Source organism: Leptidea sinapis, chromosome 47, assembly GCF_905404315.1.
Source record: "Leptidea sinapis chromosome 47, ilLepSina1.1, whole genome shotgun sequence".
Lineage (NCBI taxonomy): Eukaryota > Metazoa > Arthropoda > Insecta > Lepidoptera > Pieridae > Leptidea > Leptidea sinapis.
Genome location: NC_066311.1, coordinates 7,655,880 through 7,800,058, shown reverse-complemented (window position 1 = coordinate 7,800,058; position 144,179 = coordinate 7,655,880). Strand labels below are relative to the sequence as shown.

General features: G+C 35.0%; 2 protein-coding genes across 3 annotated transcripts in view; one reads left to right on the top strand and one right to left on the bottom strand.

Moving 5' to 3' along the window:
- LOC126978206 (cytochrome b5-like) overlaps positions 1 to 3,018 on the bottom strand; it is a 9,446-nt gene extending 6,428 nt beyond the window's left edge. Inside the window, exons 1-2 of the mRNA XM_050826986.1 lie at positions 2,870 to 3,018; positions 1,778 to 1,898 (exon numbers count right to left, since the gene is read on the bottom strand). Coding sequence (XP_050682943.1) covers positions 1,778 to 1,897 — 120 coding nt within the window. The 5' untranslated portion in view covers position 1,898; positions 2,870 to 3,018. The remainder of the gene's footprint in view (positions 1 to 1,777; positions 1,899 to 2,869) is intronic.
- A 22,640-nt stretch (positions 3,019 to 25,658) lies between these two features.
- LOC126978180 (prothoracicostatic peptides) lies at positions 25,659 to 127,717 on the top strand. Of its 2 annotated transcripts, XM_050826948.1 has the most exons (7): positions 25,659 to 25,726; positions 98,071 to 98,169; positions 111,155 to 111,640; positions 113,118 to 113,219; positions 115,395 to 115,491; positions 117,875 to 117,967; positions 127,157 to 127,717. In XM_050826948.1, exons 2-7 carry the CDS (start codon positions 98,071 to 98,073, stop codon positions 127,180 to 127,182), a joined length of 903 nt encoding a protein of 300 aa, XP_050682905.1. In that variant the 5' UTR covers positions 25,659 to 25,726; the 3' UTR covers positions 127,183 to 127,717. The 2 variants fall into 2 exon arrangements, with proteins under 2 accessions (XP_050682905.1, XP_050682906.1); XM_050826949.1 differs by lacking the exon at positions 117,875 to 117,967.
- Positions 127,718 to 144,179: the final 16,462 nt, after the last annotated feature.

The window sequence follows — 144,179 nt, the reverse complement described above, 5'->3', positions numbered from 1 at the left end:
CTGGCCAAGAGTTGCAGATCCATTAGCTATTTCTGCTCACAGATTATATTTTTCTGCTCACAAAATACCAATATTGTGCTTACCATTTAAATAACACCCAAAACCCAAAGATTATGTTAAGCTAACCCTCAGCAAATTTTTTCCTTAGTAAAGTTTGAGCAAAGTATAAGTATGCTCTACATATCACAGCCTTTTCTCAACTATGGAACTCCGTTCGACTTCATACATCATCAACTTTTTTTTATGACAATAAGGGACGCGACGAGCAGAACATTCAGCTCATGGTTATTGATACGTCCTGCCCATTACAATACAGGATTCTTGAAAAAAACAAAAATTCTGAGCGGCACTACAAATGCGCTCGTTTCCTCGAGACATAAGATGTTAAATCTCATTTGCCCAGTAGTTTCACTAGCTACGGCGCCCTTCAGATCGAAACACAGTAACGCTTACACGTAACTGCTTCACGGCAGAAATAGGCGCCGTGTGGATATACATGCACATCTTACTTACTTGGTTTTGCAACAGAGTATTTGTGGCGAAGGTTATTTGTCCTCCAATATAATAAAAAAAAATGTGCGTCGGTGATCTTCCCGCCCATTGTTTATTTTTACTCAAGTAAAATATGCTTGAATGAACACTCTAATGTGTGAACTTTGTGAAAGTTCTCGTTCCCCGGTGGAGCGACTCTGATTTCCTTGTTGAAGTGTTAAGGAACCGCCGCACAAAGTTTCAGTTGTTTGATCCGGGTCTACTGTGGGAAGTATTCCAGTGTTCAACGTGTCGGGAGTGCCTCTGCCGACGTTTTATAACTTCTTTACGTTTTTATTTTTACGGTAAAGGGCATAATATATTTATTAATTTTAAACTTCACCTAAACCAACGTTTTAAGTTTGCTATTAGTTAGTTATAACACAGAAGAAGAAGAAATAAGGCATTGCTTTTAACTATTTCTAATCGGCTTCATACGATACATAATAGCTTTAAGTGTAAATGTATACACTTTTATAATATAGTCCCAGCCACTGTTTTATTAAAAATGGCTGTGTCGTAAATCCTACTTTCTAATACACAGCAGAATACCTAAGCGATCAGACGCCCTGGGACTTGATTATAGTTATTTTATAGCAGTAACAAGGACTTTACAATATTTTTCATTTTACACAAATAAAATTTGATAACAAAATTTTATGAACGATGCGGGACTCGAACCCGCGACCTCTCGCGTTCCTTGCGAGCGCTCTTACAGATAAGGCCAAAAGGTGAAAAATTGTAAGTCACTCCAAATGTCTTAGAGGTGCTGGAAACTAAGCCGAAATATTTCGTTACACATCACAAACACCATATACATATTTTAAAATACTATGTTACTTAAGAAGAGTTATTAGTTTTTGGCCATTCTTTCGATTGGCATCATAAAAGTAGGGGTGTTTTTTTTTTTACATTTAAATCGGTTCGATTCCCAGACAAGGCAAGTAATTTTTAGAAAATCTTTGAATGCAGAATTACTAACTTTTCTTCTTTCAGTAAAATAGCCTATCTTCGATATTTAAGGTACTTTCCCTTCATGTCCCATAACTTTGGGACATCTGTATACATAAAGATATGAAAACAGTGCATTTTTGCAGGTTTGCCCTTAAGCCACCCCTATACTACTACAATTTAAAATACAATATATAAAATGTTACCCTTTATTTCCATTTTGAAAAGGGCTCAGAATTCATTTACCAGTGGATGCCTTCCGCGTAAATTTTATTAAAATGTGTTCGACACTTACCTCTACCAGATAGTTGGTGACGTCATACACCTTATCCTTGTAGATCAGCCACACGGGTTTTCCTCCCTTCCCGTTATTGACCGCCACCTCGGCGCGCGTGTATCGCTTTACTTCTTCCATACTGAAATCAAGGAAGTAACTTTAAAGTCATCAATATTAAAAATCTTCTCGTCACTCGAACGGCTAGCACAGTTGGAAGAGCACTCGCACGGAACGCGAGAGGTCGTGGGTTCGAGTCCTGCATCATTCATAAAAGTATGTTTTCAAATTTTATTTGTGTGTGATTGACACACTAGAAGTGAGGGTTATCACATTAAAAACATAACAAATTCATTAAAAATCTTACAAATGATTTATGTTTTCTTTAGTGTTAATTCCGCCAATATTTGTTAAAAAAAAAAAAACAAATCTGGCGAAAACAGATTTTGGCGTGACAACACGTCCTGAGGATGCCTCGTGTAGAGGCGAAACACGTGTCGAATTGTTTTTTTTTAAAACAAATATTGGCGGAATTAACACTAAAGAAAACTTAAATCATTTGTATAATTATGGATTTCCGCAAAGTAACGCCTAATTCAATAAATTTTATTAAAAATCATTCTTGAATTTTCGGTTACATGTATAGTTAATGGCATATTTTTATATTGCCGTAGGTACATAAATTCGTACGAATGATTTAAAATACCACTTGTATTTTAAATCATTCATTTCATCAAACTTACGAATGTATTTCATAATAACGTTCTTTTAAGACATGTATCAGATTTTTAATTAAAATACCTACTTCTGCCAGGGTTAGGTTTCATTCACTTGTCAAAAATGTGTGGCTTAGATTGCTATAAGTTTTATATTCAAAAAATTGACGGGACAAGCGTCAATACCCAACTAGAATAAACAATACTAAAAAAACTCCTTCTTAAAATACAACATTTAAAGCGCCAACACACGCGGTATACTAGGAGAGTTTTCAAGCGGATGTTGTTGTTGGATGATGTTGTTAATTTATTATCATTGTTAATAATGATAATAAATTAAAATATGATTCAAATAAAATTGTTGAATTGTAGTGAAAAACAAACAAAATGTACTTACGTGAGTGAGAGTGTGTGGTGGACGGAGTAGACGTTCGGTTGCGATATGGCTCAGCTGTATTATCGGCAGTCACCGATATCAGTTCAGATAATGTGCGCCAGCGCATTTGTCAACCGTAATCTGATAGATCTCTGATGAGCTCAAATCTGATTGTGAACGGGGTGAGTATAGAATACGTTTGTCTCTCTCTAGTCGTTCCCTCATGACTGAGGATCGTGGTCATCAACAAGTGGTCCACACTTGGAGTGAACTGATTGGTTCCATCGGCTTCTGTCCATCGCGACCCTGAAGATGGAGCTGACCTAACCTAAACTCGGGGACCTGGAGTATTTATTTGGTCGGTCCATCTAGTAGGAGATCGGCCTCGGGCCCGCTTGCCATATGTGTTCTCAACTACGATCAATTTCTCCAGGCTTACGTTACTCCTACGCATTATGTGCCCAAAATACGTTTGTTTCTGACCAATTAAAGACCTCCTAGATTGGTTGGGGATGATCAATGGGTTGCCTCTTATTGGATTTAGTTTTTCAGTTCTTGAGCGGCAAGCCAATCTAATACTCAGTTGTATGCCGCGATATCTAGATGGGTCCGATCTATATATATGCATTCCCGTCATCTGCCACTGAGACCCTATTCTCTTATTTCGCGCATTCAATGACACCAATCTTGATAAATACAATATGCCAGATTTACCGGCATTGATGATGTTCACTCCTTTTGATTTCTTGCCATATCATCTCATGAATACTTAAATTTTTCCGAAGTGTTGGTAAATAGTAAAATGTATTATAATGATATTTTCGATTGTTAGCTATCCTATAGCGCTTATGTCACTGGTGTTGCAATTTGTAAGCATTTTATTACTATTAATAAGCCCATTTATAAGAAAATTATGAACACACAATAAATTTTTAAATTAAATTTACAAAATATCTCTAATTTCGACGTGCCTCTTGGAATAGCTCTCCTATAAAGTTTTCCATTCCTATCTCGCGTTACTCTCCTCCAGTTATGACCCGCTGTTAACTTTATCCTTTCGTCTAATAAACTGCCTACCTCGGCTTCGCTTACCATCCTTTGGATACCATTCCGTCACTACAAAGAGTAGTTACTAAAAAGGATCCATTTTATTATTACCAAGTCTTTAAATAAAACCATCAAAAAGCAGGCGAGGACGTTTTTTTAGTAAGTGAGTTTATACCTTTTGCATGAGTCAGATATTTTCTCAAATTTAGGTACTTTTCATAATTATTATATTGTATCTAAGTATATTATCTATATATCTGTGTATTTACTGTATTAACGACTCTTTAATTCTAAGATAGCCATTTAGTTAAGTAAGTTCATAATCAAAAACGAATGGCCATTTTTTTCCCAGTTTTCCTGGACTCCTCCCGCTTAGACCATAATATTGTATTAGTTTATATGTCTGATCCCCCAACTCGTAGGTAGGTTTATAGTAATAAGATTTCTGATACCTACATATAAGGCCTAAATTGTTTACTACTTTTATGATTAGATAGTAAGTTTATGTACATATTTAACAGTAAATAAAGAAATTCTGATTACGGTGGAGTTATATTATTACAAAATTATATAATATTTAAATATCTTTAGGAAGTATTGGAAAAATAATTAGCGATAAGATATACCAACTCCATAATCGATACAAACTTTATCAAGAGATAACATTTTTGTAAATTTTTTGCGAATGACAGATACATTAAGGAAATATTTATCATATTTGATAAGATATTGGCTGATATGAGACGTGGTATAATTTTTATAATTTAGTTAAACTAATGCACATTAGTCATGAAAAAGGCCCTTAATTTTTTTTTTGTTGTCACTCCTAACACTATCACTGCATCGGAAACAAATGGCGCTCTGAGAGAGATGAAGCGGCGCTGATGGATAGACGAAAAAGTTGTCGATTTTGATGAATTTGGCAGTCTTATTTAAAGAGTATTCTTAATGGTAGCCTACTCCGAGCCGTTATCAGCAGAGAAAAAAAAACTTTTATCACGTAGAAAATTGTCCAAATCACGAAAAAAATATTAGTCGTTTAAACCAAAATAGCACGGTGCATTAACAGTACCCTTTCCAAACGCAACATTGTTATAGCGAGCTATTTCTGCCGCTATAGTGTCATGTCGGAACTTGTATTCAAAAATCAATCGTATTTTCGAAGTATCCTCTAAGCTGAATAAAAAAAACAACTGAAAGTCATGCGATGCGAACTGAAAGTCAGTCAAGAAAGTGATGCAAACCTTTTAAAAGAAGAACTACATAGGTACCGTGTGAAAAAGTTTCATCCAAAATTTCTATGTCAATTCGAAATACCTATTACAATAAAACGGCAATTTCATAGTTTATTCCTAAGTACTATTATATTATTACTTTATCCCCTATTATTTAAAAACCTCTATAATCATAACCAAACTCACATGTATAATTTCAGCTCAATCGGTCGTGAATAACAGATGTAACAACGTCGAGCAAGTTTAATGAAGTAAAACCTAAGATTCCATCAATTCGTTTTAATTTGAGTGCATACAAAGAAAAGCGTTTCGAGCCCCAGACGATCAAGTCATCTCCGATCGGCTTGATTCTTTGGCATTGTGAAGAGATGTAGAGTCTTTTAGCATCTTCTACCAAATATACCACGGGTAGTGCTCAGAGCCGTTGCTCAAGATAATAATAGTAGCAGAATTTCACCCCCCAAAACTTACGACAAAATTTGAATTTCACCCTCATTACGTTGATGTCTGGCATGCCACAACCGCACGTTTCTCTAGAAAATTTATGCCACGCACATCTACTTTGTGATATCAACTACCAGATGCTGTTTTCGCGGACTGATACAATTAGGGACTTTTGGGACCTCCATCCAGGCCAGTAAGGACCTCTGAATTTGCGAACATCCATGGGCGGCTAGATTTCTCTTTCCTTGAGGAGAGCCACTAGTCTGTTTGCCCCCTAAAATAAAAAAACATGTGTGCCATTCACACGTGGTGGAAGTGAAACCTTAAAAAATGTTGTCATCAAGATAATGAGACGAATGTCAATTTCGGGAAGAGGATAATTGTAGGTTTTAGTAATGATTTTAGATCTTTTATATATATTACATAGATTCATTCAGACTCAGAACTGACATTTTCGATAAATGATACAAGAGGTTTATGGTAACTAAATAATGAAATAAATACTTTGGTCTTAATATATCCCATATATCTTTGGAATTCTGCGTCAATTACTGTTTTTGATCTTTTTGTTGATACAGTGCGACTGCTGCACATTTTCAAATTAAATTTGGCTTCCAAAAGTTCAACCAACGGAATCGCTGTATCCGATGAAAAATTTTCATTTAACCTCTAAACTGCATATGAAGTCCTTGCACTTGTTGCTAGGATGACACATGATTTCAACCGCTATGAAAGACATTACTATCACCGCTACCATACTTATGTTTTCCTGGTGTCTATGCAGGAATACGTCGTGCGTATGACGTCAGAATATATTAAGGTATACTCGCGTCATACATAAGACAATCTTTTCTTCAACTATGATCGCCTGGTACCAAAACACTTTATAACGTTTCCTATCTCATTTTCTCCCACGAAATCTTATGAATTTATGCGTCTGTCTCACTTTTTCGTTTCATCGACTTTTAAATCACAATGATTCTAAAGAAGTATTAAACACTTCAAAAATCTGCAATCTCAATTACCGCCGGTCAAACCGCTAAACGGTGCTAGTGTGGGACAAAGTATCACTACACGCTTAGAAGTAATAAACACACATACAGACCCCAATATCGCAATCGTTAAGTATGGCTGAGTGTTCAACTAGAAGCGGAGTTGTGTTCCTGCGATACTCTATGGTCCATTACTGCTAATGTTAATATTACATTACTCTTTAGTTCATTAATAGTTACTGCGGTATGCAAGGGCCTCATGTTACCAACTTACTGAGCTCTCCCACTCAGGGTGACCAGCATTGGATATCGGGAGGCTCTATTATAATCTCATTAATTTTAATTAATCGGTTTTCCGACCACGTCACTGATATAATTTTTATGTTTTTTTAGGATTTCACCATTACCATCATATTATATCATCAAATGAATCAATATGCTTATATACAAATTGGAATTACGACAAACAATGGGGTTTGGGTGGAATTGACGTGAGTAGAAACATACAAACATCAAGCCTGTCAAATATGGGTATAACTAAAATTATAATCATTGTATAGCGCGATGATTTATTAGAGTTTCGTTTCCAAAAGGTAACCAACAGAGCGCCCCATATAGCCGAGTGGTTCGTAATTCTACCTACCAAGTTAAAGGTAAACAATTTGTTATGTTTTTAAAGTGATAACCCTCACTTCTGAAATTTATTTATTATATTATTACACAAACTAAATTTGAAAACAAAGTTTATGAACGATGCGGGACTCGAACCCGCTACCTCTCGCATACGGTGCGAGCGCTCTTCCAACTCAGCCAACCGTGCGAGTGACGTATCGTTGATAAATCTTGAATGCTTTGTTCAATCCTCAGGTTGTGAATTCTGACTTTAAAACAATTGCCTATTAAACCTGTTCATTAGTAAAACATATTTCATGTAAAGCAACAGGGCCGTGTTCTTGTTATCTAATCTATACGAGATTGCAAAATTTATGGTCAATATTCGGTTGAGAGTAGTTCCGAGGTTTGACTTTCACTTGACTCCAGTGTCCCGGTTACGGCGGCGGTGGACAATCGGGCTTAGGCAGACTTTACTTGAGGTATTAGACGGTTATGAAATTTAAAATGAGAACTCTATAATAATGCAGGACTTACATTAACTGTTTTATCAAGACACCCTGAGTTAGAGTGATTCTTCGACCGTGGTAGAAAGAGGAAGAATGAAAGAGAAGGACAGAAGAATGAAAATTAATGAAATAGGTATTTCGTGAGATTTACATATGTTTCTGAATGTAGGAGAACCAAAGTTACTGATATAGCCCAGATGGTTGCGAAACTGAAGTAGCAGTGGGCAGGGCACATATCTCGACGGATAGATTGTCATTGGGGCATTTCCCTTCCCATGGACTTATCAACCTTTCGGTTATAAAGATCTACATCCCATTTGTGCCAAGCCACTACGACTCCGCCACCAATGGAGGGGCACTGATAACCAGTGAGCTCCCCTCCCCCATAGCATCCGTGTCGGTAAAGCTACCTCCACCATGTTTGACGGGTAACTGCCGAGGAACCTTTCGGAACCATCTACTTCAGGTCAATTGAAGGCCACCGCGCCCGTTGCTCGGATAACCGAGATGAGGTGGCTACTTGACCAATTGTCATTGGGGCAGTAAAGTCTTCGAATGGCGACCACGTATCTAAAGACATAGTGTTGGTTGGTCTCCCACAAGATGGACCAAGGATCTGGACAAGACCGCCGGAATACGTTGGATGAGAGCAGCGCAGGACCGATCGTCGTGGCGATCTTTGCGGGAGGCCTTTGTCCAGCAGTGAAATTCTTCCGGCTGTAATGATGATGCTTCTGAATTGGTTTAGTTCTGGAGTTCTGGTTAACGACATGATCGAGTGAAGAATTGGCTGGTTCATTCGTCACGTTGAACGGGTACTGCATGTGGTAGCTCGACGTTCCTGCCAACAAAAAGCCAACTTTTTTTTATCAATTTCTAGTAGTTTTATTTTTAATACTTCGCGTTTAAAATATATTCGCATAATACCTGGGAATTAGTGAAGCACGATGTGGGTATGAAGGGCCCGCGATTAATTACTAATTAGTGCTTGCGACATGACGTGCATGGACGAGGCGAGCAGTATGTTCAGCTGATGGCAATTGATACACCTTGTCCATTACAATGCAGTGCCGCACAGGGTTCTTGAAAAAACCAAAAGCTTCTTAGCGGCACTACGATTGCGCCCGTCACCTTGAGACATAAAATGTTAAGTGTCATTTGCCCAGTAATTTCACTAGCTGCGGCGCCCTTCATACTGAAACACAATAATGCTTACACATTACTGCTTCAGGTCAGAAAGAGGTGCCGTTGCGATAGCTATAATCTAGCCGGCATCTTGTGCAAAGGAGCCTCCCACTGATATACCATATAGATAGAAATACACACTCTGTTAATATTTAAGCTGTCCTACTATTTTGGTTTATGAGATACAACCCGCTGACAGACTGACTGATGGACGTAGAGCAGAGTTTTATTAAAAGTTTCCGCTAAATATTTAAAATAATAATTTTTAACAACGGCGCATTATTAATGAAGTAAAGGTTAGCGCCCCTACTGTCAAGTGAGCCTCGCCCGTTAGTCTCATAAAAGGTATTTATTTACAAAAAATTTATTCCTTCTTAATTCTTTTTGATATCATCTCTAATATACTAGATACTACTATCGCTTCAGAAACAAATGGCGCTCTGAGAGAGAAGAAGGGGCGCAAGAAACTCTCCCAGCATTCTTTTTTTGCGCTCTTTTGAATGAAATATACAATACTGTACTATCATTGTTATTTCTATAAAATAATCATAATCTAGTCTCAGGTTGTCGGATCACTTAAATATTGTAGGAGTAGTAGGATTTACGACAGAGACATTTTATAATAAAACTTAAATTTATTTATAGATAATGCCTGAACAGTGGCTGGGACTTTATTATAAAAGTGTATTCATTTACACTTATAGCTATTATGTATCTTATGAAGCCTACTAGAATTAGTTGCAAGCAATCCCTTATTTCTAGTGTTAACAAATGAAAATCACTGTTAAGAGCAAAAAGCTGACGATTTTTGTGAACGTATATTATGTTTTTATAATTGTACTCTCAATGAACGTTCCTAATATTTATTTCTTTATATGAATGAGTGAGTTGAAACAAGTTCCAAAAGTATTAATAGTACATTAATAGTAATGACGTAGCTGTTTGCCCATTTGAAGAAAGTCGTTCAATCAGCTGGACAAACAGACATAACATCGTGTTTGTACACAACACACAGCACTCATCACGAAAAACGACTCAATTCAAATATCATCGCTATCACTTATAAATTAATATTTGTGTTAACATAAATAATTACATTTATTACATTAATATTTGACATAGACATTTTATTAAAATGCTCATTTCTTTTTGGAAGCCGTACTGTCGGTCGTTGATCAACTGGCGACCTTCTAGGTACCTATATCAAGAGCTAGCGGTTAATTATGCTCTCCATGATTTTGGATGGACAAGGGCTGATTTCCATGAGTCAGGGACAACGCCTTTTGAATATGAGGAATAAACGCATTAGCACTTGCGTCAACTCAGGGGCTTACGTTCTAAGCAAGATTGGAAAACAGTGCGCACCGAACAGTTTTCTGTCTGAACTGTACTTAGGGCATAGAGTTCTGTCACCGCGGGCTGGTCGGCGGTGTTTTTTGACAGCTGGTTGAAGTTACCAAGAGCAGCTTTCGACAACGACCCGAACTTGCGTGTTCCAGTCGGGTAACTGGAAAGCTGCTCGCCGATTTTGATTTCGTCCGGGCGATTTGCCATTTGTTATATTTAGAACTTTGCAGTTTGGATCCCTTGAGCCCAGCGCCGCAAGCCAAGTTAGATACGCCTGTTTATTGCAGTCAGGTGCTGCTTTAACCGACGCATCAAATCAGGGCTGTGATCTGCCACCGATCGGTAGTACAGAGCTTGGTATAAAAATATCCATGCCCTGTAGTCGGCTACTGCAACGGCACAGGCACTGGGATCATCCGAAGGGAAACAAACCTTGCCCCAAGGGTAGGATGCAATAAAGGAACCATACTATCCCAATCTGCTGACTTGTAGTGCCAAACGCAGCGGGTCACTGGTGGTCTGCGACGTGGGCGTTGGATAGGCACTACACTTCTAACCAGGCAATGGTCGGACTCTGGAACTAAAGATTGCATTCCATCATTTGTCTGTAATTTACCAGTGGTAGGCTCCTTTGCATGATAATGCTATATTGCTAGATTATAGGTACCACAATGGTGCCTATTTCTGCCGTGAGGAGTAATGTGTAAGCATTATTGTGTTTCGGTCTGATGGGCGCCGTAGCTAGTGAGATTACTCGGCAAATGTATTGACGAGCGCAATTGTATTGCCGCTCAGAATTTTTGGGTTTCTTAAGAATCCTGAGCGGCACTGAATTGAAATGGGCAGGGCGAAACAAAATAGGCGTAGTAAACCTTGGCGACACTGCAGATACAATTAGATCTACTACTGTAACGAAAATAGGTGTAGTTAACCTTGGGGATACTGTATATATAGTTAGATCTACTACTGTAACGGAAATAGGTGTAGTAAACCTTGGGGATACTGCATATACAATTAGATCTACTACTGTAACGGAAATAGGTGTAGTAAACCTTGGGAACACTGCACATACAATTAGATCTACTACTGTAACAAAAATAGGTGTAGTAAACCTTGGGAACACTACACTTACAGTTAGATCTACTACTGTTACGAAAATAGGTGTAGTAAACCTTGGGGATACTGTACATACAATTAGATCTAGAACTGTTACGAAAATAGGTGTAGTTAACCTTGGGGATACTGTATATACAGTTAGATCTACTACTGTTACGGAAATAGGTGTAGTAAACCTTGGGGATACTGCATATACAATTAGATCTACTACTGTTACGAAAATAGGTGTAGTTAACCTTGGGGATACTGTATATACAATTAGATCTACTACTGTAACGGAAATAGGTGTAGTAAACCTTGGGGACACTGCACATACAATTAGATCTACTATTGCTACGAAAATAGGTGTATTAAACCTTGGCGACACTGCAGATACAATTAGATCTACTACGGTTACAAAAATAGGTGTAGTAAACCTTGGGGACACTACACTTACAGTTAGATCTACAACTGTTATAAAAATAGGTATAGTAAGCCTTGGGGGTACTGCATATACAGTTAGATCTACTACTGTAACGGAAATAGGTGTAGTTAACCTTGGGGATACTGTATATACAGTTAGACCTGCTGTTGTTACGGAAATAGGTGTAGTAAACCTTGGGGACACTGCATATACGGTAACATCTGCTGCTGTTACGAAAATAGGTGTAGTAAACTTAAAAACGTAAAAATGGGTGTGGTGGCTTTTCTTTATACAATATGCAGCGGTTGCAGGTTGTGCAGACGGCCACAGGTGTCAGTCAACACTTCAAAGATCTTTTGTATGTGTGAGTACAGAATATATTGTATCTTGTAAGGTTTAGTTTGATTTTCTCTATGTTAATCAGTAATAAATAATATTTTATTTGCATCGCTGACTCACGCCCTACAGTGGGAGCAGTTCATGGAAGCAGTAAAGTTATATTAACAGTTTCTCAATATTTATGTGCACGATTGTGTTAACTACGCGATATTGTTTAATTGTCGCTGCTAATTGACGAACAGTTAACGGTCTACACGTCTACATAATTATTGTCTACATAACAGCGGGTGGCTCCTTTGCACAGGAAGCCGGCTAGATTATGGGTACCACAACGGCGCCTATTTCTGCCGTGAAGCAGTAATGTGTAAACATTACTGTGTTTCGGTCTGAAGAGCGCCGTAGCTAGTGAAATCACTGGACAAATGAGACTTAACATCTTATATTATCTGATATTAATAGTAGTGCCGCTCAGAATTTTTGGGTTTTTCAAGAATTTTGAGTGGCACTGTATTGTAATGGGTAGGGCGTATCAATTACCAGCTGAACGTCCTGCTCGTCTAGTCCTTTGTTTTCATAAAAAGAAAAAAAACAATGTCAGCTGAAAACTTTTCCACATTAATCAATAACCGAAGAAATACAAAGCTACTGTGTACATGTACATGTATTCACGATTGATGACAGTTTAAACTGTGTATACATGTAATAATAATTACTGAATAAACATTTTTCAATGCAGTTTAAATCTTATCACCGCATGGTAAGGTTCAATTGAAAACTACCAGTGGGAGGGTTCATTAACCACTGGACGATATGAGCCGGCAATATTAAATGCACCATTTAGGTTTAAGAATATGCTTTACTAGCTGATGCCCGTGACTTCGTCCGCGTAGATAAAGTATTTTTAAAAATAATAAGCAAGTTTCGAATTGAAGATTATCTCATGTCCTATTCCAGTTCCGATTCTCATTTTCGCTCACGTTCCCATCATTTTATATGAATTTTATTTCGAGGAAGATTGCTAATGCAAACTAAACCTACTTTTGGTATAGTTAGCTCATCAACGTGAATTTCAGTTTTTCACGGATCCCGCGGGAAATATATATATTTTTCCGGGATAAAATATTGCCTTTGTCCTTTCCCAAGCTCTGGTCTATCGCTGTATGAAATTTCAACAAATTCGGTTGTGTAGCTCCGGCGTAAAAGCGTAACAAAATTACAAACACATTTATAATATTAGTAGGGATTTATCTGGAGTATGATAAGATAACGAAATACTTATTGTAAAGTATTGGATCCTCCAGGTGTATTAATTTATCAGTTACTACAAGATATTCATGGCTGGTGGCCTAATGGCTGGACTCGTGTAGTCCTACTTGCTAGCATCCACTTACATTGTGAACAAGTCAAAAGAGGCAGGAACAACGGCGGAAACATAAAGCGGAGCGGCAAATAACGTTTATCACAAAGAAAAACCCCATTTGTCATATCACCGCTCTTCGACAACATATCCCTTAAAGCCTCGTCTAGTATCGGAATACTGGGTCTCGAAATCTCGAGCGATTGCCGATTCCGTGGCCATCTGGAGAGAAAAACCAGATTGGCTTCGAAGAAGCTGGGCGTCATTAATGGAGCACGGAAATACATCAAGCCGGCCCACATTCTAGCGCTCTACAAAGCGCAGGTCCGGCCACACATGGAGTATTGCTGTCATCTCTAGTCTGGCGCTCCCCAGTATCAGCTCGATCCATTTGACCGTGTACAACGCAGAGTAGCTCAAATTGTTGGGAACTCAGTGCTATATGAACGGCTGGATCACTTGGCGTTGCGTAGAGACGTCGCTTCATTGTGTGTCTTCTACCGCATTTATCACGGGGAGTGTTCCGAAGAGCTGCTTAACATGATTCCTGCCGCCGAATTCTACCTTCTTACGACACGCCACAAGTTAGGATATCATCCCCACCATCTGGATGTATGGCGGTCCTCCACAGTACGGTTTTCAAGGAGCTTTCTTCCACGTACTACAAAGCTGAGGAACGAACATCCTTGTGCGGTGCTTCCGGTACGATACGACATGGGTACCTTCAAAAAAAGCGCGTACACCTTCCTTAAAGGCCGGCAACGCTCCTGTGATTCCTCTTCAAGAGAATGTGGGCGGCGGTGATTACTTAACAACAGGTGACCAGTACGCTCGTTTGTCTACCTATTCCATAAAAAAAATATGCATCACTCAGTCACATGACTCAGTGATTGATACACATTTCTTCCTTTAAGTGTGAAGAGTTTATATACGTCTCTCGGTATTAACCTTTTTGAAAGTTTTCCAGGTGCCTTATAAATTTGACAGATGACGGGAAATCTGCCAAGTATGTACCAAGCATGTATTAGGGGTTAGGTTAAAGTATGAATTTGCCGATTTGTACTGAAGAATTTCGTTTTTTTTTTAATTTAACATATTTACTTAATTAAAACAATTACCATTATTATCTATAACTTGCTGCCATCTAATAGGAAGGACATTTATGCCTTTGCGATAGAACAGTGGTGATCTAGCTTCGACAAACTGAATGAAGCATTTTGTACTGCCCCCACGCGGTTCAATCACGAAAGCGTTTAAACGATGCGTTCATTAGCAGTCCCCTCTCCAAACGCAACATTGATATGCGAGGTGTTTCTGCCGCGCTAGTTACGCGTCGAAAATCGTATTAAAAAAATCACATGCAGTATCCATATTTTCTGTCTTAGCTGAATAAAAAAAAACTACTGAAAGTCGAAAGTAGAATGTGTCATATTTTTTAAAAGAAGAACTACATGGGTATCATGTGAATAATGTTTCACTCCAAAATCTCAAAACAATTGCAATTTCATATTATAACCATTATTTGCAAGCATATAATAGTCAAAGTTGGAATATAGAAAGTATAACTACAACTCGATATGATAATACCTTGATAAACATATGTTTCTTGTTTACCGGAGAGAATAGGTGGCACATTCCACATGCACTCAGATATGACTTAGGTAATCAAATTAATTGGTGACGTATCATTGTATGTAGGTAAATCGCGGGTCCAGCCTAGCGAGACTCAATGAAAAAAGCATTGTATGAAACATGCAGTGATTGATAGATTCAGATGACGGCTATAACCTTGTACAAAATGGAGATAGCTGAAATCTTTTAAGTTTACTCACTACCTTTTAAGCAACTGTTCGCTTTCAAACTTAGCCGGATTTTACTTCGTCGACATACTGTGATTACTATTTCAAACTTATGTCGAATCCCAATGCACGTTTCATACTAAACTAAATTTAAATTTTTACTGAGGCAGTCCCGCCTATTATGACGTAGTATTAACATCCTCTCCCCATGGGTCCCATTATACCTAGTCTTACCATAAATACTGAAACAGAGAAAAAAAAATTCTTTTGCCAATAACATTTTTTACTTTTACAGTGTGTTATTTTAATACCTACATGCACTCTTTCCATGGGAAAGTCCCAAATTGCTAACTATTAATTAGGGACTCCAAGTTATCATGGCGTTTAGAGCAAGCCGTACTCTCATGACATGACTCAGTGATTGATACACATTTCTTCCTTTAAGTGTGAAGAGTTTATATACGTCTCTCGGTATTAACCTTTTTGAAAGTTTTCCAGGTGCCTTATAAATTTGACAGATGACGGGAAATCTGCCAAGTATGTACCAAGCATGTATTAGGGGTTAGGTTAAAGTATGAATTTGCCGATTTGTACTGAAGAATTTCGTTTTTTTTTTAATTTAACATATTTACTTAATTAAAACAATTACCATTATTATCTATAACTTGCTGCCATCTAATAGGAAGGACATTTATGCCTTTGCGATAGAACAGTGGTGATCTAGCTTCGACAAACTGAATGAAGCATTTTGTACTGCGCCCACGCGGTTCAATCACGAAAGCGTTTAAACGATGCGTTCATTAGCAGTCCCCTCTCCAAACGCAACATTGATATGCGAGGTGTTTCTGCCGCGCTAGTTACGCGTCGCAAAACGTATTAAAAAAATCACATGAAGTATCCATATTTTCTGTCTTAGCTGAATAAAAAAAAACTACTAAAAGTTGAAAGTCGAATGTGTCATATTTTTTAAAAGAAGAACTACATGGGTATCATGTGAATAATGTTTCACTCCAAAATCTCAAAACAATTGCAATTTATTATAACCATTATTATAACCATTATAACCATTTATATAACCATTTATATATATTATAACCATTTATTATAACCATTATTTGCAAGCATATAAAAGTCAAAGTTGGAATATAGAAAGTATAACTACTCTCGATATGATAATACCTTGATAAACATATGTTTCTTGTTTACCGGAGAGAATAGGTGGCACATTCCACATGCACTCAGATATGACTTAGGTAATCAAATTAATTGGTGACGTATCATTGTATGTAGGTAAATCGCGGGTCCAGCCTAGCGAGACTCAATGAAAAAAGCATTGTATGAAACATGCAGTGATTGATAGATTCAGATGACGGCTATAACCTTGTACAAAATGGAGATAGCTGAAATCTTTTAAGTTTACTCACTACCTTTTAAGCAACTGTTCGCTTTCAAACTTAGCCGGATTTTACTTCGTCGACATACTGTGATTACTATTTCAAACTTATGTCGAATCCCAATGCACGTTTCATACTAAACTAAATTTAAATTTTTACTGAGGCAGTCCCGCCTATTATGACGTAGTATTAACATCCTCTCCCCATCGGTCCCATTATACCTAGTCTTACCATAAATACTGAAACAGAGAAAAAAAAAATTCTTTTGCCAATAACATTTTTTACTTTTACAGTGTGTTATTTTAATACCTACATGCACTCTTTCCATGGGAAAGTCCCAAATTGCTAACTATTAATTAGGGACTCCAAGTTATCATGGCGTTTAGAGCAAGCCGTACTCTCTAAAACTAACCGTAAATCATAATCCAGCGGATTAAGATCGGGAGTAGACGACGGCCATTCTTCAGCTCTGATGAAGTCCGAAACGTTCGTTTCCAACCAAGACTGCGTAGACCGACCTTTATGACCCGGCGCCGAGTATTGCTGGAAATACCATTCTAGGTTATTAGACGGTGTTGTTAAGGGGCTTCACTACCTTCTCAAGAATGGTATCTTGGGAAAATTATACACTTGTGAAAATGTGAAAATACCTTTTTCATAAACGTATGGCTCAGTCACTCCTTCATAGTGAATACTCCACAATTTTAAATTATCAGTTAAGAAATGACCAGCACGTCTCTTATAGCCTGCAAGTCCTAAGTCATGTTTTAAAATACGTGACATTGTTCAACTCCCAAGATAAAATATTTTGCTTTCGGACAGGATCTCTTCGAATTCTTTCCCTCACTGCTTTGACGGCCTTTTGCGTACGAACACTACGTGGACAGCCAGATCTTTTTCTATTCACAAGCAGAGGTCTCATTGTACCTATAAATAGCCCAGTACACAAAAATTTTACAAATACCAAGCGTATGGAGAGTTTTAAAAATTGCATTTGGCTCCATACCTACTTTGTGCAATGCAATCACAGCGATTCGGTTCTCTTTATCATCCCACTTCATTTTTATATCGCAAAATGTTGTACAATGTACTGGCGCCAAAATGAGAAAACACAATGAACATTCATATAAAAATGACAGATTCCAAATTCAAATGTATCATTTTGTTTATTTTTAATTGTAACAGTATTTATGGCCAGACTAAGTATATCGAGTTTTATGTGAGTCCGTAAGCTTTATAATTATAGGTATGTTCCGATATGCACTGCGACCACTGTACAGTGTGACGTCACTATAGTATACTGTGAAGCCGTTCCTTTATAGCCAGTTATATTGGTTACTATTTAAAACGGAACGCAATCCCGTATACTGTCAGCCGCATTTTTTGCCGCAGCATTCAAATGAGTATATTAAATTTTCTAGTTCATTAAAAAAACTGTTGTTGGAGTACTGTCAAACTAAAAATCAAAGTACTGCGAGTACCTTACCTCGAAAACGCCAGTGCTCACAGTAGAATATGGCGGCGATTTATGACGTCACATATTTCCCTAGGGTACTGCGGCAGTATACTGGCAGGCTATAAGGGAACGAATTTTTCTACTGTGCAGTGCTCGCAGTGCATATCGGAACATACCCTGAGTTACCCGCTCGGCTTTGTTTGGTTGTATGTAACAAAAATGTAGTAATAATTGTTAGTAAAAGTAATAATTGTTGTTTCGAGGCGACAGCTCGAGGGACGAGGTAGGTCGTGTTACGTCAGAAATAAGTAAACGATTGAGGTTTACGATGATCACTTGGTGCCAGCTTTACGACACAATACAACTCGTTAATAGTTCTCCGACAATTGCCTTTTATTGGACATCATAACTTTATTTCTTTCTACAGCGGAAAATTCACAGATTACGATGTATTATTGATAAATGGCTATGCATGGAAAAGGCCCTAAGTGCGGCGTTTTTGGAAAAGTTTTGAACAATAGAATAGAACCTTCACGATGAATATAAGCTATCTAAATAACTTTATATAAGAAAAAGCAGCATGCATACATCGAAGTGTATATATTAACTAGCAAAATTATGAAATTGAAACAAATTGAATCATTATAATATATAATCATAATTTTTAGTATTATATATTTATATATATTTTTTCGTAGCCAATACGGTAAAAGAGTAGCATAGAATTTTGCATACGTTAAAAAGTGGAAGTGGTGGACATCGCAGATGACAAAATAGTCCGGATTTGGACAAAAGTCAGGAGGCTTATAGATGCATGGGATGGGACCCTTCTCTATTGTTTTAATTTGTAATTTAAAAATGTATTGCTTAATTTTAAGACGGGCTTTATAATGATCGTTGTTGTTTTGTTCGTCCAAATATGACACAACACGATTCTATGAAGTTTTAGCATTCTTTATAAACTATATGAAATTTACATTAATCTTTCAAAAACAACTTTATGGCTGCTATCATTATGGCTGTATATTGTATGCCTGACATCAGACCGAATACTTAATAATGTTTAAAGCAAACTTGTTGTAGTTTGATATAAAGATGTATTCAGTTTATCATTAGAGGAGGCTGCACGCTCGCTCCTTTGATGCCACTTGAAGCTCCTCTGACTCGGCGAGCTCGTTCAAACTCTCATATGTGTTATTTTAAAGTTAATATCTTGAACGCAGCTTTCATATCAGCGGGGCTGATACACAATAAGCTGGGCCTTTTCAGGAGATTGGTTCTCGTATAGGTCAAGGGTCACGGGTTTTTATAATGTTAGTATGATGTTTTAATCAAGGAGGAAAATAATATATTTACATAGCACTAGTAGAATGCTGTGTAAATACATATATCCAGAACTAGTGGATATTAATCGATTCGACGTTTTCCTCTATGAAATCCAATATATCTGGTCTGACTCATAATCATAGAATCATATCATCATCATCATCATCAGGAAGACGTCTACTGCTGGACAAACAACTCCCTGAAAGATTTCCACGACGATAGGTCCTGCGCTGCCCTCATCCAATGTGTTCCGGCGATCTTGACCAGATCGTCGGTCCATCTTGGGGGCCTACCAATACTGCGTCCTCCGGTATGTACGTACGTCTTCTTCTTCTTACACATACTCTCTATTAAATAATAATAATGAAAACATTAATGTCGCACCTGATCCATATATCCGTTAGTAGTGTTTTACGTAAAAACTAATGTTGGTAAATCAAAATTATTTTAAATTGTTGTGAAACCACATCTACCTTTGTAAAAAGGGGTGGGGGGAGTTTCCACCGATCATCAAAGACGCTTAGGCGTCTGTTGGTATATTTGGCGTCACTCAATATGCTTTTTTTTTTATGGAATAGGAGGACAAACGAGCTTACAGGTCACCTGTTGTTAAATGATCACCGCCGCCCACACTCTCTTGCAACACCAGAGGAATCACAGGAGCGTTGCCGGCCTTTAAGGAAGGTGTACGCGCTTTTTTGAAGGTACCCATGTCGTATCGTCCCGGAAACACCGCACAAGGAAGTTCATTCCACAGCTTTGTAGTACGTGGAAGAAAGCTCCTTGTAAACCACACTGTGGAATCAGGTTAAACAGCTCTTCGGAACACTCCCCGTGATAAATGCGGTAGAAGACACACAATGAAGCGACGTCTCTACGCAACGCCAAGTGATCCAGGCGTTCACAGATTACTGGGTCCCCGACAATTCGAGCTGCTCTGAGTTGCACGCGGTCAAATGGATCGAGCTGATACTGGGGTGCGCCAGACCAGAGATGACAGCAATACTCCATGTGTGGCCGGACCTGCGCTTTGTACAGCGCTAGAATGTGGGCCGGCTTGAAGTATTGCCGTGCTCTATTAATGCTTCTGCCCCAGCATCCGTCAAGGAGAATTTCCATCCATTTCAACTTCCTTAGCTGGTGGTTTTATTTAATGGAAGAGGACGATAAACGAGTGTACGGGTTACCTGATGTTAAGGGATCACCGCCACCCTCATTCTTCTGCAACACTAGAGGAACGGCACAGGAGCTGTGCCGGCCGTTTAGAAAAGTGTGTTAATGATAAACACATGTTTGAAGTTATAAAATAACAAATGAGAGTGGCATATCAGAATATTGAATCCACTTTAACCATTCCTAAAAGTCTCCGTAGGGTTATGTTAAGCCGATTTGAATAAAGATTATTTAATGTTTAAGCTAAGTAAGCCTCTTTACAAATAGCGTTTGTTTGACTATAAAATTTTGAAATTATTCTTTATAATCTTCAATCTGTGGTAGCCGTTAACATAGTATTTTATTTTTACGATACATTATTACGATTCAAATTCAAATTCAAATATTTTTATTCAATATAGGATGTGAAATCACTTATTGAAAGTCAAAAAAACTACCACCCATTCCAAAATGAATGCCTCAGGCCTGGCGCAACAAACTCAGCGGGCTTTTTTTTTTCATCAAAAATATGTTTTACAATTAAAGTAACATTTACAAAGTAACATTGTACAATTAAACTTATTATTTAATAGCCTGTGGGCGGTCGCTCCATTCCCAATCTGTGGTATCATTAAGAAAGTCATTTATGTTATAGTAACCTTTACCACACAAACGTTTTTTAACAATTCTTTTGAATAACGTAATACTTTTGTTTTGAACATTTTCTGGGATCTTGTTGTAAAAGCATATACATCGCCCCACAAAAGACTTACTAACTCGGCTTACCCGAGTAGTAGGCATCATCAGTTTATGTCTGTTCCTGGTGTTAACATTATGGTTATGACAGTTTCTGGCAAATTCACTTATGTGCCTATGAACATACATTACATTATCAAGAATATATTAAGAAGCAACAGTCAAGATGTTAATTTCTTTGAACTTTGCTCTCAATGATTCTCTAGGACCTAGGTTATTAATAGCGCGAATAGCCTTCTTCTGCAGCACAAATATTGTATTAATATCGGCAGCGTTGCCCCTATAGCAACATACCATAGGACATAATACTATGGAAATAACTAAAGTGTACTAGTCGCGCCGTATCTTTGTCAGTTAATTGTCTATACTATATTATACGATTATATTATAGAACTTTATGCAACAGTTGTATAATGAGGGTCAAAAACATGATATTGTCAAAAAACACGAGTTGCCGCTTAAATTGGCGGGAAATGTATTGAATACATACTTATCTCTGGTGAGTGGATTCATTTTATTATTCAAGAAATGGCAAAGGTACACCCACACAGCTTCGCGGTAAAATTCAAAATTACAAAATATGCCTAGCAGCATCTTGGCAAATTATATAATCAAGTTTTATTCTTATGGTGACATTAAAATGTTCAGTCTAATGGTTTAAATATGAAAACAAATTCTCTTAACCTTAGTCCGTGTTAAGTGTCAGTTTTCTGCTGATTCAAAATCCTTTTGGAATTATAATCCCATTTATATATAAAAGCATGAAGGTGGTCATCGAATAAACAAATTATTATGAAAGATGGCAAACATTTCACGAATGAAGAGAGTGCTTTACAATTTGCAGAGTTCTTTGAAAGTGTGTACAGTTGCGAACAGCCACTTTTGGACACGCATGCTACGGGGCAAGCAGCGTGCACGTCGCTTTAGAAAAGCTTACTGTGGCAGAAGTGAGTGAAGTTCTAATGCACCTCAAATCAAAGCGTTCTGCAGGCCCGGATGGCATACCAGCGTTCTTGTTTAAGGATTGTAATAGGGTAAAAGCTGGCTGTCTTCAATACATTTAACAGATGCTTGAAATATAGCAAATTCCCTTCATTGCGGAAAACTACGAGTGTTATTCCAGTCCCGAAGAGTAAAGTGGGGCTAGATGTCAGTGGGTATAGACTGTTCGCGGTGCTATCGACGCCGGCAAAAGCTGTACGCGCAAGTGTAAGCGTAATTTTGCAACTCGCAACACGGGTTACAGCCGGCCTGAAGCACTGCCGCTGATCTACTAAATCTGATGACATATCTGGTCTCTAGCAATGGACCCTGGACTACAGGTAGATGTGGTTTGCCTGAATTTCAAAAAGTATTGCTGTCATCTCTGGTCTGGCGCACCCCAGTATCAGCTCGATCCATTTGGCCGCGTGCAACGCAGAGCAGCTCGAATTGTCGGGGACCCAGTGCTCTGTGAACGCCTGGATCACTTGGCGTTGCGTAGAGACGTCGCTTCATTGTGTGTCTTCTACCGCATTTATCACGGGGAGTGTTCCGAAGAGCTGTTTAACCTGATTCCTGCCGCCGAATTCCACCTTCGCACGACACGCCACAAGTTAGGTTATCATCCTCACCATCTGGATGTGTGGCGGTCCTCCACAGTGCGGTATTCAAGGAGCTTTCTTCCACTTACTACAAAGCTGTGGAATGAACTTCTTTGTGCGGTGTTTCCGGGACGATACGACATGGGTACCTTCAAAAAAAGCGCGTACACCTTCCTTAAAGGCCGGCAGCGCTCCTGTGATTCCTCTGGTGTTGCAATGTATGTAGACTATATCATATGAATCGGAGCCCTACTTTACGAGACCTGGAGTAAGTCAAGGCAGTAACCTTGTCCTCTCCAATTTATCATAAAGATAAACGATCTGCCCGAGGTCCTAAAGCACTGCAAATGTCTCCTTTTTACAGATGGCCTAAACGTCCTAAAGTTACTGCTCCAAATAAGAGAAAAATCGGATTGCGAGCACCTACAAGGTGACATCTCGAAACTCATAGACTGGAGCAGGGAGAACAAAGTGAACTTCAATTATTCGCCCTTCGCCATATAAACGAACTCCACAAAATAGCGGATAGTTTTGAGTGTAAGTGGAGTGAATTCGCAAGGGTATTGTTATATTAAGTAGTAAATAGTTGTATGTTTAAGTTTTTTGTATTTTCTAGTGTGGTGTATTTTTTAGTGTTATTGTAGTTTAAGATTGATTTGCTTGTTGTTTGCATTTATTATACTTGTTTCTTGTTTCTTGTTGTTTATTTGTCATCTTCGCATTAGGTCTCCTGTAATGACATTTGCTATGTGTAGTAAATAAAAATAATAAAAAAACTTTTCCTCAGAGGCTTAAGATGTGTGTAGCTAATCATAATGTAGCAGATCATAATGAAGGACCACACGCTTTCCAATTCCACGGTTCGTTCGATATTTTTTCCATTTTTGTAATTAAATTTTGAAATGAGTCGAAATACTTCATCAATTGATAAGCTCATTTTGACAGAATAAAAATCAAAATATAACTAACGGCTTAATTCAAATAGTAAAGACAAAGAGATTTTATTACAACAGATCTCTAAAATGATAAACCCGATTGACTTGAAATTTAGCATATACTTATTAAATCGCATTCAAGTTGCTGTTTGATTGTTAGGTAAACAAATAAGTGCTAATTTCCAAACAGTATTTGCTTTAACTTTACTAGGAGCAAGCAAGCAACAATACAAGGTTGTTATATGATACATTCACGGGCTACTCAAAAAAGAAGGACTCCTCACCGTGATATTAGCAAGTGAAGCACCTTTATGCTAGTGTGTGTGCGGTTACGGGGTATACCAGTTACACAATTTTTTCTCCCTTACATAATCATATATCCACAAATACTTTTATATTATTATTTTTACACTATTTCACAATGCACGACGGCATTTTTAAAATATTTTATTGCAACGCAAACTGATCTGTCGCAGACGATGGCAAATCTCATTATGGCGGCCGATCGGCTTGTATTAGTGTAAGTGTATGCGTGGGGCTACGTATTTACACGTTTATCGGCTTGTTTTGGTGCTTCACTGTTATGTAAGGTGACACGGAGTCCTTATTTTTTTCCTCGTCCGTGGATACATTATGTATATATTATTATATGATACAGTAGCGGGCGAGTCTTGCAGATACTGATAAATTCGGTCTCCATCATAAATGTCCGCTTTTTTTAATGGAATAGGAGAAACCACGGGCATTTAATGGTAAGTAATAGCACCACACCTAATACTGGAAAATATAGAGTGATTAGTATATTTATCTGTAGTACGCCCGAATGTTATTTTTATTTTATTTTACTTAGATGGGGCAAACGGGAAAGCTTTGCTATGGTGTCATGAAGCTGACATTGATATAGTGTTTGCTCTGCAAAAGAGACCGGTTCGTGCTGTATTATATCAGCTTGGTTATAGACAGTCTCTCAAAGAAAAATGTACAGAAATAAATATTATAACTATTCATTGTTAATATATTTATGAAAATTTAAAATACGTTGGCAAAAATCGTTTATAAATTTTTATTAATATAACGCTAGAAATAAGGGATTGCTTGTTACTTGCTTTAAGGATAAATGTATACACTTTTATATTAAGGTCCCAGCCACTGTTCAAGCATTAGCAATAATTAAATTTAAATGTTTTATTAAAAATGGCTCTGTAGTAAATCCTACTGAGTAGTAGGAGCTGTGGAGTCACAGCTGAATATCTAAGTGATCGGACAGCCTGGGACTATTTACTGGACTGAGACTATTATCATTATTTTATAGCAATAAAAATGACAGTACAATATTGTATATTGCATTAAAAAGAGCGCAAAAAAAGAATGCTGGGAGAGTTTCTTGCACAGCTTCTTCTCTCTCAGAGCGCCATTTGTTTCAGAAGCGGTGGTAATGTTAGAAATGATATCATAACGAATTTTAAAGGAATTAATTTTGAGAAAATAAATGCTATTTATGCCTGTTTATGCTTTTTAGTGGCACACTGCGGGAAAGTGATATCCACCGCCCTTGGACCTCAGCACTGTCAGAAGTCTTACTTACCAGACTTTTGTGGTGAGAGTATGCTTTGGCCTTGTACAGACAAATTCTTCTTAGGCAAACTGACAGGGCTGGTATTAGCGGGCGATATCTCGATGATTAAGATTACGTCATCGATGACGTCACACGACAAACTTTGTGAAAGTAGGCGGAGCGAGGTAGCTCATGCGCGACCTGACTCCGCCTTCAACCCTCGGAGAATCCAAATAGTATATAAGGCTCGGCAGTTTGACGGAGCTGCAGTGACGCTGAGAATCAGGGCAGGAAGTATACTGCCTCCCGCGGGAAACTTTACCACGATCCTACACGGTAAGTAAGCATGCTTTTTTCTTCCTAAGACGGACGTCTTATATCGATCTTACAACCTAAAATTAATAAATACATATCTTCTTTACGAGTCGGTGAGATTATCGATTAGGTATCATAAACTATTTTTTTATATTAGTGTTGCTGCATAGTATAAAACTAATACTCGTGTTGAGACTCGAAACACACTGTTAGTAACAGATATCTTCAATGCAAACGCGTTATTATAGTTCACTGAGACAGTAAAATATATTTTGAGGAGATATCTGGTTTATTTATGGATTACATTACTTTTACACACCTCATATTTATGTATAGGATGTAGTCCGTCGATACTTACCCGTGAGAAATTACAAGCCAGATAGCTCAGAGTAATGGTGAAACAGATAATGTTGAAATAAATATATTAATAGGAATATAAATTAATGGTGGCGTTACGGCATCAGCTGCCGAAGACCGGAAACCACTCAGATGTCTCAGTGAGTCTTATATATTCTTCCTGTTTTGTGACGAAAACATTAGCCCATGGGATGAGATCCCAAAGATCTACCTCAGGAGACATGTATAGATGTAGCTAGTAAAAGCTGGTAATTATTTCAATTTACAAACAGCTTAGATCTCCGAATATATACTACTTAAACTTACGTTAAATAGAAGAGCCTTTAATATTTCACCAGTAAATCAACATATAAACTTGGTGTGTTTAAAACGTCCATTTAGTAACAGAAGTCATCTTTTAACCTTTGTAATATGACTCCTTTATACTTCACTGAAGAAATGACATATCTAGGCTTCGTCTCAAATGTGTCCCTATTGATAGTTTTAGTTCGTCGTCGTATCTGTTAAATTGACATCCTCTCTTTATATTTGCCGTCTCTCGGGTGCCCATTGGTTACATCTTTCCTGCACTAAGGTATACGGAGTTTTTTATATGACAATAAGGGACGAGAGTTTCAGTCTAAAGGGCGCCGTAGCTAGTGAAGTTATTGGGCAAATCAGACTTAACATCTTATGTCACAATGTGACGAGACGTTCAGCTAATGGTAATTGATACGCCCTGCCCATTACAATTCAGTGCCACTCAGGATTTTTGAAAAACCCAAAAATTCTGCGCGGCACTACGATTGCGCCCGTCACCTTGATACATAAGATGTTAAGTCTAATTTGCCCAGTAATTTCACTAGCTTCGGCGCCCTTCAGAACGAAACACAGTAATATTTACACATTACTGTTTCTCGGCAGAAATAGGCGCCGTTGTGGTATCCATAATCTAGCCGGCATCCTGTGCAAAGGAGCCTCCCACTGATTATGTCTTTGTTCAACTCTCAGGTGGTGGCTTCATTTGCAGGATCTACTTTACAGTTGATAACCTGCTCAACCCCAATATTTGCATATTAGGAAATTGACTTGAGACCATCTCTTTCAAATCTAAACAATTTGTTAATTTTTAAAGTGATAACCCTCACTTCTGGGATTAATTACACATATTAAATGAATTATAAAACTACACAAATTAAATTTCATAAATAATGCGTATTTTTTTTCAAATTTATCCTTTAATTAGAACCAAATAACCGTCGTTGTTCGAATAGGTGTCGACTTTTTTGTATCGTGAAACAGTAGTATAGCAGCATTATTTGGAAGTTATTGAATTAGTGAAATTACTGGACAAGTATCTAGAGCGGTATCTGATTGAAATGGGCAGGGCGTATACCACTTACCACTAGGCAAAAGTCTTGCACTCTTGCAGCGTGTCTTTTGTATGAGGTAGTTTTCTTGTTTCTGGGTGATTATCTATATGTATAAAAATGAATTGCTGTTCGTTAGTCTCGCTGGTTAACTCGAGAACGGCTGGACCGATTTGGCTAATTTTACTCTTGAATTATTTGTGGAAAACCAGAGAAGGTTTAAAAGGTGAATAAATATAAAAATGCTTGAAATTAAATAAAAACAACATTTTGTTTTTCCTTTGATGTGTTTCAGAAATCAGAAAGAATAGTTTAAAATGTAAAAAATTAATTATAAGTTTAATATATTTCCAAAATGCAAGTAAAATATAAACTTAGTTTTAGCTCAAATAAAATATGATAACAAAGTTTTATGAACGATAAATCTTAAGTTTTGTCATAAGAAATAAAGATTTTTATAAGTACTACGTGCTTAGTCATGTGTGCACGCGCACGGTTTGACAGTTCTACTGTAAAAAAGTTTCATTACAACGACGTTGCATATTTTACGAAATATTTCTTGATGTTATGTTATATTACTGACAAATTCATAAAAAACATTATCTTATTTATTATATACAGAACAACGTCTGTTGGGTCAACTTGTTTGATTTAAAGTTTTGAGACGATAGGAATATATTGACAGACATGAAAATAAATGCGGTTAAGTAATAAAGGACTATATATATATAAAATATATATATAAAAGTAAAGCTTTTTGTGAATTTAATTCTGCGTTACGATCGCTCTATGAAATGGAAATGGTCTCATTAGGTTACTAGAAAACCGGCTTTAAACAGGGACTAATAGCAGTTTTAGCATAGGAAATGGTTGTGTGCACCGACGTAAGGTAAACATAAAATACCTCACATCCATACCTCGAGCGTTGTAAGAAGAAGCGCTATCTTTAGGCTTGTGTATTTTACATTAAAGGAGCTGGCAATAACTAATTTTTTGTAGCTTTAGCTACAAAATTTGCTAAAATTAGTTATTGCCAGCTCTATAGCGAGAGGAATATATATTTTATTTGAAACATACTTGCTTACGGAATAAATTAATAAAAATGTCTCTAAATATTTAGATATACCGTTATACCAATATATATATACAAAGTAAGATCTAAATTATGAGAGTGGCTTTTACAATTCAGCTATGATGAAACCGAGAAAATTATTAACTCAAAATTAATATAACTTTATTTATTTAATTATGAATATTTATTTGCTTTATCTGTTATTATTTAATTTTATACAGTTCTTATTATAAGATAGGTATGCTTTAAAGTTAGATAAATATTGTTTAAGTGTCAGTCTTAGTTCTATTTCATTAATTAATAACATTAAATAAAATTACACAGCAGACGGTAATCACTGGTTGCCTCTGCACAGGGTTTCCTAGTGAGCCATCCAGAGGAATTTAATTTAAAGGTGCCTCTTTGTTTCTATTTTTGAGACGGAAACTGTAAATTTATATTAGGAATGAAGAACAATGTATTTAATTATAATTAACAATAAATAAATGAAATATATATATATATAGTTTGAAAAAATATGTGTTTTGGCCAGTGTGTCTAAATGGGATTATTATAACAATATTATGGCATACTAAGTAAATCAACCTCAAGTATTTTCATTTTTAAATTTTTAATATTAATTTGTTATTGAACAACGAGTTTGAATTCTTGATTGTAGGTGATCATCGTAGTCACATCATTTAAATTGTGCGATGATGATGGATGTCCTAGATATTTTCCTTCACAAACCTACAAATGTCACCAATTCTTGTCCTTAGCGGATACCTTATGCTGCTTGAAATAATATTTTCATGCAGGCTGGTTTTCAGTCATCCCCATCTCCCTAAGGTATGTTAGGTGAGATACATAGTAGAGAGGGAAAACAAAAAATTATTAAGTGCTGATAAAGAAATCGAAACTTTTTTTTAAATGTATCAACCTCGGTATTTATCAATATATTTGTGGGCATGAGTGATATGAGTGTGTGCTAATGTGTGCTAATGTGTGCTAAATGTAATATAAATCAAGTTGCATATGTTATAGTATAATATAAATATTTATTTAAGGGCTTCCTGTTGTTTTTTTTAATAAAGCCATTTCATATTTAACCTTAAAACGAAATATATTATTATGTATTGATGTGTAACTGCAACGTATAGTAATATAATAAAGTACACAATACCAGTGGGAGGCTCCTTTGCACAGGAAGCCGGCTAGATTATGGGTACCACAACGGTGCCTATTTCTGCCGTGAAGCAGTAATGTGTAAGCATTACTGTGTTTCGGTCTGAAGGGCGCCGTAGCTAGTGAAATTACTGGGCAAATGAGGCTTAACATCTTATGTCTCAATGTGACGAGCGCAATTGTAGTGCCGCTCAGAATTTTTGAGTTTTTTGAGAATCCTGAGTGGCACTGCATTGTAATGGGCATGGCGTATCAATTACCATCAGCTGAACGTCCTGCTCGTCTCGTCCCTTATTATCATAAAAAAAAAACACAAATGGCTGAACCAAAAAATTATATTTTGAATTTGATTCGTAAAATATATTCCCATACTACATTCTGATCAGAAAGAGAACTAACAACCCGCTGCTCAATATGTCTATCTTATATTACGTAATCAACGGGCTTGTCATGTTTAATAGAAAATACGTCACGCATTTTTTCCCATACACAACGGATTGATTGATTGGTGGATAAGGACGGGCGCTTGAGACGAAACAGTCACGGGATGACACATTTGATATATTGCCTGGTGACAACCGCTGGCAGTCGACAAGCTGCGATCGCTTCATCTCTCTTTTAATGACTCTCTGATTGATAAATCTCGTGTCTATTCTTAAATATTAAATATTTCATTGTATCAACTTACATGTGAATGTGAATATATACAGCCACGTATAGTATGATATTCCCAACATCTGGAGGTGTGACGTTCCTTTACAGTGCAGCTTTCAAGGACTTTGAGCAGGGTTTCCAGAATGATAAAATACGTGTACCCTCAAAAAAGCGCGTTAACATGTATAAAAGTCCGGCAGCGCTCCTGTAGCTCCTGCAGGAGTGATGGGCGGCGCTCATCACTAAAATTTAGGTGACCAGATACTCATTTGTCTCCCTCCCAAAAAATAATTATCATAACACAAAATATTATTTGTTCTCCCTGGAACTCCGTAGTGTAATTAATGTAGACCCTCGTAGCTGTTCCCTGTAGCCTCATAGTTGTTGCTTCGTAGCCTTTGCTACGAAGTCATACAACTTGCTACTACGCTGCTAAGAAATCTATTATTTTGTAGTTCATTCGTGTCGATGTAATGATTTCCTTTTATTACTGTATTTGTTATTGAAAAAATCAGTTAATAAATTGACAATGATTAACATTAAATTTATTAATATTACATCTATGGAGTTTGAGTTATGTAGAAATTCACAAATTGAATTCGATGCGAGCAAACCACATTTGAAGTTTCCTGAGGGAAAAGTGTGCATTATTTAACAGTTAGTTTCCCCTATGTGCCCCTGAAGTGGTAATGTGAATGGCCAGGTCACCAAAATCTACATCCCGCGATTACGAGTGACGTTCTCTACCGCCACGCCGGCATCCATAGAGCCATTACTATCGTCAACGTGCCTGTATTCTCAAGCTGAATGGTATTTCAAGTGACGATGGCATGAGGCCTAACAGTGGTGTGAATTCCTTGTGATCAGGAACATGACACGCTCGCGTCCTCTCATTATGATAGGCTCTAGTCAAAGGAGGTATAGGAAAAATAAAACGTGTGTGTGTACTTACGTATTCACGCATGAAGTTATACTTCTTTGGCGTAACAAAGCAAAAATCCTTAAAATAAATTATTCCTCCTGCTATTCTACGTTTGCAGAAAGAACAATATTGTAAAACTATTGCAAAGATGGCATTGACAATTACTTACTAAATAACGAAAACGGTTGTATGGGCTTGAACCTTTTGCCAGTCCTAATAATGGACTAAGAAAGCAAAAAAAAAATAACGAATGTGACAAGCGTCAGATAATTTTAGGAACCAACTTCACCCTGTTACTTTTGTGATACAGTGATGCGCGCGCATCTTAATATTTCACTCTCATAATTTCTTTATGCAACGTACATTATGTTTTATACACAAATACCATCCAGACAATCTGAAAATATTGTAGCATACATCCACAACGTGTCTCCCAACAAACTTTCTTCCAAACCGAAATGATTAAAGAAGTTGTTCTGTTTCTCTAGCTGGATCAGTCAAGGCTTCTTTAAAAATAGCGCGTACATTCATATAAAAGTCAGGCCCTTATGATGTAAATAGTCAATACTTAAAGTTTTCCCCTTTATCACCACTTCGGAAAAGGTTCAGCTTTTATGAGAAGTGACAAGAATCTCATTGCCATTCGTTTAAATTAACATTTACATATTTTCATCTCATACTCTACCGACATCTTCAATAGAGAATGGTGCTGGTTACTTACCAAAAATATATTAATTGATGTATTTATATAGCAAGCAAGTAAGCAAGCAGTACTTTCGCGTAGCTACCAGCTACGTGATCCTATCACCTGTAATCACGCTACAAAAATTTCCATTCCATAAGACTACGTGTTGCAGACTACGCTCGTAGCCCACATTTAACAGACTTAAAAAGAGACTAAAAATAGACATATCTTTATTTGCTTATAACGAATATTAATTATTATATTACCAAAGATCATTTTTACAAATATAAAATATCCGTAATTTCTAATAACAGGTAGGAAGTTAATTTGTTTCTTATGTAAATCTGATGTTATGAAAAGTTATAAGAGACATATTTTTAATTTAGATCACCTTTATTCAGGCTATAATATATTTCATCCCAATTTCTGTCTAGCTTAAATATTGTTCAATAATTAAACAATTTAAAACTTAGGACTTAGAGTGATCGAATCTGTATTATAATTTATACTATTTTTATATTAAAAGTATATTTATAGAGTTATGATAACTCAATAATAAATCGAACTCTATTTTAAAAATAATAATAATAAATGTTTATTTCAGACACACATCCATATTGCATAATTTTAGAAAGTCACAATCACAATTACAATCAGACAAAATTACTTAAGAAGTACAACTATTTATGAATATTAATTTGAATTAAAAAAAAACATTCGATAAGTACAGCTATTTATGGTTGTAACTTTGATGCACATTTAATCAATATTTAAGAATTGTTTAAGTTCTCAGACAAAGTAGAACTAATTTTAGTATTTCGAGCCCATTAAACTGAACACAGTTGTGAAATTAAATCGATTGGAGTCATTATAGAAGTCAGAGAATGCTCTATGAAACTATAGTTTTGACAAAAATTTGCAAAATTAACCCGTATGTTAACCCTCCAAAGTGCTAAAATCGCCTGCTTAATTGTAGGAATAATCAGAAAATCTTTTCTTCTATTGTTTCGTAGCGACAAATGGTTGCACTAAAACATAATGTTCACTCCTCGTTGTATTCAATGACGTCTCTATTTCGATTACAATAGAGCTTATAATTCAAGTTGGCTTTGTACTCGCTTCGAATATTGTGATTGTTTGGAGTTAATTTATAAAGGGTTCAGTAATTTGTCAGTCGACTCGCAATGATCGTTTTGAGATGAAGGGATTTGAATTTAAGATTATTTAAATTTTAATCCAGTATTTAATTATATCTAATTGACTTAGTAACGTTTTCATTATAATATGACTCAGATTCCTTATTGTTACTTAAGTGAAGTACAGTCGACTTAAATGGTCGTAGGTTCGATTTGTCTCAAAATATTGATGATTTAAAAAGGCATTATAATGACCTTATAAAAATTTATTATTTTAGAATTCTTTTAGATACGATTTCAAACATTTCAACCACTTCGGAAACGGTTCTACCGTTTTGTTGAACGGCATGGAAGAAAGCGACACAAGAAACTCTCCCACCATTTTTTTGCGCTCTTTTAAATAAAATATTGTTATTGCTATAAAATAATCATAATCTAGTTTCAGGCTGTCCGATCACTTAGATATTTAGCTGTGGAGTAGTAGGAATTACGACAGAGCCATTTTCTCTCTCTCTGGAGTCTCCTGCCTGATTTTGGCGAGACAACACGTCCTGAGGATGCCTCGTGTAGAGGCGAAACACGTGTCAAATTGTTTAAAAACAAATATTGGCGGAATTAACACTAAAAGTACTTAAATTATTTGTATAATTATGGATTTCCGCAAAGTAACGCGTACTTCAATATTTTTTTTTAAACATAGCATGATTTATGGATCGGACTGTTGGCTTCGTGGTTAAAACGCTATGGCGTTTTGCTTGAGGTTCAAATCCCGCGACGAATAAAAATTTGTGTATATTAATTTAAATCTGTATATTAAACGATAAACATCTACCTTGTTAGTGTATGTATAGCTATGTAGGTAGGTAGGCTGGATTAGTGATTGTAGGACTTCTAACCCGACCATATTAAGTATACAGTTTAATCCAACCTAAACTCATACATTCACCACATGCACACTCTCACTCACACAGTCACACACACACTCACACACCCAAAAGTATGCAGTCATGTGATCTGTGCTCTTCGTAGCATTCTTGTTTCTGCCATTGAGGTAACCTATATCGAGCAAACTATAGGGAGTAACTGTATGATAGCTATTCACATTCACATTCAGTATATTATGTTTATATTATACTAACTGATGCCCGCGACATCATTCGTATAGATAAAGGGTTTCTAAAAATAATAAGCATGTTTAGAATTGAGGACTATCTCATGTCCTATACCAGTCCCGGTTCCCGTTTTTGCTGCCATTCCCAACATATTATATTATGAATCTTATTTCAAGGAAGATTGCTATGGCAAACTAAGCCTAATAATCGTATAGTTATAGTTCATCGACGTGAATCCCAGTTTTTACAAATCCCCGGGAATCATGTATTTTCCGGGATAGACTATGGCCTTTCCCAAGCCTATCACTGTACCAAATTCCATTAATCCGGCCATAAGCTTCGGCGCAAATGCGAACAGATTTAAAATCACATTTATAATATTAGTAGGGATAAGTTGCCATTTGTCACCGCGATTTCATTCTGTTACCAGTTAGTTAAAATGATTAAATCTTATTAAATTAAGCGTCGTATTTTAAATATAGTTTGATGAAGTTAGTAGTGTAAGTTCGCTCCTTGGCAGTAACGTTCTTGTTAATTGAGAGTTATTAAACAGTATCTCAATAGTCTCACTATATCTTAATACAAGATTTATTTGATCTTACAAATAATTATTGTAATTTCCGATGTAAATTGATATATTAGGGGTTAAAGTATGAAATCCCCGATTTTTACTGAAAAATTGTTTTTTTTTTTTAATTTAACATATATAGTTTCATTCAAAAATCACAAGCCATTAAGGATCTATGTCAATTAGAAGCACCTATTACAATAAAACGGCAACTTCATACCCTACTTACTTTACCAGTGGGAGGCTCCTCTGCACAGGAAGCCGACTAGATTATAGGTACCACAACGGCGCCTATTTCTACCGTGAAGCAGTAATGTTTACACATTAAATTACTGGGCAAATTAGACTTAACATCTTATGTCTCAAGGTAACGAGCGCAATTGTAGTGCCGCTCAGAATTTTTGGGTTTTTCAAGAGTCCTGAGCAGCACTGCATTGTAATACGTAGAGCTATTCAATTACCACCAGCTGAACGTCGTGCTCATCTCGTCCCATATTTTCATAAAAAAAAACCTTAACCCCAATTATCATACAAGAATTGAAAGAACTATATAAAATTTGTCGTTATTAGTTTTGAGACGGATTTATTAGTTTCGTAGTTAGAGAGGAGCGTACCAACCGCTAGACTGAGATCGTTATAACCGTTCCCATATTTAAATAAGTTGTAAATTGTATTGTTGTCGTTATTTATGCGACACGTGCCTCCCGAAGGTTCGACACGTCGCAGCTGTGCTTTGTGCTCACTTCATTCATGACTAATTAAACAGTTAAAATATATCTCTGTTGTACTGCCAGAAGTGGCAGACGAAATAACTAATGGAATAATTGAGTTTGAACCTTCTTGTAATAAATATAAATGTACTGTAGAAATCAAGTAACACAATATCCTATAGATAAGTGGTTCCCAACATTTTCTTGGCCAGGGACCACTTCGATATCTTTATTCTTAGCAGGGATCACGATGTACAAGATGTACTGAATCAATCTGAAAATAAACTTTAATCAAAAGAAATAAATATTGATTTTGTGAAATATTAAAATAATTTCATCGAGAGCGGGAGGTGCAGCGGCGGAATCTGCCCAAAACCTAAAGCGGAGGAAATATGCATCACTCGGTGATGGATACATATTTGTTCCCTTTGGTGTGGAGACGATGGGTCCTTGGGGTTCATCGGCACTAAAACTCGTAAAAGAGCTATCCAGGCGTCTAACCGATTTAACAGTTGACCCAAGATCTGGTACGTACCTCTGTCAAAGAATAAGTTTGGCTATACAAAGAGGTAACGTTGCCAGCTTCAAGGGCACCTTACCTGCCGATAGCGATCTTAATGATATTTTCTATTTGTAATTAATTAACTTTGTGAGATTATTTAAGTTTTATTTTATTATTATTTATATAAATAGCGTTATTAATTATTAAGTCATATGTAAAATTTTGAAATAAATTTAAACAATTGCATGCTTGCATCTTCTGCACTAGTTCATTAATACTAGGACTAAAGAGGGTTGCGAATCAGTTTTTGATCAACTTTAGCTTCTGTATTGGAATATGGGAAGTAACGATTGAATTCATCAATCAACTTTTTTTGTTTTCTTGTTATTTTGCCATACTTTTTTGCCATACCAGTACTTTTAATGTCACCAACGCTGAATAATTCTTCTCCCCAATTCTGCCTTACCATAACTGAAGCTTGGAAATAAAGGCGCGAAGCTTTTCATCAAATATAAATACAACATCGAAGCTGACGGTGGATGATACAATGCGTTGTTGTTGCCTTAAGATTATTTTGTTTTATTAACGTCACCAGACCGGATTGTCATCCCAGCAATTGCTGGAGCGCCAGCCGTACAGAAACCAACGAGATTCTCCTAGCTAATGTTATGTTTCTGAAAACAATCCAATATCGTGTTCATGACGTCATTACCATTGAAGTTGTTTCCATTTATCGTGAAATCAATAATTCTTCTTTGATTATGTTGTCATCTAAAAAGCGGTTAATCACAAGTAATTGACAACAATTAGAAATGTCAGTCGATTCACCACACTGCAAAGCGAAACATGGTGAGTTTTTAATTTTTGAAAAAATTTGCTCCTCGATATCATTTGACATTAGTTCAATTGTAGCTTTAACCGTGCGTTCAAACTGTGCTTCAATAAATTCTCATTCCTTTTCTTTTCGTCGTGTTATAGCTTGTATGTGATCTATTGTAGAGAAGATATTTTCCACGCGAGCAAGCGGGTATCCGCAAAAGGTTAAAAATCTAATTGAAATAAAAATCCATTAGAGTAATTTTAATTAAGTATAATAAGTATTAGGGAAGCATTTAAATCGTTATCATTGTTTGAGTGGGCAGTTACCACGATCTGTTCGGGGGAGACTTTGAACATTTGAGGAGATAATTAATATCTGAGAAGCTTAACTGTCTTCTAAACTTTACGGTATTAATGCTAAAACAGCAATTACTAAAAACTTAATCAATCAATTTCAATTAAAGCAATCAAATATTACTTGCCTTGTGTAATGAAAATTAAACGAAATAACAAATTATCTCATTCTACTATGTTTCTGCATATATATATATAGATATAAGAGCAAAATATCAAATTCAAATTGAAATACTTTTAAAATAGGGTATAAAATCACTTATAAAAAGTCAAAAACTACCACCCATTCGAATTCAATGGATTTACTGAGATTTTGTTGTAAACGCACATAATCACCCAACAAAAGACTAAGAACTCTTCAAAGACGAGTAGTAGGCATGATAAGTTTTTGTTTGTTCCTAGTGCTAACGTTATGGTTATTACAGTTTCTAGCAAATTCACTTATGTGAGTAATATGTATGAAGCCACAACCTGACAGTTGAACAAGACATACAAGATTGATCAACGTTACGTCACTCGAACGGTTGGCTTAGTAGAAAGAGCGCTTGCACGGAAAACGAGAGGTCGCGGGTTCGAGTTCGCCCGCATCGTTCATGTTTTTTTTTTCAAATTGATTTTGGGTGACTTTAATGTACTTTAGAACTGATTTCTTCCCAACTTATAAAACGCGAAGATTATCCAAAGATGATAATACAGACATCAGTGGAAATCGTTGCAGGAGACCTTTGCTAGAGCAACTTAGAAATAAGAGACACTTGGTAATGCAGCTATGGAGTGTTAAGAAATGTGTATCAAATCAGTTTGGAATTAATAGTCTTATAAATAAATAAAATTTGAACTTTCGCCTCTTCTTTATTAGAACGATGTAGTTAAACTTGTGTAACAATACTTCAAGTCGACCCACATTCTAGCGCTCTACAAAGCGCAGGTCCGGCCACATATGGAGTATTGCTGTCATCTCTGGTCTGGCCCACCCCAGTATCAGCTCGATCCATTTGACCGCGTGCAACGCAGAGCAGCTCGAATTGTCGGGGACCCAGTGCTCTGTGAACGGCTGGATCACGTAGAGACGTCGCTTCATTGTGTGTCTTCTACCGCATTTATCACGGGGAGTGTTCCGAAGAGCTGTTTAGTCTGATTCCTGCCGCCGAATTCCACCTTCGCACGACACGCCACAAGTTAGGATATCATCCCCACCATCTGGATGTGTGGCGGTCCTCCACAGTGCGGTTTTCAAGGAGCTTTCATCCACGTACTACAAAGCTGTGGAATGAGCTTCCTTGTGCGGTGTTTCCGGGACGATACGACATGGGTACCTTCAAAAAAAGCGCGTACACCTTCCTTAAAGGCCGGCAACGCTCCTGGGATTCCTCTGGTGTTGCAAGAGATTGTGGGCGGCGTTGATCACTCAGGTGACTCGTACGCTCATTATTCCATAAAAAAAAAACAATAACGTAAGAAATATAATAAAGATCAAATCCAAGATGGCTGACAATATCCTTTGTGAGAGACGATTGAATATGAAACAAAACCTCGCCTTGAGCGCCTTACAATATTCTTATATTGAGTACTGACAGACAGACGCGTGGACCGTTCGCTTCTCGTGAGCTTTTTGTGCTTATATGTATAGCTTTGTGACACTGTTTTGTGAAGTGACACAATGTGAAATCAAATGCAATATTCTATCTAGTACTTACACGTATAACAACAGGACAACATAAATGATAGACTAAAAAAACTTTTTAGGATTCCGTAACCAAATGACAAAAAACGGAGTCCTTGTAGATTCGTCATGTCTGTCTGCCTGTCCGTCCGTAGTCACAGCCACTCTTTCCGAAACTATAAGAACTGTTTAAACTTGGTAAGTAGATGTATACTGTAAACCACATTAAGATTTCCACACAAAAATATAAAAAAAATTAAGTATGGGACTTGGAAACGAAACTTAATTTATTTTTTCAACGTTTGGGACGTATTTATTGATTTGATGAAAAATGATTTGATGCCTATCTATGGATAGGTCTTCGATATTGAGGTTTCTATTATAACTATTTGCTGAGCTGAATAGTTTGCGCGAGAGGCACTTACTAAGTGGTAAAATGTGTGTCCCTCCCCCTGTAATTTCTAAAATAAGAGAATGATAAAACTAAAAAAAATATATGATGTACATTCCCATGCAAACTTCCACCGAAATGGTTTTAACGAGATCTAGTAAGTAGTTTTTTTTTAAACATTATAAATCGTGAAACGCAATTTACCTTTATCCATAACTGAATTGAAAAACAAAAATACACTATTATTAAAACGTCGATCAAAGTTACAAAGAACTACAAGAACTTTTATATTCTACTAGCTGACCCAGCAAACGTTGTATTGCCGATATTAAAATCGCGATACAAAAGTAACTGTTGATCGTAGATGGGTGAAAATTTGAAGTTGTATGTATTTTTTAATGCTGACTCATAATCAAACTTAACTTAAAATACAAAATTTAATAAAAATTTCAAAAAAATAAAAAATAAAAATTCGTGTGGACCACCCTTAACATTTAGGGGGATGAAAAATAGATGTTGTCCGATTCTCAGACCTACCCAATATGTACATTTCATGAGAATCGGTCAAGCCGTTTCGGAGCAGTTCAAAGTTTAACACCATGATACGAGAATTTTATATATTAGAGATTGGTTGCTGCTATGGAACCCTTCATGGACGAGACCGACTGGCACTTGGCCGGTTTTTTAACTTTCTGACTTTCAATACTGGTGTGATAAGTTAGTGCCACATCCGTTTATCGCAAAATCAATTAACTGACTAAAGACTGTTTTCAATATTCTACTGAAACCCTGAATTGGAGATTTATAGTAGATATTTTTAAAAAAAATGCACTTTTCGCACTTCAATATCCATATAGAGATCGTTATTGTAATCTATTTGTTAAGTTTGGTAATCTTTTCTTAACTAGGAAAAGATTTAATGGATTGAAGTTATTTTTGTAAATGTGTCAATATTAAAATAAAGAGTACGAGAATCATCCTCAGATATGTCTGTTTTATACAATGAACAACTTAATAAAACTTAAAGTGCTTCCCTGAGCATATAACTTTGAACATTCCATGCTATCTTTGTCTTTGTCTCAAAAAAGGACAGTAAGTACGGACAGACAGTAAACTTTGGAATAAGCAAAATTGTATTGAAATTTAAAAAAAAAAAATTATTGTATGGTTTTATGAAACCACGGTAAAAGTGAAACTTTTTTCACATTATAGACATTTAACTAAAAATTATTGGATTAATATTTCCACTAAGGGTATAAAAATCGCTTTATCAATCTTAATTTTATACTTGGAAAATTGGCATGATAATGGGAAATAATAAAAGTAGACTAAGTCTCCAACTAATATTTTTATTGAATACCGTGTCTTAGCCCTGGTTAAAAATATTGATTGAAAAGGATTAAAAATTATGAAATTTGAATACTTTCAATTCTTTTTCATGTATATATATATATATATATATATATATATATATATACAGTTTACATGGGGTGATTGATTCCCAATACATTTCAATCAATATTTATAATCAGGGAGAGTACGACATACATAATACTTAACAATTATTTAGATTATATACACATATTTAAAAAACTGTAAACAATATTATATAAGGGTTTCATTCAATAGTCTATACACGACACGGTCAGCTGCTGCGAACTATAGGCGCTGACGGCGCCTATAGTTCGCGACATGCAACACATAGACGAAAAAGTTTGAGACGATGTAATTAAAGTTTCACTTTAAAATTCAGATATTATTATATAATGTTAGATTTTTAAATCACTTATTCCAGCTGAGAATATTCCACACATTAAAAAAGATACCCTTCAGACATCAGAAGAATTGGCGCAAGAACCTTATTGGGTAATTTTTGAAGATTAATTTGAATTAAGACAAAATTTATGTAAACGAATAAATAAGCCTGTTAAAGATTGCTGCCGTCCCGAAGTCATCAAGTTAATTTAGTATAAAATAAATATATATATATAAGTATTTACTTCATTTAAGCCACCTTTGGGGTTGCTGTAAGCTGGTGGTTGCTGTGCGATATTTTCCGTTAAGTTCGATTTGGCTCAACGAATCACCTGAACTCAATCTTACTCAGGTGATGAGTAAGAAGAATGATTTAAAAAAAATTGCATTCAGTTTTTATAAAATAAAATGCTTTAAAGGATTATAAATTGTTCATATAATCTATATTATTATAAAATTATAAAAGAGAATGTAAGTTTGTATATTTCCTAATAACTCCTAAACTATTTGACCGATCTCAATGAAATATTTTGTAATAGATTCGTTGAAGCTCAAGGAAGGTTTACATATATAATTTATATGGCAATTTTGTTCAATTCAACGTTTGCCAGGTCAGCTAGTATCTCATAACATAGAGCGTCCGGGTAAATTATATATTTAAAGATTAAATATAATAAAAGTATGTCGAAGACACTGAAACTTTATAAACTTAAATATATTTCTTTCCGAAAGTGACAAGATAAAAACAAGCCTTCCGGGCCTGCTTTCAAAGATTTTTTTTCACTTCATTATGTGGTTGGTTTTTTGATATATCTCGACTTTTTTGTTTGGCATTAAACAACGTTATATAAATTTTGAAAGATTTATACTATATTTTACTAAAACTTTTCTAAAACTCATTTAAATAAATAAAAATTATCACAAATAATGCAAGATTACGTTAGTTGCTTTTGGACAGTTTGGGACTCTTTAGTATTGGGGTGAGAGGAATAACGGGTAAAGTCACATCTATTCCGTTTCAAAATAATGTAGAAAATTCATGTATTTTTATTGCTACTTCAAACAAACGAGCCCACGGCGCAACTGGTGCTAAGTGATCACCGCCACCGACATTCTCTTGCAACAACAGAGGAATCATAGGAGCGTTGCCGGCCTTTAAGGAAGGTGTACGCGTTTTTTTGAAGGTTTCCATAACGTTTCGTCCCGGATACACCGCACAAGGAAGCTCATTCCACAGCTTTGTAGTAGGTACGTGGAAGAAAGCTCCTTAAAAACCGCGCTGTGGAGGACCGCGACACATCCAGATGGTAGGGATGATATCCTAATTTGTGGCGTGTCGTGCGAAGGTGGAATTCAGCGGCAGGAATCAGGTGAAACAGCTGTTCGGAATACGCCCCGTGATAAATGTGGTAGAACACAACGCCAAGTGATCCAGCCGTTCACAGAGCACTTGTTTCCCGACAATTCTACGTTGCACGCGGTTCAATTAATCGAGCTGATACTGGGGTGCGCTAGACCAGAGATGACAGCAATACTTCATGTGTGGCCGGACCTGCGCTTTGTAGAGTGCTAGAATGTGGAGCGGCTGGGTATTGCCGTGCTCCATTTATTTACCTTACTATACATATATACCAAAGAACTTTACAAAATATATCAAGCGTGGTTTTTTGCTTATGGATGCGTATTAAGGTTGAGAATTCGCCTTAAGGTCCACCTGCCGCACCATCCACACTACGCGGAGTACTTTGAGAGGTAGATAGAGGTGATCAGAAAGACCGTCATTGGAGTCAGAGAAAATAACTTTTGTAAATTCTAGAGTATGCTATCTAAATGAGGAACTCTTTAACAAATACAACAAAACCAAGGCAATAAGCATAAAAACAACAGAAGCTCTCAACCGTTAATTATTGCGACCGTATTTATAAAATACCAAACGAGCCATTTCAGGAAATAATAAAAAACAGCTGAGCTTGAAAGCCGCGGGGGGTGCTGGAGACGGGGGAGGGGGCAGGGAAGTAGAAAAACAATTAAAGCAAACATCAGAGAACTGCTCCCGTAATGAATTTACAATAAAAATTAAAATCGTCACCATTTATATGCAAATTGATCCGGGACTCGGCAAGCTAACATGAATGCTTTTTGGATTTTAAATTAATACAGTTTCACATGCTGTTTGTGTACGAAATGAAAATGATAGGGTTCACATAGTAAATTTAAATTTAAGTTGTAAAATCTACTTAAATAATTTCGATAAATATCTATACCGTAGTTTTGAAGTGAAAACTCGTTTAGCGGCGTTGAGCACTTTTCTTAGGATGGGTATAAAATATTAAACTCGCGTCAGGACACGTGACCTGATCGAGAATTCGTAAGACAGTCATTGAAATTAAGGATGAAAGAAGATTTTTCTGAGAGATAAACTCTTAAATGTAAAATAATTGTAATAGTTCTGAAGTGTAAAATTTTTTATAAATAAATTTTCATTTTTGTGTACGATAGCGAATAAATGAATATTGTAGTAAACCACATAAATGCTGGTGCTTTTATACTGATAAATAAAAAATTGTGCGACATTATTCCCTTACCCAATCGGAAGTTCTGAGGTAACAAACATAAAAAAAAATATACCAACGAATTGAAAACCTCCTCCGTTTTTGATATCGGTTAAACATTTAATTACTTCTCAATACAATTCCCTACAATGTCCAAATAAAACATACAGTCCCTTAGACGGCCGTTTTCAATAACCAATCTTTCTATAGTTATACTTACTAGAGGTAGACAAATCTATCAATTTACGCTTACTTATTTTTGAATAATCTATCGACAGATAGCATTTTCTACCGGTGTTGCGAGGTTACGAGGATGGATACTCTACTAGAGATTGGAACTGACATACCGATTGTTCTTACTTGCATTAAAATAAAGGTTTCAAGTTATTCTCCGATAAACGTAGCTAACTCTGGTAACTCTATTTGTTTTTCTGTCAACATCGGCCGGTTACGCGGTGCGCGGCCAAATAGCTTTTCGAAAATACGTGGCTTTCTAATAAATATCTAATACCTAGGTAATGGGATATTTTATGTAGTGATGATAGTGATATGGAATTATTTCAAACTAGCTGACCCGGCAAACGTTGTTTTACCATATAAATTATATTTAGTGTTCGACCGTTTTTTCTCAGACTTACTTTTTAAAGCCAACTTCCACGACCACGAAAAAGCCTTTTCATTTTTCGGGTTAATATAATATAGCAACAATATTTTTATAAATTATAACCTATGTGTTATTCTGGTGTGTAAACTATATTCTTGTAATGTTTCATCAAAATCTATTCAATAGTTTTTGCGTTAAAGAAGTACAAACATACGTCCAGACATACAAACTTTCACATTTATAATATTAGTAGGATCATTATAAATTGTCATGAAAGCAGTGTCAGTGATACCGATTACAAACCGTTAGAGATGGAATATAAGCCTTAAAAGTAAACTTAATAACTACGAATTTGCATACAGATTTAGACTGAGTAAACGTGCTGTGAATCAGTTAATTGATTTATTACAACCATATTTAACTGTAACATCCACAAAGTAAGGTTAATTTTGTATTTAGGTACAGACTCAAACCTATTAATGTAATATCAGCATTTAATAAGGTTTTTACATTTCCATGTTAAGAATAATTATTATGTCCTCATGAAAACGCGCTTTGGAAATTTAACGAAACGTCGAGTTAACTAAAATAATAATAATAAAAAATAATTATTGAAGTAGACGTTACTTTGCAGAAATCTATAATTTTTGATTCCATCTTTTGATTTCAATTGAATTGTGTAAGGACAAATATTGGAGAATATAACACTAATGTAAACTCAAAACATTTGGATAAAATAATAATAAAAATGCAACATTTACTCAAAATCTAATGTAAAAACACAGTTAGAATTACACGCGTTTTAATCCTTTTAAAAGTGTTTATTTAAATGTTAATACAAAAAAAAATACTATTGTAGTAATAATTAAATGAAAGTAAATACTAAGTAAATTGTTAAAAACATTGTAATAATCATTATTACTTGAGTAGACTTATACAAATGATTTAAGTTTTCTTTAGTGTTAATTCCGCCAATATTTGTTTTTGACAGACCTGTCTCGTGCCAGATTTTGGCGAGACAACACGTCCTGAGGATGCCTCGTGTAGAGGCGAAACACGTGTCGAATTATTTTAAAAACAAATATTGGCGCAATTAACACTAAAGAAAACTTAAATAATTTGTATAATTATGGATTTCCGCAAAGTAACGCCTAATTCAATAAATTTTCTTGAGTAGACTTGATAAATACCTCTTTGATTTATTTATACGTTTTAACCTCATATCCAATATTCAAATTGTAAATTACTAACATAAACGAAGTCGTTTAGTAGAAACAGCAGCATGCATTGGTCTTCTAGCAAGATAGGCACAGCTGTATGAGGGTACTCAAAAACGCACAGCAGGCAAGCTTATTATCGCTGTTAAATTGCGAAGACATGGTTTTGGAACATTACATTCTTATCTAGCCTACCTTTTTCTGTGGTAGTATAACTTTGACGAATATTTTTTCTAAATAAATTGATTGAAACGCACGCGGTTGCAATAGGCTGTCTTATACACTGTCTATCGGAGGTTTTTACTAGGTATTTAGCGTGAGCTAAAACTTACAGGGTGGGTTTCAATAAAAAAAAATTTTAGAATAACGGAACTAAATTAACTTTAACACAAGTGGTATATGTTTATTTATGTCTTATTAAGGTAGCCACTACCTAATATACCAGTGGGAGGCTACATTGCACAGGACGCCGGCTAGATTATGTGTACCAAAACGGCGCCTATTTCTGCCGCGAAACAGTAATGTGTAAACATTACAGTGTTTCGGTCTGAGCGGCGCCGTAGCTAGTGAAGTTACTGGGCAAATGAGACTCAACACTCAGAATTTTCGGGTTTTCAATAATCCTGAGCGGTACTGCATTGTAATGGGCAGGGCGAATCAATCACCATCAGCTGAACGTCCTGTTTGTCTCGTCCCTTATTGTCATTAAAAAAAATTGCTTATATGGAATGCACGCCCCTGAGTAGAAGTAATAATGAACTTATAACATTGTATTACATATTACCGCCGACAATGTTACTAAGTATCGTATCACGACCGCACCTTCATAAATTCCGAGATGCCTGCTAGGATCCCGAGGAGATCCCTCGGGACTGATGTGATTCCATTTTCAGTACTATACACGCACTGCAGACTGCCTTCTTATCTCTCCCCTTTCTCACAATATATCACAAAATATTTATCTTATTGACCTTAGACACACATTGTATTTGGAAACGTCGGTAGTTCATGAACGTTAGTAGTAAAATAGTCATTTTTCTATATACAAGTCACAAATATTTTCCATGTGATTCTTACAAAGTTCACAGAAGACATGGTCAATTATTTAATTTTTTTTTTCTAAATCGACTTTCACGTAAAAGTTACTTCTTCCATTCAATGATTTGAAGTCGGTATTTTTATTACCTAAAATTTTATGTAGGGATGTAAATTTTGATAAGGTGTTATAAAATAATGATTCCCCGAGATAAAATAGTATAATTACAAAAGGCACACCATATAGTATCGTCAATTATGTGGAAAAAACTTATAAACTACTAAAAGTTTAAAAACTTTCTAAAAAATTATTAATTTCGAATTATTATTGATGTCAGTGGCAATACCACATATTAGAAAATAGATGGTTAAACAGACTTAAAGACGCAAATAAGAAATTTTATTTAATCTATACTAATATTATAAAGCTGCAGTGTTTGCTTGTTTGTTTGAACGCGCTAATCTCTGGTACTACTGGTCCGATTTGAATGATTCTTTCGGTGTTGGGTAGTCCATTTATCGAGGAAGGATATAGGCTATGTTTTTTTTCAAAACTAGGGATCCGTAATAAAATTGCTATTTTGTAACACAAGGTGTAAAATCGAAAACCTATTTTTGCGTGTGCTGCAAAAACTATTGACAATAGAACAAAATGATGTACAGGCTATAATATAGGCAATATTTTATTACTTATAAAACTATCGCGTGAATTATACTTTATATGGCAAAACAACGTTTGCCGGGTCAGCTAGTTTTGTAATAAAAACCTAAAAGATATGTATGTGTAAGATTGCTTTATCTGTTAAAAATTCAATGACTCTAACTCAAATATTTATTACTGGTCACATCAGAATATATTTCACAATATTATTTGAAAAAAACATCAAAAGACGTTTAGGCTCATTAGATCTCGCTCTAACCACTAATGACAAAACGTTTAGTTGATATAAATCGTCTATAAAGTGGTCTTCCAACTGCAAACATTTTACAGTATAAAATATAGGTACATTTCATATTATATTCCAGTTTCAAAACACAAATGTAATTTCATTGCCCTTGTTGTGACAAGTTGCTTTTTTATGACAATAAGGGATGAGACGAGCACGACAGTCAGCTGATGGTAATTGATACGCCCTGCCCATTACAATGCAGTGCCGCTCGGGATTCTTGAAAATCCCAAAAATTCTGTGTGGCACTAACAATTGCGCTCGTCACCTTGAGACATAAGATGAAACGTCTTATTTCCTAAGTAATTTCACTAGCTATGGTGCTCTTCAGACCAAAACACAATAATGCTTACATATTATATCTCACGACAGAAATAGGCGTTTGTTAGTTAGTCTCGCTAAAACTAAAACATTTCTTGACATTTTTGAATATAGTTCGCTATTATGAAGTAGTGAAATAGAAAAAATAGGAATGAGTGAAGGTTCATGTCGAATAAAGTTCTTCATCAAACATTCATATCCATTCATTCCCTTTGATAACAAAAGTCGAGCAGTTTATAAAATGCGTTCAAGGGATTCATTGAGACAAAAGTTTAGTGAAATAAATATTATGACAGTACACTGTCAGTACATATACTAGAACCTCCTATACGCTCATAAACATATTAGCCAATTTAAAAGTGTCAATACTCGAAACAAACATAAACTCGCAATTCCATCTACTAGGCTCCGTAAAATTGCTAAATCTTTTAAAGTGGATTGTGTTATATTTTATAATAAACTCCCAAATCAAATTAAAATATTACCTATTAAAAATTTTAATGTATCGTAAAAAATTAATTAACATCTAAGGCCTATTATAATGTGAAAGATTATTTGAATGATAAAGATAGTTGGAATTTATTTTCTAAATTTTGTTATACTCATTTGAATGCTATTGTAACTTTTGTACTTCATCCTGACTTGCACTAAATAACTTATAAAGTTTTACAGTGAATAAAGTTTTTTTTGACTTTGACTTTGAAAAATAATAACTATGGGAAGACTACAGTAACTGCCTACTCCAAATGTCACCAAGGGCTGCTGAAAACCAGTGTTGTGTTGGTGTCTTCTGCACTGACCAACAATATACTGAATCAGCTAACTCCTTTCTAAGACTTTTAGCAGGGAATCACGCGCCACACATCCTTTTTTTTATATTTTAATTTTTTTTGTAACTTACCTCTTTTTATTTTGTATTTTAAGATTGTTATTAATATTGTAAATCGTAGGTGTTGATTTTTATTGCTTATAAAGTGTTTTCTATTTTATCATATTCTAAAAGTTATTCGGAAATTGTTCCGTGAAAAAACCCGGTAGGAGACATGTTGAAGTGACGTCTCTACGTGACGCGATTCCATCGAGTTAGATCAGTATTTTGGCTTTGGAATTTAAGACCGAGATTTTGAGGTGAACTGAGAAATTTTGGAAGGTTTTTGTAGTGGTTAACGCTCAAACTGGACAGATAAAACAAGTATTGTTGCCTAAGAAAGAAAAGAAAGAAAGAAAAAATGTTTATTGATGTCATTATACATTCTGATAAAAGTTCTTAAAGTTATACTAATCTAATTATGATCTAATGACGCCAATGGGCCCCCAACTCAGCATAGTTGTGGTTTCGAAAGAATCCACATCGCTGGTCTTCAGTGGAAACCCAGAGAGCGCTACTAACGCACAGTCCTGTCACACGAAGGTGTACTAACTATTAATTCTCTATGAGCACAAAGCACAAAAATAGTGAAACTCGGATCTTAAATTAAAACTAACAACATATAAAAACAATTAAACTTGATTTAACTTTCCATTGCCACACAAAACAAACTACATATTTTTTTTAAATATTTTAAATTGATTTTTGGACATTAATAAGATATTCCTAACTCATAAATATTCCTTCAACGTATTATTATGTATTAGACGTATGTCACATATCGTAACTTTATCACTAACTCACTAGAGAATGTCAATGGAATGACTTGTGATAGACTTTAGATTATCTTCCAAGTTTTAGTTTCACATGATGGTAAATAATTTTGAAATTTTAAAATACTTTTTGAAATCACCGCTTTTGAAATTTATTTGATCAAAATAAATGAAATCATAAGGGCTTTGCTCAACACTACTTATTCCGGTTTTGAAAAATTCATTCAATTATTGTGAATATATTTTTATTTACATAGAACTCTATCAGATCTACTAGTTTTATATGAAAACTAGCTGACCCAGCAAATATTGTATTGCCGATATTAAAATCACGATGCAAAAGTAATTGTTGATCGTAGATGGGTGAAAATTTGAATTTGTTTGTATTTTTTAATGCTGACTCATCAAACAAATTTAAAAAGAAATGTCAAAAAAATAAAAATAAAAATTCCTGTAGATCCCCTTAACATTTAGGGGGATAAAAAAAAGATGTGTCCAATTCACAGACCTACCCAATATGCACTCAAAATTTCATGAGAATCGGTCAAGTCTATTCGGAGGAGTTCAAAGTTTAACAGCATGACACGAGAATTTTATATATTAGATAGAATATAAACCATAATAAAAATTCAAAGAGTTCCAGTTGATGTACTAAAGTTATACATAAACTTTAAAAAAATTGATCGAACATTCAAAATGCGCTGACTCAGAACATAATATGTAAGAGGCTTGGCAGGAGTTGATAAGGTTGACGGGATAGGGGAAAACATAAAACATACTCAATGGCAGGTAGAACCACAATCTACGTACAATGATATCTCTTAATGCATACGCAGGCTATATTATATCAATTATTTGGGTGGAATGGGCATAATTTTATCTATCAATGAAAATACTAAGTCTGAGTCCATATTAACGTTAAATACTTTTCCATTTATGCTTTTACTCGTTCAACAATCGGAGCTTAGATAAAGAATTTGTCTCCGCTGCGCTCTAACTAGATACCGCCGGCGTAGTCCCAGAGTGCGGCAACTAATACAACGGCCAAGTGGGTGTACTCTAGCCAGTCTCGAGCAATGTGTGACGTTGAAATGCCGGGTTGCGTAGTAAAACTTTGTTCAAATAATACTACAATAAATAAAGAGACTGGAATATATCAGATATCATCAGTATGTATTTTGTATTTTATTAATTTCAATGTAAAATGACACGAAGCGTACGTTTGAAAGATGCCATTGAGTGTCAAGATGCCACGCACGCAAGCATCTAATAGTTGCCGTAATAAATAAGCTATTGTTCTTAGGAAGTGCGGTATCTAGTTGGAGCGTTGGAGGTAGGAGACCAATCCTTAATCTAAGAATCGGAGCAAAATTTTTTGAAGTAAAACTTCTTTACGCACGCTTGACTTTCGGAGTAAGCGTGTAAGTAAGTAAGGTGAATGCGTGACGTGAGAGTTACGAACAAAAACAAAAACGAAATTAATAACTAGCGTTACGCAAACGGTGATTTCTTAATTATTTCGTAATTTTATTTCGTTCTTGAACAATTTTAAGTGTGGTCTAAAGCACACTCATTTTTAAATGTAATGGGGATATACAGTAGTAGTATAATAGATCAGTAAGATTTTGGTAGGATTGAGAACATTAATGGCTCTGCTACATCATGCCAGAAAATGTACAAATTATATTTGTTTAGAAATTTAATAGATTGTAAATAAAAGTTTGTTTGACTAGAGTTATTATAACATCAATAAATGGTACTACACCTTGGAAATATTGAAATCACCAGAAAACTTCTATATGAAAAAAAATCACGTTTCTAGCAGTTATTAAAATAAGTGTTTTTTTTCCATACTATCTGCAATCAGGTTCAGCAACTTTTATTTATTTATTTATTTGGAAACAAATACAGATACATCCTTAAACATAAAGAAGATAAAGTAAAAATAGAAATATGTACACAAGGATGTCTCCGTAAACAATTTCACTAAGTACACTTAATATTTAAATAAACCAATAAACCAGTTAATAAATAAATCTAACATAAAGCAGTTGCAGACATTAATATAATTTTGATGAAATTACGTGATTTCTAACTTACTCTGTTTTTGCCAGGATTTGTTTTATTCTGAGTTTGTAAGTTTTAGAGGAACACGAAAACATATCTTTAATCAGGTTTGTTGATAATTCAATTTAGTTTTGGGAGTGAACATCCAGTGATGTGTCAACTCTTAATTATTAGACACTTCGAAATGTGTTTAGATTGAGGCTTGCCGCGATCTTTTCAGCCGTAATGCGGAATCTTTTGTATTCATAAGATTTTTAGCCAGATGATTTTTATGTCCTTCAAGTCTTTTTTTATACTTAAGTTGACCCCGTTATTTTTAGCCCTAAAGTATGGTATAGCATTCCATTTTTTATTCTCCTTTCCATCTCCAATTCGTTCAAATTTTCACGCATCTGTGAATCACAGTGTGTCCTCTAGTTAGCGCATCAACTCAATTTATTCTTAAAAGGTAAATATCCTAACATTCAAAGGAAAACGTGTCAGCTGTTGGCACGTAGAGGCATGGTTCACTGTTACTCGCTGTTGAAAATACATTACATTAAAATTATATTTCGACAAGACTGCATCTACTTCAACTACTAATTTTCAAACATTTTGTTTTGATAATTCACTGTAATATCTGCTTTTTCTATATCTTTATCTACACCCATCCTTTAAATCCTCTATTGAAGATTCTAAAACAGTCAGCTTATTGTCAACATTAAAACATCCAATGTCCTAATAACCACTATAATAATAATAACAATATCCTATTTACCTACATCATTCAAACGAGTGTTGTTATGAAATTCTGTACAACATTATATCATCCGTTTTCATAATAGCACTCCTTTGGATGATATTATGGTTACTAGGACTGGCTGTTTTAGTATTAGCAGTAACTATTTCAGAATCTTTTATAGAGGATTCATATTATGGGTGTAGATAAAGTCATGTACGCAACTGTTGATAATTAGATATTAAAACACGAATGTGGGTTGTTCACATGAGGCAAAGCCGAGTATAGAATCACACGAGAATAGGATCACGTGAGTGTTGCATCAATAACTATTATTTTATAGTGCGGTAAAGTTTAATATTATAACAGAAATGACTTTCTTAATGATTTGATGATATTGGGATTGGATTTAATTGTACGGTTAATATGATGACGAAATTTTATTAAAAAACACCTTCCTTAAAGGTTGGCAACTCTCCTGTGATTCCTCTGGTGCTGCAAGAGAATGTGGGTGGCGTTGATCACTTTATCCTCATTTTCCATAGAGAAAAAAGAAGCCCGCTGAGTTTCCTCCGCCCGTTATTAAGCCTGGGGCATAATTTTTTCAAATTCTTTGACGTTTAATAAGTGACCTTTAATACTATCTTGAAGAAAAATATTGGAATTTAACATATATTTGAATCATAAAACCGAATTTTAATACTTCAGAGTTATATTGAGAGCTAGAAGTGAGTTCCAGTACATTCCAAAGGCAATAACGATTTATGAAAATGTCTCAGACGTCCGCTTCGCCTTTTGATATCAATTGCTTCCGTTCAATGGCCGCGAAGTATTGACTCAACCTATTGCAATGAAAGCTCCTTCTGTTAAAAACTAATATTAAATTCAAAGAGGTTGTAAATACTACGTACAAGACCTGCCTCAGTAAAAATTGAAATTTAGTTTAGTATGAAGTTTGAAATAGTACTCGTACTAATACTGTATGCCGATTGAAGACGAATATAATCCGGCTAAGTTTGAAAGCGAACAGTTGCTTGAAACGTTTGAAACGTTGAGGATTTCGGCTATCTCCGTTTTTTATAAGATTACTAGCTGACCCAGCAATCGTTGTGTTGCCGATATTGAAATCGCAATACAAAAGTAACTGTTGATGGTAGATGGGTGAAAATTTGAAGTTGTATGTATATTTTAATGTTGACTCATAAGCAAACAAATTTAAAAAAAATTCAAAAAAATTAAAAAAAAAATTCGTGTGGACCACCCTTAACATTTAGGGGGATGAAAAATAGATGTTTTCCGATTCTCAGACCTACCCAATATGCGCTCAAAATTTCATGAGAATCGGTCATGCCGTTTCGGAGGAGTTCAAAGTTTAACACCATGACACGAGATTTTTATATATTAGATAGCCGCCATCTGTCAATCTGTCAATGACTGCACGCTTCGTACAATCGAGTAAATCGCTTTTTCTTAGAGAGTTTCGCTAGGCTGAAATCCACTTGCTCAAATTGTCTTTTATTACCTATAAAAATTTCACGTCCAGATTTTGACTAATCTGGCAGTGTTTGTAAGAATTTATATTCAATGAAAATTGCAACATTTTCTTATCAACTACCTTTATCTTGCAGACTCTATGCTCCTACTAGCTACCTTAATAAGTTTTTTCTACCTAAGTATAAAAACGTTTATGGTAAAAAACCTATAACTATGAATTACCTATCATATTAAATACACTACCTACATATATAAATATATATATCTAGAAGAAAAAATTCAAAGAAAAGCTAAGAATATACTTTTTTTTATGAAAATACGGGACAAGACGAGCAGGACGTTCAGCTGATGGTAATTGATACGCCCTGCCCGTTACAATGCAGTGCTGCTCCAGATTCTTGAAAAGCCCAAAAATTCTAAATGGCACTACAATTGCGCTCGTCACCTTGAGACATAAGATGTTAAGTCTCATTGGCCCAGTAATTTCACTAGCTACGGTTCCCTTCAGACCGAAACACAGTAATGCTTACACATTACTGCTTCACGGCAGAAATAGGCGCCGTTGTGGTACCCATAATCTAGCCGGCATCCTGTGCAAAGGAACCTCCCACTGGTTTATTCTATATATACCATATAGAAGCTAATGATCAAGAATACCTATGAAGTATACAATAGAAAAATGAACTTAAATGGACATCACACTTAAATAAGGTCTGTGGTAGAGTAAATAAATTTGTTTATGCTTAACTACCTTACCTAACTTAAAATTTTGCCGGATTATACTTCATCGCCAATCGCTATACTGTAATTACTACTATTTCAAACTTATGTCAAATCACTGTGCGTTCATACTAAACTCAATCTCAATTATTACTTAGGCAGTCCTACCTCTTATTACGTAGTATTTACATCCTCTTTTGTGCATTTGATCTTTTAATTATAGTAACTAGAAATTGTTTTAATAATTTTTGTTTTTGCTTAAAAAATCTACTCATGCAAGCATTTAAAATAAAGCTGAAATGAAGATTTTAATACCAATTGTGCTTTGAGACGCATTTTAGCACGATGTTATGTTTAGACATGGCAAATCATTTCTAAGGCAAACATAATATTGGTTGGTATACTTCGGCTATGAAGTTTGAGTACACACATTTCCCTTCAAATTGTGTTTGCAAACACATTTGTTTTGTCACTCCGAAATCGTTACGTGATATGTTGTGTCACTTAAGTGACGAGTATCAATCGTCGCCATGTAAACAGTATCGAGTACTGATGGCGTGACAGCTGACATGATCATTTCTGACATTAATATTACATAAGCGATTCCACCCCATGCAGTAATAACCACCTGTTGAAATATGCTGTTTCTTCAAATTTAATTTATGGCTCTTTTATAGTAAATGCTGTGTATACAAAATAACATTACAGTAACTTATACCGTTACGGAATGCAAACGAGAGACTTACAATAATATTGATTTTTTTAATTAGAATAAAATGATTTATTGAAATATTAAATAATCAAATGTATACAACCAAATTCTACCAAATATAATTATCATCAGCCGGAAGTCGTCCACTGCTGGACAAAGGCCTCCCTCAAATTTGTCCATGAAGACCACTCCAGCCCTACCCTTGTCCAATGTATTCCGGCGATCTTGACCAGATCTTAATATAGATTAAATATAGATTCCGTGAAGTTAAATATAGAAGCAGCTCGAATTGTGGGGGACCCAGTGCTCTGTGAACGGCTGAATCACTTGGCGATGCGTAGAGAAGTCACTTCATTGTGTGTCTTCTACCGCATTTATCACGGGGAGTGTTCCGAAGAGCTGTTTAACCTGGTTCCTGCCGCCGATTTCCACCTTCGCACGACACGCCACAAGTTAGGATATCATCCTCACCATCTGGATGTGTGGCGGTCCTCCACAGTGCGGTTTTCAAGGAGCTTTCTTCCAAGTACTACAAAGCTGTGGAATGAACTTCCTTGTGCGGTGTTCCCGGGACGATACGACATGGATACCTTCAAAAAAAGCACGTACACCTTCCTTGAAGGCCGGCAACGCTCCTGATTCCTCTGGTGTTGCGGGAGATTGTGGGCGGTGATCACTTAACAACAGGTACTACGCTCGTTTGTCCTCCTATTCCATAAAAAAAAAGTTTGCCTAAAGTCTTTTGTAAATAAACGCTATTGGGTACATATTGAATATTTAAAACAAACACTAGTCGTGTGACGTGGTCAGGTGGCAAACACGACATAGGTGGCAGGTGGCTGTGTGGGTGGCACGTGATCAGAGCCACCGCCGAGGGCTCACGGATAGCGGACACCTTGACCACAAGCCGAGCATAAATATTGAACACTTTTACAACTCATTGTTAGATCGACGGGTTGCGGAGTACGAGCACGTGCGCTGTGGTCATTGTTATTGAGAAAACATTGCCGACGACATCACAGTCACAGAGACTATTGCTTTTTTTATGACAATAGGGGACGAGACGAGCATAACGTTTAGCTGGTGGTAACTGATAACTGCTTAATACAATGCAGTGCCAAATGCAGGATCCTTGTAAATAACAAAAATTCTTATCGGTACCACAATTGTGCTCGTCTCCTTGAGACATAAGATGTTAAGTCTCGTTTGGCCAGTAATTTCACTAGCTACGGCACCCTTCAGACCGAAACACAATAATGCTTGCACATTATTACTTCACAGCAGAAATAGGCGCCGTTGTGCTTCCCGATAGGCTGTAGGAACTCAATAACTAAGACTCTGTTTGTAACTGTTTGTCTGTCAGTAATAGTTAGATGGCAAATTAGTCTGCCAAATTTTCACTTATACTTTTTGTTTCTATTGGGATAAACAAACAGTGAAACATTAAATCTTATTAACTAAAGTACATTATAAGGTTATACTAAATGTGCCACCAGCACTTGTTGCAGTTTATGAGTTCGCTGTTTTTCTTTTAATTTTAAACTGTATGACTATAGATCTAACCGGCATCCTGTGCAAAGGAGCTTCCTACTGGGAAAATATTGAACTTTTGTCTCTTTGAAAAGTTACCCAAAAGATATTGATAATATCTCGAACATGTTTTTAACTTCTTAGTGCGGTTTAAGATCTAAATTGTGATAATTCTCAATTGCAATGTGTTTTTAAAGCAATAAGGTTCAAAATGCAACGCAGTTGTAAACAAAAGTTAGCCGCGAACATTATCGGAGTTTATCGCGATCCCTGTCATAAACAACATCACTTTATGTATTTATTTAATGATCTGGAAACATCTCTAATAGCCACTGTGTTCTTTTGTGAGTTTTGCCATGTTCTTGTGTCACTAGCTACTGCTTTCCAAGCTGGTTTGCACTTAAAGAAAATCTTCATTTTTAACCGACTTCCAAAAAGAAGGATGTTCTCAATTCGTCGGTACGTTTTTTTTTGTTATATTTGTTACCATTGCAATAATCGTAACTAAAATTATATTAATTAACAAGATTGTATAAAATACACAATTATTTTTATACTTTTTAGGGCATATTATATCTATTGTTTTGGAATGGAATTTTTGAAGTCGGTTACTTTTTTGTTAAAGTTTTTATATTAATTTATGTCAAATAACGCTTAAGGCTTTCAAAGTTATATATTTACTACCACTTCGGAAAAGCTGAGCCTTAATAAGAATTGACACGAAATCCATTGCCTCTTATAAATCAACTAGCTGACCCGTCAGACGTTGTTCTACATCTATATATATAAAAATGAATTGCAGTTCGTTAGTCTCGCTAAAACTCGAGAACGGCTGGACCGATTTGGCTAACTTTGGTCTTGAAATATTTGTGGAAGTACAGAGAAGGTTTAAAAGGTGAATAATTATGAAAATGTTCGGAATTAAAAAAAGGTACATACATTTATTTTCCCTTTGATGTGTCCCCCGTGTTTCACAAATCAAATTGAAAGAATAGTTTAAAATGAACAACTAATTAGAATCTTTGTATCTGTCTAAATTTCTCAGGAGGTAAAAATCAAACTTAATTTTAGCTACCTATAGTTGGTAGATTAACTTTAGTCGTTAACTATGATGGCAATACAACGTTTGCTGGGTCAGCTAGTAATAAATAAAATACTGTTTTTTTATGAATTTGTCAAAAATATTCCATAACATCAAGAACTATTTCGTAAAATATGCTCCCTGTTGTTATAATGAAATTGTTTCACAGCAGAACTGTCAAACCATGCGTCAATAAATTGTCATAGATAATATGTCCATATCAAACAAATATTGGAAATAAAAATAATTATGGTACCCAAATCCAAATCGAAATAAAAACTATCCTATCTCTCAAGTTGGACTAAACTGCACTCCACGAAGTAATCCCCATTAAAATCCATTCATTATTTTATTAAAAAGTTGTAGTAGTAATTAAGCCGTACATTTTGCAAAATTTTTCAAGTTTTTACGTTATTTTCTCCTAGCGCAGTTCAAGTGCACGATAATTGTTTTAGAATGATTATTTGCATAACAATGGCTTAAAACGCTATCACTTAAAAGTTTCGGAGCGACGACAAAGAAATGTTAGCTTGGTATTATGATTTTCGTTGTGTTTGTAGACAAAGAGGATATAAATACTACGTAATAAGGGGCGGGACTGCCGAGGTAGAAACTGAAATTTAGTTTAGTATGAAACGTGCAGTCATTTGACATAAGTTTGAAATAGTAGTAATTACAGTATGGCGATTGGCGACGAAGTATAATACGGGTAAGTTTGTAAAGCTAACAGTTGCTTAAAACGTGGTGTATTCCGGCTATCTCTGTTTTTTACAAGATTATAGCCGTCATCTGTCGATCTATCAATGACTGCACGTTTTATACAATCGAGTGAAACGCTTTTTTCTTTGAGAGTTTCGTTACGCTGTTTGTAGATATTGTCGTCTGTTTTTGATACAAATGATTTAAGTTTTCTTTAGTGTTAATTCCGCCAATATTTGTTTTTAAAGCAATTCTACACGTGTTTAGCCTCTACACGAGGATCCTCAGGGCGTGTTATATTATATGTGAAATATGGCACGAGACTTAGAGTCTCGAACCAGGTTTTGGCGAGACAACACGTCCTGAGGATCCTCGTGTATAGGCTAAACACGTGTCGAATTGCTTTAAAAACAAATATTGGCGGAATTAACACTAAAGAAAACTTAAATCATTTGTATAATAATAAATAGTTAAATATAAATAATAGTATAATAGTATTTGTATAATTATGGATTTCCGCAAAATAACGCCTAATTCAATAAATTGTCTGTTTATGAGTTCAAATTCAAAATTCAGCCATTTGAAATTGTGAAAGTTTTGTATGATAATTAGATCATTTATACGTCTAGATAGACTATGACAGCTGTGAAAACGTCGAAAAAAAATTGAGATTAGAACGAACCTCTATTTTGAGCAATGTACGCACGCGATGGATAGGGCTATGCTCGGAGTCTCTCTGCGAGATCGAATCATAAATGAGGAAATTGATGCGAAACTGAAGTGGCAGTGGGCAGGGCATATAGCTCGACGGACAAATGGCTGGTGCGGCAGTAAAGTCCTCGAATGGTGACCACGTACCGGAAGACGTAGTGTTTTGGTAGGCCCCCCCAGAAGTTGAATAGAATCAGAGAATTTTGGCTATACAAGAATCCTGAGCGGCACTGCATTGTAATGGGCAGGGCGTATTAATTACCATCAGCTGAACGTTCTGCTCGTCTCGTCCGTTATGTCATAAAAAAATTCAATAAGTTTGAGACGAGGCACTTTTGAATCGTTATAACATTTTTAATTGAAAACGGCGGTTACTTTCTGTAATCATTGAGTATTTTAACAATTTTCGTTCTTACAGATACAGTTATAAGACCCGAATTGCTGAATCAAAAAATCGTTCTCAAACTTCGTCTTTGCCACGTCTATTGTACCACCTAGATGAGCCGCCCAAATCACTTCAATTGATTTCCAATTCTATAGAAGGATTTTCGACGGTAGTCATTTTATTCCTGTCACTTGAAGTTACAGATGAATCTAAAGGATTCTGTCTAAAAACTAATAAACAACTATTCCGCTAGGATTTTTTTTTATGAAAGGTAACCAGAATACTTATGACCGTTTTTTAAAACTATATTTATTGTTATGTTTTTAAAGTGATAACCCTCACTTCTAGGATTAATACACAAATAAAATTTGAAAAACAAAATTTTATGAACGATGCGGGATTCGAACCCACGACTTCCGGCGTTCCGCGCCGGTGCTCTAACCAACTTAGCTAACCGTTCGAGTACCGCCTCGTTATAAAATTCTGTTTCCTTTGTTCAACTCTCAGGTTGTGGCTTCATCTACAGGATCTACTTTACAGTTGATAAACTTGATAAATCACAATATTTGCATATTAGGAAATTGACTTGAGATGATTTGTAATTATAATAATAATAATTCTTTAAAATAACAATACGAATCAAAACATTAGCCAAAACGGCCATGCAAATTAAATCAGCTCCACGTTAATATATAATAATAAAATTTTAATATTACAAGTACATATTTCATTGTTAAATACATCGTGTTAACATCTATACAAAATATACAATAGTTAAATAATAGGTAGTCAAAGTTAAAGATAATAAAAAAATCACAAATACACACAGATAAATCACATCACAGATAACAAAAAATTAAAAAGTCAGAAACCGCATAGAAATTAGTTATTACTTCTTTTACTCACGGAGAGCAAATGGTTTCCTTAAAACATAGCCTTAAATGAGTAAATATTAGCGATACGTAAAATGCATTATATATGGGAGTATTTAAAATAACATCAGGTACGTAAAGAGCATCTACGAAGCTCTAAAATACCGGTAAAAAGTATGTACTTCCGGCAAGGTCCCAGTGAAATGTAGCGTATATACCTACATACTTGAATTACATGAACAAAATGAAGAAAATTGCCTAACCAGATTTTCATATCAGCTCCGATAAGTAATGCTAAATATGTACAACAGTAAAAAAAGACGTTTAAAAATAAATTTGACATTTGAGTTAGGTACCTTTTCAAAAATTATTTATCAGCCTTGCGTCTTTAAGAAAAAAGCGATTCACTGGATTGTATAAAACGTGCAGTCATTGACAGATTGACAATTGATGGCGATAATCTTGTAATAAAACAGAGATAGCCGGAATCTGGTTTTAAGCAACTGTTCGCTTTCAAACTCGCCGGATTATACTGCGTCGCCGATCGCCATACTGTAATTACTACCATTTCAAACTCTTGTCAAATCACTGCACGTTTCATACTAAACTAAATTTCAATTTTTACTTAGGCAGTTTGGCCTCTTATAATGTAGTATTTATATCCTTTTTTATTATTTATAATCAATTATTAGGCAGATTGAAACAGAATTACACACACAAATAAAATTTCAAAAACTACATTTTATGAACGATGCGGGACTCGAACGCACGACGTCCGGCGTTCCGTGCCGGTGCACTAACCAACTGAGCTAACCGTTGGAGTGACGTATCGTCATAAAATCTTGTATATTTGTTCAACTCTCAGGTTGTGGCTTCATCTACAGGATCTACTTTACAGTTGATAACCTGCTCAACCCCAATATTTGCATATTAGGAAATTTACTTGAGATATCGCTCTTGCAAATCTAAACAATTTGTTACGTTTTTAAAGTGATAACCCTCACTTCTAGGATTAATACACAAATAAAGTTTTAAAAACATCATTTTAACGAAATCACGACGTCCGGCGTTCCGTGCCGGTGCTCTAACCAACTGAGCTAACCGTTGGAGTGACGTATCGTCATAAAATCTTGTATATTTGTTCAACTCTCAGGTTGTGGCTTCATCTACAGGATATACTTTACAGTTGATAACCTGCTCAACCCCAATATTTGCATATTTGCATGTATATGTTAAAAATACAGAAATATATTAATAGATAACAGAGATACAATTCTGCAGAAGCCTTACAAACGTAGACAGAGCTAGGGGTAGAATCATTAATGAGTTCGTTAACCTTTTGTTACATGGCTTGCAACACGGTTGAGCTGCATATATAATACACATGTAGACGACGCCGTCTGTTACATTTTAAAGTTAAGCCTCTTTTCTCTTGTTATAGCGGCTAATCTCTTGGTAGGGTAGATTACACAGTTTCGGTCCACTTCAAAGCATACTGTTTTTTTGTTATTTTCATTGGATTTCCTTGTCGTATTTTAAAATATCAACAATGAAAAGTATTACGCTGTTGTGCCACGCATGATTGAAAAGCCCGAAAATTCTGAGCGGCACTACAACTGCGCTCGTTATCTTGAGACATAAGATGTCAAGTCTTATTTGCCCAGTAATTTCACTAGCTACGGCGCCCTTCAGACAAAAACACAATAATGCTTACACATTACTACTTTGTAACAGAAATAGGCACCGTTGTGGTACCCATAATCTAGCCGGCATGACGGCAAAGAGTTAAAGACACATCAAAATTTGCGACCCATGCGTATTCGAATGGTTGGCTCAGTTGGAAAGAGCGCTCGGATGGAACCCGAGAGGTAGCGTATTCGAGTCCCTCACATCGTTCATAAATTTAGGTACCAAATTTAATTTGTGCAAAGCAATAGCTACATTTCAATGTAAAAGCCATAATATAGAAGCCGGATATAAGCTCGGCCTGTAACAGTGGGAGCAACATAAAAAAACCAGAACTAACCAGTGATATGTAGTCCGCAGTTAGTTAATATAATGCGTTTGTTGCCAGTCCGGTGCAGGCTGCTACCAGTTGGGTCCGGACTACGCAAACCACGTCCGATAATTTGTGCCTTGGTTTCAATTTGAACAAACTGCTGATTTATTGAGTCTGTGCACAGTTTACTGCGGTTATATTCCTCTGTGGAGTTTATAATTGAATTCAACATTGAAAAATATCGTTCAAAGTAAATATTCTCTTTTCAAGTATTTTTTATGTGATTAAGTAACGTATCTTTTCTGTCTGGCGTCCCCCAAGGCTCGCATTTAGGCCCGTTACTATTCACACTTTTTATCAAAGATATCTCCAAAAATATCATAGATTCTAGTTATGAATTATATGCTGATGATTTTAAAATTTATCGAACAGTCAATTGCCCTCTTGATGAAACTAAGCTGCAAAATGATATCAATCAAAATCTCAAGACACTAAAAAGTGTAAGACAAACCTTATGCAGCTTAAAAAAAATAAATGCGGTCCTCCACAGTGCGGTTTTCAAGGAGCTTTCTCCCTCGTACTACAAAGCTATGGAATGAGCTTCCTTGTGCGGTGTTTCCGGGACAATACGACATGGGTACCTTCAAAAAACGCGTACACCTTCCTTAAAGGCCGGCAACGCTCTTGTGATTCCTCTGGTGTTGCAAGAGAATGTGGGCGGCGGTGATCACTTAACACCAGGTGAGCCGTACGCTCGTTTGTCCTCCTATTCCATAAAAAAAAAATGCAATGTCATTTAAGAATATCAACAAACATGTAAAGTTTAAAACCACATTTAATACAGATGGCGTATTGATAAAAAATACTGATGAAATTAAATATCTGAGTGTAATAATAGACAATGAACTTAGTTTTAACAGCCACGTTGATAATATTGTATGAAAAAGTCCAAAAATGCTTGGTTTTATTTTTCGAAACACTCGAGACTACATCCAAAGACTCGCGTAAAATACTGTTTTATTCTTTAGTGAGACCTATCACTGAGTATAATTATTCTGTAATTTCAAAACTTGAAATGAAAATTTTCATAATTTTCATCTGTAGTCCCCATGAAAACCAAATTTGGAAAGGTCTCACGTCGGGTTAACTAAAAATAAGTTAAAAAATTTATTTCTTTTCAAGATACACTGTTTTAATGTTACTGACAATAAGGTAGAATCAGTATTCGATTTATATTCTCATAGCAAACTGCCTAATTGCATAAGAAGTACTTCATTTAACTTAAGCATGCTAATTGTATTTATGAAACTTCATATATTTTAGAATTAGACATTTCGTTGCATTTATAGAAAATATGACATTGGAGATTACTAAAGAAAGACTGATCATAATAAAATATTTTCTTCGATTTGAGTAATTTGTATCTCGATGAGTAAGCTAGTAAATAAAAGCTTTGTTTGTTTAAAACAACAAAACATTCAAAAATTAGAAATAAATTCCAAATCCATCCCATCTGAATTTATTGAGTTAAGCAACTTAATTACTTATATTCAGAACTCCTACAATATCACCCATCATTTAGTGATATTCTTTTCTCTGTATTCCACAAAAGAAGTACATAGCAACTCATTTCAAAAATTTACTTTAAGTATAAAACAAACATAGTAATATTATACATATACAAAATTACACACACGGTCTAAGCGACGTTGAAAACTTCAGTTAATATAAGCCTCTTTAGCGAGTGTAAACTTAAAAATCTCGAACAAATTTAATTTGAGAGTCATTAGATGGTTGTTAGCAAGCGAGCGAAACATTTTTTCATCACCACAGAGTATTAAAGCGGACTTTAAGCAACTTCGCTGTCTACTTTAAATGTTTCGCCGTGTACCGTGGTTTCATTACGTGGATACTTAAGTGTATTCTGTGAAATGTGTATAATCTGAGTTGTTTTAACGGACATTGAAAACGAGGAGGAGACACCGATTACGCTGAGATTTATGATACGATTTATTTTAAGTTTTAGGTTTCGATTTAGTTTGATGATGAATGCTTGCCATTTGGTTCCATAACAATTTGACATAGTTTTGCCCAATATTTTCCTTTACGTGGATAATGTTATTATAGTTTTTGTACTGCTTTTTTAGGAGTCTTTATTTAGATCGACTATTCACCCGTTTGTCGATAAGTTGGTCTTAGGCTATCTGTCATTCATAGCTAACAATCGTTCTACACGATACTTCAGTGTCTCACAAGAACGTGAAATGGGGGTTCTACTTTGTTGGCACGCGGAATATTCGTAGGCCTACCCTATAGCTACTTAAAAAAATTACTATTTAATATATGACAGTAAAAAGCAACAAAATCTTATAGTTCACCTGATAAGTGAATTTAAAAAGTAAAAAATAAATACGTCTAATAAACCGACTTCAAGAGAATTCAGAAAAGTGTAAAATTAATTAATAAAGATTTAATTTAATACACCTCTTATGCAAATCTTATTTTACCTTTAATGTTTATAAAATACTATTATTTGTATGTGCTACCTATTGATAGGTTTGGAATCGGTGCCAAAACTAATGTAACAGCAGGTACCTACACTCGCCACGCGTGACTTTGAGAGGGATAGATTCTTCTAGAACCAAACAACCCAAGCGGGCAGGCACGGACTTAAACCCTATCAATAGGTATCACATACAAATAATAGTATTTTATTCATCATAAAGGTATAAATATATTAAATTAAATCTTTATTAAGTTATTTTATGAAGTCGGTTTTTTTAAGCGAAGTTTTTTTTTATCTATTTTTAAAAATATGCAGTATATCAATACATGTATGGGTTTAGTTTACAAATTTATACACTTACTGTACTTGACGTGACTTTTATTTTGACCACGAATGGTTTTTGATTTGACTATATCCAAAAACTTGAAACTCGCAACAAGTAGCATTAACAAAACACATGTTTGCGATCGTGCGATGAGTACGCTTTTCTGAGAGAGGAGAGCGATTGTCAAGTTTTCTCATTACCGTTGTAAGACGTCGCAAATCGCGTGTGTATTGTCTGACCGTATTAAGGTGAGCGTTCACTTGACAATAACGACAAGTGCAGAATTATATTGATCTGAGATCATTTATACGTCTAGATAAGTCTAGACAAGAGGGTCCTCTTGCTGTAAGGCAAGGCATGAAAACAGGTCCGATTTATTATTATTCAGGACAAGGTACTTCTTACTCTCGCGATTCGTATGTCACTTTGTTTTAGTGTGGGTGCGTTGCTGAAAATAGAGGTCAACTGTTCGCCGCTATTGTTTTCGACGTGTTCACAGCTGTCAGTCTATCAAGTAGTATTAATATAAGACAGGTTATATAATATTATATAAGTTTTATTTGCAATTTTTTATACCAAACTCAGTATTATTACATGTTTTATTTACAAAAAGAGTTTTTAAATTTACATAGTTTTAAGCTAGTATTTGAAAGAAGTTTACTTTAAGGTAAAAATGATTACACTTGGTGTACTTTGTGCACAACATACTGGTGTCCACTTTAAAGTTACAAACGTGGGGTTCATGATAGCTCCAGTAATCCAGTATCCTTACACACGGGTGGATGGATAGATATTTCTTAAGGAGTTGGATCTCTTCGCTGATGTTTTAGATAATAGATAATGCCACAAAGGAGGGATGGATATGTAAATAGGTTTCAAATAATACTAATAGAATGAATGTGCGATCCCGACAATTCCCATAAAAAGCGCCATCAAAGAAAATACATGTCATAATGTTACACATTTCTATTGTCGCTAGAACTTTCTCAGATAATGATTCAAGTTGTATCGTTGTAACACAAGATGGCGGTATGATTGATGACGTCACCCGCCTCGCAGCGCGCCCCGCTCTCACATTAGCAACTTTAAATTAGAAAAACGTCCACTCTTGTCGGCCCTGTCTACTGTCTACTGTCAGTCGTTCCACATTCTCTACTATCATTAAGTTGTCTTTCGAGACACAACTCTTTATTTTGTATGCGTTGCAATATATCACTGGTATTTTCAATATTAATGAATGCATATTAAAAGCTTATGAATATTAAGATGAAATTTCTTTATCAATTTTTACATTTATGAGAGACAGCTTTGTGTATTTTATGCATAAAATTCCTGGAAATATTTATTATAAACTAGCTGACATTATTTTATAAAGTAAAAAGAAAAAATGAAGACTTAAAAATTTTGGGGTATAAAAAATAGATGACGACCGATTCTCTGACCTAACAAATATTAATATAATAATTATTAATTAATTATATCTAACATCTATAGGTAGCTAAAATTAAGTTTGTTTTACTTGCTGAGAAAGATATAAAGATTTTTTTTTTATTCCGAGAATTTTCATATTTATTCACCTTTTAAACCTTCCCTGGACTTCCAAAAATAATTCAAGACCAAAATTAGCCAAATCAGTCCAGTCGTTCTCGAGTTTTAGCGAGACTAACGAACAGCAATTCATTTATATATATATATATATATATATATATATATATATATATATATATATATATATATATATATATATTTATTATATTCTATATAGATAGATTATAAAGTAGCTTATACCACAGATTGGGAATAGAGCGACCGCCCCCATGCTATCAAATAATAGGTTTAGTTGTACAATATTACTAAACATATTTTTTAATGAAAAAAAAAGCCCGCTGAGTTTGTTACGCCCATTCTTCTCAGGTCTGAGGCATCCGTTTACGAACGGGTGGTAGTTTTTGACTTTCAATATGTGATGTCACATCCTATTTTGAATAAAAATATTTGAATTTGAATTGATCATCAAACATTTATTCGCTTAATTTTTTAGAGGTTATGTGGGGTCTTTTGAATCGATATCTGAAATGAAGTAGTAGATCGTTAACCGAAGGTCGAAAGAATCAATTCCCGAGGTATTTAGGCTATAGTCCGAGTAGGAATTGATTTTTTTACCCGTGATAAACACTTTTCTTTTCATTTCGAATATGAGGAAAATAAAACTATTTGTTTATCTAAACTATTCATAGATAATATGTAATAATATTAGTAGTACCTATTTAAAATTAATTGTCAAATTAGGACAATTTATGTCCACTTTTTGAATTTTAAATATGGAACTCACCGCGTAATTGTTGCGGCTTTATATTCCGCTCAAAGAAGTTTGTGCTAAGTTCACACTGGCTGTTTAGAAAGTCACATGGCCGCAGCATTTTTTTTATTAGTTTTTCTTTTACATAAAACTCTTCACAGCTGACAGCAGTTATATTTTAAAGTTCATTCCGGCCCTTGGGTGGGAAGTAATTTGTATGAGTTTTTCCCTCTCTGTGGAGGGAAGCAGCATTTTCTACCCAATAATCAGATCAAAACAACAATACTTTCCGAGTATGAGAAATGAAAAAGCTTTTTCGGTTGAAGGGCTTCTCTAAAAAATGGGTCCCATTCTTACAAACAAGCCGTCAAACGTTACACGGCCGAGTGTCAATGTGCTCAATCTCATTCAATCGGTACCCTCGAAGTAATTTCCTCTGCGTGCCTAAGGGGAAGTATTCAACTCAAAAATGAGATCTGATGATGGGAAGGTATGATGTTGTTCGAATGGGTGGTAGTTTTTGACGTTGAATAAGTGATTTTAAATCCTATCTATACTATAATATAATATTATAAAGCTGCAGTGTTTGTTTGTTTGTTTGTTTGAACGCACTAATCTCTGGTACTACTGGTCCGATTTGAATGATTCTTTCAGTGTTGGGTAGTCCATTTATCGAGGAAGGCTATAGGCTATGTATATTTCAAAATTAGGGATCCGTAATAAAATTGCTATTTTGTAACACAATTTGTAAAATCGAAAACCTATTTTTGCGTGCGCTGCAAAAACTATTGACAATAGAACAAAATGATGTACAGGATATAATATAGGCAATATTTTATTACTTATAAAAGTATCGCGTGAATTATACTTTATATGGCAAAACAACGTTTGCCGGGTCAGCTAGTTTTGAATAAAAGTATTTGAATTTGAATATGATGGAACGAATTCCTTTTATAAGCATACATTTGCTTATGATTTTTCAACAGATACGATTGTTAAATCAATAATTTAGAAATAAATATTTTAATAACATTATTTGTATACTTTAAGCATCATTTGGTAGAATAAAAACTTATCTTACAATGTTACGACACCACAAGTAACCACCTGAAGTTTTATGTATTTCACATGTCTTTTTGGGATTATTAGAATAATTTTTATGAGACGTTCACTTTTAATGCCTCTATATAATGTCTTAAGAATTTAGATTAAAATATAGTCCAAGAGCTGGCACCAATTTTTGGGTAGGTATTTGAGGCAAGCTGAAAACTTGTTCCATACCTCTCCTATTATACCCCAACAGCTGCAGTACTTCTGAAGAGCGGGGCTAAATACCCCTAAAGTTTTAAAAATATTATCATTATTTTCCAAAAATATTTTAGGGGTAATATGCAATTTTTATAAATTTTAGTTTTATAATAAAGAATAATTAAAAAAATAAGCCCGAGGATTTATTCGGGGTTTTAACATTTCCAAAATTTTGCCAATTTTGGAAGCATTTGTTTGCGAAATTTATAAATACTATATGAAATATAAATTCAGCATGATTTAAAAAATTGTGTGTGACTAACAAAGCCGACACTGAAGATGAACATTTAAAAAAAAAACCTTGAATAAGCGACAAGTTTTCAGCATGCCTCAAATACCTACCTAAAAATTGGTGGCAGCTCTCCTACTAATAGTAGCGTCGCGTTACTTGAAATACTGTAGCAGATGTTTATATATTACTAGCTGACCCGACAGACGTTGTTCTGTATATAATAAATAAAATAATGTTTTTATATGAATTTGTCAATAATATATCATAACATCAAAAATTATTTCGTAAAATATGCACCCTGCTGTCGTAATGAAATTGTTTCACAGCAGAACTGTCAAACCGTGCGTCAATAAATTCTCTCATAGAAATTATGTATGGACACATCAAAGGAAAAACAAATTTGTTGCTTTTATTTAATTTTGCAGCATTTTCCTATTTAATCACCTTTTAAACCTTCTCTGTAATTCCACAAATAATTCAAGTCCAAAATTAGCCAAATTCTTCAAGCCGTTCTCGAGTTTTAGCGAGACTAACGAACAGCAATTCATTTTTATATATATAGAAGATAGAAGATTATATCACAGATTATTTGGACTTGAATATTCCAAATCATTTGCCGTATTAATTATATACACATATTACACTAAATTACACATATTTAAAGCCGACAAATGCAAACATAGACATCAAAATAAGTTAAGTTGTAAAGTAATAAATCTCTTTTATATCAATTCGTTCAAATTTCAGCTTGATTCCTTGGCTTTGCGTAGGGATGTTGGTTATCTCTTCATCTTCTACTGCATTTATCACGAGGAGTGCTCAGAGGAGCTGTACGGGTTGATTCCAGCGGAAGAATTCCACAACCGCGCGTTTTACAAAAAATTCTTGCCTCGCACAGCCACTTTGTGGAATTTATTACCGGCTGTGGTTTTCCAGAACTGATACGACTTAGGGACCTTCAAGAAAATAGCGTACTCCTTTACAGGCCGGCAACGCATCTCTTGACACCTGTTGTTGCGGATGTCCATGGGCGGTTGCCTCAGCTTTCCCCATACCGTGAGCCTCTTGCCCGTTGGCCCCCCTAAGAAATCATAGCAACTCTTTAAAAAAGGGCATTATATTGAGTCCCTAATTGTATAAAATTACATAATATTAATAAAAAGTAAGGACCTGTTTATCCCAGTTGTTAGCAACACGAGTAATGTTGTGGTCGTAGATTAGTGACAGTTGATTGCTTGTAGCAAAACCTCTCGAGTGCGGTATACGTGCCCAGTGCCAACCTTCATGGACATTTACGATAACCGCTGATACACACATAAATAGACAGAGCATAGCAACTATTAGCAAAATTTATTAATATGTGCTTTATTAGTGTAGAGAGAGGGTTTTATATCAAACACTTTAATATTATAAGAAATACGTGTGGAATGGACGAAACATTTTGTCAAATCATAAGCAAAACAGTACAATCTGCACTAAAAGTCACCAATGACTAGGGATTTATCCCACAGGGATCGAGAAAAGCTCCTTGGAGTCTCACAAAGGGAGTTTAGAAAACTTAAGGAAGTGAAAACTTATATAGACGCGCTCAGCACTCCATTTGTTGGTCTTGAATGAAGGAAGATAAATTATTTAACTATGTAGATCATTAAATAAGTACTTTAAATTCATAAATAAAATTTGAAAACAAATTTTATGAACGATGCGGGGCCCGAATCCATGCGCTCTGGCGTTCCGTGCCAGTGCCCTCCCAACTGAGCTAACCGTCCGACCAACGTATCGTCATAAAATCTTGTATGCTTTGTTCAACTCTCAGATTGTGGCTTCATCAACAGGATCTACTTTATTACAGTTAATAACCTGCTCAACCTCAATATTTACATATTAGGAAATTGACGTTTAAATTTTATGACGATACGTCACTCGAACGGTTAGCTCAGTTGGGAGAGCACTGGCACGGAACGCCAAAGGCACGACCTTTGGTTCGAGCCCCGCATCGTTCATAAAATTTTGTTTTCAAATTTTATTTGTGTATTAATCCTAGAAGTGAGGGTTATCACTTTAAAACATAACAAATTGTTTACTTCAAATTCATAAAATAACGTTAAAGATTTTTATTGTTCACCAATTTCAAAACGTTGTCAAGCAAAATTTTGAAACCTTCAATACATACATTACATGTTCTACACTTAAGTTCTATATAACTTAAGTCATTTAGTCAACGAATTAAACGCTCCGTCTATATACTGATAGGTCAATACAATCAAATTAAGCCGGTAACCGCTTATCTTATCTTATGTCAAACTGTATTAGAACCTCTCCCACGTCGAAGCACAAACGAGACAAACTATTAACTTGTCAACCTATCCAAATACAAGTTTATCTGAAACTTGCCTAATTGATTTAATATCCCACTTGCTCAGTAGTTGGAGCAATCTGTGAAGAAACTATAAATTTATTAAATAAATAAAAACCCTTTTATTTCCAAGATGAAGATAAATTAAGCTAAACTAAGAATATATCGGTATAATAAACAGGCTACGAGACGAGCAGATTGTTCAGCTAATGGTAATTGATACGCTCTACCATTACAATGCAGTGTCGCTCAGGATTCTTGAAAAGCCCAAAAATTCTGAGCGGCACTACCATTGCCCTCGTCACCTTGAGACAAAAGATGTTAAGTCTCATTTGCCTTATTTATACCTTAGTTATATCCCTCGCAACCCTAGTCCATTATGGTCCCAAATTCAGGCGTATATCGTCCTCCTATCTCATCTTCGATCGTGCCTGCCTGCAGGTGATAGAACTCCAAATCATAACCGTACCCTAGAGCTGCCTTCCAATATTGACGATCTGATGACAGAGAAATAGAGCCGTCATGTTTTACGATAGGTATTTACATTTCCTGCCGCCGAATTCCACCTTCGCACGACACGCCATAAGTTAGGTTAGGTTAGGTTATCATCCCCACCATCTGGATGTATGATTGTGCACTTTTTAAGGGGCTTTCTTCCACATACAACAAAGCTGTGGAATGAGCTTGCTTGTGCGGTGTTTCCGGGACGATACGACATGGGTGTCTTCAATAAAAGCGCGTACACCTTCTATTAATGGCCGGCAACGCTCATGTGATTCCTCTGGTGTTGCAAGAGAATGTGGGTGGCGGTGATCACTTAACACCAGGTGACCCGTACGCTCATTTGTCCTCCTTTTTCCATAAAAAAAGTAGGTACACGACGAAGAATAGGCATCACCTCCACTAATTCATAACTTTGAATTTGCATTTAGTAAATTTGCAATTTACATTTTGCATGTGTCGGAAAGAGTCGAAAAATATTTAAACAGATTTTTTTGGGTCAGGTACTGTTGCGGCCGCCGCCCCCAAAGCACTCTATCAAAGTTTCACTACCCATAAGATTAACGGTTTTAACCATAAATTGTTTTTTTTTTTTACAATAAGAGATGTATATAACCAAGCAATTCTTGTACTTATTATTGTATTGTACATGTATATTGCATTCCTCGGAATGCGTTCCAAAATCTGGATAAAATCTACTACAACAAGCTTTTGGGGGTCAAGTTTTTTATTTTCCATTCTAGGAAAACACGTTTTTCCATATTTTCACACCGCGCAAAAATACAACAAAATACCTCAGTATTTATTGAATTGTTTAATTAACTATTAACGCTGCTTTTAATCTTTCCGCAGATCGCTAAATCCATTAATCCCGCTAACACGTGTATTAATCGTGATAATATTCACGGATCGTCAATCCATCCACCCGTTTCGATATCACGTATTTAAATCAAACGGATGAAGGTTCAAATGGAAATAAAGAACTGTGAAACACAAACAAAACATTGACGTGGAGGCGAAGTATTCTTTGTGAAATATGAAAAAAAAACATTGATTATATTATATAGTATCTTATATTTGATTCGGACAGATTCTTACCTTCAAATTTTCAGTTAGATAAAACTTGTGAAGCTGATTTCATAGTAGAGTTTTTAAAAAGTCATACCCAAAAAGTGAATAAAGTCCAAGTGATTCTACTAGTGGTGAACAGCACGACAGAAAGAATAGCAGACCCATTCATTTTCTAAAGCCCTTAATGAAGATTGTCTTGCAGTCTTAAATGAGTCATGCAGTCTCCGGACTACAAGTTGAGTAACATGGACTTGGTGGTATCGCGGTTCGCTACGTCAAAAGTCTATTTGTAACGCGACACGACTTTCATACTTAGATCATTTAGACATAGACAGCTGAACGGTTGGCTCAGTTGGAACAGCGCTCGCACGGAACACGAGAGGTCGCGGGATCGAGTCCCACATCGTTCATAAATTTTGTTTTCAAATTTAATTTGTGTAATTAATCCCAGAAGTGAGGGTCATCACTTTAAAAAAAATAACAATTTTTTAAGAACATACGCTTAACTCAAACATATCCGATAATGCACTTCTATAACTCATAAAAAGATCACCCTTTTTTCATTTAACATAACATTAGCCGCAATACGACGCGGGAATCAAATCCGCGTCCCGTTGCTGGCTTCACACATCTAGAAAACGTTTATTTCTTATAATTGCCACAAAATTAACGGCCAGTAAAAGGATTATTGTGAAAATTTCGTCGGTTTAGTGAAGGTCACCCTCGTCTGTTCCAAGCGTAAAATAATTACTTAACTCGTTCAATACTATTTATTACAGATTACAGTGGGATAATGAATCTTTTACTGCTTTTATACTTCCAGCTTAGTTTGTTATTAGCACTCGTGTACTCAGCTGAAGGAGATTTAAAAGATTTTTCAACTCTTCTCTTCCGAAGCGATGTATTGTTTTTGAAGATGTTTTTCATTTTTTGAAGTTCTACTTCTTTAGACGCGTTATGATAAAATGATGAGAGTGAAATTTTAAGATGCGCGCGCATCACTATAACACAAAAGTAACAGGTTGAAGTTGGTTCATAAAATTTTTTGACGTTTGCGACATTCGTTATTTTTTTTTTTGGATAGGCAAAGGGTTCAAGCTCATACAGCCGTATTCATTACTTAATAATTAATTGTCAAAGCCATCTTTGCAAGATTTTTACAAAATTGTTCTTTCTGAAATTGTAGAATAGCACGAGAAATAAATCATTTTAATGATTTTTGCTTCGTTAGGCAAAAGAAGTATAACTTCTTGCTTGCATACATAAGTACACACATACTTTTTATAGTTATTTGACAGATGAAATTATACTGGGCTTAAGCTAAGACACACAAATACAAAAGTCAAGTTTGCGTATCTAAATCAACAAAGTTTTACGTAAGTAAAGTCTGAGCAAAATCTAAGTATTCTCAATAGATGTCAGCCTAATAGCCAGACGCTGTCATTGATCTTGACCGGACGGCTTAACACTAAAATGGTAACTCTTAATACTTTTGATATATTTCAAATCAAATCAAATCAAAATCACTTTTTTCACATACAGCTAAGAAATTACACTTATGCATAATATAACTAATATTATATAGAAGTTGTAAGAAAACAAATTGGCAATCTTTTAAATCAACATTTACAGCTTTATTGATATGCACATTATTTAAATTGCAATCGATGTAATGTAATGCTACAAAAGTACTCATAAGATACAAAAACATTTACAGTAGTAAGAAAAAACCATAAGATTTATTGAGTACCTATAGTAGAAGCACTGTTTATGACAATAAGGGACGAGACGAGCAGGTTTTTCACCTGATGGTAATTGATACCCATTACAATGTAGTGCCGCTCAGGATTCTTGAAGAACCCAAAAATTTCTGAGTGGCTCTACATCTGCGCTCGTTACATTGAGACATAAGATGTTAAGTCTCATTTGCCCAGTAATTTCACTAGCTACGGCACCCTTCAGACCGAACACAATAATGCTTACATATTACTGCTTCACGGCAGAAATAGGCGCCATTGTACTAAACTATAAATTGTCCTTTTGTCGCGCACAAATATAATATAAATTTAAGTTTTTACTATATAAAACAGAGTTCCCGATGACAGAAGCGTTTGAGTTTGCCTAAAATGTTGTGTTTTACATCCGTTCACGTCTCCAGAGATTTTGATTGTTTCAAATTTGTAATCATTTTTCATTTATTTGTTTTCCATTCTTGTTCTTATCCCAGAGCACAACTTTCACTCAGAGTACTCATTTAACTTCGATAATTTATACGTCTAGATGGATTCTCTTGCTGGAAGAATATTAGTGTAGTTTAGTGTGCGATACATGCAACGCCTTACACTCGCGATTTGTATGACACTTTGTGTTAGTGATTTTACAGCTGTCATAGTACGTAGTGTTTAAATTCTCTTTGTCATAGTCTATCTAGACGTATAAATGATCTTAGTGTTGTAACATGTACCTACTTGTGCAATATCACCGATTCAGAAGCCTCTGAAAAAGATAAAGCATGCAAATACAGGGACCTAGGCTCCGAATATAATTGTGTCCCTTTCGGTGTGGAGATCCTTGGTCAATAGATTAGTCGACATCACAGGAGACTGAAGACCTGGCAACTACCTCGGACAAAGAATTATTTTAGCTATTCAAAGGGGGAACATATTTATATATTTTAGTTATTATATTATATTTTTTAAGGTTTTTAGTTTTAGGTTCATTGTTCTAGTATATATTTCTTTATTTCTGTATAAATAACTGTTAATTTAATTTGAAATATATTATATACGTCGTATAGCACGAATTCAAAACAAAAATAAATAAATATTCAACTCTATAATAGACTTCAATAATATTCTAATATCAACCAACTAGTAAATAATAAATAGTACCTTTGGCTCTAATGTTACAAAAGGACAGTTACTTTATAGTTATTGTTACAATAATGATTAGCTCTCTCATCGTTTTTAAGACATTGTTCGCGAATGTTAATGAAATTATGTAGAATTAGTAACAGTGGATCGATAGTTGTAAATAAATGAACATCATCGATTGCAGCACAGCCTTCGAAACAGCCTTAATTGTAGGCACTCATATCTGCGATCAATATGTAGACACTACGCTTAAAACTGTTTAAAGTAGAAGTTCAAAAAGATTCTATTGTTTTGGCAATATACTTTTTTAATGAAACAAAGAAAATAAATATAAGTGAGATGGTTATAATTGCAAAGTCTGTTCTTAATTGTAACTAAATCACATCCTCAAGGCCTAAGAGACGCGGTATCAAGTGGGAGGCTCCTTTGCACCGGATGCCGGCTAGATTGTGGGTACCACAACGGCGCCTATTTCTGCCGTGAAGCAATAATGTGTAAGCATTAGTACTGTGTTTCGGTCTGAAGGGCGCCGTAGCTAGTGAAATTACTGGGCAAATGAGACTTGACCTCTTATGACTCAAGGTGACGAGCGCAGTCTTGTTGCCACTTAGAATTTTTGGGCTGGAAATGCACAGCATTGACTAATAATAATTTAAAGTAAGTGTTTTGTAACTACGTACAAATAAATGTAAATGTGAAAATTAATTTAAGTTACTAAGTTATTTTATAGAATGACTTAAAAGTATGTTAGTATTTTATTCATAAGTGAGCCATGAGAGTCATTGAATATACCTACATTTACATCAGCTCTGATAATTGGCGAATTCAGTCCTAAATTTGATTTTATAAATCGATACGCGGATACCTCGAAGGTACGGTGAAATATATTTTATCGAGTAGCTCCGTATTATTGACATGATTGTTAACTATTCGAAATAAACAAGATATCAAGCATTTTATGGCGCGTGTTTAGGGATTTCATCTTTAAGAAAGATAGGCACTGTGTGTAAGGACATCTGTGGCTTATTCCACTTGCTAAAAAGCCAAGTGTCTGGTGAATGATCTTTTATTGTTTTCAATGCGTTGAGAATGTCTATTATATAAAACTAGGTGACCCAGCAAACGTTGTATTGCCGATATTAAAATTTCGATACAAAAGTAACTGTTGATCGTAGATGGGTGAAAATTTGAAGTTGTATGCATTTTTTAATGTTGACTCATAATCAACAAATTAAAAAAAATTAATAAAATAAAAAAAAAATGGCGTGGACCATCCTTAACATTTAGGGTAATGAAAAATTGATATTGTCCGATTCTCAGACCTACCCAATATGCAGTCAAAATTTCATGAGAAGTCATATCAAGCCGTTTCGAAGGAGTTTAACTACAAACACCGTGACATGATAATTTTATATATTAGATATATAATCAAATTCCTTTGATATCTTTGTGCCCCGGTACCCACACCACTAACCTACTACCTTGTTACATTTGGATGAGTGGTCTAATTTCACTACAGACACCAGATTTGAGGGTATTTTGTAGAAAGTGATGCCATCAGTGCCGCTTGACTGTCTGACATTATTGCGATATTTTATATATATATATATATATATATATATATATATATACTTTCTGTCAAGGTGCAATTGAAAATGCACCTTAAAAGATTTAAATCCGTAATCAAGAATATTTTTATAAACAGGCTTATTACACTGTTAATGATTGCCTAAATGACAAAAGCGCGTGCTTGCTTGGCTAAGCACAGGGAGAGATGCGTTCTGTCGCAATGACATATTAAGTAATTTAAGGTCACTGACCTGTATAAATACCAATGGAGAGACTGTTCCATATGTTTGTCAGCAAATTTGAAATACCACTCGCGAGCGCCCAGAGAACAAATTTTGACTTATAATACAAATGGCTGCGAAGGAACGTACAATACTCTGAAGTTTTTTTTGCATTCTGAATTAATTTCGTTCGTTTTCCATGTTATTATACTTCAAGAATCAACGTAATAAAGTACACAATTATGTTTTATAAATAGTTTCCCACCCTCTATCGATGTTGTTAAGGTTGTCATAACTAGTTTTAGTACTGCAGACTCTCGCTACATGGCCAACAGCGCTCAAAATGGCGAATATCAAATAGGCACAAAAGTACTTTCACAGCCGCCAGTCCAGTGATATATAGTAGTTTTGTTTATAATTTTTGACCAGTACAAGTGTAGGTAAATACCCAAGTGCTGAATAAATATTATTGTTTCATTGAAAACAAATGCAAATTTTTGCATAGAAGTTAAGTAGCGGTATCAATAGAACTTTGTCGGTATTAATTAAAACACCATTATATCATACGATGCATGATAAACGTGCCTTTTGTGCAAAATTGTTCTCGCATTATGAGTCTGCGAGTCGATAGATTAGTTTTTGGAATAAAAATGACTTTCACGAGTTGGTTGATAAATATTAAATATAATTCTAGCTTTAGAAAAGCGGCAAAAGGGTGCAATTAAATAAACTTTTGAAAAATTTTCTTGTAATCATAGGTATTGTAAATATAATAATAAGATTTGTTTTGTTTGAATAAATATATTAAATTTAAATGTATTTTTAAAAATGGTTCTGTCGTTAATCCTAATAAAATAATAGTAAAAAAAAAACTAAAAAGCACGCTTTATATAAAATTCAAATGCTTTTTAAGATATTATTAAAATAATAATTCTTCTACACCCGACGCTTTTTTTACAATACAATATATATTTTTTACACTATTTTCAATTTAAATTTATTTTCTATTTTTTTAGTTGAATTTTATATAAAGCGCGCATTTTAGTTTTTTTTTAATATTATTTATTTTTCATTTTTTAGATAAATTTTCTATAAAAGCGTATTTTTAAAACTATTAAGTACTTTAACATCAATTCCTGCCTTATCGACTATAGATGAAAATTATATAAATTAACAAAAATCATATTTTGCAAATTGAAAAATTGAATAACGTTATCAAATTAGTGTAATGTCATCGGTCCTCGATAAATCTACATAGTTTGAACGAAATCTAGCCGTTTAAAGTGGGTCAAAATCACGCCCAAAGAAGTCGGTTACAAACATACAGGTGAAGCTAATATAAAGCGTATAAAAATACTACTCCACAGCTAAATATCTGAGTGACCCGACAGCCTGGGACTAGATAATGATTTTTTTATAGGAATAGCAATGACAGTACAATATTGTATATTTCATTAAAAAGAGCGCAAATGAATACTGGGAGAGTTTACGTGCCACTTCTTTTCTATATATATATCTAGTATATTAGAAATTACATCAAAAATAATTCTAAAGGAATGAATGTTGAGAAAATAAATGCCTTTGATGGCTTATGTAACGTCTGCCTAAAAACTTGAATTTAAAATGTCAATTTTTCAGTAATGACCGAGATAAAGCTATGCGTAAATAGTCTGGAACCCACTAGACATTCTCTTATGTTTCATAATCGGTTTAGAATCAAATGGATCGTCCCCAAGCGGAATCGAAACAATGCCTCACTGTTATCAATTAGGAGAGACCCGGGATAGTTCCGGAGATATTCCTTCCACAACAGTCTTATAGGATTTGTAATGCGAAGCTGAAAACGTAAGCGAATACAAATAATGAACTTCTGAGACACAACATGTTTGAGGATTACCTTTCGAATATACATAATACTTTTTTCTTTGTACATTTGGAAATATTTTGTTGAATTAACAAACACTGTATACATAATGTAATTAGAATATTGTAGTTCCTCGCCAACTCTTCTCAGGTATGACATTCAAGACTGGTTGAATATAATTAATTGCGGTTAAATATGAAATTGTCGCTTTATTGTTGTGATTTGGTCTAAACGGCGTCGTAGCTAGTGAAATTACTGGGCAAATAAGACTTAACATGTTGTGTCTCAAGGTGACGAGCGCAATTGTATTGCCGCTCAGAATTTTTGGACTTTTAATTATTGCACTAGTAGATTACATTCTCTCTTGCAACACCAAAGGAATCACAGTTGTTTAATGGTAATACGCGCTTTTTAAGGTGGTATCTCATCCACCCATGTGGTATCCTCCTGATAACACCACACAATGATGTTGATTCAAAAGTTTGGTTGTGCGTGTAAGAAAGTTCCCTAAAAACACTCTGTGAAGGAATGAGATATATCCAAGTAGTAAGGAAGATATCTGGGTTTATGGTGGGAAGGTTGAAAAGGTATTAGGAATCAGGTCAAACAGCTCGTAGATATATCCCTGTGAAATACGGCAGAAGGCTCACAATGAAGCAACAGTTCTAGGCAACGCTAATTCCATCAATTGGCAGCCAGCAGTTAACGATGCTCGCAGTCAAAGTTGATGCTGGGGGGTACCTGGTCAAAGATGAGAATAATATTTATGTATATATGACTTGGAACTGCTTGCGTCATTCAATCATTGGCCTCCAAATTATTCTTAAATATGGCTCTACCTTTCAGATGACCGTGAAATTGGATATCGATTAGATCACTTAGCGTTGCGTGGAGACGTCGCTTCATTGTGTGCTATCTACCGCATTTACCACGGGGAGTGATCCGAAGAGCTGTTTCACCTGATTCCTGAAGCCGAATTCCATATTCTCACGACACTCCACAAATTAGTATATTATCCCCCCCATCTGAATACAAAATTATGGAACGTACTACAAAGCTGTGGAATGAGCTTCCTTGTGCGGTGTTTCCGGGACGATACGATATGGGTTCCTTCGATAAAAGTGCTTACACCTTCCTTTAAGGCCAGCAACGCTGTGATTCTTCTGGTGGTGCGGGAGAGTGTGCGTGGCGGTGATCACTTAACACCAGGTGACCCGTACGCTAGTTTGTCCTCCTTTTTCATAAAAAAAACAGGGCAAAACACATGGCAAGGTGTTAAGAATAGTGTTATTGTAAAGCGGTGATACGACAAATGAGATTTTTTTTTCTTCGCAAAGTTGAGTCTTCTGGGGATTAAACTGAGCAAGGTTCATTGTACCTCTTCCATGACCTGCACAAGAGTGGTCTTCATAGAATTTATAGGTTTTTCCGACACTTGTCAACGATTTTCCAAGAGAAGCCTGCGTGGCCAGTGCCCATTACAATTCAGTAATTGTTATGGGCAGAGCATATCAATTACTATCAGCTGAACTTCCTGCTCGTCTCGTCCCTAATTTTTATTAAAAAAAATAATTACATCAATCACCAATATAACTTCGTCGTTACAAACTTGTCACGAGTGTTATCGTCTCACCGAGCGTGGCTCGCGCGTGCTCCTCAATATTCATGAGCAGTCGTGTCTCTATCTAATATTTAGCGTAATGAGTTTATCCGTCGAGAGCCGATCCCTGCTTCATGTGTGTGTACCACAGAGTAGCGACACTCCATGATGTGTTTTACATCTTGTCAAGGAAGCTATCGCATGTACTTAACTGCTACATAAGCTGGATTTTGTGACAGAACAGCGAAAAGAACAAACTGTCGTACTAGATTTATTTTATACTAGCTGACCCAGCAAACGTTTTTTTTTAATAACATTGTATTGCCATATAAAGTAATAAATCGAAATTCAATAATTTAAATATTTGGGGTCTAAGAAATATGACGACTGATCCTCAACCATACCAAATATATCGTACATAAAATTTACCAAACTACAATAACCATTAAATTTGATTGCCATCTTGCAACTCTATTTCGTATCTGTGGATGGAAAAGAATAATATTTAAATCGCGATACAAAAATAGGTGTTGATGCTAGAGGGGTGAAAATTTGTAATTGTACGTATTTTTTAATGCTTGAATCATAATAAAATTAAAATAAAAAAAAATATATTTAGGAGTGGGTGACCCATATCATTTAGGGGTATGAAAAATAGATGTTGGCCGAATCTCAGATCTACCCGTTATACATACAAATGTTCAAACAAATTGGTTAAGCTGTTTCGAAGGAGTTTGGTACCAAACACCTGGACACGAGAATTTTATATAAAAGATGTCTATTATTATATACAGCACCATTGTTTTTTATTTCTTAAATATTGAATAGGTTGGGCGTTGTAAATTGTAAATTGGCACCAATCACTTATTAGTAAAGTTGTGTATTGATCGAAATTTGTCAATTATTTTCTATTTTCGAAGAAATATAATCTAACATAATTCCTTGACATTTTTTATAATTTATTTCTTAAAAAAACATGTAAACCACATGATAAACCATCATTTTTCGTTTATTTTAAATTAAAAGTTTATCGTGGTATTTGCCTCTCCATAAGATGTGTTGAAACGCATTACGAATCAAAATATGACGATTCATATAGCCCAGTGGTTAGTGACCCTGCCTACTGTGCTAGAGGCCCCGGGTTGGAGTCCCGGTGGGTGCAAACATTTATATGATGAATATGGGTGTTTGTTTCCGAGTCATGGATGTTTAAAAGTATTTATGTATGTTTACTTAAACATACATATAATTACTTAATTATATTGTATTAAATATATCGTCGTCTTGTACTAATATATTATATACTTTCACTGTTATGGGCAAATAATAATGCAACTTAACTGATGTTAGCAACCGTATGGTTGCTTCCTGCTGTAATGCGATAAAGAATAAATTCAAATCAACATGTCTTGCAACAAAATATAAATGTATAAAATATATTTTAAAATGAACTGCATTTATGAAAATAAATTCCAAATCCGTTCACCTCTTTAATCTATAAATATGCGATAAGTTATTCCCGTGAGAGCTCGATTACTGCACAGACTGCGTCACAGATTACGTAGAAGTGACCTAACTCGACCAGACGCGCTGGCCCCGAGCCACAGTATACGCACATGCAGTTGCACACAAAACAAAACAAATTTGGGCATAATTAAAAACTGCAGTCGATTGATGCGTCTGACATTTTCAATATAATAAAAACAACTACATCTATTTTGTATAAAATATAAAGCAACAGCACTAAATCACTAAGCTACGAGATATTTGATGGAAATTGCGAGAACAGATAAAAATTGGTAGTTAATAGTTGTCGTAAATTAACGACTGCTATTAAATATTGTAACACCACGAACTAAAGCAATTACATAGAATGGATCGCCATGTTATTGGAGTAAAATTAAACGTGTTTATTCTATTCCACCAACAAGATACATCAAACGCTACATGTCTCTCTAAACAACATGAGTTACACACATATCAAATTTGTAATTTCGTGACAATCCTTAGTAGAATAAATACTACAGAAAATAATTAACACTAAAGGTTGTAGTTCTAGGTATGTCTGTATATATAATGTGTTTATATTAAAAGATTACACGCCTTGGCAATACTTTTTTCTTATGTACAGTGATATTTTACACAAATAAAATTTGAAAAACAAAATTTTATAAACGATGCGGGGTTCGAATTTCGAATCGTTCCGTGCCGGTGCTCTAACCAACTGAGCTGAGTTGGTTAGAGCACCGGCACGGAACGCCGGAGGTCGTGGGTTCGAATCCCGCATCGATCATAAAATTTTGTTTTTCAAATTTTATTTGTGTATTAATCCTAGAAGTGAGGGTTATCACTTTAAAAACATAACAAATTGTTTAGTGATATTATAATATATTAATAATAATATTGACACACTTTTTACACAAATTATCTTGCTCCAAATTAGGCATATAAAGCCAGTGTTATGGGTTGCAAGACAACCATATATTTAATACAATATACTTACTTAAACATACATAAATTCATATAAACATACATAAATACATATAAACATCCATGACTCGAATACAAACATCCATATTCATCATATAAATGCTTGCAGCTACCGGGATTCGAACCCGGGACCTCTAGCTTAGTAGGTAGGATCACTAAAAACTCGGCTATTCAGGTCGTCATATTATAAAACCATACAATCTCTTAAGCTCGTCTGAACTATGCTAATTAGTTTTTTTTATGACCATAAGCGACGAGACGAACAGGATGTTCAGCTGATTGTAATTGATACGCCCTGCCCATTAAATTGCAGTGCCGCTCAGGATTTTTGAAAAACCCAAACATTCTGAGCGGCACTACAATTATTGCGCTCGTCTTTTTGAGACATAAGATGTTAAGTCTCATTTGCCCAGTAACTTAGCTAACTAGGGACGGCGCCTTTCAGACCGAAACACAGTAATGTTTACACATTACTCTTTCACGGCACATACAGGCGACATTGTGGTATCCGTAATCTAGCCGGCATCCTGTGCAAAGGAGCCTCCCACTGGTAAATTGCAAATTTTTACCAATAAATGATAAAGTGGAAGACTAAAATACATATTATGGATAATTATGTTTACAAAAACATTACAGATATTGGGAGATCCTATATATAAATTATATAGGACTTCACTTTTAAGTAGCCAAATTTAAAAAAAAATTGATTAAATGTAAACTTACCTCTTTGACTGTTATTGCTCACCGAACTGTATGACTATCAATAATATCATTAAATGAACACAAATACTAAGTATTTGAAAATATGTTCAAGCATTTAGATTTGCAAAATGTCATTAATTAATAAGTATTAATCTTAGATTAAGGATTGGTCTCCACTGCGCTACAACTAGATACCGCACGCGTAGTCGCAAAGTGCGGCAACTAATACAACGCTCAAGTGGGCGTGCTTTCCTCCTCCCTGCGTCGTAATCCTCAGTACTGAGGGTCGTGACGACCCCTCTGTATCACTTTCTCACGTATGATCGCTCTCCATCTATTCCTGTCTCTGGCGGTGTGAAAGGCATTGTGAACCGTAGAGTCGAGGGCGGAGCGGATCTGATCGTACCATCGTGTTCGACTGCGTCCACGAGGCCTCTTCCCATCTATTTTGCCGACCACAATGAGCCTCTCAAGGTTTCCATCGTCCTTCCTTGCGATGTGACCGAAGTATTCTAAAACTCTGCGCAGACATTCGGAAGACAATCGCGAGGAGATCCTGAGTTCACGCAGTATGGAGAGATTAGATCGAAATGCTGTCCAGGGGATACGGAGCATCTTTCTCCAGCACCACATCTCAAAGGCGTCAATGCGTTTGCGGTCTGCAGCTTTCAGTGTCCAAGTCTCAGCGCCGTACGAAAATATTGAGAAGACTAGGGTCCGTACCATTAGGCGTCCTTTAGCCAGTCTCAAACAGTGTTTGACGCTGACGTCTCACATGTTCTGTGAAACTTTACTAATAATTGAAACTGAAATGCCGGGTTGCATAGTAAACATTTGTAAAAATAATACTACAAGAAATAAGAAAGACACTGGGATCACATCTCACCAGTAAGTATTTTTGTATTTTATTAATTTCAATGTAAATCAACACGAATTTGAGATATTTTATTTTGTGGATATTGAAGGAATTTGTGAGAGTGCTACGATGCTGCGCTTGTTTAGGTAGGTGGGCCCAAGTTCATTAAGGGAGCTGTATTTTGTAATATTAACTTTCCTTGATGCAGTTTTTACTTCTGATAGTGATCTTAAGCATACACCTAAAATCTATATTTTAAAATTCGTTTTCGATAACAACAGCAATAATTAAGCATATATTTTTTTAAATCTATATTTAAGAACTTATTTTAACGAAAATCATAAAGTTTTTTAAAATGGTGACTAAATACGATGAAAAACTGCGGAAATTATGGCGATCTGACCAAAACATCTATAAGTTTTCTAACTGGGCGTTTCTGAACTGTGTCGCTATAGTGACATCGGCTATCTCCGCTTAAATCTCAAGCGGGACACTAAGCCAAGCCAGGGCTCTCGTTAGTTGGTTCAACGGGTCATCGGCTCATTATGTCACTATATTATCACTATATAAGTGCATTATCGATCCAGATTTACGTCTCAGTGTGTTAGCCATACGCCACTAGGCAAATAATTGCGTCATTCTAGGGTTATAATAATAAATAGAAAATTTATTGAAGTAGGCGTTACTTTTCGGAAATCCATAATTATAATAATTTGAGATTTTTTTTGTGTTAAGTCCGCCAATATTTGTCTTTAAACAATTCGACACGTGTTTTGCCTCTACAATTAATATTCAATACAATTCCGAAAAATCCGGCGTTTATAAACTAAGTTGTAACACTTGTAACGGGGTATATATAAGTCAAACAGGTCGAAATTTCAAAATCAGATTAAAGGAACATATTGCCGCATTTAGGAATAATCATCCCGAAAAATCACACTTCGCGAAACATTTAATTGATACCGGTCACTAACTCGGAAACAATAATAATTTTAATATTTTACATACATGTGAAAAAGGATTTCACTTGAATGTGTTAGAGCAATTAGAAATAATAAAACACAAAAATAACATGTGTACATTGTTGAATGAACAAACAAATTTAGTCCCTTCACCATTGTTACGTATCTCTTCCAAGGGTTATACGTCACAACAGCCGACCAATCACAGCGCGTCATTTCATGGGACGAGGGTAAAAAAGAGCGGTTTCCGGCTCATTTGATTCAGTCTAGTGCCAGATTTTGGCGAGACAACACGTCCTGAGGATGCTTCGTGTGGAGGCGAAACCCGTGTCGAATTGTTTACAGACAAATATTGGCGGAATTAACACTAAAGAAAACTCAAATCATTTGTATAATAATAAATAATTAAATATAAATAATAGCAATTATTGGCAGATAGGATTATACTCATGAATATCCATATTAGCAACAATGTATATGTATAATTTTTTTTTAAAAGAGCGCAAAAGTAAGAGTTGCTTATGCCGTTTCTTCTCCCTCATTGCAACAATTGTTACCGAAATGTTGGTAGTGATTTAACTGATATTAAAAAAAATTGTAAAGGAATCCATTTTGAAAATTAACATTTACGAAACACCAAGCTACTTTTTTGGTTCTCTAAAGCAGTAAAGCGTTAAAGAATAAAATATGCTGGTTTCTTTGGACATTGTAAATTTGATATTCAAATGTAATATGAAATATTTTTATCGAAAATCGAATATGATTGTGTCTCTATCGTCTCGCTTTTTCGTTTCATCGAGTTACAAATCACAACAATTCATAGAAGTTTCACTCCAAATAATAATTCATCTTGCTTTTGAATATGAATTGCGTTAGATAGTAAGCTAGCTATTTTAGCTTTGACAAATCTCAGTTATGTTTCTTTGTTTTGTCTGTGTCGTGTGAGGACATTGTTGAGTGAAATCCTTTGATAATGCAGAACACTCGAATAGCATTAGACGCAATCAATATAGTGAACTAGCATATTATAATGTATATCTTATCGTTCCTAGCAAATATTAGTTTATCCTCTAATAACTATAAAATTTCATTAAATCGTTATTAGGTGTCATCGGTGGGAGCCTCCTTTGCACAGGATACCGACTGGATTATGGATACCACAACGGTGCCTTTTTCAGCCATGCAGCAGTACTGTATAAGCATTATTGTGTTTCGGTCTGAAGAGCGCCGTAGCTAGCTTTGACGACCTATATAGCCGAGTGGTTAGCGATCCTACCTACAAAGCTAGAGGTCCCGGGTTCGAATCCCGGTAGGTGCAAGCATTTATATGATGAATATGGATGTTTGTTTCCGACTCATGAATGTTTAAATGTATTTATGTATGTTTGTATGTATTTATGTATGTTTAAGTAAATATATTGTATTAAATATATCGTTGTCTTACAACCCTTAATACAGGATATATATGTTTAATTTGGGGCAAGATAATTTGTGTAAAAACTGTGTCACTATTATTATTATACCAACCGATGAATTGAGAACCTCTTCCTTTTTTGAAGTCAGTTAAAAATAGTTTTGAATGTAGGCCCTTAATGAGAACTATACTTCACTGTTCTCTCGACGAAGCCATCGCTGCGGTTACTCAAGTCTATAACCTTCCGATTTACTAGGAATTGACGCCACGTCTTGATTTGATTTTCAATTGTGTTCGTACCAGAGAGTTATTGAAGCTGTTTCAATATTGTGATCTAACTTCAGTCTTAATTTATTCAATTTGCTTACTTTTATGTAATTATTCGAACTATTAAGTAACGAGGAATTTAATTACAATGATAACTTAAGTAATAAGGAGTGTTCTGAAGAGCTTTTTCACATGATTCCTGCCGCTGAATTCCACCTTTGCACGGCACGCCATAAATTAGGGTATCATCCCCACCATCATGCGTGGCGGTCCTCAACAGTGCAGGGTTCAGGGAGCTTTCTTCCACGTACTACAAAGTTGTGGAATGAGAAAGCTCTTGTGATTCCTCTGATGTTGCAAGAGAATGTGGGCGGTGGTGATCACTTAACATCAGGTGACCCGTACGCTCTTTTGTCCTCTTTTTCCATAAAAAAAGTAACAATATGTGTCTGCTTCACATAGCTGTGCACTATAATTATAGCTGTGACCTATAGTTTCATAATTTAACAAACTATTCGACCAAGACTTAAAAGCTGATGTTTGTTTTGAACATACTTTGTTTTGCTTATCCAAAAAAGTATAACTTCTTACGTACGAGCATAGTTACGCACACTTTTTTAGATATTTTTGAAGTGAAAATATCTTTAGCGGCGTTGAGCACTTTTCTTGGGAAGGGTATAAAATGTTGAACTCGAGTCAGGTCACGTGTCCTGATCGAAAATCCGTAAGACAGTCGTTGAAATTATATATGAAAGTTGATTTTTCTGAGAGATAAACTTTTTAATGTAAAATAATTGTAATAGTTCTGAAGTGTTAAATTTTTAACCGACTTCAAAAAAGAAAGAGGTTCTCAATTCGTCGGTATTTTTTTTTATGTTTGTTACCTCAAAACTTTCGATTGGGCGAACCGATTTTGATAATTCTTTTTTTATTTGAAAGCTGGTGCTTCCCGAGTGGTTTCATTGTAATTTGGTCCAGATATGACAGTGGAATCCATGATAAAACCATAAAAGTCTTAAATTTTGCTATACATACGTATAGAAAAGTGGATTATAAATTTACGAATAACTCAATATCGCGCCAACCCATTTCGATGACCCTTTTTTTTCGGAAAGCATATACTTCGAAGATAGTTTGATGAGAGTTTGCTTAGGTTCTGATTACGGAAACCATGACAAAGTAAGGAAACACTGTCTATAATCAAATTGCAAAGTATATTAAAAAATTTAGTATATTTACACATATTTAGACAAATTGTTAGTTACTGTACTTCAATTTCACTAAAAATCAAAAAAATTTAAAAAAAAAATAAAAAAAAAACAACCGCCTTCAAAAACACTATATATAGATTGTATAAAAATACGCAATTATTTTTATACTTTTCAGTGCACATTATATATATTGTTTTGGAATAGTGTTTTTGAAGGCGGTTGTGTTTTTGTTATAATTTTTTTTTATGCAATATAAATTGTCATTTTCGTTTACGAAATAAACGATATTAAATCCAGATCATATTATGTAACTAGAAAGTAAACCACAACTTGTACTTTTCTCATTTAATTTCATTCTTCCTGAATTTATTATAACAATAAAAATGTCTGCAAGTGCTGTAGCAATATAGTTTATACCGCGGGAATGTATTACAATCCTTCGGGAAATATGTTAAACATTGAACACGGATAAAATGCTTCAAGTATAAATATTATTTACAAATAAATTTTGTTTTTCTTTTGTTCCTGCTTTTGATGAAACCGCTTAGATTCAGGGTTATGTTTAATAAAAAGAAGTGTTTCGATACTGCTTAAAACAGATCTTAAATTCAAATTTAAATTTTAATATTTTTATTCAAAATAGGATTCCAAATCACTTATTGAACGTCAAAAACTACCACCCATTCAACAGAGACTGCCTCAGACCTGAGAAGAATGGGCGCAAGAGCGGTTTTTTTTAAATTAAAATATGGATTACAATGTGATATCGCACAATAAACATTTATAATTAAAGAGCCTGAGGGTGTTCACTTTATTCCCAGTCCGTGGTGTCATTAAGAAAATCGTTTATGCTTTAGTAACCTTTCCCACACAAAACGTATTTTAACAATTCTTTTAACTTTCGTAACACATTTGTTTTGCATATTTTCTGGGATCCTATTGTAGAAGCATATACATCGCCCAACAAAAGACTTACTAACTCGACCCAACCGAGTAGTAGGCATAACAAGTTTATGTTTGTTCCTCGTGTTAACATTATGAATGTCACAGTTTCTAGAAAATTCCTCAATGTGCTTATGAACATACATTTACCTAACTGAACTAAATTTCATTTCGTAACAGTTTTATCAATCACTTATTGTCCGCTTTTGCGTGTCTTGAGATCAGAATGAGGCCAACGGCACTACTAACTCTGACGCAATTAGAGTTTGGTTGAAATCAAACGAAATTGAAGTAATATAAGATGATAGACACTCTTAAAATGTAGTTACAAACAGACAAACACACAGAAAAAGAATAAATTTCAAAAAAATCGGGACTTGTTCTATTTCTCTTGTTACATCCCCCTGACTCAGACTGTGTGTCACCTTACATAACAGTGAGGCACTAAAACAAGCCGATAAACGTGTAAATACACTTACACTAATACAAGCCGATCGGCCGCCATTATGAGATTTGTCATCGTCTGTGACAGATCAGTTTGCGTCGCAATTAAATATTTTAAAAAATGCCGTCGTACGTTGTGAAAAAGTGTAAAAACATTACTTTAAAAGTATTTGTGGATGTATGATTATTTAAGTGAGAAAAAAATGTGTAACTGGTATTCCTCGTAACCGCACACACACTAGCATAAAGGTGCTTCACTTGCTAATATCACGGCGCGGAGTCCTTATTTTTTTACTAGTCCGTGTTATAAGTATAGATTATCTCTGACTTTATTTCTTATAGCATATATCAGTCGTAACTCAAAAATGACTTATCAGGAATCAGTTTTGGTTATTGTATTTATCTAACGTAGTACTACCGGGAAATTAATTGTATTAGATAGCTTAGAGATTATCACTCGAGAGACAATGCATCAACATGTTGGACGACTAATTACCGTGCATTGAGTGCAAATAATCCTGTGATTAAATAATTGCATTCTGTCTAAAGCCTAACAGCGTTTCTCCTTGAGTTGAATCCCAATTGTAGAGGATTTCGACTCAACAGGGTATTAGATTCTATGTAAATGGTATATGGCAGTAGTAACCATTTTTGAAAAAAATGTTGAGTAATGCAAATTTGGTCAAAGTCAAAGTCAAAAAATCTTTAGTCACTGTAAAACTTTATAAGTTATTTAGTGCAAGTCAGGATGAAGTACAAAAGATACAATAGCATTCAAATGAGTATAACAATATTCATTAACAAAATTTAGAACATTAATACCAACTATCTTTATCATTCAAATAATATTTCACATTATAATAGGCCTTAGATGTTAAAATGCGTTCAAGGGATTCATTGAGAGAAAAGTTTAGTGAAATTAATATTATGACAGTACACTGCCAGTACATATACGAGAATCTTCTATACGCTCATAAACATATTAGCCAATTTAAAAAGAAAAGTGATGTACATAATGTCAATACTCGAAACAAATATAATCTCGCAATTACATCTACTAGGCTCCGTAAACTTGCTAAATCTTTTAAAGTGTATTGTGATATATTTTATAATAATCTAAAAAAAAAATTGTAAAGATTATTTGAATGATAAAGATAATTGGAATTAATGTTCTAAATTTTGTTAGTGAATATTGTTATACTCATTTGAATGCTATTGTAACTTTTGTACTTCATCCTGACTTGCACTAAATAACTTATAAAGTTTTACAGTGAATAAAGATTTTTTGAATTTGAAATAAATTTGAATTTGAATATTAGATTCCGCACCGATTAATATTGTTGTCATTGTATTAATGCTCGTTTGTGGATACTGCGGAGTATAAAGCTTCCACTGGCTCAGAAACTGCTTCCGTTTCCATAAATAAATACAATTTGAATACTAATCACATCGGTCGGTATCGCCGCGTTCGCTCTCCGCTTACCGCTTGCTAATAATCCTCTAAATATATTTTGATGTAATGGCTCAGTAAACAATCCTACGCGTTTTGAATTATTCTAGCGTTCCGTACGTCCGATCAAATATCAATTTCAATTTATTTATTAAGAGATTATTTAATTACGAAATAAGAATAATAATACAAGTTTTATTTAAAAGCTAGTTAACACTGTGCCTGAACTAGGTAAACCTGTGTTTCAGGCGTAAAGAGCTTATATTAAAACTAAATAATCACAAAAAAACTTAATAATGTAAAAAGGTTATGCCTACTACCGGGTTAAATCGAGTTAGTAAGTCTTTTATATTTGGGCGATGTATGTGCTTTTACAATATGAGCCCAGCAAATTTACAAAACAAATGTGTTACGAAATTTAAAAAAATTGTTAAAAAACATTTATATGGGAAAGGTTATTATAACATAAACGATTTTTTAAATGATACCACAGTCTGGGAATGAAGCGGACACCCTCAGGCTCTTTAATAATTAATGTTTAATGTACTATATTAGATTGTAATCCGTATTAATATTATAAAAAATCCCGGTAATTTTTTGCGCCCGTTCTTCTCAGGTCTGAGGCAGTCTATTTTGAATGGGTGGTAGTTTATGACGCTCTATAAGTGATTTTGAATCCTATTTTTAATAAATATATTTGAATTTGAATTCGAGAGAATAAACACAGAGCCCTTATTGGATAACTCGAGTGTCTGTTCGTCTTTCACCGCCCGGTACGTTTATGAACTTTTCAATCCAAATAAGTACGTGATACATACATAAATGAATTTGATTATTGGGTCACATTTCATCACATTTGATTATTGGGTCATATTTAGTTTAGTATGAAACGTGCAGTTGCATTTGACATAAGTTTGAACTAGTAGTATTTACAGTATCGTGATTGGCCACGAAGTATAATCCGGCTAAGTTTGAAAGCCTACAGTTACGTACAACTTAGAGGATGTCGTCTATTTCCTTTTTTATAAGATTATAGCCGTCATCAGTCAATCTATCAATGACTGCACGTTTCATACAATCGAGTGAATCGCTTTTTCTTAGAGAGTTTCGCTAGGCTGATGTGAATTAATAATTAGTGTCGGGATCCTAGAGACCGTACACTCCGACCTGCTGGTGGTTCTATCAGCAGCCAAAGTCTTAGTCTTAATCTGCAGCAGCACTAAAAGGCATGAAATGTATTTATTGTCTCAAAATTGATTCCTTTAGAATTATTTTTGATGTCATTTCTAATATACTGGATACTACCCTTTCGGAAACAAATGGCGCTCTGAGGGAGAAGAAATTAGAATTTTTTAAAAGGTCTACCCTGCCTTTTTCCTTTTTCCGGTGACCCTCCAATTAAGCCTTCGCGCGAAAAAAATAAAATTATTTTTATGTCATTTCTAATGTACTAGATACTATTACCGCTTCGGAAACAAATGGCGCTCTGAGAGAGAAGAAACGGCGCAAGAAAAAAATAATGCCTTTAATGCCTTTTTAACTAAGTGATGTAGCTTAGCCGGAACTACAACGAATCACCATTAAATTATTAAAACTCACTGTATATCTTACTTATACATTAAGCTACCTCCATACTATGTTATCAACGTCACCGCACTTGTACCAAGCTCGCAGCGCGAGACATGATCACATTTTAATTCGATTTGTGAAACATCCGTGGAATACCGTTTATATTTTAACAAGCGGGGATTCTTTGTGATTGAACATTAAAATGTCACTAATATCTCACCAAGTATTATTAGATAAATTGCTAAAAAACAACTCAGGATTTTCTTTGATTAACTCGTGTTAAAAAAGTGTTTTTAAAGGATTAAAACGCGCATAGTCAGGGGAGGCCCCCTGAAAACGACGTCTCGAAAGGTCTTGAAACGTCGGTTTAGCTAAAATAATAATGTGTAATAATGAATGAATAAAAATATGTTATTGCACTAAATAATATATAAAAAAACTAGTGGACCCAACAGACGTTGTCCTGTACACATGTTTTAAATTTGAAAAATCAGTCCAGCCGTTAGGAGCAGTTCACTAACATACACATGAGCAGGAGAATTATATTATATGGGCGGAATTGAGAATCTAAACCAATCTCAAATTCACTGAAACAAACAAAAAAGTCATCAAAATCAGTCCAGCCGTTTAGGAGGTAGTTTAATTGTGAATCTAAACCATTTTCGAATCCACCTGAAGACACACACCAATCTCAAATTCACTGGAACACACAAAAATATCATCAAAATCGGTCCAGCCGTTTAGGAGGTAGTTCAATTGTGAATCTAAACCATTCTCGAATCCACCTGAATACACACAGAAAGTTTCATTAGAATCGGTCCAGCCGTCTAGGAGGAGTTCAGTGACATACACACGCACACAAGAATTATATATATAAAGATGTGTGTGTCAGCTCCGACGCACGACTGGAGTTTACTTCGCAAGAACGATTGTCTTTGAACAGGTACAAAACAAAATCAAGTTCAATGGAGTCGGTTACAAACAGACATACAGCAGAAGCTAATAAAAGCGTATTAATTAAACAAGCTATCACGCAGTTTACCGTGTATGCTGGCTACACAAAAGTATACACACACACACACACACACATAACCGAAAAGTGAAAGGAGCGCGAGAAATGATGCGCACCAAAACGTAACTATCCCATTTCACGAGTAGGTTTTACTCTCCAAATTTTTCTCATACCGGGCGCCATATATAAAAATCGATTCTTAGGGAGTAAACTCCAATAAAGTTACAATTTGTACATAACAGGTGTTACGGTAGTACAATTAGGTGATTAACAAATTATTTGTCGAATTATAATGGTGTTTTCCAAACCATTTAGGCATAACAGGAAACAATATTTATTACTATTTTATTTGTCTTTTAGCATATTATTGCAGTATGATACAAAACAGCACTTCTGTTTGATGTAGCCTCGTTTAAACTTTACTTTGAACTACTGTTGAATTTGCTGAGGGTTAAATAACAATAATGACATGATATGCTGAGATTTAAATAACTAATAGGGTCCAGTTAATAATTATAATATTGACACACTCTAACACAAATTATCTTGCCTCAAACAAGGCATAGCCTGCACTATGTGTGTAAGACAACGATATATTTAATACAATATACTTACTTAAATATACATAAATACAAATAAACATCCATGACTCGGAAACAAACATTCATATTTATCACATAAATGATAGCACCTACCGGGATTCTTACCCGGGACCTCTAGCTCAGTAGGCTGGATCACTAACCACTGGGCTATAGGGGCCGTCGACATAATAGTTCGCAACAAATCCTAAAAAGAATCACAAAAGTATTTCATAATTATCGTCTAACATAGTACTTTAAAATTCATTGACCGCCTGAAACCCACTTTGAACAAAAGCAATAACGAATTTCCTAAATAATAAAATTGTATAAACCTCAAAGTTAGTTACGAAAGTGAAACCTTACTGAGGCCCTCCGTCTGAGTTCTGTGCGGAAGTATTTTAATTTTTATCGTTTGAGGTATTTGTTTCAGTAGAGAATGTTGCAAGCGCGTTGATTTACTTATGACTCAGTTCTAATGAAAACATTGTGTATTTTTTGCAACGGTAAGACAAGCGAGCATAAGAAAAATGTTTTCTAAATTGTATCGTATTCTGAATTTCTTGTTTGGCTCTTGGATATTATGACAAGAAACAATACTGGCACATTACAATTTCACTATTCCATCCTGAACTGACGTTCTATTCAACGGTGGACATTCAAACTAAAAAGAGAAATAGACATCATTTATTAGAAAACTAGCTGATCCGTCAGACTTTGTACTGCCTCAATCGATAAATAAAATACCTAAACTTTTGTTTAAAATAAACTTAAAACAAACAAAAGGAATCCTTTTAAGCCATTTAATTAGATAAAGATTAATGCTGTATTGGTTAAAATCGCTTCGAAAGTTAGCCATTATTTGTCCATAAGAGATAGACATATACCATAGCGAAGTTTTCTGTAGACCTTTTCAATGTGTACAATATTTAGTACATTATTTTGATAAATCTCGTAGAGTTCAGCCTGCGTTTGCAATGTAAGCGGAAACAATGTATTTATTTACGACATCACATTAGAAACCTCATAAATAACAGTATTTCTCCACTATTTAATGGATGTTATTATACATATAAACCTTCATCTTCAATCACTCTATCTATTAAAAAAAACCGCATCAAAATCCGTTGCGTAGTTTTAAAGATTTAAGCATACATAGGGATATAGGGACAGAGAGAGCGACTTTGTTTTATACTATGTAGTGATGATGTGATATTTAACATTTCAAAAATAGCACAACTATTTGACAAATTTCTGAACATTAAACTATGCCTTCCTTCAAACTAAATTATGTTTTATTATAGTACAAGCGGACCTGACATACGCTGTCAATAGAAAAAAATGATTATGGTTATTCGGGAATAATTTAGACTACATTATAGCCATTGGAAATGTGAAATCAAAGTTAATGACTTAAAAATGAAACAAAAACGTATCTCTGAATGATTTTATAATATGCAGTAATAAAATGATAAGGATTAATTGTGTACACAGCTTTTACATTACCGCTTTATAATTGTCAATTGTTTTAAGTATTAAAATTGATATAGTATTTTATCCTTAAGAGATACACACAGACCATTTTAGACTTTTCTGTAGAACTATATAAGATACACAAGGGTTTAGATAGCGTTTTCGTTTAAAGCTCCCAGGTGGCTTATTGTTTCCGACACCTCCAACAAATATCGTTATTGTATAGAAAACTAAAAAAAACCTTCCTCGAGAACCATGCTATCCATTGGTGTAATCAGCATGAAAATCTGTGCAGTAGTTTATGAGATTATCGCGAACAGACAGACAGACGCGGCGGAGGACTTTGTTTTAATATGTAGTGACACTGTGCATTTCTACTTTTTCCGATGACCCCGTAGTAAGCCTTAACTACCCACAGATTGAAAAACATAGGTGTAGATGATACTAGGTTACAAAATATACCCAGCGATACATGAGACCTAGCACTAATGGAGGCCCATGGTGTTATTCACCCTTTCGATAATTATTACACGAATAGAAATCCTATAAAATTTGTTATGTTTTTTTCTCGCGTTCCGTGCGAGCGCTCTTCCACCGAGCCAACCATCCGAATGACGCCACGTTCATAAATCTTGAAATGTCTTGTCCAACTCTCTGGTTGTGGCTTCATCAACAGGATCTACTTCACAGTTGACAACTTTCTCAACCCCAAAATTCGCATATTAGTAAATTGATTTGAGATGTCGCTCTTTCTTATCTAAACAATTTGTAATTTTAAAGTGAAACTTTTATTTCATCGTCTCAAACTTTTTCGTCTGTGTGTTGCATGTCGCATGACGGTCGGGCGGCGCCTATAGTTTGCAGCAGCTGACCGTGTAGTGTATAGACTATTACTCATTTGTGCCAGTGCTCCACGCTATTTTGTTTGTTTTTTAGTTAAATGTCTATAATGTGAAAAAAGTTTCACTTTTACCGTGGCTTCATAAAACCCCACAATCCTTTTTTTTTTAAAGTGATAACCCTCAATTTTGAGATTGATTACACAAATTAAATTTGAAAACAATATATTAATCCTATAAAATATTTTAATTATCAAGATTAGTCTGTCGCTGTAAACATTACTTTTAATCGTTATGATAGATATTACAACTTTAATAATTAAGACAACTCTTGTTCTAAATTATCTCATTTATTATACGAGTTTTAATATCTTTGCTTTTTAGCTGGCGTAAAGTCTGTTAAAATATATATGTTTCTTCACATTATGTTATCTAAATGTTCAACGATAAGTTAAGTTAAACAAACAAATAAATCATTTATTCACTTTATACAAAATATACTTTTTAGAAACATTTTCTTTAAGTATTTACGGGATACGGGAACCACGGGATCCGTTTACTTCGGAAAAATTGCACATTAATGAGAAGAAGTCACAAGTGAGTCATTGCCACTCTGTAAGTCAATGTCTGCAGCTGTGAGTGATGTATCGAAATCTTACTTGCGTAAGCTACCACCTTTGTAGGATTTAAAATAAGAGTCAATTCATAGACAAAAATTGTTAACTTATATTAAAACCATTTAATAAATTATTTAAACCATTAACTATTAACGTATTTAATCGTTTATTCTAAGTCTATGTTGTAAATAATATAACATTTTAATGTGTAATCTGTGAATTTCGTAATTGGTAAAAATAACTGTTTAGCAAATATTCCACATAAATAGAATAGAAAGATGTTTGTATTATTACAGATGCGTTGCTGCGTTGCCGTGGTGTGGGTGTCAGCCCTGGCCAGCCTGGCCGTTGCTGCACCAAACGCGGGCCCCGACTCCCCGCCCCAGCCCCCGCAGGTCAGTCCAACACTGGATAGACCCGACCACTTTTTGGCATGCTCATTTCCATCATTCATATTAAACATTAATTCAAAATGAAAAATTAAAATAGAACCGTTTATTTTGACATGACGTATTTCGGTTTCGGCTCGAAGGACCAAATTTACGATGTACGAGCTGTTGCTACCATATGATAGTCAAATGAAAGATGTTGTTCAGAAATAACGTATGTATTATAAATTGTTCTTTTTGTTAATGTTAATAAGCACTGTGGAAACCGTGCTAAGGTGCTGGGTGAGGAATGTTTACGGTTGCACCATACAGTACCGATGTCTTGCGATTAGAAGAAGAATTGAAAAATTTAATTATAATGTTATTTTCTTAAAGTTTTCTTACATTAACCTTGATCTTATGTTATATCGGTAATACATATGTGGTATATCGTGGGGCTGGTCATTACCTTCCCAAAAATATGGTCGAGGAGGGCGCTGGCTGGCCCATGCGTCAGGCTCGTGAACGGGCGCTACTTGAGGTGGGAGGATGATCGTTGATGATGATTGCATATTAGAGAAATAATTAAAAATGCTTTAAATAAAATAAAAATGACTTGGAAAGTTATTAACTGGGAATCTGGAAGAGCGAAAGACTGCAAGTTTGAATATAATCTAATAATAAACAATACAAAAATTCACTCTGAGCAGGAAGTCGCTTCTGCTTTTGAGAATTTTTTTTCTGACATTCCAGTTTCCATCTCAAGCACCCTTGTCTCCTCCACCAGTGTTGCCGAGTCACTTCTTTTGGAAAATGTTAAGGAATGTAAACAAAATTTCAAATTCAGTGTTGTTAGCCCAGCAGAAATAATTAAAACTTTCAGATCCTTAGAAATGAAAAAAACTGCTGATATATGGGGCATATCTGTAAAAATAATAAGTTCTGTTATTGACGTCATAGCACCATATCTAGCACTAGTTTTTAATAGCTGTATTGAACATGGCGTGTTTCCTGACCTTCTGAAGTATAGTAAAATTACACCAATATTCAAATCGGGACTCACTTCTGACTCGAATAACTATCGCCCTGTTTCGGTGTTGCCGACCCTTAGTAAAATTTTTGAAAAAAATATTTTAAGCCAAATGCTTACTCACTTTAACACTTATAAGTTACTTCATATAAAACAATTTGGCTTTACTAGGGGACGCTCGACTACGGATGCAGGTATTGAACTCATCAGGAATATTTTTGAGGCCTGGGAGGAATCACAATGCACTTGGTATCTTCTGTGATTTATCTAAGGCTTTTGATTGTGTTCAACATTCAACGCTGGTCAGGAAGCTATGCCACTATGGTATAAGAGGATCTGCACTCGATCTTCTGATCTCATATTTAAATAATAGGATTCAGAGGGTCGAGGTGAATGGCAGGAGATCTCCTGGGACTTCTCTCGGTATGGGGGTACCACAAGGGTCTATTCTTGGACCCTCCCTCTTCCTAATTTAAATAAATGATCTACCTAACCTTGTAGAAAAAAAACACAAGGTGGTATTGTTTGCGGATGACACTTCACTTATATTCAAAGTGAAACGAAGCCAAGTTTTATATGACGAAGTAAACAATGCTCTATCTGACATCGTGTACTGGTTTAGCGCCAATAACTTATTGTTAAATAATCATAAAACCAAATATATTAAATTCACCGCGCCAAATGTCATAAATGTAGATGCGAATATTTTATTAAATGGAGAGGTGGTAAAACCAGTGGAATCTGCTATATTTCTTGGCATTACTCTTGATTCCAAATTGCAGTGGGGCCCCCATATTGAAGGATTGGCGAATAGGCTTAGTTCTGCAGCATATGCGGTTAAGAAAATCAGACGGTTAGCTGACATAGATACGGCGAGATTAGTATACTTTAGTTATTTTCATAGTATTATGTCCTATGGTATATTGTTATGGGGCAGTGCGGCCGACATTAATACTATCTTTGTGCTGCAGAAGAGGGCTATTCGCGCGATTTATAACCTAGGTCCTAAAGAATCATTAAGAGAAAAATTTAAAGAAATAAACATTTTGACTGTTGCTTCTCAATACATTTTTGATAATGTTTTGTATGTTCATAAGCACATTGAGGAATTTTCTAGAAACTGTGACATTCATAATGTTAACACGAGGAACAAACATAAACTTGTTATACCTACTACTCGGTTGGGTCGAGTTAGTAAGTCTTTTGTTGGGCGATGTATATGCTTCTACAATATGATCCCAGAAAATGTACAAAACAAATGTGTTACGAAATTTAAAAGAATTGTTAAAAAACGTTTGTGTGGGAAAGGTTATTATAGCATAAACGATTTTCTTAATGACACCACGGACTGGGATTAAAGCGAACACCCTCAGGCTCTTTAATTATTAATGTTTATTGTACGATATTACATTGTAATCCATATTTTATATAAAAAAAAAGCCCGTTGAGTTTCTTGCGCCCATTCTTCTCAGGTCTGAGGCAGTCTCTTTTGAATGGGTGGTAGATTTTGACGTTCAATAGATGATTATAAATCCTATTTTGAATAAAAATATTTGAATTTGAATTTGATCCTGTTACCAGAAACTCATGCTTTATGTCGTTAAAGTAAAAGTTATTTTATATTTTTAGTAATATATTTTTCGTATATATATATATTATAATATATTTCGTTAATAAAGTCATAATTACATATAATAATACCTTTATTTATTGAATTTACTCAATAACTCTTATGGTTTTTTTCATTACATTTAATTTTTTTGACTTACTCTAGTTGACATTCAAGTATTTTGGTTACTTTACATGGATTGTAATAAGTGTTAGTGCGACTGCTAGCGGCTACTAGATTACTTACGGGATGTTCTAAAATGATATTTTGGAAATTTGTTTTATTTGGGTGTATAATGAAATTTTAGAAACCCGATCGAATCTTTTAGTTTAAAATATCACAAGAAATTGACACAGCATTGCAACAAACCCCGGTCAGGGCATATTAAGTTATTCTCTTGCATATATTATTGCTTTTTATGGAATACTTCGTGAGTTAAGTCATAGTATTTGTTTGATTTTTCTGTCTTGCTTTGGTATCTTTATTTTCCAGGACTCGAACCCACGACCTCTCGGGTTCCGTTGGTAAGAGTTCTCGGACAGAGTCCCGCATTGCTCCTAAACTTTGGTTATAAATTTAGTTATTTTAATGAATACCCTTATTAAGGAGATCATAATGAGACTGACGTAGACAGTCTAAAGTAACAAAAAGGTAAGTTTTAGAACAATATCCGTCCCAAACAGCCTTACCCGACCACAGGCCGCGGCCTCTATTACTGTCACTCGGCCTGTCACCGGCACACGACACCAATCATTCCGCGGGTATTCAATAGATGGTAGCTATTTGGACGTCGTCTTCACAGTACTTGTAAATAAGCTGTAAATTGTCTTTTTGTTTGAAGACTGTTTTCTGTTGTGTGTCCGTCATAATAATCAGTATCTGGGCTTAATATTTGCCTATTTACATCCTTCGATCCTTTTGCTCATTATGGTTTTTTTATGAAGAGGAGGACAAACGAATGTACGGATGACCTGATATAATGTGATCGCCGCCGCCCACATTCTGTTGCAATACCAGAGGAATCACAGGAGCGTTGCCAGACTTTAGGGAAGGTGTACGCGCTTTTCTTTTAATGTACTCATGCCGTATCGTCCCGGAGACACCGCACGAGAAAGGTCATTCCAATGATTTGTGGTACGTGGAAGAAAAAACTCCTTGAAAACTGCAATGTAGAAAAAATCCACGAGAAATTTAATTAAATCTTCGTAATTATGATAAAAATCCGATTCAATGGCGGGATCTCCTCATAGACGAAAGTCAGGCGTGACCGCTTGTATCAGAAAATATATTTTAGCAAACTTATAATCCATTCTGTTAGAAGCGAGTGTTTCATTGTGTTTGTATGTGATTGGATTTTGTGTCTCTTTGTGCAGAGCTCTGCGCGTCTCAGCGGAGTAGTTGCTCTGTGTCGAGTCAGCTCTTTACGAGATAACTTTCTAGTCAACTAAAGTAAAGCATAATACACTGCCCGCCCGTTGAAACACAATATACAGGGTGTCCCAAACTTATGGGACATGAAGGGAAAGTACCTTAAATATCGAAGATAGGCTATTTTACTGAAAGAAGACTTTATTTTATTTTTAAAAGTTAGTAATTCTGCATTCAAAGATTTTCTAAAAAGATATTTTAGGTACTTTCCCTTCATGTCCCATAACTTTGGGACATCCTGTATATTGATACTAATTATATTATTATAAAGAGATAATATTTGCTTTGATGTTGTAGGGGGTAATCTCTGGATCTTCTGAAACGATTTTGAATATTCTGTTACCAATTTGTGTGTCATATATATTACCCCGAAAAATGAAAAGACTTTTTGAAGTGAAAACTTCTTTAGCATCGTTGTGATTTGAAAGTCAATGAAACGAAAAAGCGTGACATTAATAACAGCCACATAATTATTACAACACTAGAAATAAGGGATTGCTTGTTACTAATTCTAGTAGGCTTAATAAGATACATAATAGCTTTAAGGGTAAATGTATACACTTCTATAATAAAGTCCCAGCCACTGTTCAGGCATTATCTATAAATAAATTTAAATGTTTTATAAAAAAAATGGCTCAGTCGTAAATCCTATTACTCCATTGCTGAATATCTAAATGATCGGACAGCCTGGGAATAGATTGCGATTATTTTATAGCGATAGAAATGACTGTACAAAATTGTATATTTTTAATTGAAAAGAGCGCAAAAAAAGAATGCTGGGAGAGTTTCTTGCGCCGCTTCTTCTCTCTCAGAGCGCCATTTGTGTCCAAAGCGGTAGTAGTATCTAGTAGTTATTAGAAATGACATCAAAAAGAATTCTAAAGGAATCAATTTTGAGAAAGTAAATGTCTTTTTATACCTTTTATTTTTAAGTTTATAAAGATTTCGTGGGAGAAAATTAGATGTGAAACATTATATAGTGTTTTGGTACCAGGCGATCATAGTTGGATAAGAGATTGTCTTATGTATGACGCGAGTATAGTTTAATATATTCTGACGTCATGCGGACGACGTATTATTACATAGACACCAGGAGTACATAAGTATTGTAGCGGTGATAGTAACGTCTTTCATAGCGATTGAAATCATGTGTCATCTTAGCAACATGTACCAGGACTTCATATGCCAGCGGGAGGCTCCTTTGCACTGGATGCCTGCTAGATTATGGGTACCACAACGGCGCCTATTTCTGCCGTGAAACAGTAATGTGTGAATATTATTATGTTTCGGTCGCGTGGGCGGTTGCTCTATTCCCAATCAGTGGCATCATTAAGAAAGTCGTTTATGCTATAGTAACCTTTGCCACACAAACGTTTTTAACAATTCTTTTGAGTTTCATAATACATTTGTTTTGAACATTATCTGGGATCTTGCTGTAAAAACGCCCCACAAAAGACGTAACTAAATCGACCTAGCCGACTAGTAGGCATTATAAGTTTATGTTTTTTTCTGGTGTTAACATTATGGTTATGACAGTTTCTAGCAATTTCACTTACATGCCTATGTACATACATAACATTAACAAGGCAATAGTCAAGATATTTACTTCTTTAAATTTTGGTTCTTTTAACAGCTAGTTAATATACAAGAATGTAAAAAATAAGAACAATTGCAAAATGTTGAACTCGAAATTGTTTCGCAACTGAGTTTTCTTTATGTATATTTTATCCTTAGATAATTTAAATACGTCCTCTATTTTGACCAATGTACGCACACTAACACAAAGTGACATACAAATCGCGAGTGTAACAGTGTATCTATCTAGAAAGAGCCTCTTCCTGCTAGACAACCGATGAACACAGGCCAGATTTATTACTTTAGTGTGCGTGACTACGTGTCTTACACTCGCGGATATATGTTACTTTGTGTTAATGTGCGTACATTGCTAGAAATTACGGTTAACAGTCAACCCCAATTTTTTTCGAAGTTTTCACAGCTGTCGCAGTCTATATAGACGTATAAATAGTCTAAGATAAATAAACAGCTGTTTTCTAAGTTACTTTATATAATTTAATGTAAGTAACATTTTATTTTCGCTTAAAATTATTAAATACTAACTTGTAAGTATAACTTATAAAGACGTATAAATCACCGGGACGTTAAACAATTTAGTCCTCATCTCGGCGCGACTCCTTCCGCGAGATCATCTCTTATCAGATTAGGAGGTGTCTCCCCCCACCCTCCCCGGGAACCTCCGCGTACTTTCCCTCCACTCTAATAATACTTCATGGTCTGTTAATTTTGTGATGTACACAAATAACACTGAAATATAACGCATTAACGTTTCATACGACGGAAGAAATCTTAAAAGCTGCAAAATTTAACACAATAATTTGTTACTTTCTCGTTATTATGTTATATTACCTTGTTTTTACTTTCAAGTCTGCACACGTATTAAGGAGAATAAAATAATAAACCAGATAGTTAAAAAAATTGTCTCAAATAAGATAAAAAGCCATTGTGTGGTTTTATGAAACCACGATGCAAGTGAAACTTTTTTTCACAAAATAACATAGGTATTAATATCAGAATAGAAAAAAAACATAAAATAAAAAAAACCTTTATCAAGTGTGTGGGGTTCGAACCTACTCTTCCACCCGAACGCAATTGTATCCAATATGACAACTATGGGCGCCGCCCGACCGACACGCGACATGCAACACACAGACGAAAAAATTTGAGACTATGTAATAAAAGTTTCACTTTAATAAATAAATCAAGTCAGTTAAATAAAGAAATCATTTTGTCGTATAAAAATACTTCTTAACTTTCAATAATGCTCAAAGTTACACAAATTCCCCAATTATTTCAAACAATAATTGTTACCAGCACATCTAAACAGTAATGGATGCATCCATCGCTGAGCGCATATGCACCATCCCAATATGGCGTCCATCATTTCAATTCAATGAATATAATATTATCATAACAGCGTACGTGCGCATAAATACAATAACTACAGCAGATTACAGAAGGGACGCTGACTCAGCAATAAAATGCTTCGTACCCTCGTCTCTATGTCAATATTAAGTTTAATTTACGGAGAAATATCTACGAGATATACCGCGACTTTAATAACTTGTGTGTACACTGTATGAGAATTGTATGTGTCTCCGCTCATACACCTATTTGTTAGCTTATATCCGAATAATTCTTGTGGAAATTTATGATTGGATATGGCTTGCTAGGTAGAAATTTCGTAATACTTCTCTAGAGGAGAAAATATGGATTCATTGTGCTCGAATAAGCTTAATATTAAATAGCTTAATATAAATTGAAGTAAAACGGCCATTAATAACGTTTCTACCATACTTATTAACAGTTAACGCAGTAAGTTGTATTTCACTGTTAGAAATATTCTTAGGAGGGTGAAAAAAGTTCTCAAAATAAGTATTCATTTGTATAGAAATCGTTAAAATATGTTGCTTAGGCAGCGATTATTAGAATATTAATAAAACTGTTGATATTTATTTAAAGCATTCACTCTGTACTCCAATATCGTAAAAATTGCATCTCTTATATCATTTATTTTATTCATTGGTTTTAAACTTACAAGTATACAAATGAATCCCTACTTAATATTATAAAATTGAATGAAAGATTGTTTGTTACGCTTTCACGCCTAACCCACGGATCCGATTCTGATTAAATTTGGTACAGAGATAGACTAGAGCTCGGAAAAGGACATAAGCTACCATATTTCTTAAAAAACGGGTCGAAATAAGGGATGGAAGTCTGCATGGGAATACTGCATTATCGGAGATAAAACCATGAAATGTTGTATTAAGGCACTTTATAAGAAGTAATCTATAAAAATTTCTTCGATTTCCGAAACTTTGACCTACATAGGGATAAAATAGGAGATTACAACTCGCAGATAAATAATACTATTAAAGATACTGTCCACAGTGACACAGAAGAGCGCCGCCAGCAGCGAACAAAGAACAGATTGTATGTGTATTATATGAAAAATATCCTTAAAAAATTAATAAAATGCTGCCCAAATTATGTATTCCACGCGGACGAAGTCGGGAGTAAAAGCTAGTAATAAATAAAGTGTGATTTAATCCTCCTTTTAGCAGGGAATCACGCTCACTTAAGATTTTAATTAATATTGTAAATTGTTGTGTTTTTGTGTGAGTGTTTTTTGTATGCTAATAAAGTGTTTCTATTTCTATTCTATTTCTAATCAGATCAGTGTCCAACAAAGCGCCGATCACTTAAACAAAGTGCGTGAAAATAATTAACATTCTGTTAGCAAAACAATTTGGTGAAACTTGTTCGGTGTGAGTTGCTCAAGCGAGTCACGAACCTAAAGCCAGCCCCAAACCGCGGCATTTTTCACAAAACTATTTAGCGAAAGCTTCCGAGAATCCCTCGTTACAAAAGCGATCATTTTTGTTTAATCAGAGAAGAATTTATTCGAATTCCTGTCACGCATCGATACGAACTAATTAATAAACATTGCTTTGCTCAAAGTTAATTAAATATTTTCCGCTACATCTCATGTGTACCTTCGTTCTTATATGTATCTTCTGGGATTAATTACATTAATTTTTATAATTAATTCCAGAAGTGAGGGTTATCACTTTAAAAAGATATCAAATTGTTTACTTAGTTAAGCAGGTTATAGATGTAGATCCTGTAGATGCTTCATCCATTTCTTTTTATTTCCAATATTTGTTTTGTATTGACACATTTTCTATGACAGAATTTATTGACGCAAGGTTTAACAGTTCTGCTGTAAAACAATTTAATTATAACAACATATTTTATCTACACCCATGCTTTAAATCCTCTATTAAAGATTCTGAAACAGCTTATTACCAACATTAAAACACCTAATGTCATAATAACCATTGCATCATCCAAACGAGTGTTGTAATGTTGTACTGAATTTCATAACAACACTCCTTGTTTTTTTTTTCGATCCCTTCATGCGCAAAGAGTATCAACAAACAGCCACATTCTTATTGCTCGATGCGTGGTATCTGTATGAATTTCAAAAAAATAACATTTTCGTTTACGCGCGTTCCACACTACCAGAACGTGGCGCGCCGTAAAAAAAAGTAGGTAATTCGAAACCCCGCCATTTTTCTTGAAAAAATGAGCGATTCAAGTATTGACAGCACACCACCGGATATTTTAAACGCTGCAAAAGAACATAATATTCAAGTGATTTTTAATAATTGCACTATACAAAATGTAAATTACTACTAAAATAAATAATTCTTTCATTAACACTTAGTTTATTTGTATAAAATCAGTAATGGATGATATGTGGATACTACTAGGACTGGCTGTTTTAATGTTAGCAGTAAGCTAACTGTTTCAGAATCTTTTAGAGGATTCAAATTCTGGGTGTAGATAAAGTCTTGTATGCAACTGTTGATAATTAGGTATCAAAACACTCATGTGATACTATTATCATACCACATTCGTGTTTTAATACCCCTTATTACACAACAGTTGCATAAATAACTATTACGAAATAATTCTAGATGTTATCACGGACGAGTAAAAAAAGAAGGACTCCGCGCCGTGATATTAGCAAGTGAAGCACCGTTATGCTAGTTTGTGTACGGTTACGGGGGATACTAGTTACACAAATTTTTCCCTTAAATAATCATATATGGCTACAGCTGTCACAGACGATGACAATTCTCATAATGGCCGCCTATTGGCCTGTAGTAGTGTAAGTGTGTGCGTGGGGCTATGTATTTACACGTTAATCGGATTGTTTTGGTGCTACACTGTTATGTAAGGTGACGCGGAGTCCTTATTTTTTTACTAGTCCGTGGATGTTATAAAATATTTTTGACAAATTCATAAAAAAACGGTATTTTATTTATTATGTTCAGAAGAACGTTTGACGTGTCAGCTAGTATTATATAATTTACTAGCTTACCCGACAGACGTTGTTCTGTACATAATAAAATAGAAATTTGTCAATAATATTACAAAACATCAAGAATTATTTCGGAAAAATGCTCCCTGTTGTTAGAATGAAATAGTTTCACATTGCAACTGTCAAACCGTGCGTAACTAAATTCTCTAATAGAAAATATGTTCATACAAAAGAAATATTGAAAATAAAAATAATTATGGGTCCAAAATCGAAATAATAACTATCCTATCTCTCAAATTGGATAAATCTTCACTCCATGAAGTAATCCCCATTTAAATCCGTTCATTAGTTAGGAGTCAATCGCGGACAAACAACGTGTCACGTAATTTATATATATTAAGATTATAAAGCTGCCACTAATCCTTTAGCCTGTTTTATTGATTGGCAGGCAATACACGTAAACGATAAGTGAATGGCGATATTAATCTGTTCCCGCTGGTTCGGTTTGTTCCGGAAACACGTCATTTATCATCCCAATGTATCGCATCAGCGTGTCGGCTCCAAACCTCTCGACCGGAATAATCCGGATTTGTAATGTCTATTCATATTATTCGAGCGTAATTTTTGTTTCCTATGCAGTAAAAGTTAAATCAAATGTAAAGCAAGGTAACCGTTTCATACCGAATTTCTATAGAATAATGGACTGCTGAAGAGTTGTTTGGCTAATTGCTTTCTCTGAATCTGTATTATCTAATATATAAACTTCTCATGTCGTGGTGTTTGTAGTTAAAATCCTTCGAAACGGCTTGAGCGATTCTCATGAAATGTTGAGTGCATATTGGGTAGGTCTGAAAATCGGACAACATCTATTTTTCATCCCCCTAATTGTTAAAGGTGGTCCACGATAATTTTTTTTTATTTTTTTTTAAATTTGTTTGATTATGAGTCAGCATTAAAAATACATACAACTTCAAATTTTCGCCCATCTACGATCAACAGTTACTTTTGTATCGCGATTTTAATATCGGCAATACAACGTTTGCTGGGTCAGCTAGTCTTATCTTATATATAAAACTCTCGTGTCACAATGTTAGTTACCTTACTCCTCCGAAACGGCTTTAGTGATTTTTACCAAATTTTTTTCATACCCCTAAGTGTTCACTCTTAACATTTATATTTTATTTTCTTGACAATTTTTTTTTATTTTAATCTTATTATGATTCAGCAATAAAAAATACATAAAATTTAAAATTTTCACTCGTCAACGATCAACACCTATTTTTGTATCGCGATTTTTATATTATTCTGATCAGTCCACAGATAACCAATAGGGTTGCAAGATGGCAACCGAATATAATAATTATTGTAGTACGATAAATTTTATGTACGATATAATATTTGGTAGGTCTGAGAATCAGTCGTCATCTATTTTTTATTTACCTTTTTTGGCAATACAACGTCTGCTGAGTCAGCTAGTTTTGTATATATTCCATGAAACAGAAAAGTATGTAACGAACTATTTACAGACCTGTTTCAAAGGTGTGTTGAAATAAATGAATAAAATTGAATGAGATATCCATATTTCATATTTTATATTTTGTGGCATGTATTTCTCGTATTAAAATTAATTAAATCTTGATATAAAAGAGTGGCAATGAGTTTCTTGTTACTTCTTCTCACTAGCTCAACTCTTTACGCAGTAAAAATATTTTTTGACATTCATAAGTGTCATTTCCGTGACCTACATAATATTGACACACTTTTTACACAAATAATCTTGCCCCAAGTTAAGCATAATATATAGCCTGTGTTATGGGTTACAAGACAACGATATATTTAATACAATATACTTACTTAAACATACATAAATTCATTTAAACATACATAAATACATTTAAACATCCATGACTCGGAAACAAACATCCATATTCATGATATAAATGCTTGCACCTACCGGGATTCGAACCCGGGACCTCTAGCTTAGTAGGTAGGATCGCTAACCACTCGGCTATACATGAATAAAGTGATTTTGATTTGATTTGATTTATTATTAATGTGCAACTTTTATTACAACAACCTAAATATTTTGGGAGGGGGGAGTCGAACCCGCGACTTCTCGCGTTCCGTGCGAGTGCTTTTCCACTGCGCCAACCGTTCGAGTGACGTCACGATCATAAATCTTGGTAACATGTCTTGTTCAACTCTCAGGTTGTGGCCTCATCTACAGGATCTAATTTACAGTTGATAACCTGCTCAACCCCAATATTTGCATATTAGGAAATTGATTTGAGATGTCGCTCTTTCAAATCTAAACATTTTGTTATGTTTTTAAAGTGATAAATCTCACTTCTGGGATTAATTACATAAATTAAATTTGAAAACAAAATTTATAAATGATGCGGGACTCGAACCTGCGACCTTTCGCCTTCCGTGCGAGTGTTATTCCACTGAGCCAGCTGTTCGATTGACGTATGGTTGATAAATCTTGTTCAACACTCAGGTTGTGGCTTCATCTACAGGATCTAATTTAGATTTGATAACCTGCTCATATCAATTGTAACTGTGGGTACTTTAACGTAATTTTTACGTAAATTTCTATTATCCTCTCCTATGAGGTTTGATTTACCTACGCATTAATCTTATAAAGATATCTTAGTATCTTAGTTTTTTTACAGAAGTTAATAATTATGTATTTTTATGATTTCAACTTGATCACTCCAGGACGATCAGGTGGTGGTAAAGGATACGCCCGTGCCAATTACAATGGAGTGCCGCTTAGGATTCTTGAAAAACCCAAAAATTCTGAGCGGCACTACAATTGCGCTCGTCTCCTTGAGAGATAAGATGGTAAGTTTCATTTGCCCAGTAACTTAACTAGCTACGGCGCCATTCAGACTGAAACATAATAATGCTTACACATTACTGCTTCACGGCAGAAATAGGCGCCCTTGTGGTACCCATAATCTAGCCGGCATCCTGTGCAAAGCAGCCCCCCACTTTACGTGCTTTATATTTACAAATGCATATTCCTTTACAGATTGACAGCGATGTTGAATTAACAGAAGAAGATAAGAGCGCCTTGACAGGTCTACATGGAGGTGGAGATTGGGGTAAGAGAGGTTGGCAAGATCTCAACTCTGCGTGGGGCAAGCGGGCCTGGCAGGACCTACATACAGCCTGGGGAAAACGTGCTTGGCAAGACTTGAACACAGCGTGGGGCAAACGTGCGTGGCAAGACTTGAATACAGCCTGGGGCAAACGCGGCTGGCAAGATCTTAACTCTGCCTGGGGCAAAAGGGGATGGCAAGATTTAAACGGTGCTTGGGGTAAACGCGCCGATAGAGATATGAATCAGTACCCTTTGGGAAAGAGAGCTTGGCAGGATCTTAATACGGCATGGGGTAAGAGAGGATGGCAAGACATGAGCTCGGCGTGGGGAAAGAGAGGATGGCAAGACATGAGCTCGGCGTGGGGTAAGCGAGGCTGGCAAGACATGAGCTCAGCATGGGGCAAAAGGACACCTGTAAGTTATTTATGAATTTTTCATATTTTTTTTTCTTCAATATTTCACCAGTAGCAGTACAACTAACTGTATGTGCACTGTTTGTTAGGAGCAGTACTACCCCACATTACATGGGTTGTACATATTTTTTTTTTATGGAATAGGAGGACAAACAAGCGTACGGGGTTACCTGGTGTTAAGTGATCACCGCCGCCCACATTCTCTTGCAACACCAGAGGAATCACAAGAGCGTTGCCGGCCTTTACGGAAGGTGTACGCGCTTGTTTTGAATGTAGTATCGTCCCGGAAACACCGCACAAGGAACCTCATTCCACAGCTTTGTAGTACGTGGAAGAAAGCTCCTTGAAAACCGCACTGTGGAGGACCGCCACACATCCACATGGTGGGGATGATATCCTAACTTGTGGCGTGTCGTGTGGAATGGAAGATGGAATTCGGCGGCAGGAATCAGGTTAAACAGCTCTTCGGAACACTCCCCGTGATAAATGCGGTAGAAGACCCACAATGAAGCGACGTCTCTACGCAACGCCAAGTGATCCAGCCGTTCACAGAGCACTGGGTCCCCGACAATTCGCATATGCATTTCTGTCATAAAAGAGCGGAGTTCTTGAGTTTTAGGGGATGTATCGTGCAGCGTGCTGTATCAGGTGTCATGTTTTGCAAAGCGTTATAACGCAAGATATATATAGCTATTATGTTAAGATAATATGAGGGTTAAGGCATACTTATATATTTATTATAGTTTAAGCTTGACTGTATGGTATCGTTTTCCCCAATATCATGCAAATTAATGGGACGTGGGAAAATCAAAACAAGGAATTATTATTAACTTAGAAATAATTCAAATAATTCTGTCAATGACATTTCATTACATATGACAATTCATACAATGAGCGGGCGTGGGGTGCTTTCATTTATATGGCAAAAAACCAGTTGCAGGGTTAGTACTTGGGCTTAATAAAAACCAACTAGACAGTTACAGTTGAAACGGTAACATTTATTTAAATAGCATTTTTTGAATATCATAATCATCAGCTGGGAGACACTGCTGGATAAAGGCCTCCCCCCAAGATTTCCATGACGATCGGTCCTGCGCTGCCCTCATCCAACATATTCCGGCGATATATAAGTCACCTGTGAGATGACATACGTAGCGTGGCTGTGTTTAGTACCTTTTTATTAGATTTATTTGGACAAGAATTCTCTTAATCATTCCCATAGCTAAAAACATACAGACAAGTCAAGTTTGACTTCTCTGTGAGATATATTATAGAAGTAATCTTTCTTTTTGCTCCACATAGCCGATCTATTTTAGACATTTATGTAGGTATACTTCGTCCCCAGCTCGCTCAGTGATCTTTATGACATTAAGCTGGCCTGTTAGAGACGGCTGGATGTTTTTGCGTGATAAAATACTTATAAGTGTATACAACTTATAAGTTGATAAAGATAATTATGAGGTGTTTGTATCTGACAGGAAAACTGGATGAATTTACACGGGTCATGGGGCAAACGAAGTTCAGAGCCAGAATACGAAGACTATGATATATTTGCAGAGCGACTTGCCCCTCAGCAACAGGTATATTTGGTTATTTTACCCCAATATTTATGAGATAACTCTTTAATATTATGAAATCTTTATGTAATTTCGGATTAAATATAGTTTGAAATTATCGTACCAGAATCTTTTTCTGTCTTCAAGCATTAGTATGGTAGTATTATTGTGTTTTGTTTTGAAGAGTGAAATAACTGTGCTAAAGAGACTTAACGACGAGTAATGTTCAGACAGCATAAAATTCTAAGCATTTATTTTCTAAAAATTTATTCCTTTAGTATTCTATTTGATGTCTTCGCTGATATACTAGAGACTACTACCGCTTCGGAAACAAATAGCGCTTTAAGAGAGAAAAAACGGCGCAAAGCAACTCTCCCAGCATTCCTTTTTTTTTTGCGCTCTTTTTAACCGACTTCAAAAAAGGAGGAGGTTCTCAATTCGTCGGTGTTTTTTTATGTTTGTTACCTCAAAACTTTCGACTGGGTGAACCGATTTTGATAATTCTTTTTTTATTTGAAAGCTGGTGCCCGTGTGGTCCCATTGTAATTGGTCCAGATCTTACAATGGCATCTACGAGAAAACCATAAAAGTCTTAAATTTAGCAAAGTAATAAGATAAATTTACGAATAACTCAATATCGCGCCAACCGATTTCAATGATTCTTTTTTTATTGGAAAGGATATATTTCAAAGATAGTTTGGTGAGAGTTTCTGTGTGTGGATAGGTTCTGATTACGGAATCCATGGCAAAGTAACGGAACTCTTCAATTAAGCGCTTACGTTCATTGCTGCATTCTGAATGTGAAAATCTCATCAATATAGGTCCAACTCTTTCGTAAATATCAACGCCATGCCATCTAAGCAGTTCTACGTAGAAGCCAAAAGCTCATTTACTCTAACAGCTTCTTTATTAGAGATCAATTAGGATCGCTTGAAGAAAATATTTCAAAGCAAATGAAAATTTACATCCATTCAAAGAGTTCTATAAATAAATAGTATAGCACCAGATAAATCTTAAACAAGAGATGAAACGAAGCAATCAGTGTCACTATGGACTGAAATCAATTATATTCTCGACTACAAGCAATAAAATAGTATGATAAACATTAATTTTGACGAGCGATACAGGATTTACGATTCTGTATCTATTATAATAGCTGGAAACAAATATCTTTTCTGTTTGATGTAGAAATACGGTGTACATCAATAATAGGGATTTATTATTAAAAGATGTTCGATAATTTGTTACTTGAATCTGTTGGTCGAGGACTTAACGTATCTACATTCTGGTATTGATTTCATTCTGAATCATTTCCTACTGAATCTCTTAAACGACGTTAGTTGTAAGGTTTCAGTAGTTATTGAGTACGTAAATATTATTAAATTCGTAAATATTATTGAATACGTATAAAATACATTATGTTTATAACAACAAAACCAACAGTAAAATACTCTGGGATAATGACGGGAGGGAGGTGGTGAATGCTCATGCTTATCAACACTGCGTAACACTGCATTTGTTGTGTGGAACTCACGTAAAACCTTTACCATTGTGAGGCTCAAAGGAGGCAAAGGCACAGGATGCCGGCTGGATTATGGGTACGACAACGGCGCCTATTTCCGCCGTGAAGCAGTAGTGTGTAAGCATTACTGTGTTTTGGTCTGAAGGGCGCCATAGCTAGTGATATTACTGGGCAAATGAGACTTAACATCTTATGTCTCTAGGTGACAAGCTCAATTGTAGTGCCGCTCAGAATTATTGGGTTTTTCAAGAAATCTGAGCGGCACTGAATTATAACGGGCAGGGTGTATCAATTACCATCAGCTGAACGTCCTGCTCGTCTCGTGCCTTATTTTCACAAAAAAAAAAACCTGCCTACCCACTAAACACCACCTGAGGTTAGCTTTGGGCAAGTGCCCTCTAAGCCTTCATCGAAGGCAACCATTTCTTGGAGAGTGAGAAGCGCTTTTTTTATACTCAACTCATATATTTTTTGTTAGTCTAAACTAGTTGGTGCCCACACCGATAAGCCTTGTTAAAAGTTAGAATGTCTCATCCAATTTTTAATAATTCAACACAAACATTAATTCTATTTCTTTAAATACATTTACTCCTCCGCAATTATTGCTGCAAGCAGTCTTACTTACAGGGATTCTACGTTTCAATTGTTGAGGTAACTCTGTGTTCTGTTGTGGTTAGTTGGAGAGTCCGATGGAAAGCCCAGAGAAGAAGGCGTGGTCGTCCCTGCATGGAGCCTGGGGCAAACGGCCAGCCAAGCAGCCGCGCTTCAACAGTGGTGAGAGCATGATATATTGTTACCGACACACGCACAGTTTAAAGATAGATCGTATATGTGGTATAGCTTTGACAAGACATGCGAAATATCAGGGTCAAAATAAAATATGATACGCGTATGGATAATGCAATTTTCTTTCAATAATTATTGTTAAACTAAATTAATGATAGTTATTAAAAATAATCTATATAAATAAATAAAACGTAATTAAATAAGAAATTGATTTGGAACAATTTGAAAAAACTACACTAACAACAAAGCGCTAGAAGAAGTCTGAATAAATGAGGTAGGGGGCAACGAGCTCAGGCCCATTGATCATTGGCACCGAAGTAGTGAAATGCGCCCACAAATTTTCTTCTTCTGCGTGTCAGTGCCTGGAGGGACTGAAGAGGATATAACTTGACGGATTGCCAAAGCACGAGCAACCTTTGCACGACTTACGTATCCGTATAGAAATCATGAAAACTGAAATGGACAGTTAAGCTCAAGAAGATGTTCGCACAAATACTTCTTGCACGCTGTTGAAAAAAATCCGCACTCTGATCCTCATAGCCAGCATCTTGTGCAAAGACCTTGGCAAACAGGAAAGAGAGAATGAATGGTGAAGAAGCTTCTTTATCCATTATTAAACATATCATTTGAGGAAATTTTGAGGACTGTCTGGTCACTCCAACCAGCCCTACTCCTTGCAGGAGTTTATCGTCTACCTGAGATATTTGCAGAGGTCTCAGTTGTCAGTTGATTAGCCTCTCCGGTAAATTCCAGTAATCTGCACTCATCCATTATGCCACTTGTTTCAGTTAAAGTTTTTTTTTTATTACTTTTAATAAAATAATCGATATTATTTAAACACGATTTATATATTTGGATGGCAGCTAAAATACTCTATTTGATTGAATAGAATTGCCGTTGATTTTTTTTAATGTTCTTCTAACGAGCGCTATGGTAGATATTCAGTAATTTAAAAGAAATACTTATAGTGACGATTCCAAAGCGCTTAGCGATTCTAAGCCTAATTGAATGCAGTTAATTTGACTTTGACTTAAGACGATAGCGCAGGTATCACTTCTTTCGACTGTCTGTAGTTTTCCGCATCGAGCCTGGAAACTAAGGTTGTTGGTAACGTATTTGGCTGAAGGGTAGTAGCCAGCCAGCTGAGTACGTCCTTGACACAACCCGCAGTATAAAACTGGTAATAAATCATAATGCAACAGACCGCCGTAGCTACCAGGCTAACAGACGCCGCGGCCGTTCGCTGTAATGAATGCCGTGAAATGAAACTCCAATTTAGCCGCAAAGCGAGACGCTATCTCCAGATTAATTACACAATTACTCACCGAGACGATTTTTCAATTGGTCCCGCGCGGAATTGTGAAAACAAAACATTATAATCAAGATTACGGATTTAATTAATGAAACTCATTCACGACCGTAATGATAGCTTCGACTATTTGGAATTAAATTTGTTTCATTAGTTTCTGCTGTTATTTACATATCTATGCTTATATTATAAAGCTGAAGAGTGTTTTTGTTTGTTGAAGCGCTGGTAGCTATTTCGTCATAGGATCAGCCTAGCTATCCAACGCGCAACAAACAGCTCGACCATAATATGCAATTATTGGGGTGATCAATTGTAAAGTAGATCCTGTAGATGGAGCCACAACCTGAGAGTTCAACAAGACATACCAAGTTTTGTGAGCAGGGTCGATAAGGAGTGATTAGCCGGGTCTCCACCGAGCGCACACGCTCGCGCGGCAACCTCGACCTGAGGCTCATGAGCTTGGCCTCGCGAGGCAGCCTCGGTAGTTTGCCTAGAAACACCGAGGTGAACCTCGCGATGGCCGAGACATAATTCCTCGAGCATAAAAAATGGACAGTTGTGCAATTTCTGCTGCGACTTTCATAGTAGCTTATTGTTTACGAAAAAGGAATATATAATTGAATCAGATGAATTGATTGCTCTTGAGTGTTCATGATGATAAAACTTTTTGTAACAAACACCAACAAGTCTGTAGAATAGCCTCGCGAGCCGTAACGACCGTCCACATCGAACGCACAGCGCCCACTGAGGCATCTTTGAGCGCGTCCCGTTTACCGACAACAATCGGCTCAACCCCGAGGCACGCTCGGCCGAGAAAACCTGCGCTCAAACGACGCCGAGGCACGTCTACACAGACCGAGCATTTAGGTCGCGAGGATGCCGCGCGAGCGCGTGCTACCGGTTGAGACCCGGCTATTGGCTTTAGGACCCGCTGCGTTAAGAGCGTTGGAGCCGTATTCTTCAGAAGCGTGGGTTTGAACCCTGCATCAAATTACGTCTAAGTAAACATTTGCAGTAAATGAACCCTTTGAAGCATTTTAAAGTTTATGTAATGTATAACAGAAGCGTATTATTGGAAGCGAGAGCCAGGCTGGACCAATTTAAGAGGGATGTGGGGCAAGCGGTCAGCGGAGCAGCCTGTGGACGACCTACATGGTAACCATTTGTCGTCGTCGTAGCAAACCTTCGTAGCCAGCACCTCTGTCAACCTTACTTGATCACTAACTGTCTTTATGCACTTCTCTAGCATTTGCATCAACTTAGTGCACAGTTTATCATTCTAGCAACGAATCGCGTAACTTACTTCTAAATCTTGTATTCCCTCCATATATTAATACTGTAGTTTCGCACATTCGAAATATGCTTTACAAAATAATTGTACCTGTTCTAGCATTTCTTCCTCCTTCCTATTTGGTTTAGATGATTCCTATTTATTTGTAATTTATTCTTAATGTTTTTTTATTCCTTCATTTACAAATTTATTTATTTTTCTAGCATTTGTTGTAAATTTATCATTTCTAGTAGCAAATTATAGTGTTTTAGCACGAACACTTCTTTTGGTATTTCTTCGATCAAATCTATATTTTTTTATTTTTTCCTTATATTTATGTCTTCCTGCATTTATGTAGCATTTGCGTCAACTCAGTAGAGATTTTATATTCATAGCTCATCTTCGTTTTTAAACCTACATTCCCTTCTAAATCATTTGAAGTGATAAATGCTTTACGTCGGAAATTCTGCGTACCTTTTCAGCACATATCCATCTAATTCTGTATCTACTTGTATTTTTCTTTTCATTTCTAGTAAAATGCACATTTACAACATTTAAAATAAGTAAAATGGTTAGTTATTACATTTGCACACTAGTGCATAATTCGTCTAGAACATCTTAGATTTAGAGAAAGTTAGAAATTCTTCTGCATCTCTGCTAATCTTTAATTATTTATTTTCTAATATATATCCTATTCAGGGCATCTTTGTAGCACATAGTTTCATACACAAATTGAGTTATATTCTAGCAAACTACGTATTTCTACCTATTTTGTATTAAACTACCTATTTGTAGCAATTATGTATCACGTACTTCATTATTATGTTTACTATTGTATTTTGCGCTAATTTATTCATAGAAAAACTTTTTGAATTCTTTATTACATTAATTATACAAGGAATTATCGCTTACTATTTCTTTCAAATTCTAATTGTATTCTATGTAGAATGTGACCTATATTTAGTAATATCTGTATGTACAATTTTCCTTTTCATTTCTAGTAAATTGCACATTGCCATTTCCCTTCCGTTCCGTCCGAGCTGTTGTAGTGTGTAGACGTGTTTTCTGTCGTGTCAAGTTGTGTGTAGTGTTCAATTTCTATACTTGCAATATGGATTGCTGTAACAAGGTATTGAAGGATAACGTTCTGACCTGCAGCGACTGTAAAAAGGGATATCACTGCAGATGTGTGAACGTGAATACTGTGTCATATAATAAATTTAAAAAGTCCCAAACATGGAAATGTGCAAAATGTTCCACACCGCGGGGACGACGTGGAGACGACACACCAGTAGCGGCAGCTGTCCATGACACGGATGAGGTCCCATCAAGCGACGAAGAACTTAAGCTTGAGAAACTATGCTCACAGGAAGTGAATTTTACGTCGGTATCACTTAAGGAAATGTTTAACAGCTTCTTAAAAAAGGTAAACTCTAACATAAGTACAATAAAAAATGAGGTTTTGGAAAAAATTGCAATCTCAAAAAAGGATTTAAGCAAGGATCTTAATGTCATTAAAAATAAATTCAGCGTTATAGAGAAAAAGCAGGAAAAAATTGAAGCCTCGCTAGATAACTTGTCAAGCTTTTATGATGACCTACAACAGCAAAACAAAAAACTCTTTAATGAGAACTTACAACTCAAAGTCCAAATTGCCACACTGACAAAGAGCTCTAATGATATGCAGCAGCAAATTGATGACGTGCAAAGTTATATTACATCTAAATTCATTGAAATTCGAAATGTACCACCGCGAACTGAAGAGAACTTACTGGATTACGTTAAAAATCTGTGTTCCGCTCTAAGCGTTGATTTCAAGCCCCATTACATCTCTCATATATTCCGTAAACATACATATAAACAGGGTTCTAAACATATCTTGATAGAACTAAACAATGAGAGCTATAAACGTGACCTATTGTCCGCAGTCAAGCAACGTATCAAACAGCACAATAAACTAAGCACTCAACACATTGGTATGAACGGCGAATCAAAATATATTTATATATCTGAACTGCTAAGCGCAAAGCAGAAATACTTATACTTCAAGGCGCGACAGCATGCTAAAACACATCATTACGAATATTGTTGGATTAAAAGCGGCAAGATCTATCTGAGAAAACACAAGACAGAACCAGCGTTGCTTATCCGTAGCGAACATCAACTGACGGAGCTCACTGCACTGCCGGCGACCGGTCTGCTGGACGTGCCCGCGTCCCCCACCCACCTCACCCCAACCGGTGACGCTGACAACTGACGGTGTCTCCTTAGCAAACTCAGAACATGTTCAAATATAAATTATACACAACTTATACACATCACAGATTTACTTAACAATATTTACATTCATTCATATAAATTATTTCGTGCACTCCCATTGAGATACTTAATAACGAAATCATTGCAACGTAAGTATTACAATATTAAAATAAAAACTTTATACGCTACTAAATTAATCATATTACTGATAGGTTTATATAAAACTTCCTATTTTATAATACCCAAATTGGCCTCTAGAAAACTAGCTTTACGTTCGATCCCTTTCAAAATAATTTAGCATCCGATATAAATCGACATACCACGGTGTCTTGTACACAAGTGGCTAATATTGATGGCTTTCATAGCACTTACATAGCGAGCATTGATAATACCTCAACATATCTTAATATACTAACTATGAATATCAGAAGTATTAACAAGAATTTAGACGATTTTCTTATTTTTATAACCCGTCTTAAACTTAAACCAGACATTATTATTTTGACTGAATGCTGGATAAAACATGTAATTAATCCCCCACTTATCGCGGATTACTCAAGTGCTCATACACAAAATAACTATAATCAAAATGATGGAGTTATTGTTTACATAGCCACCTACTTGAACGTTGCATCTTTTGAGACTTCAATTTCCGAGGCTAACTGTCTTGTTATTTCATACAACGATATTCATATTATAGCAATATATAGACCCGCGGCCTTCAAAAATCCACGGACGTTCTTAGATTCTTTTAGTATGTTCTTAGAAAGTGCTAAATATAAACGAATTATTTTAACGGGTGACCTAAATCTAGACCTTCTTCCGGATAGTCTTTGCACTTATAGCCAGGAATACCAAAATATTCTTGCTCTCAACGCCCTCGTACCAGCAATCGATTGCCCTACGAGAGAAATGCGTTGTCTGGATCATTTTGCTATAAAGAACATAACACATTCCCATACATTTGTCTTTGAACCCCATATTACAGATCATGCTCCTATTCTATTAAACCTTAAATTAAACAACAAAATAATTAATACCTCGCTAAAATACAAAACTAAATACACATATGACTACGATGCCATGCAGGAAGGCTTAAGAAAACTAGACCTGGAAAGCTTTTATAAATCAAACGATACTAATTATACTGCAAACTATCTCGTAAAAAATGTTCAAGAATTAATTTCGAATAATACGCTAATCTCAATTGTCTCTAAGAAATTTAAACCTATCAAACCATGGATTACGTATAGTATTCTCAAGTGTATGAGGAAAAGAGATCGCCTGTACAAAGTTTCTAAAAAATCGCCATCCGATCTAAATAGGATAACTTATACTAGGTATAGAAATATCTGTAACTCACTGTTGAAATCACTTAAGCGGCAATACTTACGAGGAAAATTAGAACAAAACACGGGTAACTCTAAAGGTACTTGGGATACTATTAAAGAAATATGTAATTTACCTACTACTAATGATCTCCCAACTGAATTATTGAATACTAAGTCTACCCTAAGAGAATCATTAGCAGAAGTAAATAAATACTTTACTAATATTGGTAACAACCTTGCCTCATCAATATTTAGTAAACTAGGTGAACACAAAATTGATTGCTCTGATATGGCCTCAAATAATCCTCTCGGATCTCTTATGCTATACCCTACTGATATTGTCGAAGTGAAATGTATTATTCTCAAACTTAAATCAGCAAGTGCTCCAGGCTATGATAAAATTAACTCTTATTTTGTTAAGAGATTTATGAATTTACTCTTAGAACCGCTTGTTCATTTAATTAACTTAAGTCTTTCTAGTGGCATTTTCCCAGAGGTTTTTAAACAGGCAGTTGTAATTCCGGTTCATAAGAGTGGTGACAAAAAAGTTGCTTCAAACTATAGACCCATATCATTGCTGAGTGTTTTTAGTAAGATCTTGGAAAAAATAGTTAATATCAGATTAACCAAGTTTCTTGAAAAATACAAGCTACTTGCGCAAAACCAATTTGGTTTTCGGTCAAATCGATCTACTCTAGATGCAGTACTTGAGGTTACTAAATATATCACTAGTACCCTAGATAGTGGCAATAAATGCATAGGCGTTTTCCTAGATCTGCAAAAAGCATTCGATACAGTCTCAATTCCTATCTTACTCAACAGACTTTCCAATTTGGGAATTAGAGGAATAGCTTTGGACTGGTTCAAAAATTATCTTAATGGAAGACAGCAGTGTATTAAGATAGGCGATCTTACTAGTGATCTTATCACCATTGACTATGGAGTTCCCCAGGGAAGTGTTTTGGGCCCTACACTATTCCTAGCTTACATCAACCCTCTTTGTAAGATTTCTCCCACATCAGGACGTATCGTTTGCTTTGCCGATGATACTGTGGTTTTATTTCATGGAAATCAGTGGGATGACGTGAAATCGTTAGCTGAAGAATGATTGAGCCAAATCACGTCTTGGCTGGAAAATAGTTTACTAACTGTCAATACTGCTAAGACTAAATATATGTGCTTCAATATCTCCAACAGAAATAATCCTGACGGACAATTTACTCTCCCAATACACACGTATCCTTGTAACCGGAAAAACAATCGATCTTATTGTAAATGTAACATCCTAGTCAAAGAGGAAACCATAAAATACCTTGGTGTTACGCTAGACGAACACCTCAATTGGACGGCCCACATTTATAATACAAAAAATAAAATAAAACGTCTCATTCCATTATTTAGAAACCTAAGAGACGTGGCACCAGTCGAGACAACTATGATGGTGTATCAATCTCTCTGTGTTCCAATCATGACCTATTGCATTTGTGCGTGGGGTGGAGCTGGCAAAACGTTTATGCTTCAGTTAGAACGAGCGCACAGAACTCTACTAAAAACAATTTTCAATAAGCCGTTTAGGTACCCAACCAACCAATTACATGAAGAGAGTAAACTTCTTAGTGTCCGTCAGCAATATATTTATGGAATAATTTCAAGATTTCATGTAAAAAGTAATATAAATTCTAATGATAATAACAGAATAAACACATTTCGTACCCCAATCACTAAAACAGGCTTTGCTCAGTCACAGTATGAATTTAATTCGGCATACGCTTACAACTACTTCAGTAAATATAATAAAAATATAAGTAAAGTAAATAAATTCTCGTTAACAAAATCTTTAAAATCATGGCTAATAGTATTAAAATACGAAGATACAGAAAATGTTCTTAAAATTAAAACTTAATATTCAATTACTAACATTTATTTAATCTTGTGCACAGTTTGACATACTAACAAATACTTAAAAAAAAAAAAAACACACACACACACAGCAACACACACACACACGCACACACACACACACACACACACACACACTTACACACACACGCACACCCACATACCTCTTTTTAGTGAGTTTGCTAATTATGTTTAATAATGGATAGCCTTTCGGAAGGACCTAGCCTCTGCAACTCAGGGTATCCTATCGCAGAGGGTAGGGCACAAAAACATTTTGTACCACATATTATTAGTTGAATAAAGGATTATTATTATTATTATTATTATTATTATTTGAAATAAGTAAATTGGATAGTTAATACATTTGCACACTATTGCATAATTTAATCATTCATCAAGTTGATATTATTTAATGGCTAAATCATATACAAATGTGACTCTCATTGGCAGAAATTAATATTTCACTTAAGATATTAAATAGAAAACTGTATTTGACTTTGGATCTCTAAAAACAAATAGGTTTTCGATATCACATTTGGTTTCCCCTAAAATGGGACTCCTAAGTATTTCGCTAAACATATTATTAACCAAGTCTAAGAGTTTTGTGTGTGCAGCTTAGGGACTGGCGAGCTCGATACCGAAGTTTAATATCGTAAAACTTTCCCTAAAGCTAGTCAACCACTAGCAAAGTATGAGTTTTATAGCACAGCATTAACTTACAATATTTAACTGCTAAGTAACAAATAAATGATTTGAAACGAAATCGATACTCGAATAAATAATCGATAATTAGTTGAATCTCATTGCAACATTTTTTGTGACTGATTTCGTTACATATTGTATTGAAATTGGTTTAGGTAATTAGAAGTAAGTAAACAGATAATCTTCACTACAAATATCCTGTTTTTCAGGAGCTATTTTATTTATAAGAAGGCTCTCAGTTAGTTAGTTTTTTATTTCAACTTTTTTCAGACATGAAGTTCCAAAGTTTATCTGCAAAGTAGCTAATCTTCTGTTTAACCTTTAAATGTATATTCGTTTATTTGCTATTAAATAGAATGGTACAAATTTAGTCTTACAATATCTTAAAGTATCTCCTATCTAGCCATTACCATGCAAATTCTTAACATACTATAAATTAATTAATTTTACATTTACGCAAAATAATAATTTGCGATTTTATAAAAAATGATTAAAGTAAACATAAGAATAATCTACTTACAATGCAATGTCGAAATCTTTTACTCTTTGTGGTCAAAAATATCATCTATAAAATAAAATGAGTTTTGAAGAAGCCAACTGTGTGGGGCCATTTTCAATCTTGTAAACGGTAACAACTGAATCAGGAATCTTATAGAAAAATTTCATGCCCATCCAGAAGCAATTTTTCTAAAATAATGTACTATGTATATACTAATATTAACTTTATCGCTTAAGTAATATCTATCTATTATCATTATTAATACGTCAGTGCTATTATATACAGTAGAACTAGAATATATTTTGCACTGGACTGTGGTCCTAAAAGGAACGTATCTCAATATGTTACTTTCAGATTAGCGACATATTGACCGACAGACCGGAACGTGAATGTTTACGTTTTGCGTCGCTTTACCAAATGTGCTCCGCTGCCCGGCGCGGCTGAACACATTTACGTATTTTATCAAAAAGGGTTTATTTATTTAACAAAACGACCGTTTAATGTAAAGTAAATCGTCAAGCCTTCAGAGTTGACGTCTGTAAAGGACAGCGTGAATCATTTTTGTTATTTGTTCTTTGATGAATGTTAAACTAGAATCGAGTGACTGACGGTCATAATATTTTGAACAACAACGAACACCATTTATTGTTTTCTCATGATACAAATGAATTCAATGTTTTTTGAAATAAATGAACTATATATATAATTATTTGTTGAAATAAATAAACTATTAACGTTGTTACCATAGGACACTGACATACCATCTGACAGTTAGATAACAAAATTTAGGTACTCGTGATTAAAACATCTGGAATGGAGAACTCCGGGTTGAGCTTTGGATTTTAGTCTCTCTATTTTTTTTTAAAATAAAGTATTTATAAGCCCACACGTGATATTTGCAATTTACATAAAACATGGTGGCAGAAGTGAAAATTTGAACATTAACGTTGAGCATTTTTGAATATTTTGGAATGGTTAGGGAATAATTTCGCGCGAATTGCTTTGACAAAATGACATTTTATGTTACATAAAAAATTTAACACTTCAGAACTAATATAATTATATAATATTAATAATATACTATAATTATTTTCCATTCAATAGATTTTTCTCTCTGAAAAATCTACTTTCATCCATATTTTCAACGATTGTCTTACGAATTTTCGATCAGGTCACATGTTCTTACGTGAGTTTTATACCCATCCTAAGAAAAGTGCTCAAAGAAGTTTTTACTTCAAAAATAACAAATGGTGTATGAAATATAACATATGAGAAAACTACATAAGAAAGATCGTCAAGCATTATATCAAGGAAACAATACTTATTGGGGTAATTTGTCCAACAGCCTTTGTTTTAGTTTTCTTAAAAGGGTTGTTTATTGCGACGCAGAGTTCTTTGAGAAAGGTGTTTAAATATGTGAAATATCAAGTTTAATATTGTCCAATCGAGGTGGTCGTGAGATAGTATTGAAAACGATCATTAAATGCTTTAGGCTTTCTTCTTATATTTTATTTGTAAAAATCTAAAATCGATTAAAATCCGATTTTGTTGAGGCAATTTTCTGCGCTTTAAAAGATTACTGACAACTGTAAGCAAATATATTGAAGCTTACAAGCTTCATGCATTCACCAGGTCGATCTACCTAACAAATTAACTCCAAAAGTTTAGGTCTTTTATCTATCGATTGAGGCAGTACGAAGTCTGCCGGGTCAGCTAGTAAAATATAAATACAGAACTGCTTCATATTACGCGATGCCCTATATAACATGATTACCATTGTTGTATATAACCCACATACATTTTTCTGTACTGTGAAATTTATCATGATTTGTACGGTTCTTAATTAGCTTCGCACCATATCAATTGTGTTATTACACAATTCAATATGTTTATTGAAAAGGCTTAGTAAAATAGTAAAACTAGGAAATAATTGGAAATACTTGTTACGAATTGTGATTAAATATTATTATTATTACGAATTACGAGGTAGAGAAAACGATTTTAGGCCTTTTCCTGTAACGCGGAACCGCTATACCACGTAATAGGGCGAATCAGCAGTATTATAATATCACTAACTTTTTGGTGCTATAAAAAAAAGTTGTTCCTACCACTTGTAGTATTTGACTACTTTTTTATTTACTTTATTTTAATTGGAAAACTTACAGTTAAATACGATTATAGGAAACTATGAACATGAAAGGCTACGTACAAATTTATACAGATAGTTATTACCTAATTACAAAATAAAGATATTATAAACAACAGGGGATTATAAAAATAGTAGTTATATTTAGACAACATAATTAAACAGAAGTTATAGTTAAACCAAGTCTATATTTAATATTGTCTGTGAAACTAGTATAACATAAAATGTTTGGTTTCAGAGAACGCAGCGGGTGAGGAAGCCTAATCAATGGATGTACAATAATATACGATACCTCTTATAATGAAACAAATCGATAGATTTAAGTTTGTAAGTCCTTCTACATTGGCGATTGTGCGCTACGTTTCCACTGACGCCAGAAGATTGAGAGAACACCTCGATACATGTAGAGCTACGGGAATGAATCATGCTACGCCAGTGCTACGCAGTTTATGGATGGATTCGTGTTTGATTTTTAGTCTCATGATATGCATCTGTAGGTAAAACAATTGTAAAGGATAAGTTCTAGTTCTAAAAATTTAAGGCGTAACAGAATTTTCATTGATATTCTATGATTAAACAGCAAAAGCGCAGTGGAGTCGTAGCGATTATGTTTACGTACAAATATAGTTCTTTATGGTTTAGTCACCTTCTAGAGATAATGTAATATAAGAATATTTGTATAACGTTTGTAGCTAGCTTTGATGTAACTATACATAGTGATACTCAAATCATTTATTATATATTGTTGTATCTAAGATGGCCGCGACATGTTGTCAATAAATATTTATTCGAAGCCGAAGTTTGTTTTATTTATGTACATTTTGGGACAACAACTCTTGTTGATTACAAACGCAACCAGTGCTAAAAAGTTGTATTAAAGATTAGTATTCGCTGCGTTCCAACTGGATACAACAGGCGTAGTCGGGCCAGTCTCGAACGATGTGTGACGTTGACGTGCCACATATGACGTTTGACGACACGTGTTAAACTTTGCTAATAATTGAAACTTAAATGCCGGGAGCGCAGCGGAGACCAATCCTTAATCTAAGGCAAAAAAGTAATTTCAATAAATAATTAATAATAAAAAAATAGTTTATTTAAAAAATATATAATAAAGTATCGTTACACATGACACTATTTCAGTGGTGCCTTCAAATCGTACATCACTTTGTAAAGTCATATCTTGTTTATCAACTTCTTAAATCCAACGAACTCTTCAATAATACTTACTTTCTATTCCCAACTCTCCTTCGCCCTAATGATATAAACAAATAATCTAGGCGTTATATTTACTTTGCATTACATATGTATCTATGGACAAACAAAACAACACTAACTACAACTATTTCTACATTAATTATCTGAAAAAAAAATTATATGGTTTGGTCTTGTATAAAATATAGGTGAATAATAATTGACGCATATTTCATTCAATAATCTAGCCCCTAAACTAGGATAGCTTCTACTATGGGTGCCGGAAAAGAATATCATCATCTTTTTTTATGGAAAAGGATGACAAAACAAGCGGTATTAAGTGAACACTGCCGCCCACATTCTCCTGCAACACTAGAGGAATTATAGGAGCGTTGCCGGCCTTTAAGGATGGTATACGCGCTTTTTTTAAAACGAACCCATGTCGTATCGTCCCGGAAACACCGCACAAGGAAGCTCATTCCACAGCTTTGTAGTGCGTGGAAGAAAGCTCCTTGAAAACCACACTGTGGCGTGTCGTACGAAGGTGGAATTTTACGGCTTGAATCAGGTTAACAGCTCTTCAGAACACTCCCTGTATTAAATGCGGTAGAAGACACACAATGAAGCGTCATATACGCAACGCCAATTGATCCAGCCGTTCACAGAGCACTAAGTCCGTGACACTCCGAGCATAGAAGATCGGCTTTCTCTTTTGAAGTATGGGCTAGGGTGTCATTTCTCATGGCTGGTTGAAATTACCAAGAGCACCTTTGACAACGACAAGAACTTATATGTTCCAATCGGGTAACTGGAAACTGCTCGCAGATTTGACGACGTGCTTCGATTTAGCACGGTCGATTTGCCGCTTAAAAAAACTGGAGGCATGCCTATATTATCTCTTTAGAATTTTGCAGTTTGGATCCTTCGTGCCCAGCGCCGCAACCCAGGTTCGATATGCATATTTTTGCAGTCAGATGCTGTTTTAACGTTTGAACGTCAAAAACTACCACCCATTCAAAATAGACTATCTCAGATCTGAGAAAAACGGGTGCAAGACACTCAGCGGACTTTTTTTTATAAAAATATGGATAACAATGTGATATCGTACTATAAACATTTATAATTAAAGAGCCTGAGGGTGTCCGCTTCATTCCCAGTCTATGCTATCACTGAGAAAATCATTTATGTTATAATAACCCTTTAAATTTCGTAACACATTTGTTTTGTACATTTTCTGTGATCATATTGTAGAAGCATATACATCGCTTAATAAAAGACTAACTTACTCGAATTAAACTTACTAACTCGATCATCCGAAAGGAAACAAACCATGTCCCAAGGGTAGGATGCAAAAAATAAACGCATTCTCCCAATCTGCTCACTTGTAGTGTTATACGCATCGGGTCGCTGGTCGTCTGCGACGTGGGCGTTGGATAGGCACTACACTCCTGACCATACAATGGTTGGACGTTCGGAGCGGGGCGTCGACAGATACCTGGTAACTATGGCAATGTGGAGTCAGCAGAAGCTCTAATAAGGATGGCATGTGGCTATCCACATGCCGACATTATTGTCCGCATGCGGGAGGCGCATTGATGACTCAACTATTTGGTACAAACCATACGCCAATGCAAAATTCACAGATCACACACGCACATATGCAGTACAGTTCGCCCTGCGTGGTGTGTGGTGCGTGACCCAAGCCATTCGCCATTGTACCACTTAGTAGTCACTGTCCAGCTAGCCGCTGTTTTGGCGATTTGAGAACAGGCGATTATTATTAGTAATTATAACAGATTTATTATTATTTAGCAAAAAAACCTTTTAAAATAAGAAACCTAAAACGTTTCTAATAACACATACTAAAATGTATGAAAATAAAATAAAAATGAAAAATATTTATTTCAGTAACAAAAATGGTACAAACATTATAGTGGACGTGACCTTCTATTAAGTGAGAAACACCTGTGCCAGAAGGCCACGCTCTTCCATATCAAATAAATTAACTGTACCAAAAACTAGGGATCACAAATTAAGTCTAAAAATATAATGTAACAAAAGAAAAATATTATACAAACATGATGTCTGTGTGTGTGTGTGTTTGTGTGTGTGAGTATGTGTGAGTATGTGTGTGTGTGTTTAGGTGTGCGTGTGTGTGGTGTGTGTAATTGTTACTTTTCGTAAAACACTACTTATTGTACTATCAAGAAGGTATACCTAAAATTTACTCCGTCTAGTTAAATAGCTCTTCCATTTCCACATAATTCATGGATTTCAACCAAGTGGTTAAACTTTGTCTACATTCCACTTTGTTACGCGTATAGATCTTGAGTTTTTCATTAATAAGATTGTAAACATGTTCTGATTGTTTCATAAACTGTCGCTTTGCAAAAGTGGTCTTTACTCTAGTTGGCTGAATAATAACATGTTTTCTCCTTTCAAAAGGTAAGAAGGATCAGGGATTAAAGTTTTGTGTCTTTTAAGAGTAACATGAAGGACATAAAGTTTTCTAACTATGTATGTGAGTGTTAAATATCAAAATTTTGGATACTTCTCGTTTTATTTGTAAAAAGTTATTGATGTTATTTTACCGAGTAGCGTACTTTCGATATCAGCTTAAAGTTTTTTGATATCTGTAATAGTTACTGAATAATCACCTGGACACATATTACGACTACATCCTGTATACTTTAATTTTATTGCTATTTACAGTATGTGAGTATATCCTTATCTTATATCTTTAAACGAGCAATTCTTGTATATATATATATATATATAATCTGAATCTAGGAAACGGCTCCAACGATTTTCATAAAATTTAGTATGCAGGGGATTTCGGGGGTGATAAATCGATCTAGCTAGGTTTCAATTAAAAAAAATGGTTTTATCCATGTTTGAATGAGAAACAGCTACAATAACATTAGAATACAAAGGTAAATTTCACCACTATATACAAGACTATTATAGCTCAGATGCGACATTGGGTGATCCGGAAAGCAGAAGACCCCGGTTCGAATCCAGAAGTCCTATTAGTTTTTTTTTTGTTCAAGTTTTGTACATTCTTAAAAATCTGAGCAAGGCTCGGTCGTCCAGATATTAATTAATTAATAAATTGAAAAGAAACCTCTTGTGCAAAGTAATGTACAAGTAATGTGTGGTATTACTTATCCATATTATTATTCTACCAGAAAGACAGCAAAGTGATAACTATACAAAAAATAATAATTGTAATCTTAAAACTTTTTGGGAGCAGTTGTTAGTAAAATTGTAAAAATGGGACCCTTACTGTAGATACCTTTCGGTTTTGTTTTGGTGTCTATATGTTTTTTTTATTATTTTATATATAAATAATTAATATCATCAATGTGACTATATATTATAATCAATATTAAATTATTTTTTATAAAATCAATGACACATTATCTATCTAATTTCAATGCAGTTTTACTACTTTATAGCTTTTACTACATGAACTCATGAATGAATCGTAATTTAGGCATAAATCACGGTGTACGGTAAAAAACCATATCTGATGAATTAACTGTATTTTCTCTATACAAATACGAAGCAATTAGCAAATTAGAGTTATCTCTTTTTCGCTTGCGATAATTGCATTTACTATCCTTCTTTGACGTGTAATCGTAATGTAGTGTGCTATTGCAATGTTAAATTAGTCATGTGTGCGTTAGTGTATCATTTTCAAACACCGAATGTTGTCTACATAACCTATCTATACTTTTAAATATCATTGTTCAAAGTACAATGTGTTTCATGTAATATTTGTACTACATACTTGAAGACACTTCCTCACTTCACTGTCACTTGTAAAAGGAGTGAACTAATTGACGTCATATAGTCGTCGCTTTAGCTACTCGTGTAAACGTTTTATTTGACGTTGAAATATTTCATTTTCCTAGGAAATTCCAAAGAGATCTTTTATTTATATTACTGTTACAAATGCATCATGTGGCTTTCAAGCCATTTACATTGAAGAGTGGTAACAGTTTGGTAATAGCGACATGTTTTTAACGATGAAAGTCTTGTGTCATCCAAGCGACGTGTACTAGGAGTTCATGTTTAATTCAGAGGCTTATACCAAGCTTATTTAAAAAATTTAGATAGACATACCATTAAAAATAGGCTTAACTTATGGTTATTTATAATTGTAAGTTTCTTGTACCTAAAAATTTAATATTTGAAGAAGAAAAAGAAGAAAGACAGAAAAATCATTTATTCTGCAACTTAAACCTAGTATAATAGTAGACTTTATTATTATGAATTTATATTTAAATGCAGAATTGGAGTTCACCTCAGTGTAAAACTAATCATTCCCATAGGTGAGATATACTCAACGCTGGTTTTCCGGAGAATCTCAGGTGGTCTAGGGGATTGTCATACTACTTACAGGTTATACAAATTTAAAGGGTTACCATACTTAAATAATATATAATAATAAAGCAGCAAATAAAAAAACAAAAATTACATAAAATTTCGTGATCTGACATAAATCAACAAGTTAGTAATACGAGTACCATTTACAACAAACAAATAGTAAATATATTTGGGATAGCAAAAATGAAGAAACATAGATTGAATATATTTTTTTTTGTTTGGGGACAGCTGAAAAACTGATATGATTCAATTTTATATTTGTATAAATAATAAACAACTACCACTTTACAGCTACTACGGAAAAGTGGCATGAAACGCAACCCCTCTTATACTTCTGTTTCTCTATATTTCGATGCAAACCATTTATATTAATCACGGGTAAATAAGTAACCTTATTGACTCAGCGACTGTTTCACCAACGCAGAGCCTAAGCTTAGGACTTATAAATTTGAAATTTTATGCAAAGATTTCTTGAATGTAAAATGAACATTAAGAACGGTTTTTCGGAAGTGTTGTATGTCATAAATTTCAAAGCAATAAGCAGCATATTTTATATACTTGGTAATCGTTGGGATTAAATTTACACATTTATCACGCGTTTTTCAAAATTTTGTCACTTAACTGTGTAAGTTATGTATTGAAAATTTGTAAAGGCAGCAGATAGCCAGAGGGAATCGCGGCCTGCTTACAATCGTAACTAATTAATGAGTATATTCCATGTTGTAGCATAGCTACGACGTAGCGTATCGTAGCTCCATGACGTAGACAACCGTAGTTCCGATAAATTGTGGAGCCGTAATGAGGCAGGATTTTTTTCTTTCAAGTAGTGCTAAATACTGTGAAAAAAAAAATTGTAGTGAAATCTTCTTTAGCGGCTGTGGCGGCGTTGAGCAGTTTTCTTGGGATGGGTATATATAATGTAAAACTCGCGTCAGGACACGTGGCCTGATCGAAAATTCGTAAGATAATCGTTGAAATTATAGATAAAGATTTACTTCTAACTGATTATATTTCAGCTATTTCAACTTAATGGTATGGTGAAATGTTCAATGGACTAGTGGTTGAATCATTGTTATTGCGAAGCAGAAACACCGCCAGATAGAGGGAACGAATCTCAGCCGTGAAATATGTTCACAGATTATGATGGATGAAAGTTATGGATCTTTCTGAGAGATAAACTTTTAATGTAAAATAATTGTAATAGTTATGAAGTGTTTAATTTTTTATGTAATATAAATTAAAACTTGCTTTAAAACTTGCTTTTTGCTTGAGTACGGAAGCGTTATAAATAAATATTGTATTTAATCATATAAATGCTAGTACTTTTATTCTGATAAATAAAGCAAATCGTGCGTAATTATTCTTTAACTATTCCAAAATATTCAAAAATTCACAACGTTAAAGTTCAATACTTCACTTCTGCCGGCACTTCGGGAGAGCAACCCGTATTTTTCTTATGACAATAAGGGATGAGACGAGCTGTACGTTCAGCTGATGGTATTTGATTAGCCCTGCCCATTACAATGCAGTGCCGCTCAGGATTCTTGAAGAAGCCAAAAATTCTGAGCACTACAATTTGCGATCGTCACCTTGAGACATAAGGTGCTAAGTCTCATTTCCCCAGTAATTTCACTAGCTACTGCACCCTATAGACCAAAACACAGTAATGCTTTCACATAATTTTGTTCAAGCTGGGTTAATATCATCATTTACAAATTCTTAATGACATGATGGTCAAGGTCAATTTAATTTAATATTTTGAGGTGAGAGGAATAAAATGCACAAACAAAAGCCAAACGATAAGAGGGCAAAGACGATATTTAATCCCTTAACACTTAGTAGCCACCAATCACGGGGAGTTACGGTGTGTAGTCGATGTTATTTTGTATTGAGTTGTAAACAAGGCGAGTAATGGAGCTCGGATATATTTGACCACATTTGTTTTTGAGGACTCCATCCAATCTTGTAATAGCACCATGCTTCTTGGCTTGTTACTTCGATAAATAGATTTATTATTTTTTTACGTAAAAGGAATTTTTCTCATAAATGAATGAATGTTTCTCATAAAATTATTTTTATGACTGATTGAGACACATTATTTTATTTTTGTCTGTTTATAACGAATTAATTCAAGAACTTCGATGATTTTGGTTGTATCTGTGTAAATTTATGTGATATTATTACGCTTTTGGTTTTGTTAATACTTCTAGTTGCCTCAGTGTTAGCTGTATCTCAATGAACTCTCTAGCACTCTCTGTAGCATATGAGTAAAGTCTATTTTTACATCACTCTTAAGGTTTTTTTATGACAATAAGGGACAAGACGAGCAGGACGTTCAGCTGATGGTAATTGATTCGCCCTGCCCATTACAATGCAGTGCCGCTCAAGATTCTTTACGAACCCAAAAATTCTGAGTGACACTAAAATAATTGCGCTCGTCTCCTTCAGACCTAAGATGTTAAGTCTCATTTGTCCAGTAATTTCACAATAATGTTTACACATTACTGCTTCACGGCAGATAGGCGCCAAAAAATAAGTTTAATATAGAATACAATAACTGATATTGCTGCGGGATATTATGGCTGTTTATACATTTTTTTGTCTTGTTTTGATTTATGTTAACGTCTGTGTAAACTCATTTAAGGATCTACGAATTTAGTAAATTTCAGGTACATTGCATAAGTGATATAATTATGAAAGCGGATAATATTATGATCTAAAATGACTATTAATGTAAGTCGAATTAAAATTTGTTTGATGGAAAATTGTTATTTTTTATCTATATCAATTAATTCAAATTCAAATTCAAATTCAAATTCAAATTCAAATATTTTTATTCAAAATAGGATGTGAAAGTGAATGCGTCAGGCCTGAGAAGAATGGGCGCAACAAACTCAGCGGGCTTTTTATTTTCATCAAAAACATGTTTTACAATTAAAGTAACATTTACAAAGTAACATTGTACAATTAAACTTATTATTTAATAGCCTGAGGGCGGTCGCTCCATTCCCAATCTGTGGTATCATTAAGAAAATCACTTATGTTATAGTAACCTTTACCACACAAACGTTTTTTAACAATTCTTTTGAATAACGTAACACCTTTGTTTTGAACATTTTCTGGGATCTTGTTGTAAAAGCATATACATCGCCCCACAAAAGACTTACTAACTCGACTAAGCCGAGTAGTAGGCATCATCAGTTTATGTCTGTTCCTGGTGTTAACATTATGGTTATGACAGTTTCTGGCAAATTCACTTGTGTGCCTATGAACATACATTACATTATCAAGAATATATTGAGAAGCAACAGTCAAGATGTTAATTTCTTTGAATTTTGCTCTCAATGATTCTCTAGGACCTAGGTTATAAATAGCGCGAATAGCCCTCTTCTGCAGCACAAATATTGTATTAATATCAGCAGCGTTGCCCCATAGTAATATACCATAGGACATAATACTATGGAAATAACTAAAGTATACTAGTCGCGCCGTATCTATGTCAGTTAATTGTCTAATTTTTTTAACCGCGTATGCTGCAGAACTAAGTCTGTTCGCCAATCCTTCAATATGGGGGCCCCATTGTAATTTGGAATCTAGAGTTATGCCAAGAAATATAAATAGGAAAACTGATCAGTCGGCTCCGCTAGCAACAATAATGAACTTGAATTAATTACATTAAAACAAATATAATATATTCAAAGCTTAAATAATATTGAAACTGCCCGATCATGCCCCAAACTAGGCAAAGCATACAATATGGCAAGACAACATATTTATGTTTGTCCCTACTGGGATTTGAACCGAGGACCTCTATCTCAGTGGGCAGGGTTATTTGGCTTGTCAAAGCTGAAACGTCCAAAACAACTGCTGTTCATAGAAATAATTATTTTTTAAAGTATTGTATAACATTTTTTATGTGTAAGATTTTGTTAGTTACACTTTCACTCCAATTTCAAATAGAAGTTACTAATATTTTTTTCTCCAAATGATTTGAGTTTACCTTTAGTGTTAATTACGCCAAAATCGAAATGGAAAGGCCATATCGAAAAAACAAAAACAAAATTATCGAAATTTATATATGGACTAACTAAAAAGAACTACCAACTTAAAAACCGCACTAGCCGCGTATTATGGCTACGCATTTTTTGAGGTATGGAGTTATTCTCTGGGAAAACAGCACAAATGCCCAGGATCTACTTATATTACAAAAAAGTGCATACGAATACTTGCCAATATAAAAATAACAGACTCATGTCTACCCCATTTCAAAGAATGAAATATTCTAACCCTACCCTCCATATAAATCTTCGAAATATGCAAATTTGTTAAAAATAATCTACACAATTACACAAAGAAAGAAAATAAGCCCCGTCGATATCCCGATAGATATACAAATAAATTAAACCTCCCAAAATCAAATTTAGTACTACATACATCGAGTCCTTATGTAATGTCTATAAAAATATATTATTATCTGCCAAACAAAATTCGAAGCATAACTGATGAAAATGAATTTATTAAAACACTGAAAAACTTTTTATTAGAAAAATGTTACTATGCCGTAAATGATTTTTTAAACGAGCCAAACTAAAATAAATTAAAATATGGGTCTCCCTACTACGGTCTGCTATTCAGACCAAATTGCGACACCCAAACTGGGTATCCATAATATACTGCCTTGTATAATAATTACAGTATTAACTCCAAATGTTATATTTAAGGACTATATTTATGAAATTGCAATAAATTGAAATTGAAATTGACATCTATCTCGTGCCAGATTTTGGCGAGTCAACACGTCCTGAGGATGCCTCGTGTAGGGGCGAAACACGTGTCGAATTATTTAAAGACAAATATTGGCGGAATTAACACTAAAGATAGACCCAAATCATTTGGATAATTATGGATTTCCGCAAAGTAACGCCTACTTCTATAAATTTTTTTTTTAGTACCTGTGTTTTCTGTGTTACAAGCACCTTGTTTAGTGCAGAGCCACCATTAAGTACAAATAGACAACAATGTATTCAAATATTCATAATTAATATTAAGTGTATGTAGATATTTTGGTAATAGATTTATTATTATTAGTATTAATTATTTGTAGCAAAAAAGAGGTTATAAAAATAAATAGAGAATATTTGATATGATAAAGATATTTGTGAGGCTTGTGTTTACAATGTTGAACAATGAATCATGGTGCTATCAATACAGGGTAGTGGCTATTTATTGCGATGTACTCTGCCACGCAATCTGGCTGAGTGTGTGTTCTGCAGGCTACACTGTGTACAGACAAACAGACGGGCTATACACGTGTTTACATAGTTTAATTTTTGCTCTGATGTTTACATTGATGTTAATCTCGCGATGTACTATTAGTATTGCTGTCACCCGAGTGATTGTTAATAATTTGATTTCTACAAATGTAGAAATCAAATAGTATCTAAGCAAGGGCTTAGAATATTAAAAGAAATTAAGCCCGATTATAACAGATATATTATCTTTGTAGAAAACAATAGTTAAACAATGGCGTAATGTTTTCTAGCATTTTAAACAAAAAAACAATATTTTAATAAACAAATTTAATTTATACCACGTTTTGTGGACGATGCGAGGTTCAAAATTGTTTGTCTACAGATTACGGCAGCAACACATAGACCAACAGCAGGCTAACATCCGAATGTTTATTCTTTATTAAATTCTTCAGGTATGGTATCAATATTGGTACAGTAATAAATTGTATTTTTGACTAAATATATCTGGGGTTCAAAATGGTAAATCAAAATAAAAAATTTTCAATATATACAATTAAAAAATTTACCTCAAGAGACAAGAGAAGAACGGACTTAAGAAACAGAGGGGTACTTGATTTCATTTTTATTTGAAGCTGAAAGTTCAACTTACGGTTATGTTAAAATATTTGTTGCACTAGTCTGTTTAAACAAATAGGCTCTTACTCTTAAAAATGTTTAGATTCATACTATCACAAATTGAATAAATGTTATACGCCGGTTAGATAGGTAAAGTTATTTAGTGAGTATTGCATAATATGTAGATGAATATTTTTATTGTTATTTGGTAGAGTACTCGTGATAAGCATGGTCATGCTCGCCTAATGCATGTTGCGGCTTCAGAACTATCCCTTATACTTGTCTTGAAAACCATAAATATATATAATTCCATTTCAAACTTTACCTCCTTATATGCACATCCGTGACGTGCGCCATCTGGCGATCTGTCATATAAAAATTCTCTTAACGGCCGCGTGCGCAACCGAATCGTCGCTAGTGTAAAATTATAGAAAACTAAGGTCTAAGATCGATCAATCGCCCGGAAAACTTAGTACGGACAAGTTATAGTGCCGAGTCTACCAAAAATTATATAGGTTCTCCGAAACATCAAGTGTAGTGACGTCGTGAATGAATTGGCTAAAGAGGTGTGCTCCTGTCTGGTGAGAATTCTTTTCAAAACTTCAAATTTTGTAGCTACTACATTTATTCTAATTTGAAGCCAACTAGGTTTAGATAGTCGTTGTTCCCGTGACTTAGGCAATCTTAAATATATCTAACTTAAGCACCAAACTTTACACGTGTTCATGTGCCAACAATGCCACTGCTTGTGGTGGCGAAATGGGGCTGGTCGTTCCCTTCCCTAAAATATGATCGAGTAAGGCGATCGCTGGCCCATGCGTCATGCTCGGAACGGGAGCTACTTGTGGTGGCAGGATGATCCTGGCTGTTTCATGTTTTTTTTATTTCTTTTAATAAAAAAATGCTCGCATAACGCCTTTATTTTATTTACAGTATGTGTGGATTGATGTATCAACAGTATTCTAATTCTAACAGGTTTCTAGGTAAAATTAGTTGTTATCCAACTAATATTATAAATGTGAAAGTTTGTATGTCTGGATGTATGTTTGAACTTCTCTAACGCAAAATCTACTGAATAGATTTCGATGAAACTTTACAATAATATAGCTTACACACCAGAATAACAAATAGGCTATAATTTATAAAACTATAGTGTGAATTATACATAATATACATAAATATAAAAGAAGTGTGATTGTTACTAATGAATACAACTAGCGCCATCTCTTATCAACTAGCAAGCACAAGATCAATACAATTTATATGGCAAAACAACGTTTGCCGGGTTAGCTAGTAATAATATATTGTTCATACATCAGTATAGTACAGTACTATATGTATGTAACTCTAAGCTCTAGTGTTTTTACTTATTAATTTACATTTTTCTTTTGACTTAATCGTGTAAGGCATTTCGTATTTAACGTTTGAGTATTTTTTGTTGCGTCACTTTGCATATATTGTAATTGAAATGATTTGTAAATTTTATCGAAAATAAGAACTTATAATACCTAATCTGTTTTGAAAAGAGCAATCTTGAAGTTTCCTGCTCCTTCTTCTGTAAGGAAATTCGCCTTCCGAATGAGCAATATCAAAATGTGACACAATTTAAGTGTAATGTAATTTCTCTACGAAATAAAATGTTTTTCATTTGATTAGACGATTTTGACCTAGAATTGAAGTGAATAATTAGTTCCTTAAAACAAAATATTTTATCAGCATCTCAAATCAAATTTTATGTTATACATAGATATAGAAAACTATTATTAATTACTTTATTCCACGACTTTATATTATATAAATAATCTGGCTATGAATTTGAATGTAAATCACCGGAACGCATTCATTAAAATCATAAAATTTAACTCATGAGTTCAAAACTTCCATTTGATTTAAATCGAATCAATTCGACAACGTATTAAGCTTTAAAATAGGCTGTATTTTGCATATATTGATGCAAAGTAATCTCACTTGTTCAACAGAGCCTAGTATATACATTTGTACAGTAAAGCGCACTTTATCTCCGACAAAGCCTCCAAGGGTCGCCTGCACACTCGACCCAACAAGTACATTCCTACAATACAATACAATTCACGATCGACAAACAATGGAATCGTTTTAAAGTAATGGAGCTTTCAGCGAAGCTCAATCAGGCTTCTTGTTCACTGGTACTGGTATTGTTCCACAATTATTAATAGCCTTTGTAGGTTTCTAGGTAAAATAAGTTGTTATCCTACTAATATTATAAATGTGAAAGTTTGTATGTCTGGATGTATGTTTGAACTTCTTTAACGCAAAATCTACGGAATAGATTTTGATGAAACTTTACAATAATATAGCTTACACACCAGAATAACAAATAGGCTATAATTTATAAAACTATAGTGTGAATTATACATAATATACATAAATATAAAAGAAGTGTGATTGTTACTGATGAATACAACTAGCGCCATCTCTTATCAACTAGCAAGCACAACAAGATCAATACAATTTATATGGCAAAACAACGTTTGCCGGGTCAGCTAGTAATAATATATGACTTGTCTCATTCTCTTTTATTAGTTTCCGGTGTATTTACTTAACCGACTTCGAAAATGAGGAGGTTCTCAAATCGATTGGTATTTTTTTTATGCATCTCCAACGATTACGCTGATATATATGATCCGATTTTCGTGATTCTTCTTAAGTTTGATGTGGAATATTTGCTATTTGGTCGTGTGAAATTTGAAATAGTTTGGCCCAGAAGTTTTCATTTAATGAACATTTTTTATGAATATTTTTGTTTACGTAGATGATGTTATTATAGTTAGAAGTTTTGATTTAGATTGACAATATATTATTAGTAGTTGCCCGTTGTGTTCGCAACTAAAGGTTTTAGCGCAATACTGCCTGTCAGCTAGTTGTTGTAAGTTGGCATAGCGACATCCTATTCTGCACGGACGCACGCCGAGAAAGGGAAGATATTAGTAGGATTATTATCAACCCGTTTGTCGATAAGTGGGTCTCAGTCTACCCGTCATTCATAGCTAACAAACGTTTTTCACGATATTTCAGTGTCTCACAAGAACATAAAATATATTATTAAAATATATCTATATCGTTTAAGGCACGCATTTAATTTAATACACCTCTTATGCAAATCTTATACCTTTATTTTTATACAATACTATTATTTATATGTGCTACCGATTGATAGGTTTGAAGTCGGTGCCAAGCCAATTGTAAGAGCAGGTACCTATACTCGCCACCCGTCACTTTGGGCAGGATAGCTTCGTCTAGAACCAAACAACCCAAGTGGGTATACACCGACTTAAACCCTTTCGATAGGTAGCACATAGAAATAATAGTGTTTTAGTAAAATAAGAGAGGTGTATTAAATTAAATCTCTATTTAATTTATTTTATACTTTTGAGTTTTTGAAGTCGGTTTTTTTAAACGTAGTTTTTTTTAATAAGCTATATATATATATTAATCTTTGTCTGTAACAAAACAATTAAACTGATTTTCACACAGTTTAAGCGATTTATTTTAAATTATGTAAATTCATCACAGTATACACACCCGTATTTTGGCCTTTTATCACTCGGATCACAAATAAAAATCCCGTCACATCCTATGTATAGGAAGAAATCGAGCTTTTTTACTATAGGTACTTCAATGCTGTTTTTAAATGTAATAAAATAATTTAAATAAATTATAGATATAAATATAAAAAACCTACGCTTTGAAAAATCGATAATAATTTTAAAACATGGAAAATGGTTAGGTCGCGAAGGCTTGGATCAACGAACGAATGCTAGAATTTCAATTTAAACCAGTCTACGGTTTCTAGTGTATACTGAAGGTTTGAAGAGACAGGTTCTTACAAAATGAGATGCAGTACCAGCAGAACAGGCTACCGAAACTCTCTAAGAAAAAAGCGTTTCACTCGATTGTATGAAACGTGCAGTCATTGACAGATTGACAGATGACGGCTATATTCTTGTAAAAAAAGGAGATAGCCGAAATCCTGTACGTTATAAGCAACTGGTCGCTTTCAAACTTTGCCGGATTATAATTCGTGGCCAATCACGTTACTGTAATTACTACTATTTCAAACTTATGTCAAATCACTGCACGTTTCATACTAAACTAAATTTAATTTTTTACTTAGGCAGTCCCGCCTCTTATTACGTAGTATTTACACCCTCCTTGCAGTAGAACTCGAGGAACTACCCGTCGTGCCGACCGATTTATTGTTTCAACTTCCGTACAAAATCGTTTCCTCACGTCACTATATACCAAAGCGACTGAAGAACATATTTAAATGGAACAAACGGTCGTAGAAGAGTCTATCGTCGACGTGGGGAATGATATGCTTAAATTTGTATTGAAAAGCGTGATCCTATTGGAGGCGGTTCGTATATGGTGTGGGGTGGCATTATGATGATCGAGCGAACGGAACCGTTTTTTTTTTAAATAAGGAACGAGATGAGCATGACGTTCAGCTGATGGTAATTGATACGCTCTAGCCATTACAATGCAGTGCCGATCAGGATTCACTACACTATAATTGCGCTCGTCACCTTGAGACAGTTAAGTCTCATAATCATCTTAAGACCAAAACACGGTAATGCTTACACATTACTGCTTCATGGCAGAAATAGTCACCGTTATGGTACCCATAATCTAGCCAGCTTCCTGTGCAAAGGAGTCTCCCACTGGTGTATAGAATGTGTATAGCTGTGTGTTAGATTAGGTTTGACGGCACAAAGTATATAACAGAGTTTTTAAAAACTCACGTGGTTCCTTAAATGGGATTAATAGGCGAAAATATAACTCTAATGCAAGAAAATGACTGACCCCACGCCGTTGAACAAGATGGACAATATTGCGAAGAGGTTGGGATACGTACCAGGAATTGGCCAGCATGCAGCCCGGATCTTAATGCCATTGAGCATGTTTGGGACAGTTTAAAAAAAGCTGTGTATGAATAATATATACTTTGCCCACAACAGTGGCATCACTAATAATAGCGATTTCACAAAATGGAACAATATTACAAGACTGTTTAATATCCCTAATCAATTTACTATAACCGAGAACTTCGTGCGCGACCGTCCCACGGGTTGACAGACGGTGGCAAGGTCGGGGGACGGGATACTAAGATGTCAGCGGGTAGTTTCGCTAATTGTTCGCTAATCATCTAAAATTAAATATTACCTAGTAACCTCTATAGATGTGAACTTAAATCAGAAAATTAGATTAAAAATATATACACTCAATTAATTAAAATATAAACCGAATTCCACCACCGGACATTAGGTGCAAAGTACCACCCGCATCACGTTGACGTCTGGCATTCCACAACCGCACGATTTGCAAGACATTTCTTGTCTCGCACAGCCACTTTGTAGAATCAATTACCGGCTGCGGTTTTCCCTAACAGATACGTCTTAGGGACCTTCAAGAAAAGAGCATACTCCTTTTAGGTCGGCAACTCATTTCTTGACACCTGTTGTTGCGAATGTCCATGGGTTTTTGCCTCACCTCTGCCCATTCTGTGAGCCTCTTGCCCGTTTGCCCCCTCTTATATATAAAAAAAGCTTCATTCAATAATAAATAATAACTTCACTTATAATAACTGCATTTTTCTTAATAAATTGTGCTTTACTGTGCTTTAATTTTTTTAGCTATATTTTATATTTCTCGTTTCATCTTGAATCTAGAATGTTCTAAGAATAAGTAAGTTAGATACAGTCTATCCGGAAAGCATTGGTAGATCTTAGAAAGCATGTTAGTTAAATATATATATTTCTACTACCCAAA

What these genes read in the sequence shown, in the direction of transcription:
- LOC126978180 (XM_050826948.1), top strand. Translation starts at nt 98,071, where the DNA reads ATGCGTTGCTGCGTTGCCGTGGTGTGGGTGTCAGCCCTGGCCAGCCTG. An exon ending in CCCCGCCCCAGCCCCCGCAG is followed by an intron (nt 98,170 to 111,154) that starts GTCAGTCCAACA and finishes ATTCCTTTACAG; the next exon opens with ATTGACAGCGATGTTGAATT. An exon ending in GCCTGTGGACGACCTACATG is followed by an intron (nt 117,968 to 127,156) that starts GTAACCATTTGT and finishes GTTTGGTTTCAG; the next exon opens with AGAACGCAGCGGGTGAGGAA.